This window comes from Cheilinus undulatus, linkage group 18 (genome assembly GCF_018320785.1).
Source record: "Cheilinus undulatus linkage group 18, ASM1832078v1, whole genome shotgun sequence".
Classification (NCBI taxonomy): domain Eukaryota; kingdom Metazoa; phylum Chordata; class Actinopteri; order Labriformes; family Labridae; genus Cheilinus; species Cheilinus undulatus.
The window spans coordinates 25156112-25297207 of record NC_054882.1 but is presented as its reverse complement, the minus strand read 5'-3'; the positions used below and the strand labels follow the sequence as shown (position 1 = coordinate 25297207).

Genomic DNA, 141096 nt, shown 5'->3' with positions numbered 1-141096 from the left:
TATAAGGTAAAATAAGTGACTGCATTGATATTTACCCCCTTTAAAGTGACTGATCTAATTCAACAGAGGTCCAGTCAGTTGGTGCTAGTAGTCTCACAGTTAGTTAAACGGAGATCACTTGAGTGTAGTTAATGTGTCTCAAGGGATTGTGGTATAAAGACACCAGGACAACTGTGTCTGGAAGGTCCAGTCACTGGTTAATCAGTATTCCTGGCCACCATTACACCATGATGACAAAAGAACACTCTAAGCAACTCTCAAAAAAGGTTATTGAAAAGTATAAGTTGGGGGATGGCTACAAAAAAATTCCAAGGCACTGAACATCGCCCTAAAGTTCTATCAGCAAGAAGTGGAAGGAATATGGCACACGTGTAAATCTGCCTAGATCAGGCCGCCCTCACAAACTGAGTGACTATGCAAGAAGGTGTCTAGTGAGAGAGGCCACCAAGACACCTATGACTACTCTGAAGGAGTTACAAGCTTCAGCAACTGAGATGGGAGAAACTCTGCCTACAATACTGTTGCCAGGGTTCTTCACCATTCAGAGCTTTATGGGGGAGTGGAAAAGAAAAAGCCACTGTTGAAGAAAACTCAGATTAAATCTCAACTAGAGTTCAAAAGGCATGTGGGAGACTCCATGGTCAAGTGGAAGAAAGTTTTTTGGTCTGACAGTGCTTTTTTTTTGCCATCAGACAGCATACCATCCCCACTATGAAGCACAGTGGTGACAGCATCATGCTGTAGGGATGTTTCTCAGCAGCCTGCCCTGGAAGGCTTATAAAAGTAGAGGGTAAAATGAATGCGGCAAAATATAGGACAATCCTGGAGGACGATCTAATTCAATCTGCAAGATAACTTCAGCTTGGAAAGATTTGTTTTCCACCATACAATGACCTGAATCATACAGCAAAAGCTACACAGAAAAGGCAACAAGGTGAATGTTCTGGAGGGGCAGGTCAAAGCCCAGACCTCAATCCAAAAGAGAATCTCTAGCTGGACTTGAAAAGGGTTGGTCCTGCCAGATTCCCATGCAATTAGACAAAGTTTGAGCAGTTTTGCAAAGAGAATGGAGTCAAATTGCAGTGCAAGCCTGATCAAGACCAATTTACACAGACTTAGTGCTGTGATGGCAGGCAAAGGTGCATCTACTAAATACTGACTTGAAGGGAGTGAATATTTATGCAATCACATTTTGCATTACGTAGTTTTGTTTGATTGACATTACCTTGTAGAAATCTGTTTTCACTTTACATTTAAAGGTCTTTTAAAATTTTGTCAAAAAAGCCAAATTAGATTGAGCATGATTGATTCATCCAAAGGGATGAGTACTTTTAATATGCACTGTATGCATACACTTGTTGTTTACTAGCCTAAATTCACAGTCATTTTTTTAGGTTTAAAGCTTTTTTGATAGAACATTCTAATATATGCAACGGTTCTGCATTGAATATTTTTAATAAATTTCTTGTTAACTTGAATTATCTTTTTAAAAAAAGGCTGAATATTTTAGGCACAGTGGGGGAATTTGCATGTGCATATTTTATGTTTGTGTATTTTAGTCCTTGGATAACCTGCAGGAGGAGCTGTGGCTCGCTGCAGCCTCTCTGAAGCAGAAGAGAAAGATCCCTCTTTTTCTCCTTCAGTGGCATGAATAATATCCCCCCTGTGCTGGAGAGAGAGGCAAACAGGGGAAGGGGAGAGAGAGAGAGAGAGAGAGATAGCAGCCAGTGTGACAGATAAGAGCATGGCACAACTTGCCTCCCTTGACTAGCAACGCAGGCCGGGGGAAGATAAAGATCACCCAGAGTGTCAGGCAAGGCTGCAGCCTGCACACACACAATCACACACATACGCAGACTCCTCAGCCTGCAGGCTGCAACAGAAGAAGTTCAGAGAGAAGACTGACCTCTGGGAGGTAAGTATGTTTGTGCATCTCTGTTTTAGATTTTTATATCGGAATCATCAGCTGTTTTGCTCACGATCGTCTTCTTTATTTTCCAGGTGGCAGAAGTTTCCTCTTTGGATTACCTTGTTTGGTATGGCTTTCCTCACACTGCGCCTTCTCATCCTGTAGAGGAGTTGTGTGTCTCCCCCTCTAGAAGAACTTGCCTGGTGTTTACAGCCTCAGGGAGGATGGAGGAGCTGTCAGGCAAAGACAAGGAGCTGATACGAGGCAGCTGGGAGAGCCTGGGCAAGAACAAAGTTCCTCATGGTGTCATCATGTTTTCCAGGTAACATTTTACACCATATCATTAAAAAAAGACAGTAAAAAAGAGTAAAAAGGAGGAAACATCTACTCACTGCAGATGTACTTCTATTCAAAGTAATGCTTGACTTAGGGTAGTGGTATCTTGCTGTTTTTGTGTTGTTACTTAACAGCTGTGTTGTTAGAATGTGTAACCAAGGTGTTGAGAGAGAATCAAGCTAGATCTGTAGCTGCACACTTTCAAAATGCAGGGACCGGAAGCTTGACTTGTTGCCTGGCGACAAGCTGCAATAATCCACAATTTACTCTGAGACAGCTGCTGCTAAACCTGAGACAAGCAGGAGAGATTTGTAGATGCATGATTTACTGATCGATCTTTATAGATGTGTAAAGACGTCTATAGAACAGTGTGGTGTTTGTGTGTGATAGACTGTTTGAGTTGGACCCTGCGCTCCTCACTCTATTCCACTACAACATGAACTGTGGCTCCACACAAGACTGTCTCTCCAGCCCTCAGTTCCTGGAACATGTCACCAAGGTGAGTTCTTTGTACGGCACTCACAAGTTTCCGGTGTGTGTTTGTGCACAGTTTTAAACTCTCTGTTCACATGTGATGGCAGGTGATGCTTGTGATTGATGCAGCAGTCAGCCACCTGGATGACCTTCACACCTTGGAGGACTTTCTGCTCAACCTTGGGAGGAAGCATCAAGCGGTGGGAGTCAACACCCAGTCGTTCGCTGTAGGAGGAATTTTAATGGAACAACTCTGAAAAAGCAATTACGTGAGTGAATGAGCTGTGACGAGTTTAGGCTAAGATATTCTCTTTTGTGCTTTCAGGTGGTGGGTGAATCCCTCCTCTACATGCTGCAGTGCAGTCTGGGTCAGGCCTACACGGCGCCGTTGCGTCAAGCCTGGCTCAACATGTACAGCATCGTGGTAGCAGCCATGAGCCGAGGCTGGGCCAAGAATGGCGAAGACAAGGCGGACTGAGGCGCACAGCAGGAGCTGCTGAGCAGTTGCTGTCAAATCACTCAACATGGTTGCCATGGAATAAGGTTGTGTAACAGTGTTGCAGTGTTGTGGCTTTGGCTGCTGTACATTTGCTCTGTGAGTTGGGTCACATAGCGTAGCAAATGTTCGGTGTGGTTACAATCGGATCGGCCAATCACAGATTTTATTGTCATTGCTGCAGATGTTTAGCTGCCAGCCAGTGCTGCTGTACAGCTGCGAGGGCAGGCAATGGGGGAAATGATAACTGTTACATCTCTATGTACATAAAGAGTTAGTTTATCTACTCAAATGGTAACAGTGACTGTAGTGGTCTTTGTGATGTATCTTAACAAGTTGATAAATAATATATGTAGACATCACACACTACTCAGACTGTTGTGTTACTGTGGCCAGCATAGGCAGCTCTCTTTCTAACTGGAACACAGTCAACATGTTTAAGGTTTTAGACAAAGCAATGTGACTTTACAGAAAAAAAAATCTATCTGACTTTAATCATTACTGTGTTTTCTATCAGTATTACACATCCTTTTTTATGTGTGAGACTTTTATCTTACATTTAACCTGTTGATTATTAAAAAAAATACTATATACTGACAAGAACTGTTATACTCTGATAGCTTTCTTCAGATATTAATGACTGTTAAGGCGTGCAAGTGCACCTTACTCATCATGGTGTGTGATACTCTCCTCAGTAGAGCTTTTCATAGGCTTCAGCTGACTGTTAAACTCTAAATGATAGACTGTTACGTGACCTAAGAGTTTGAAAGTAAAGGGCATCAGTGTAACGTGTGTTTTTTAGCGATCAGTCATTGTTATTGTAGTAGTAAATTAGTTGCTGATGCTTATTAACTGTGTAATTGTGGCTACACATAGAGGTGAACATAAGCAGAATAGTTTGTGTTTCTCTGACACAGTGGACAAAAAAGTGAACATTTGTTTAGGGTTATAAATCAAAGTTAACATATTAAAGCTCCTGTGAGGAACTTTTGGCTTATGTTGACTTTAGGGCCCTCCTTGGATGAAGCAACACCTCTTAATTCTTTGCTATATAGCAGTGATCATCAACTGGTGGCACCCAGAATTTTACTAGAGTCAGAAAATACGAGGAGAACAATATGCTGTGGTATTCAGGGTATCTGTTTTAATACTCGCAGCTGTTAAAACCCCCCCCCCAAAAAACTAAGATTGGAACGATTTTATCGGGAATGGCTAAACCCCCCCCCCAAAAAATAAACCACCTGTCAACCACTATCAGAAAATTCTATGCATAATTAGCATATACTAATCAACTTTTCTTGAAAGCTGCTGTTTTTTTTGCATCAACTTTTCTTATTGGGGTCTTTGAAAGTGCAATACCCTTGCATAAGAATTAATACCAAATACTTGTATCCTGCACAGATTTTCACCAATCAAAACACAACATGTTGGCAGCAAACCAAGTGATGGGCAGCACAGCAGCCCCAGAAATATGTGGCTAAAATATCTCAATCATCTCCTTGTGGTTGGCTGTAGTAGAGGTGATCTCAATGCTCAATTACATTTCCTAAATGTTTGTATTAGTTCCCCTGAAAATCTACAAATGTAGTTGATGGCCCCTGCTATATAGTACGGTGGCCTGGAAGTGCAATACACAATTACAAAGTCTGAAACACAGTGCTGAGTTTTTGTATTCATGCAAGTTTTTGCATTTGTGTTGTGAACTTTTGTTTTTGTGTTTTTGTCAAATTTCGTTGTGTTTTTTCTTTTAGCAAAGCATTTTGAATTTGCATTTGTGTGAGACCTCTCAGCCACTGTACTTTTGCAAAGCTTGAAACAAATTAGCATTAACTAAAAAATCATTACATTTCATAAAGCAAACTAACATTGACAAAATAGTTTTACAACTGGTGAAACAAATTTAGTACATTTTACAAAACAAGTTAACAAAATGTTTGAATCGAAATTACAAAGTCCGAAACACTTTAACAAAACTTGAAAAAAAGTCAAATACAAAATTACAAAGTCCAAAACACATTTACATAACTTTACAAAAAGTCTTATACAAAATGACAAGGTCTTAAACACTTTTACAAAACTTTACAGAAAGTCTGATAGAAAATGAAAAAGTCTGAAAAACATTTACAAAAAGTTTTAAGGACATTTAAAAAACATCTTACACAAAATTACAAAGTCTGACGTGCTTTTACAAAGCTTAAACAAATCTACAAACAAATTCTAATACAAAATAACTAAATCTGAAATACCAAAACATTTTTACATTTCATGAAACAATTTTTAAATTCAAAAACTGAATTTAGAATTTCAAATTTGCGTTTTACATGACAAGTTTAAGAACAACAGTATCGTAAGGAAAGGAAACTTACCAAATGTTGGATGCGACACATGTTTAAAGTTTTGTAAAAGTGTTTTGGACTTTGCTGATTTGTATCAGACTTTGTAAATTTGTTTCAAGTTTTGTAAAAGTGTTTCACACTTTTGTATTTTGTAAATAATTTTCTGTGCATTTGTTTTGCAAAATGCACATTTGTTTTGTCATTGTAAACTTGTTTTATGAAATGTAGAAATTGTTTGGTCAATGTAAATTTGTGAAAGTTTCTGACTGAAATTTTGTATTATACTCCTAGGACACTGTAATATAGTGTTATGTGACCAAAACATTTTGCTGGTTAAAACAAAAAAAGGCTCATCACATTTGACACAAACCCCTTTGGAGGTGCCCGTAGGCATCAAACGTTTAAATATACATATATTTATATATTCTTGTTTCTGATGACTCTGGTTATTACTGTGGGTCCTTGTTCTATTTCATTACCAACAAAAAATCCCCACAGGAGCTTTAACAGATTTTTTTTAAACAATGTATACTGAGAAATTGTGTGTATATTACTTATTTCTGTGAATCACCCTCAGCTGTTATTTACATTTATGGCCATAATGCCAAGTAACTTAGCAACAAGGCGCCAAGTATTAGATAATAACAGCATACAACTGTTGATCCAAGCTGCTGATATGTGGTTATTATCGCTTTAGTCTGAGTTTACATTGAAGAAGTTTATTTTTATATATTATATGAAATCTATGTGAAGTTAAGAGCATTGATTTTTTTAATGGTAGAGTATATCCTCCAGATGTTTACTCAGCTGCTTCTTATCAGGTTTTTTTGATCATGAAATATATATTTATTCTTCTCATTGTGCAATCATACAAAGTTTTATTGAGCTATTTTATCCCCTGGGGAGTGTGTGCAGCTTGCAGGTTTATTACTGACTGTGTAGGTGGTGTATTTATAGTGATTCACCCCCCTGCAGGTTGTTCATGTTTCTTTTTTGTTTGAACTGTGTATTTTTAGCAGACATGCCATGTTATCCTGTTAACATCCAGCTCTGTACATATTGGCTGTGTCACTGTCTACCTCATCATTATCAGCTGCTACTCAACAGCTAGTTATCCTTCAACCAAAAAACGCACAATATTATTATGAGTATTAAATGCAATGACGCACTCTTTGTGAGCTGGATTCCATCCTAAACGATGTTGTGTGCTTTCTTGAGACTGAATAAAGTTATCTGTGGATATTTTACTGCTAGACAAGGTCAGTGTGTTTTCCTCCTCCGGCTCTCATATTGTTTTTCACAGGCCGATGATGGTTACAACACAGTTGTCAGTGTTTGAAATCAATCACACCATGCTTGATTTCCTTCCCACTGACTGTCCATGCCCCAGTGTTACATAAGATCCAAGCAATGAATGTGGCTCATCGCTCTCGGCGACAAAGACGAGGGCGACTTTAGGCACATCAGCCCACTTACTCATGCAACTGCACAATGTCACATCGAGACTGTTTACAGAAAATCACAGAAGAATTTTCAGTGCTTCATATGTGATATGGACAGTTCCACAGAGATGCACGCATGATATCAGTTTGCGTGTGCTGTTGAAACCAGAGAAAGTAAAACAGAGAAGGGTCCATGAAATGTACAATCTGAATGCACAGGGTGAATTTCTGCTGAAGATACAATTTGTTTCTATCATTGTAAACGTCACAGCCATGAGCCGGCTGTCTGTTCAGCTGCTGAAGCTGTGGCTGACATGGCCTTAATCTGTCTCTCTGCACTTTGAATGTTATCACTCTCTCTGTTAACCTGGCACACCAGATGCATTTGTTTCACAAATCCATCTGGAAAACCACTCATACACAGCGTTTGGGAAAGGGTGGAGCCTTTGAAAAAAAAAAAAAAAGGAGTGTGATTGGATGAACATTCTGTCACATCTTTACGGGGCAATCAGAGCAGCAAAACACGTGATGTAGCCGCTATCGAGCTGCGCCTCTACTGAGGACTAAAATCCATAGGGTACCGCATAATGTGAATCATGGTGACTGTAGACATGTCAGTACAAGATTTTGTCATTTTTGAAAAGAAAAAAAACTCAGTGCTGTTCTTTGTTCTTCCTTTAACAAAGAAATTTCATCAAGTTCTGATAAAACTGGCGTTTTAGCTAACCTTGCAAAGCAGATGGATACGCCCGTTTCCTTGTTTTTCACTGGCGAATCCATCTTGCAAAGCTCCCATCTGAACCGTTTGGGCCCGGTTAGAAAGTGACAGGACCAATCAACGACGAGAGGCAGTACTTGCAGTACTTGCAGTACTCAGCAGAGTCGTGACGTAAACAAGCAGCAGCAAGAGCTGGTGCAGTTATGGAGGAAGAGTTTAGCGTGGATGCTGCTAAAGCACCAGTTTTATCAGAACTTGACCACATTTCCTTGTTAAAAGAAGAACAAAGAACAGGAGTGAGTTGTTTTCTTTTCAAAACTGACAAAAGTCGAGTACTTACATGTCTGTAGTCACCATGTTTCACGTATTCCTCAGTAGCTGTGCGTGCGCAGCTTGCTAGCGGCTACATCACATGCTTTGTTGCTCTGATTGGCCTGTAGAGATGTGACAGACAGAACGTTCACCCAATCATACTCCGAGGATTTTTCAAGGTCTCTGCCTTTTCTTAAACATTTCCTGTTGAAGCTTTCCCAGATGGATGTGTGAAACACATCCATCTGGCATGTCAGGTTACGTTTCAGCAGCATCAACGCTAATGTCTTCCGCCATAATTGCACCGGTCTCTTCTGCTTGCATATGTCACAATTCCGCCACGCCAGAAAGTACTGCCCCTCGTCACTGATTGGTCTTGTCACTTTCTAACCGGGCCCAAGCGATTCAGACGGAAGCTTTGCGAGCTTTGCTTCATGTTTCATTTTAACCTCCACAGCAAAACTGATCCAGAGTTGTGGAGCACCATGGCTTCATGGAGACTGAGCTGAACTTCTCAGTTCAAGATCACAGCAATGTTTGGCACACCATGGACTGAAATACGAGGTATGGCTGTTAAATAATGAGACTGTGCTAATGAGGATAAAACCACATGATTCACTGTCACATCGAGATGATGAAAGGATTAGGTATTCATGCACAACTTCTGCAAGTGATGTTTTTAGTAGCTTAAAATCTGAGCAACACATTAGGTTGACATTTTTGATGAAATTGAACAAAACAGCCGATTCTTTTAGAGGCGTATGGGGAACACGGTGTGTCAGCTTCATGCGTGTTTGAATGGCACAAAAGTTTTATTGAAGACAGAGAGGATATCCAAGATGAACGTTCTGGGCAGCCATACACATCAAAAACTTCTGTAAACATTCAACAAATTGAGCAAATCCTTCTAATGGATCAACGACTCAGTAAAAGGATGGTTGCCGAAATGGTCTCCATTGATAAAGAGACAGTTCGGCAAATTTTGTATGAAAATTTGAACATGACAAAAGTGTGTGCCAAAGTTGTCCCGAAACCTCTGATTCCTGATCAAAAGGAAAAACGCACACAAACTTTTGGAGACATTTTGGAACGCATTGAAGGGAACCCAAATTTCTTAGAAGTGATTATATGTGAGAAAACTTGGAATTAATCCTTGTGCATAGGAAAATACCATCATTACCAAGGATGAAGAAAACACGACAAAGCACATCCAAATTCAAGGCTATGTTTGTTTTCTTTGACATTAAGGGTATTATTTTGAAATAGTGGGCTTCAGAAGGGTAAACTTGTGAATCAACAATTTTACAAACAGGTTCAGGAAAAACTAAAAAAAAATCTGAAGAAAGTGACCACAATTGTGGAAAAATTGTTTCATTCTTCATCAAGACAGCGTGCCAGCTCACACTGTGCTCTTAGTAAAGCAGTTTCTGGACCAAAAACAAATCAGTGCTTGATCACCCTTCCTATTCACCTTATCTCAGAATGTGTGACTCTTTCCTTCTTGCTAATGCCGGCGTACACGATGCGATTTCAAGCCGACTCTGTGACAATCATGGCAGAATGTCAGCTCAAACTGTGTGACTGAATCACTTACGACACACAACCATCGCACATGATTCATGTGCTAACACTATATGGTTTGATGGTTGTGCATGGCCTGAGTGCTCCCACTTTGCAAGTAAAGTCAGGACAGATTGACAAAAATCAGCCGAGTTTTCTTTGAAAAAGTCTCACACATTGAGGTTGAAATCATATCTAGTTATATTCTTTCTCTCCTGCTATCTCTCTCTCTCTCTTTATCCCATACACACTCACATCGTCACCATCCGTGTCAGCTGGTAGGAATATTTCCTGCTCGTTATTTCCTTAATTGTAGTGGGGGTTGGGAGATGGGGCATTATAAAGTCATTCCTGTTATAATGTGAAAGATGATTTAAGAGTCTGGCAGTATAAAAAGGAAAAAAATAGCCCAAAGTTGAGGATTCTGCCAGTGATTCTGCTCTCACTGTGAGAGTGTGTGGAGTCATGCAACCATAATATCAACCATCCAACCAGCTGGAAGCGGCCGGCCGGGTGTGGTTGTGGTTGACCTTCGAATCCCCCTGTACACAGCACGACAAACAACGCACAATCCGATTGAAAGTGAGTCGTGCAACTCAAAATTCGCACAGTGTATGCCTGGCTGAAGATCAAATCTGTGCAAAAGCAACACATTTTGAGTCTGTGTGAAAAGAATGACAGAGGGTCTGAGACTACCTACTGCAATGCTTTGATCAGTGAGACCTGAATGCAGTGTTATGTTGATGCAGAAGGGGAGTACACTAATGGAGAAAGACACTGAAAAATGTTCATGTTCATTAAAATTATATTAAAGCATTATTCTCATTTTGTAGTAGCCATACCTCGTACACAGGTGTTTGTTGTCCATGTGGGAAATGGTTAGTTTAAAGTTTGTCATCTGGAGAGGAGTCCATGGGAAAGACCACACACTATTTCTAGAAAGTCTGAGATGTGTATTAGTATGGTGGGATATTGAAGGTTGTTATGGCAACTGTTAGTGATAGGCCTGAGCCTGATGTGTTTGTGTTTTTGATGGGGGAGAAAAATAAAGGTATTGCTTTATAATTCTCTCATTATTAATCATACTGTGGAAAGGACTGTGTGTGCAGGATAAACAGGTTTGCTCTGATGCGTCTCAGCTGGAGACAGTAACACAGCAGAGGCAACAAGCTCTCTATCAGCAACAGGTAACATGATAAGGTTATGTGCTGTTGACATATGTTTTCTAATAGTAAACATCAAACCCCTTAAAGAAGCAGTTGAGGGGAGACAAGATGTATTTTTTATTTTTATCCTTTGTTTTAGCAGGGAGAACCCACTGAGACCAAAGTCTTTTTTCCAAGGGTGCCCTGCATCCATCCATCCATCAAGCCATCCATCCATCTTCTTCCGCGTACCCAGGTCCAGGTCGCAGTGGTAGCAGTTTGACATCCTTCTCCTCAGCAACACTTTCCAACTCCTGCTGGGGCATCCCGAAGCCTTCCTGGACCAGACAGGATATCAATCCCTCTAGCATATTCTGGGTCTTCCCGATGTCTCCTCCCAGCCAGGCATGCGCAGAAGACCTCCAAAGGGAGGCGTCCAGAAGGCATCCTGATCAGATGCCTGAACCACCCCAACCGGCTCCTTTTTGATGGGAAGGAGCAGCAGCTCTACTCCTGGTTCCCTCCGGATGTCTGAACTTCTCACCCTATCGCTAAGGCTGAGCACAGCAACCCTACGGAGAAAACTGATTTCAGCTGCTTGTATCTGCAGTCTCATTCTTTTGGTGATTACCCAGAGTTCAAGACCATAGGCGAGTGTTGGGAGGAAGACTGACTGACCACCATCACATTTACCCTCACTCATAAAAACCTCAAGATACTCGAACTCCTTCACCTGAGGCAGAAACTCAAACCCCCATCATGAAACAGCAAATCAGCAGTTTGGATACCTCGCCGGAAGGTTGGAAACCGTGGGGGGCTTGAAGGCGAGTGTCTGGTGGTCCTTGGCCAGGTCCAACACAAAGAAGGATGTAGCCGCCCCCTGTAGACCCACCATCTGCTGGGATGGGCATGGTGGACAGGTGCAGTGTGCACTGGATGGCAGGAAAGGTACTATTTTTATTCACATTTTAAACAGCGCCACGACATTGGGGTTGCATAAAATAACTTTGCAGCATCTTGTTTTTTACTCATGCTAAATGCACAGAAGCATGGTTCTACATCACGCCTGTTTTCTTCCTTGTACACAATAATGTAAACTTGTTGGCCTCTGAACGCTGCCAAAAATGACATACAATCAGCACTATGCCTTAATCCTTTTTAGAGAAAACAAAAAACCCAAAGCTGCCACTGCTTCACTAACACACAAGTCCCTTATGCTGTTGTGTAACTTCAGAAAGTTGGCAGTATAATTGGCTAGTGTGTGTGAGGTTGAGCCAAAATATACTTCAGTGCCCAACTTCTTGTTAATGATAGGACATCTCAAACAGTACAACAGCGCGGCTGAAAGATGTGATTTACATGACACTGACTGAGACAACAATGGAGGTCTTTAGGTGGAGGAGTAAGATAGGCTATAACAGACACTGGCTAAATAAGAAACAATGATTGGTTGGGGTTCATTTTTTGATGAGTATGATCCTCATGACAGTAGTAAATTTATAGACTATACTGAGCCTAACACGTTGATAAAAGCTCCTCCATATTAGGGCCACTGAAGAGGATTAGGGCATTATATAGCTGTATATACATTATATAGCATGACATCAGCTTTTTACTTTCGTCAGCTATATTGATGAACCTTTTAAACTTTGGCTGTATTCCTTTTTGTTGGAAAACTGCTCAGATATTGTAAATCACTATTTCTATTTCTGTTTCTTGCTCCTGTGCTACATAATGCACCTTCAGCCAAAAGCATGACACAGGTTATACATGATCTTGAAGTAGCAACCATCTGCATCTGGTTCTACTTTCACCTTAATTGTGTATAAAATTGTAATTCATTTATTTACTGTCTATCATTTGATTGAATATCATTAAGAGTGAGAGTATAATTTTTCCCACAACTTTGTTTTACAATTTTATCATAATAGTAAAAAGTTCCACCACTTTATTGAGCTCATCTGCATGCATAAAATAACTCACATGGGAGTAAGAGCATATTTGCAGCCGGATGAAGAGTCATTTCCTCTTCTGAGAATCTCAGGAGAAAGGCGAGTGGCAGGCCGTGCACCCAGAGGAGTTCACCTTTCACTGAGGAGCATACTCACAGTTGCCAGGGGTGACAGATGAAATGTCAGGGACTTCTCTTTCTTTTTATATAACACTTAGCAACAAAGAAGAACTGTATATAAAAGGTAGGAATAACAGCATCCCCTTCAAAGGAGAAACATGACATCCATTTATTCAGTATGAGACATTTCCATTGGAGCTCCACTTTGCTGAAGCAGCATTTACCACTGGCACTGTGGTACTACAGCTTTACTATGTGGTTTAAATAAAAGCAGATGCTCATACTATTAATTGCCCCATCCAGCTTTACATGTGGTTTCAGTGACCAGTGAGGCCTGCTCAGTATTTTCACAGGCTTCACCCACGGCTGGCTCATCACCAGACACACTGCTTTAAACATTTAGCCCTCATGCACCTGCATTAACAACAAGTCAAGGCTCTGTTTAATGAGAATATACAGTCTGTGGTTATCTATAGTTAGATGGCCTGCTCATCGGTTTATCCTCTGCAATGTTATTGACATTTTTGCTTAAATGCTTCTTTTTCTTACTGAAAAAAGTTAAACATAATGAGAATGTTGTATATGTTCGGCTTTAGCTGCAGTTACAAAAATCAACAACTAGCAAGCTGCTTAGCCTAGCTTAGCATAGCACAAAGACTAGAAACAAGGAGAACCAGAAACAGAGAATTGTTAGCTGCAGGTAAGCGGGTGTATTTTGTCGCATTTCAGAAGAGCCAAGAACTTTTTCTTATTTCTGGACTTTTGGATTAACCTGACATGCAAGATAGACTGATTCATATAACCATTGTGTCTAAAATATTACACATTAATGACAGGCCAGGAGAAGTACAAAAGTATCTTCTCCCCCCCAAGATAAACTTTCAGTGTGGCTCGTGGATCTTGTTTTAAAAAAGACATCTGGCCCAGTTTTGATAAAACTACAGCTACACTATAGCTACACCTGAGCTAATCGCTTCATTGGTGGCAGCCATTGTATATTGGTTTCCAGTAACTACAAAACCTTTTTGTTTTTAAAGCCATCCAGAGGTGGATTTGCTGGTCTGTTTGGATCTTTGTCCTGCTGTATAACCCAAGTGTGCTTGAGCTTGAGGTCAAGAACTGATGGCGGGACATTCTCCTTCAGGAATTTCTAAAAGAGGGAGAGCAGAATTCATGGTTCCACTGATTAAGGGAAGTCGTCCAGCTCCTGAAGCGACAAAGCAGCCCCAAACCCTCGCACTTCTACCACCATGCTTGACTGTTGGTATAATGTTGATTTTTTGACATGTGTTTTAGTTTTACATCAGATGTAACAAAAGTTTCCCTTACTGTCTCGTCAGTCCACAGAATATTTTTCCAAAAGTCTTTGGGATCATCAAGATGTTTTTGGCAAAATTGAGAAGAGCCTTTGTGTTCTTTTTGGTCAGTGATGGTTTTGGCCTTGTAATTTTTGCCATTTTTGCCTGGTCTCTTTTGTATTATTGTATATTAAACACTGATCTTAGCTGAGCCAGCTGAGACCTGCAGGTCTTTAGATGTTGTTCTGGGTTCTTTTGTGACCTCCTGGATGAATTGTTGATGTGCTCTTGGAGTAATTTTAGGCCAGCCACTCCTGGGAAGGTTCACAACTGTCCCGTTTTCCACTTTTGTGGCCAATGGCTCTCACTGTTGTTCGCTGGAGTCCCAAAGCCTTGGCAATGGTTCAGTAATGCTTTCCAAATGGATAGATGTCAGTAACGTTGTTTCTCAGCTGTCCTTGAATTTCTTTAGATCAGTAGGTTCCAACCTTTAATCCTTAGGCCCCCTCCTCATATGTAAGAAAAGCTAAGTCCTCCAAGGACCCAGTTGGAGAAGAAAACATCAGCTGTTTCGGTTGACAAAACCCCAGCATAATAGGCCTACATTCACTTGTCCTGACAAAAAGATATATGTATAAAATATCCATTATTATGATGGTTTATTAGGGCTACTCTTGAAAAAATAATATTGCAGAGGATATGTTGTTTTTAAAGAAAATGTCAAGTTCAAAAAGTCATTAATTCACGGGAAAAAAAATAGACATTTCTTTCTTTAAAAGTTGTAAATGTAAGTGAACCCAAACTTAGTATTTTTGAGATTATAAAGTCAAGAATCTAATCACTTTTTTAAGTTTATTTCCTTGTCAATGTTTGGCCTTTTTTGTCCTTTGGAAATCTAGGACTTTTAAAACTTAAATTTTTCAATTTCTGTTGTCAAAAGAGAAAATACTGAGTTTGTTTTCTTGTAAATAAAAAACTTATGACCTCAAAAATTAGATTTTTTTTCTTCAAAAATTTTAGTTTTTTTGCTAAAGATTCAATTTTTAAAAAATCTTTTAGGTTGGCACTAATCCATTTGGTTTCTTATCATAAAAAATAAATATTATGTTCATTTAATTTTGTCAACTTCAGAGTAGATAAGGTCCCGCAACACTTTTAGCCTAGTTCACGTTACATCACGGTTCTATTTTGGTGATTTCCTGATTCCAAGTCTCACACTGTATGTCTTGTTACAGATCTTGCTTTTAAAATAACTGAAGTCAAACTCTACATAATATGTTACTATCTAATTTCCTTTTCTAGGTCATAAAGATTCATCATTATTAATTTCATTCTGTTTCATAACCAGCCAAGAACTCCTCCTGGGAACTTAATGTTACATTTCTATTCTTTATATCTTAAATCAGTGCTCAACAGGCTTTGCATGTTTTCTGAAGGCACTGGGTGCACATCCACTCTTGTAGTACTTCTTACCACATTAAGCCTGACTCACTGCCTCTGAAAAACCCTTCATCACAACCACAGCAGAGGAGCGCAATAAGGAGGTCAAGCCACAAGATGAGCGGATCGGGCTGAATTAGTTTTAATTTCAGATCACAGCACTTCACTTTTGACAGATGAAAACTTGTTAGCCTGACAGAGATAAATCTGAGACACGGTTCGTCCCCCAGACCTTGAAGATCAAACAACCTACATTACAGTAGGCTGGTCATATTTGACATCGAAAAAGCTACTCATGAAACACGTAGAAACAAAGAGAAAAAAAAAAATAGAGACACGTCTGCGAAGATAATGTGGAAGCAAAAAAAAACCTCAGAGGGATGACAGAATATGAACAGACATGACAGGATACAATAAAACTACGAGGCTTTAAATGGACAATCCATCTTGCAGGGCCATTAGAGGTAAGTACACCCTAATAATTTTTATTTTGTATTTTTCAAAGGAAAGCACGTTTAATGATCTGTAAAACAAGACTCTGCAAGAGAAACCACAGGACGTGTTGGCACTTCAGACAGAAACTTTGAGATGCTCTTTGATGTTTTTTTCCTGAATATATATATGACTTCTGAATTCTCTGATGTGACCACTTCATACTGACTCTGCTGCCAGTCTCCATGTCTTTCATGCAGCATGTGAAACTTGAATTAAATCCCTTGTAAAATGGAGCAAATATATTTAATTTTATACAATAATGTGCAATCAAAGTACAACTTGGAAAATAATAATGAAAACAACAATAAACCCTCTCCCACATATCAAAAAATGGAATCAAAATTCACATTTTAAAGTACATTTTCCATCCTAAGACCTTTTACTGTAGAGCTGTCACTCAAAATTAACACAGACAACCACAGACAGACTGCAAATGAACTTTTAAATACATATCATTTAGCAGCTACAGACAGCTCAACCATACAAACAACTTCAATGATCTGCATGAGAGAAGAAAACAGCAGCTAAGTACAGAGATTATGAAGTTCACAACAAGGCACAAATAAGGCCACAACACAAACATCCTACAGAAATGCTGCCATGAAAAGTTCAAACTTAACAGCTTTAATGATGACATTCCCTTGAATGAGTAAAGGTACACATGCTTGCCTTTTCTGGAGCTTTTAGCTTCATAAGCATCTTATTTGCCTGTCGTCGATCTTGAAGTTCTCAAATTTTCACTTGTAGGAATAATTATGCTTCCACAACAGTGATAGCTGAGACCAGAGGCATTATGCTTTAAGGTTTTCTGTTCATCTGGATCATATGTGGGACATGAGTTCACAATAACCCCAAAGCACACATGCTCAGACACTGAAGATTCTTCAAACTTCACTCAAAAGTCTATTCCGACTTTGTGCACATTTGCACCATGGGTGAAGTTATCCATCGAGTTTGAGCTGTGATTTTAGATGCTCCTAAAGGACACATTGACCGTGTTATTCATCAGTATGCATTGCCTGCTTTGTTCTTGTCAGAGGAGACACACCTTGCCACAGGTTTTTTAAGAGTTACTGCAGCTCTGTTGTATTGTTAAATATGTCATATTTTGCTGTGTATTTCTCTTTATTATAGAGGAGTGACGTTACCTGAACAACCTGGTTGGAGATCTATTCACTTGTTTTTCTTGCCACTAAGGAAAGATCAGATTTTACTGTTCAACTCCTCAGTAGCTTAAAGTAAACTTTACATTAAATACGTTTTATTTGTATTTGGGAATGTTTATAGACCAGTACTTTTACTTTTACCTTACTGAAATTTAAGCAGAGTAATTGTACTTTTACTTGAGTACAATAGTCACATACTTTTTCCACCTATGGCAGGGATCACCAACTGCATTTGCACAAGGGCCAGATTTTTTCTTGGGAGACATTGTGGGGGCCAGACTGTTAATTATGCATGTTGAGATTTTTTTATTTCTTTTGTAGTGCACCTTATTTTTAGGCACTAGCAGTAAATTCAGTCCCTTTTGCCTGTAATGCAGCCAGCCACAAGAGGGCAATTGAGATATTTTAGCCACATATTTCTAGGGATGTAATGCTGTGCATAACTGGGTTTTAGTGAAATATGTTTATCCTGATTGGTGAAAAACACATGCAGTAAACAGGTCTTTTGTTTCTGATATCCTGACTGGGAAATTGGTAGGTTGACACTGTAACTGGCAGTTCTCATCAAGAATGGACTGATGGGTGCATGTTCATCATGTATCTTATTTAGTAATAATGGCTGACAGGTGGATTTTTGTGAAACTTAACAAGCAAATCCAGAAAAAAATATTTGATCTCAGTTAATTTTGGGGTTCCTTTAGGGACTTTTGAAAATGAAAAGACACTGTAAATACCATAACACATTTTCCTGACATTTTATGAATTTAATAGTCTCCTGGGGGCCAGATGGGAAGCTGCCTCCAGTTGATGATCACTGACCTATGGACTTAAGGGTGAAGTATTTATATTTCAAAGGTCAAAGGCCAATGGCATCAGGCCTTATGTTCATCTCTTGCTTGTAAACGTGATACCAACGAACTCCAAAATGTGATCAAGTCATCTCTGAATGAAAGTCAGAGTGTTAACATGATCCCCGAATTGTGTTCACACTGGCTCAAAGATAGTCTACTGAGGTCAAAGTGCAAAGTATAACAATGCAAGCAAAATAAAACTAGGATGTTTAAAAAAAGCTATGTTAAAAAAAAAATCTTGCTTTGTTTAACAGCACTTTGGAGAAAAAAAACTTTTTTGGGAGGCTAATTGTACACATGAAATCCTTAATCCCAAAGAACAGCAGATGGTATTAACATCTACAGATCAATTAAAAAATCAAGGACTAAAAGACTATGTTGGTAGAAGGTTCCAGAAAAGGGTAGCATGAGGATGCTGTGTAAAGATGTTAATAGTAGGAGTGCTTTACTTTGTAGATTCAATATAAGAACAAACTACATATCAGCCACTGAATGGAAATCACTCCTCAGGCTTTTTTTTTTTTACCAGCAAGTTTTCATCTTTTTGAAGCTTCCCCTTCTCTTCAGTTTTCAGTCCATGCAGCATATTTCAGGCCATGCTGGATTGTCTCACAAAAGGGAGTGTTTGTTAAAGGCACAGCAAGAGACATGAGAGATGAACTACAATCAGTTTACATTCAGATTCATGGGAAAAGCTTTCATCATACAGAAATAAAAGTCAGACAAAATAGATATTTTTGGACTTAGAATAACATCATCCGAACACGGGAAACTAAACCTCAAAGATAAGAGTATGAATGCATCAATGTACACGAGCTAACATGCAGTGTTACAGAGGAATTCATTACAACTGAAATCTCGATACAGTATGGTGCCGACTGAGTTTTACTTTTTGTATTCAACTTTCTGACGCAACAAATATGAATTATAGCACAGAAATATTTCACCAACACCGATCAAATACAGAAAATAAATAAATGTAATCCATTATGGAAATAAATATTTAAAATGTGTTTCTGGTTTATGACAAAAATGTGTTTCATGATATTAGAAGTAACACGTACCTTACAAGTAAATACTTAAAATATTTTCAGGGTTACATGGGATATTTTTAAATTGACTTTTTACGGTTTAATGACCCACAGAATTTACAAGACTTTTTCTCTTTTAATACAGGTTTGTCAATGACTTTAGTGTTGTCGGACACAATTTCACAAGCCACTTCGCAGCTAGCCTCACTGCTAGCTCCTGTGTTAGCTCCACTGGTCTGTTGAACATGCTCATCTGAGGCAGCAGGAACTAGGATTTCCAGTGTGGCATGACATGTGACTGCCTCAGAAAGTATCTAGGCTGGTCACACACTACAAATCCCTGCTGAGATGAAGGTAGGCTGTAGTTTTCATTGTTTTGGTGAGCCATAAAAGTATGCATACTCTGTCTTGTGACGCGACCTCATCTGCTTGATCTCGTTGGTTGTTGTGGGTTTTCTGTTGAAGGCAGTGCAACCTACCATAAGAAATATCAAACACGTTTGATATTTACTCTATTTATGATGTTTATAAGGTTGGACAGGCTCCAACACAGTAGGGAGCTGTAAGATAATCGTACAGACATCACAAACTTGAAGAGTATTTCAACAAATAATCATTTGCAGTGAACCTTGACTCGGGAAATGCTCCCTGAGCATCAGAGGGGAAAATCTGACCTAAGGTTGACGCAAAATCATGTAGTGTGTGTCCAAAAGACAAGAAAACTCTTGAATATTAGGGTTTGGTCAGATAACGCAGCTATGTAGCTCGCATAGTTGCTTTGGGAGCTTAGGTTTAGCTACGTAGCTCTGTAAGCTACATGGCTCCTCTTTCTATAGTTAAGTTAGCTTTAGCAACATGAGCCTTAACAAAAGAAGCTAAAGTTTACTTAACTATATATAATATAGATATGTAGCTTTTGTAGCTGCTTTCTGAGATAAGTTTCAGCTGTTAGCTACAAAGTTCCATTATCTATGTAGTGTAAAGAAAAGGATCAGAGTTCTACTCCTGGATTAAATTGCGTATAGACCAGCTTTAGGAGTAGTTACACCAATGATGGCTAGCTTCAGTTGTGTAAGCTTTAGCTAAAGCTAAAATAGCAATGCTGGCTATGAAATTAATGCAACTACATAAGAAAATGTTGCTAGGTTAGCTTTAGTAACAAGAGCTTTAGCAAACGTAACTAAAGCTTATGTGGGGGCGTAGTGTAGCTACGAAGCTTGAATAGTTGCTTTGGGAGCTTAGGTTTAGCTAGGTTAGCTACGTAGCTCTGTTAGCTAAATAGCTTCACTTTGTATAGCTAAGTTAGCTTTAGCAACATGAGCTTTAACAAAAGTAACTAAAGCTAACTTTGCAACATATAAGGTAGATATGTAGCTGCTTTGTGAGTTAAGTTTCAGCTATGTTAGCTATAAAGTTCCGTTATCTATGTAGTGTAGGTAGCTAACAGAGCTACGTTAGCTAGGCTTGCTGTGTTAGAATGTTTTGATGGAGGACAAGTTTGTTCCCTGTAAACAGACTGTTCACTCAGCTCTGTTAAAGGTTTTGCAGGTCAGGTTTTTACTTTATCCTAACCATTACCCTAACCCAAAACAAAATCTGATTTCATCTTAAAAGTTTCAGCGTGTATATGGCGTCTGTGAGGTCAGCCATCAGAGATGTATGGTCTGCAGCCAGACTGTCCTGGTTAGCTTAGACTAACTCACCTTGCTTAGTGTAAAGACTGGGAGTGGGGGTACAGCCATTCTGGCTCTCTCTAAAACTTCCAAAAGTTCCAATAGGGCCACTCTAAAAGTGTTTTCAAGGGACTTAATTTTGTCTTGTTCAAAGCCACACATTACAACCTTTTTTGTGCTAAGCTAATGAAACAGATAGCTTTGGGCTATAGCTTCACACTGTGTTTACAGTAATGGTATATCAATTGTCTCATCAAACTGTCAGCGAGAAAATAAATGACCAAATGTTCAAATATTTGTTTAAAACAAATACAAATAGAGTTGGATCACATACACAATAAAAACTAGAAAAAAATATGGGACAGCTCTCCAAATCTGATCTTCAGTTGCCCTGCCCAAACTCAAAGCACAATATTGATAACACAAAAAAACAGTAGCAAAAATAGCAACTTCAGATTGATAGTAGTCACAATAAGCTGCAGGTTCAGTCACACTGCTTGTGCCTCCTTGTAGAGATCGTAGCACAGTACATCTCAGAGTTACATTCGGCCCTCCGTCTGTCTGCTCTCTCACTGCAGATGGCTTCACGACTAGCTGCCCTCACCCTCAGCCTCCCCAAGCTCTGCCACCGAGGAGCCAGATATCATCCCGTGCCCAGACCGCTGTGTCAGTCTGCCAGGGCGAGCCTGCTCACACTACCCACTCTAATGGGAACTTTCACCTCCACTCATGTCCAAGTGGCACCGCATGGACACAGAATCTCTGATGCCGTCCCAAAGGCAATTCTTCCCCAGACACTTTGATTAGTCTGAAGCTTTTTAACTTGCGAATGAAGCCTTAGAAGAAGAGGAAATCCCTGTCGTTGAGAGCTTGACAGTTAAAATAATCTGTACATTTAAGGTGGATGTGCTCTCTTTCAAGTTGAATTAAGTGTTTTGGCATCTCCTGGCTATACATTTCTAGTTTTGCTTGCCTGGATCCTGTTCCTGTATTCTGAAGCTTCTCCCCTTCTCCTTTCCAACAGGTCCACTCTAGTCCCAGAGTCCAGAGCAGCTTAGTTGGAGTCTGAGGTCAGTGGTGAAAATGCAGCAATGTGGCCTTTCAGGGATCCAGTGAAGGATAGGTGGAATAAGCTTTGGGGGATTTGGTATTACTGGTAGCCAACTGGGCTGTCCATGAGAGGGCTGGCGCAGTAGGGTTCTGGAGGGTCTTGCAGCTCAGTCTCATGAGTCTGGGTGGGGTCTTCCTCTGACTCCTCTTCCCCCACCGGGCCGTGGCTTGAACTCTGTGAACTGGCCATGGTGCCGTAGCTGTGGTGGGCCGGGGAGGGCATCGGGGTCAAAGCCAGCTCTGGCTCTAGGAGCACAGATGCCACAAAGAGCTAATGGGAGAGGAAAAACAAAGTTTATGGCAGTGTCACACAGTAAATCACACAATTTAATTAATGAGGCTTGTGGGGTTATGAGATAATCATATGGTTTCAAATCTAGGTTTCTTTCCCACCCAAAATAAGATATAAATATACAGAAATGAGTTTATGTATTGCCAATACGTTATTATATTGTGACATCATATCTTTGTATCAAATTCAAGTTTTAATGATTAATAGCCTTTTTATAAAATCAGTGAGATGATTAAAAATTCAGAGGGGAGTAGGGTTGGGCATTTACATTATCAGTGCTAAATCTGATACTTTAAAAATGGTGCCTAAATCAATGCTTAGGGGGAAAAAGACAGTGGTTGATGGCACTAAAAATGCAATACTATTATTGTAAAGACATTTGCAATTATTAAATCCACTTTAAACAATTTAAAATAATTAGTTAATAAAACCCTACCCAACTCTAATAAATTTAACTTTTTACTTATATCACCATCTCCTCCGCTCATTTTTGAAGACTTATTTTTTAAGTCTTTTAAACATGCTAGTCCCACCAGAACTTACAAATGTCACTCAACAATTTTAACTACTTATTTAAAATTACTTTGTACTATTTTATTTAAATATTTAAAATTTAAATCATGAAGTTAAATATTATAATAATACATGATGATTTGTCTGTGTACACACAAACCTTATTTCCCCCTATGCATCAGAACCTGGGCCCCCAACTAAAAAAATCTAGATTCACCCCTGCTCTGAAACTAATGAACACATATTATGAGTGTCAGGTTAACAATCAGCTGCAGGACAGAGAGGTCTGTTGACGGGGCAGAGAGGGCAACAGCAGAGAAGGGTAAATATACCTGGTGGTGGTGGTTAGCCCCAGCGGCAGCTAGCCACCACCAGGCCAAGCTCAGGTCAGCCGCAGCCACATTTTTTAGCAGTAAGGGACCAAAAAAGGTCAACCAGAAGAAGAAATGCTTTCATCTAGCATGATTCATGAACTGCCTGACCAACAGAAGTCTTTTTTTAAAGACTTGATTGTGCAACAAGAAAGAAATTGTAAGACCTTTGTTCAGTTATTTATGGAATCAACCAACCAGTGAATGGATAATATCATGAGAGATGTACAAGATATTAAAAACAGCTTAAAATATGTGAACATTAAATAAATAAATAAAATTAAATAAATAAAAATGACTCTGCAGCAAAGTGAAAACAAGATGCCCATGCTCTGTTAAAATAAAACACGTGCAGGACCACATGAATTCCGTTAAGACCAAGGTATTTTGTGCAGTTTATTTGGACTGGAGGAAGGTTGCACTGCAAAAACCTAAACAGTTATATAGTTATAGTTTTGGTAAATTTGTTTGATTCATTGAAAGAAAATGTTGCACATTACATTCGAGGCAGTGGTGGATGTTACTGTACTCCTGTCTGCATCGGTAAACGTTCCTTCTGCTGGCTGATCTGACATCTGAAACAAAGAAAATACACATATTTAAACGCTGTTTATGAGGTATAAATGCATCTGCAGCTGAACTCACTGAGGAACAGCACAGCTGACCTGGTAACTTGTTGATTTGTCAGGTTGCTTCCTAAGGCACAAGCGGAGGAGGGAGAAGGCAATAGAGGAGAGCAGGGACACAAAGGTGAAGAGGGTGATGGGATTCACCAGACCTGCAATATAAAATTTAGATTCCAATGTTAATGTAATGATGTAATCGAAGTCATACTACCTAAAAATGAAGAGGATAAAATGAGAAAACATTTGACACCACTATGGTGCAAGGGGCATGGCATTAAACTGGTTTATATTATATTTAAGAAAGGGAACAACATGTATATGTGAAGAATATAAAATCTCAGATTACAGAAATTAAATGTGGGATGCCACAAGGATCAACATTAGGGCCACTACTTTTCATCTCTATGTAAATAATTTTGTTAATTCATCTAACAACTTGCATGAAGTAACATTTGCCGATGATATAAATAAATTTTATCACACAGAAATGTGGATAATCTTCAAAATAATGTAAACAAAAAAATGATAAAGATAGACACCTTCCTTAAATATAAGCAAAATGATTTCTATTGTATCTATTCCAGTAGAAACCAAAGTAACACTGAACATGTTAATGTAGAGATAAATGGTAGAGCTATACGGAGGGTGACATTTATTTATTTAAGAAAGTTAAATGTGTTATATGAGCCATATCATGGTCTAACTTTAATGCGCCCAATGTCACAAATCAGTAAAAAAACAAACAAACAAAGAATTATCATGATTGATTGTTCCAGGATTTTTATTGATTTGTAACTTAACTAAACCCAGAGAAGTGACGTGGTACCTAATCTGAGCACTGAGAAGAAGAGCAGCCAGAACATGCAGAAGATTGGAGCCACGATGACCTGGCTGATAGCTGCTCTGTGTATCCTCTGGTTGAGTTTGGTGGGAACATATGCATAGTAGATGTTGTATCTGTCCACCACATGTTTCAGAATTACATAGAGCAGACCTAGAAGACAGAAAAACACATCCACAATGAGAATGCATGATTAAAATAGAAATCCTCTGAGAAACACAGGAACATAAGGACAGAGAACAGCAGGATATTATATATGAAAGGGCTCATTTGGACTGAAGATTTGACTGCACAAGTAAATAGGAGCTTGGTGAGCTCTGGGCAGAGACAGGAGCAGAGTGGGCGTCTGGCTCACAGCTCTCTGTGTCTGGGTGTCTGGGACTACAGCAGCAAATTCACACAGTCTGCATCGGACTGGCAGGCAGTAGAGGAGAGTGAGGTCAGAGTATGAGGAGAGACATGTACACATGGCTAAGAGGGGACACAGAGAGCAGAGAGGAGCTGGAAAGAAGGAGGGTCACTTTGCGTTGCTCACCAAAGGGAGTAATAATGGGACACGTGATGCTGTAGGTCATAGTGACTGCAAATATACACATGGTCCAGGCGTACTCCAGGCCAAACTGGAACTCATAGGCCTGACTCTGCCAAAGAAACCAAAACATTTAATACTTCATGATTTGAAATGAAAATAAATCAAATATAAAATTATTTGAGTGTCAGTTTACCCGTCTGACATGAATACGTTCAGCCTGAGACTTGGCGAAACACAGGCGGAGGGCGTACACTGTCAAGCCGGGGATACGAAGCAGCTCCATGGCTGTGCCGATCAGACTGGATGTGATGACATAGTTTACAAAGAATGCACCGTTGTCTGGGAGGAACACACATCTGTGACAAAATAATTACATGGAAAGAAATACATTTTAGTTACTTATATTTGATTTGAGAGTGATATATCAAGAAGTAAATAATAAAAAATATACATAAACAGATATCCTCAGTAAAAGGTTGTGAACTTAAGTAGGCTCGTCTATGCCTTGAAACTCCAGGGCTGAAAATGAGTCCCACTCTCCCTGATCACAGCTGTTTATGTTTGGTAAAATGGTCTGTTAGTGTACACAAGCATATGAATTTATAAGAATAATTTACAGTGCCTGTAATAAGCATTCACCCCCTTGGATGTTTTACCCTTTTATTAATTTTATAAATCAATCATTGTCAGTATGACTTGGATTTAATACACAATCAAAATATCTGTATCTTGTAAAAATGGCAATAGAAAGGTTTATGTTTTAGATCCTGTTGGGGAAAAAAGTTATGAAGATGATTTATTAGATGTGTTGGCATTTGGTAAGAAAAAGATCATCTATAACAAATAAGACATATTTAGACTGTAATGTTTTGGGAGTTATGATCTTTTTGGGGCCCTTTATTTGGCCAAACAGAGCTATCTTACTGAAATTTGACTTCTTTTTCATCCAGGAAGTTGACATCAAAGAGCCACGTGAAGAACAGGTCCAGACTGGAGAACAATAAAAAAGTAGTGAAAAAAACCCTCAAAAACTGCAGGACATAAAAATAAAAGAAGATGCAATGTGTGTTGTGTCATCCAAGTGTAGTGTACCTGGACAAACCAAGTGAGGGCAAGATGATGACCATGAAGACCAGCAGTAGAAAGCACTTGTGCATCGTAACTTGGTTCTCCCCAGACCTGAGAAACATGGTATCGTAAAAGCATTACATCACAGTGCTAAGTCTAATTAGCTTTAAATCATAAACACAGAGTTCCCTTAAACAGCTGATGCAGTCAAAGTCAAACTTTACATTTACAAGACAGTTTGGCTCATTAGCACAAACTATGCTTTGCACTCCAGTAAACCGTTGATTTGCATTTGCTCCTTCGCACATCACGCCTGCACACCACGTTTGTGGGGGTGGTTATGTAAAGAAACGGTGCTCATAGGTGCTGCATGAGGTTGTCTCCATATACACAGTTGTTCTGCTCCTCCTCCTCCTCCTCCTGCTACAGTCACCATGTGCCGCTCCTCTGCACGGTGGCTACTGTGCATATCATTATTATTCTCACATGGAGATCTCTATGACAACCTGCCCAGAATAACAGTGCAGGGAGAGTGACAGAGAGAAAGAGAAGTAAAAAAAAAAAAAAAAAAAAGTGCAACAGGGTGAAAGAGAGACACATAATTGGGATGAAAAAAACAGGGATGCTGAGAGTCGAGAGGAAGATGGGGGGCTTCATATGAAGGGTCAGACTAAAGAAGAAGCATTTCCCTTTCAGAGGGGAAGAGGAGAGAAAAGTGGCCTCTGACAGGTGAGTACCTGGTCCAGTGGGACTCGAAGAAGGCGGAATAGTAGACGATGAAGGGAAGGAGGACTGAAAATGCCCACAGCAGGAGGGTCGGGAAGAACTGGGTAATGACTGGGCTCTGGAGAGGAAAACAAGATGACTGATTATTTAATTAATTAATTAATCAAGGAAACTAAATAGAAACACCTCATTAGTTAAACATTAGTTAATACTTAAAAGCACAGCACATAAATTCTATAGGTAAAAGCAGATTAGAAGTAACCATCATGGTTTGTGCGGCAAGCTTCTTGCAAAGCATTCTTGCTCAGTATTAACCAGGAAAGCCTCTCTGAACACCTGTTCTCCCTCATAAGGTGCATTTTATCCATGAATGGAAAATAGTGGCTTACTGTGAAGTAAATACACCTCATGGGGCGCAGTTTTTATTGAACACAACTCATAAATTAACTGATTTGTAATTGTTGTAACTGATTATAAATGGTGAATCATCATAAGTGTGAAAAAAGAATCATTAAATATATAATGGACAAGCACATAAATCTACATTAACATGTTTCTAAAAGCCTAAGGAAAGTATAACTGCAGGAATAATGCTTTAAAGATGATAAATTAAGTGCTAACTAATGCTTAGCTAACATTTAACTAATGTTAAGTAGCACTTGTGGACTCAGAAGGAGGGCAGAGGGGGAAATCGCGTCTCCTGGTGCCCTAATGTTTAAAAAAATCAAAGCAAAGGTGCCCTCTAGGATGACCACCTGGTAAATAAAATAAGATGAAATGTCCAATAATGATCTGCCAGTGGAAATTATTCAGACCTCCTTTATTTTTTGCAGTTATATTTGCTTTGACAAAATGAAAACAGAATTTAAAAAAATTTAAAAAAATGAAATATCATACTGACATAAGCATCACCTGAAAACTAGCTCAGGTTGCTGTTATTTCTCTTGACTGTTGCTGAGATGTTTCTATACCTTGATTGGGATCCACCTGTGGTAAATTTGGTTTATTGGACATGATTTGGAAAGGCACACATCTCTCTACATAAGGCCTCACAGCTGAAAATGCATATCAGAGCAAAAACCAAGCCATAAGGTCAAAGGAACAGCCTCCCAAGCTCAGAGACAGGATTGTTGAGCACATTGGCCTCCATAAGTCGCAAATGGAAAACATTTGACACAACCAGGACTCTTGTAAAAGTTAGGTGTCCAACCAAACTGAGCAAGGCCTGAGTAGGAGAGATGACCCAGAATCCAATGGTCACTCTGACTGAGCTCCAGAGATCCTGTGTGGAAATGGGACATAGTCCCAGAAGGACAACCATCAATGCAGTCCTTCAAAGTTTTGGGCTTAATGAGTACTTAGCAGAGTAGCTGGATGGAAGCCTCTTTACTGTGCAAAACACATGGAAGTCTGCTTGGAGTTTGCATCTGGTCTGATGAAACCAAGATTGAACTGTTTGACCTCAATTCTAAATGTTATTTCTGAAAGAAACCATACACTGCTCATCACCTGCCCAATACCATCCCAACCGTGAAGCACAGTGGTGGCAGCATCATGCAGTGGAAGTGATTTTCAGCAGCAGGGACTGGGAGACTGGTCAGAGACTGCAGTGCTCAGGACTGGGCCAAAGGTTAGCCTTTCAACATGTCAAAGACCCGAAGTACACAGCCAGGACAACACAGGAGTGGCTTAGGGACAACTGTGTGAATGTCTTGAAGAGGCCCAGCCAGACCCTGACCTGAACCCTATCAAACATCTCTGAAAATCCTGTCAAATGATGGTCCCGTTCCAAACTGACTGAGCTTAAGAGGATTTGGAAAGAAGAATGGCAATAACCCTGCTATCCAGGTACGCAAAGCTTGTTGCGTTATATTTAAAAAGACTCAAGGCTGTAATTGCCAAAGGTGCTTCAATTAAGTACTGAATAAAAGATCTGGATACTTATGTCAATGTGATTTTTCAGTTTTTATTTTTGATAAACTTGCAATAATGTCTAAAATTCTGTTTTCACTTTATCATGATGGGGTACTGAGTGCAGATTAATGACAAAAAAATGAATTTAAATGATTTTAGCATCAGGTTGCAACATGAAAAAAAATGAAAAAATTAAGGGGGGGTCCGAATACTTCCTGAATGCAATGTATGTTTTTTTATCTATACTATTTTTCTTTATTAATTATGCAGGCGTATCAGTAATACAAAGTGAATGTATCTTAGGTTCTACATACGTTCGCAGGATCTTGATAATTATGGTCTTGTTTGCCTTTACAGGTATATAAAAGTATCAGTGGTCATTTCTCTCTCTCTCTCACAACAAGCGAACAAACTCAAACACTGACCCGCAGGCTCTCCACAGGCCTCGTGACGTTGAACTTATCCATGGTGTTGACAATGATGGCTGGAGTGGTGAGGAAGAAGAGTAGCAGGAAAAGGAGGATGTTGAGGAGGACGCACCGGAGCCACCAGCGAGAGCCACACACCGACAGGTTCTCCCTGCATGGTGACAAGAGAAAAAATATGTCTCAATTCACACACAGGACATTCAGCACTCTTCTCTAACCTTGTGACACCCCTCCTCTCTGCATATAGACACAAGCCTGAAATAGCTTGCTAAGCTGCCTCTTGAATGCGAGTTGTTTCCACTTTTATGGAGCAGAAAAACAGGTTGGAGACTGCGCACATCAAGGCTCCAGTTTTAATGGAGGAACATAAGGACTTGCTCAGGTTGTCTAACACACTACAGCCAATCAGACATGAAGCACTAACTGCAAGCATCTCTTGAGCTAATCAAACTTATATTTGCATCATTCATCTGTTATGTAATCTCACTCATAATCTCACTTTTGCTTTCCTTTATAAGAGATATGCATTAAGGCTAATTGAATCTGGGATGAAGAATGGGCTTTCAATGCTGTTCTTCATCAGATACACCTCATTTGTTGCTGCTTTGTTTATCTTAATAAGGGATGTGCATAAAACTGCATACTCAAAGTGACATCACATTGAATCTCTATATATTAGTATGTTCCTGCTTGTTGTTATCTTAGCCAATGAAGCCTGGACCATATATATGAATTCACGTGATACAAAAAGGATGGGCTTTATGGTGGAAAGACATACTAACCATTAACTTAGTATGCAGCATGTATCTATGTCTGAGAAGTATTATATAATATGCAGTTTTGAACACAAACACTATCTTCTCGCATCTATCATTATCTCCTGATTGAAGCCAGCAGAAATTAAGATCAGCGTAAGTTCATGCAGGAAATGGTAGTCCTGCTGATCCAAATTATTTCCTAACAGCTCCCATAGCCAATCACAGCTCTTCTCTCAACACAGAGGTGTATTTAAACATGACTAACTGCTTGCATTAATGCTGATGCAAAGATTAACATCCTCCGACCTAGCCTCCTCCTTTATAGAATAAAGCTTGTTGCACCCTCATATTAAGATTCAAGCTTTCATGTATCAATTGCTTTTGAGCTAATTTTACTGCATTCAGTACGCATTGTAATGAATGTATTTATCCATATCGGGGTTTGTAGCCATGCCCTCCCTGAAAAGCATGTTTTGAGCAGAGCCTTCTCCTCCAAGTTAAATTGTATATCCATTTTGCAATAAAATTGTAAAATGTACGGCGAGAGTGTTCCTGACTGAAACTAGGTTTCAGGCTTCTAAAGATACCAAGTATGTGGGGTGGATTACAGGTTAATGTGTCTAAATCATGCATAAAACATGCCATTTTTGGATATTGCAAAGATCATGTGTCTACGTGTGTTTGCATCAGCCATCTACATAGTCCAAACTTACAGGTTAATAAACTGCCTGTAATGTGTACAGGTGTGAAGTGTTAAATTTTTTATTCTGTTTTTGTCTCATTTAATGATTTTTTAAAATTATTTTTTTCAATGTTTTATAAGTTTATTTATTTTAATTTTTTAATCTGGATGATCTTTTAGTGTTTCTAAAATCACTAAATTATTTTTTTCCATCATTAGTCACACTTAGTTGGGGTACTTTTGGCAGCAGTTTCCACCTTGAGTCTATTTTATATGACGCGAAAGCTTGCACACTTGGATTGGGGGGGGGTTTCTGTTGCTCTTCTTTGCAAATCCTCTCAAGCTAAGTCAGGTCAGATGGGGGTAATTGGTGGACAACATTTCCAGGTCTCTCCAGAGATGTCTGATAGGTCTCAAGTCAGGCCACTCTAGGACATTCACAGAGTTGTTCCTAAGACACTCCTGTGTTGTCTTGGTTGTGTGCTTAGGGTCACTGTCATGTTGGAAGGCCAACCTTTGGCCCAGTCTGAGGTCCTGAGCTCTTCATACAAGATTTTCATATAAGACATCTATGTACTTTGCTCCATTCTGCTCTCCCTCAACCCTCAACAGTCTCCCAGTCCCTGCTGCTGAAAAACACCCCAACAGCATGATGCTGCCACCACCATGCTTCACTGTTGGAATGATATTAGGCAGGTGTTGAGCGGTGTATGGTTTCCTCCAGAAATAATGTTTAGAAGTGAGGCCAAACAGTTCAAGCTTGGTTTCATCAGACCAGATGCAAACTCCAAGCAGACTTCCATGTGTTTTGCACTGTAAAGAGGCCTCCATCTAGCCACTTTGCCATAAAGGTCAGATCAGTGGAGGGCTGCAGTGATGGCTCTCCTGCTGAAATTTGGTCCTATCTCCACACAGGATCTCTGGAGCTCAGTCAGAGTGACCATTGGATTCTTGGTCACCGCTTGGAAGACTCCTGGTTCTCATCTTCCATTTGAGAATTATGGAGGCCACTGAGATCATGAGAACCTTTAGTGCAACAGATTTTTTTATGTAGGCTTCCTCAGATCTGTCTCTGAGCTCTGCAGGCAGTTCCTTTGACCTCATGGCTTCAGCTGTGAGGCCTCAAAAGAGAGGTATGTGCCTTTCCAAATCATGCCCAATCAATTTCATTTACCACAGGTCTGGTTAAGGCGTAGAAACATCTCAGCAACGATTGAGCTAAAGTTCAAGTGTTTTTGTAAGGGGCTGAATACATATGTCAATATGATATTTAAGTTTTTTAAATCTTTCATAAATTCACAAATTTTCAAAAATTTCGGTTTTACGTTGTCATAATGGGTCGTAATCAAGAGTAGATTAATGAGAGAAAAGGTGAATTCAAACAATTGTAGCCACACGCTGCAACATAACAAAATCGGCATGTTGGAGGTCATATGTCAAAGGTCAAGGTCATTAGGCATCATATTTATCCCTTGCTTGGTAGCCCTTAGGGGTCCCTGATCACGCTGGTGTGATTTCATCATCCACTACTTTTGTCACATGACAACATGAAAACAAAGCCACATTTTACACTGAAATCACTTCATGTGGAAAGCATGATCTTTATCTTTCTTATGGTTTTTGTTCGATGTCAATCGGGCAAGTAAAACAGAAAATAGGATCATTTGAATTTGATATAGAAATTAATGTTACACATGGGGACAGTGGACCATGCTGTACAGGACTGGCACTGGTACTTTTTTTCATAATTTCAGTATATTGTAATTTCTTTCTAACAATGACAATATATTGTTCTAAAAAACAATTTTTAAAAATACTCTTTGTGGGGTGTTGTGTTTCTGGAGGCCCTATATCTAATACTGTAAATTAAAAATTTTTAAACTATTGTTTTTATTTTATAAAGTTGAGGTAGTGCCAAAAAAGAATATTCCAAACATAAGCATGATATACATTTTCTGAGTGGTTAAGTTTGTAAAAAGAAAATTAACAAAATGGCAAAATAGCCAGTGGACCTCTAGGGGTTTAAGCAATATCTCAAGGATGCTTTATGGGGTTTTCCTCATATGAATATCCACTCTGACCCAAGGATTATATGATTAGATTTTAGGATTATTTAGTGGTGGTTCATCACCTTATCCTAATGTGTGCTTTATGACTGTATTAACCTTTTATTATCCTGTAATGTATACCTTGCCTCGTTAACCGGTGTTTATCTGGTTCAAATGAGGCAAATATTCATTTATTTATTTACCTATTTTATTTATAAGCACTTTCTCTAATGTTTTAGTTGTATTATAATTGCTATTAAAAACAGATTCCTATTGGTTGACTGTGAGAGCATACAAACATGAGGAACCATAAGGCTGGATTAGGACTACAGTACTAACCAGATGATGTCACTGGGAGCAGGTGCGTAGCTGACCCCCCACTTGTGTGACTGCACCACTGTGGTGATGCTGGACTGCTGGGGTTTGCGGCGGCAGTTCACACAACTGTAATCTTTCACAATGCTGGAAAACAAAACAAGATGTAGAAAGCAACGGCAGAAATCTGCATCAGCACACAGTCATCCCTGCTTTCATGAGTGTTATAGCTGCGCCCTGCTGTGACACAGTTTGCTGAGAGGACACAAACATTGATGTCATGCTGCTGTTTACTCACACAGCGGTCATCCTCTCATCACGGAAAGTCACAAAGGCGATGCCCAGCCTCTTCATGGTGATGCGGTTCTTTTCAGCGTTGAACTCATCTGTTCGCTTCTCCTCTAGTTCGCTGTAATACTGTTCTGCATCCACCTGCAGGGAAAAGTTAGGGCACACATTACTCACTGCATCTTAATGCCCACAGACGTAAGGAGCAGGATGCTACTTTTGGACTGCAGTGCCATCCGGTGGTTATACACTCCCTGTGCAGATCTAAAGTACCTTTTCAAATCCACAGAAGTCACAGCAGAATATCTGGGCACATGGATGAGTCTTGATCATGATCTTTCCATCCTTTTGGGCTTTTGTGGCAAAATACAGCCTTCCTTTCATTGCTTTGCGCCTGCAAAACACAAGAGGCTCACACTGAAGTCACAAGCTGTGCTGCTCCAGTCTTAAGTTTGTCTTAAAACTGTTACCATACCTCTCTAAGTCCAGCCGCATCAACTTGTGGACATCAAAGCAGAAATGGATATCAGTGACAGTACAGCTGGGGTAGGCCTCACTAGTGAATGGAGCAGAAGGAGTGAATCATAGTGACTGTGATGGTAGCAAGTACATGTGTGCAAAAGGATGGACAAGGCTTCTTTTACACGAAGATAGGGTTTAACTGATGTTAAAATGAAACAAAGAAGAAGACATAAGTACTGGAAGTGTTTTGTGATGAGTCCTGGGTCAGATATCTCTCTTGGTATGGAGGTTATCATCAGTGTCCTCGCAACCTGCAACACATAACACCATCACTGTGAGGGGTTATTCTTTAAAAAAAATAAAATAAATAAAATAAAAATAAAATAAAATAAAATACCATCAAATCAAAGAAAGTCAGCTATGCTGGCTGCATGGCTCCATGGAGGTCTACCCAGCACTTTGGTCCTGACAAAAATGCCCCGACAATGACTTCATATTTAGCACATACGCTCATGGTCCCCAGAAGATGGCTCTTAATGAGATCCTCTGACTATTTCTTTATTTACATTTCCAGTCAAAGTGATATTACTAGTACATGCAATACTAATCACTATATGGACAAAAGTATTTGACCACACCTGTTAATTATTAAATTCAGGTGTTTCAATCAGACCCATTGCCACAGGTATATAAAATCAAGCATCTAGTCATGCATGGTTCAGGAAAATGTCTACCCTGCTGAATTTTCCACTTTCATTAGAAAGTGGAAGAGTTCAGAAACAACAGCAACTCAGCCACGAAGCAGAAGACCATGTAAAATTGTATAATAGGGGTGCTGCCTCACAGCTGAAGAGATCTGAATTTCCATTGGCATTAATGTGAGCACAAAAACGGTGGTGGGATCTTCATGGAATTGGTTTCTATGGGTGAGCAGCTGCATGAAACCCATACATCAGTGGTGTAAAGCAACCTGAGACAAACCAAGACATTTTGGACATTGCTTCCAACTTTGTGGCAACAGTTTGTAGAAGGCCCTTTTCTATTCCAACAATGATCTTAAACCTCATCGAGCACCTTTGGGAGGAACTGAAACCGACATTGCGAGCCAGGCCTTCTTGTGCAACATCAGTGCCTGACTTCTTGAATGCTGTACAGAATAAATGGGCACAAATTCCCACAGAAACACTTCAAAATCTTGTGGAAAGCCTTCCCAGAAGAGTAGAGGCTGCTAAAGCTGCAAAAGAGGGACAACTCCATATTAAAGGACATGTATTTGAATACAATGCCATTCCAATCCCTGTGGTGTTATATTCAGGCAGCTGAATACTTTTGTCCATATAGTGTATCTTTGTGTGTCCTTATATTAAAACATATTTTTTGATGTATAAAATTTTCTACATTTCTATAGCTCTTTATAAGCCTCTACACTGAGGATGATCACATTGGATCGCATTTCCATGTTGTCTGTCTGCCCCCAAGGACCCAAGAGACAAGAAAAAGTGACACACTGCCACCAAAAATCAACATAGATTTTAATTGTTTCACTAATAAAAACCCTAAAAAAGGCCCATGCATGCTTTTCTTATCAAAAGACCTTAATATAAACTACTTAATAACTGTGTTATCATGGACTTAGTCCATATGAACAAATCTAATTTTGGCAGCCTCAGAGCAGACAAAGCCTTATGCCCCCCCCAAGATCTTTGGCAACCCAAAACCCAGAACCTGAGTTAAAAAAAAGCTCTCCTTCTTAATTGTGATTCCAAGATTAAACAAAATAAGAAATTAATTTGTAGAAATGATCCCATTGTGACACTACCAGGTGGCTTTAAGTGATATATTAGTGCTTTCACTGGATATATTTCTAACACATTCATGTTCCCCAGAGGACGAGCTTGAATCACTTTGATCCATTGCATATCTCACTAATGCAACCAGAGGGATGAAATCTTGGTTGAGTTTATGATGAAACACTTGTAAAACTGGTGAAATCCCCTGCAGTCTTGGTCGCACTTTATGTTTAGCACTAATTAGCATGCTAAAATGCTAAATTATGGAACTGGTCTTGATAAACTGATATCATTGCAGCGGAAAAACGGTAGGGCCTTGATATTATCATGTGTTTGAGACAAACCTTCTCATCCTCTCTGTACTCCAGCCGTATGGAGTGATGGGCCATACAGAGCACTGTGATGATGAAGTAGACCAGAGCAAAGACACTGTGGAGCCACAGAAAGCTGTCCCTGTGAGACACATGTAAACGAATAAAGAAAGTCCTGTGTTTTTCTCACTGCTCTGCTCTGTGCTTTGTTACCATATTTGATGTCATTGATGAAGTGTTGGACTTACTTTGCGCTAACATTAGCCAGTGTTGTTCTTCCAAAGTTCTCAGGACTGTCTCCTGTAGAAATAATGAAAAATGACAGAAAGCGAGACATTTTAATTTTTAAATGACTGCAAGGAAACTCCTCCTCTTTTGTCTGGAGGGTGAAGCAATGCAACTATTCAGAGAGCGTTTAAATGAAATGTCTCTTCTCAATGACACAAAATTTAAACATCGCAGTCTTGCTGCTCTAATTAGGACACCCTTTGTTTGCCATTGCCATGGCAGCCTGTCAGAGGGTTTATTTAATGGCCGAGGTGACACAGTGGCCCATAAGATGACAGCCAGCAGTAATAAAAAGTTTCTGTGGAAAGCCCTGCTCCCATTATGGCTCCTGTTCTTCATGCAGTCATGGAACCACTTACTCAACACTTCCTACAAAATAAGCTCAGTGCTGCCAAAAGGAATTTCTGCTTGTATTTAGCAGCTAATTTTCTGCTTCATCCCACCCCTGACACCTACATGTGTATGTTGGGAGGAAATGAAGCACGTTCTATTTCCACAATTCTACTTGAAGAATTGCCACTGGCATGCTAGAAACTCCCATTAGATGAAGCGTGGCCTTTGTGTATGAAAATAGCTGTGGTTTTACTTCATTTTGTTGTTTTACATGTCTTTTTAAATTAGAATTATCTTTGATCTTCTTTCATGTCTGTAAGATACTTTGTTTTTTTTAAAACTCAGCTTTCCCGCAGACTGTTTAGAGCCAGACTTTCTGTGCATTCAGCCGACAAATCCTTTAGCTGTATGTTTGTCTCTGTGTGGCCTGGCTTCTCTCCCTGTGAGGTTCCCTAAATGTGTCTCTCCTGAAGTTAAGGATATCCCTCTGTTTTTTAAAACAGTCGGACCAGTTAGACCATCATGTAGAGGACTAAAATACCCAGGAGGTTCCCGGAGAAGTTGACCGGCAGGATGATGGCCAAAGACAGCAGGCAAACCACCATCATGAGCAGGATGATGTGGCGCTGGAAGGACAGGTATGTGACAGCATCGATGCCGCATTTGCTACGGATCTCTTCGTCCCTGTAGGAAAAGAAAAAAAAAAAAAATGAGATTGCTTGAATCATGGAGGGATTGTGCTGCTTTTAGATGGCTCTGGCTCTGAAAGAAAACATCTCCATTCAAATCGTCCAATGACACTTTTAAAAGTCCTTTTATTAAAATTATTAATCTAGCAACCAAGTAAATTAGCTAACAAAATACTTGTAGTTATTACACCTTGTATCAGCGCAAAAACATAATTAAAAAAAGACGGGGAAAAAAATCATGTGCATATTTTGTCAAGGAGTAAAAGAACTACAATCTAGTATGAGCAGCTCAATTCACTGCAAGTGATAGCTTTTCAGACTTTGAAAGCATACACAGACCTTTTTTCTTGTCTTGCAGTGTTTATACTTTACTGTAGTGTTTATATGGTATATATAGTGTTTAAAAGTATGCTGCCATGTACTGTTGTCATCAACAGCTAGAAGGCAGTGTTCTACAGGAGCATATACCATTGTTTCGCACTCATGTAGCTTGTGATAAGTCTACCGTGGTTGGTTATGACTTTATGGCTAATAGTAAAATATTTAGCTTGTAGCATTAGATCAGGTAGGCCACAGGGTCAAGCGCTGTCATATAATTGAGATCAGATGTATCTCATGCAAGCCCACATCAGCTGACGGCCAGCTGATTTCCATGCTATTGGCTAATCACACTTATGCCGCTTTATTTAAGCTGCATTAGCCTGCCTACTCTTTGCTTCTCTCTCTGCAAGTCACTTTTGCAACCCTCCTCCAGTCCAGCTCCTCCTTCACTCTGCTTCTGACTGAATCAGTGCCATTCTGTTGTCACTGATGTCTGCTCTGCTCTGATTTTTGTTCTTCTTTTCTCACTGATTCAGACCTCCCTTGTGGGCAGGGGGATCCCAGAACAGCCAGAGCGCCAAATATAAATAATGAAAATAAATGCGCAATAAAAGCTGCTTATAGAGAAAAAACTATCAGAACTACAAACTGCATAAAATGCCCAATTTAAAAATAATTTAAAATGACCCCTCTTACAGCAATGCATGGCTAGAATGATATTTAATTCCTAAAATACATATTATCTGTGGGGAGTTGGTGGTAACTGCACTGCAGTATTTATGACAAATGCCATGTGCAACATTTCAATGATCCTGACAACAACTGCACCAAATCTTAAAATTTAAATTGAAATGACAAGAATTATAACAAGGATTAAACCTTAAAGGGCCGTCTGAGACCTTTCCAACATTTCAACCTACACACACTTAAACATGTATGAGAAGATAAGTGGGATATTTATTAGTGATATTTTATTTTTATATTTTGTAAAGGAAAATGAAACTTACACTACATCTGACAGGTTGACTTCATATAAAACTGAAAAAGTGTCCTCTTACTGTCTGCTTTATCATCTGTATGTAAAGAAAACTGAGCTCTGTAAGAAGCAGAAGAAAACTGCATGAAGCATAACAACTTTTCTGTGTTTGCACTTGGAATATCATTAGCGCACTATGCTCAATGAATTGGACGATAAAACAGAGCAGAATTAACCCAAGAATCTTTAAATCTAATACGAAGGATCATAAGAAAAAAGATGCTGCAGGTTGAGCATGAGAAATTCTTAATCATGCTCTACTGTTCTCCAGGACATATGGGCCATGTTTACACCTCATCATGATTAAAAGTGTGGCACCCCCATGTTGGTGCCAGAAATCTTGATTACCAGGCAGGGAGTTCAGGAAACCCAATGTCATAAAATAGAACAAAAAAAGCAAGAAAAAAAGTAGGAAAGAGGTGCATGCTGGTCTCATGGCAGCCCACACATTGCGAACTTGCAGGGTGGGTTCACACTTTCCCAGGGATCCCTGGGTGAGCCAGTGGCATGAAAGCTAAAAACAGCAGCACCCAAACTCCACCATTATACTATGGAAACCATGGACACCGTGGAAATCGCTTTTTTTATGAGCCTAAATCTGTTGTGTGCAGTGAGACTTAAGCAAGTGCAAATATTCAAGGGGAAACCACGGCAGCAGCGGCCACATGAGCTCAGACTCGTTTGTTTTTCCTGCTAAATGACATATACGAGACTTTACATTCGACTGTGACTTCAGCTTTGAGGACAGAGCCAATTAAAATGGAAACTTAAATAAGCGAAGGGTAAAATAATAAGAAGGGCAGCAAGTTTATTTACTTACTTCATATGGTAGAGAGATGAGAGCCATGAGCAGAAGCCCTGCAAGGACAAGAGAGCCATAAAACATGAAATGGATGGCTTATTTCAGATAATTAATGACATCTGTATGCAAGTCTGTGCACAGCACATCTGGATATTTGCATGCTCCCTCTATTAGCATAGTAATAAGGTCTGCAGAGTGACACAGAGATGCAGATTTAATAGGTCTAGCCTGCAGCAGTAACCACTTTACTGCAGCCTCAGCTCTGTGTAGGCACAGTGCGATGACACCAGTCTGAGTCTTTGTCGTACGGGGCTGTAAACACGTAGGGCGTGTCCTCAGTCTGTCACACAGGTGTCACCCAGTCACAGACAGGCCAGCTGAGTCATGATCCAAACTTTCCTCTCACAAATGTTGACGTGATATCATCCTGGACAAGTGGACTTTATTGTAAAAGTGCAGCATGGTGCATTTTTAAAGATTAAGATACCACTGACAAGTTTGCTGTAACAACCTGGTATTACTGCAAATGTAAATAAATAAGAACATTGTAAGGAGGAATGGCTTACATCAGTATCACCAACATAGATACTACCAGTCACAGTCCCAAAATTCACACAGAGATGGGAAGATCTCAGATTAGTATCACTTAGACCAGTGTTTGCTAAACTTTTTTTTCCTGGCAACCTACTTTTTAGAGGGTACAAGCCAAAGTGACCCAACAACTTCCTTTTTTTCTGTACATTATTTCTTATCAAGTCTGTCTTCAGCACCGTCCTCAGCTGTTTGGTGAAGCTGATGGTCAGTTTTAGTTTGGATAACTTTAATCCTGGACTTAATCTGGTCATGACTGGGCACTTATTATTCAATGAGCCTGGACGGGGCCAATTCACCTCTTTACATAGGCCCTCTTCGCATGCTCTTTGGACCAAGCATCTAATATAGTAAGTGACTAATGGAGTGGATCACTTCATTCATGGTGCAGAGGTGTTCAACACAAAAAACAACAATAATTCCCCAAAAACATCAACAAAGAGAGTCCCAGCAGTGATCACTGTACAACACACAACATCTAAGCACATCTAAACACTTTGCCCAAGGGCATGATGGGAAAAGTCAACATTCAAGATTTGAAATGACAGTGGACAGAGCTTAGATCAATTGGTTCTTTACAGAGTTGAATTAACACTGAATGGATCAACAACTGAAGGGCATTTATCTCAGAATTGAGTTAAAATTACACTTTGGGTGTTAAAATCAGCTCTGAAATGTTTAACGCTGAAAATTCAACACTTCGGTTTTAACTGTGTACTGGAAACAACCCGGTGTTAACAAAGCAAAGTACAGTAAAAGAGGAAAAATGTTCTCCATATGCACAGAGGGAGAGGAAAAAGAGACCAAACTCCATTTGATCCTCAGTCCTAATGCTACTCTGTTTACCTGTGAAGCTGAATTAAACACAAGTAGAGCTAAAAGAGTTTTCAGAGTTGGGAAAAGCCTCCACATGCCGTTCATTGTGGAGGCGCCCTACTCATCAAGGCGCACTGTGCATGTCAGTGCTTGCTTGGCCTGAGCTGCTTTTAGCATAATTTGATTTGTATTAATGTGATGGTGATACTGTATACTGCAAGAACGTTTGAGAGGGATTAAAGATATCAAAAACTGATACAGTGTGTGGGATGCTGGTTCAGCTCAGCTAAAACAAGCACCTTGTGCACAGGCTACAGTTACAAATTCCACTTGTTATCCTGATGCAACTATTTCACAGTTAAAGGGGACATGTTTTACCCTTTTAAGACAAGTTTATATTGTTCTCAGAGGTCCCCATAGCATGCCTGTGAAGTTTATTACTGAAAAAACACTCCAGTATTGGATTTTGCATGTATAAAAACCCCTCTGTTTCAGCCCTTCTCAGAACAAGCCATTTCTGTGTCTGTGGCATTAAATGGTAATTAGCTGTTTGACTCCTCCCCTGACCAGATTCTTCTCAGGAAATGGATGCAGCACTCCTGATGTTACAGACACTTTTATCCAAAGTATAGGACTAGACTGGGACTCAGACCATCAATCTCCCAGCACCAGCAGGGTAACCCACTGAACTATCCAGCATCTCAGCTGGCAACTGAGAGGATCAGGAGAGGAGGGCGGAACTTTCCTCCAAGTCGGGGAGGGCCAACCAAACCTGGGGGCGGGTGTTTATGCCCCATGTTAGGTCTCTAGGTGTAAAATCTGAGAATGGCTTGTTTCAGCACATATTTTCTGAAAGGTGGAGAAAGAGAGGGGGAGAGGAAATTGATTTTTCTGGTACTTGAGAGGATTGTTGACAGGCCAGGGGCACATGTTTCTGTTAGAAAAGCCTGAAAAAGTGATTTTTGCATAATATGTCCCCTTTAAGAAAAGCAATGAACCCTTTGTTAAACCTTTGGGACACATAAAATGTGTTTTGTTGAGAGAGGATGTAAACACATCAGTTTTTATGAAGGATAAAATCCACAGGGTAGCTTTACATCGACCTGAAATGCTGTTAAGGGGCTCTGAAAATGTTAATGATCACAAATTAAAAAAAACAACTCACCATGTCCTTTGTGTCTGAGTCAGAGGGGCTGGACTCCGAGGGGGATTTCTCTTTCTCACTTGGTTCTCCATAAAACAGGGAGGTGAGGCTGATAAACAGAGAAATAACAAGGTATTGATTGGTGCCTGACACAACCTTATCAACACATCCTGCCTGAGTGCATTTATTTACAGGCTGTAAAAGAAAAAAACAAAGAAGCAAAATAATAAATGTGTTGCAGACAGCCTGACAGTACATGTCTGACACAAATCCCAGAGAGAAGACACAAAACAATACAGTACAGTCCAATCCAATAGAGCCGCACTGATGATTGAGTTTGGGGATATTTCTCTGTGGGCCGCTCCGCCAACAGTTCAACAGCACTTCAAATTAAGCAGCATAATTGAATTAGAACGAGAGAGGGCCGCTTGGCGAAACACACAGATGATGCTCGCCCTCGGGTGCTGTGAAGCTGCTGCCGGTCAGCCAGAACTAATCAAGCCTGCAAAACCCAAGAGAGGAGACACAGGTCAAGTAGAGAGAGGGAAAATGCTGCAGACTCAGGCTGACTGCTGGGTGCACCTTGACTGTAAGTCACCTTAAAGTAGGGCTGGCAAAAATCCTAATCATGATTATTCTGATTGTCACTGAGGACACAGTTACAAAACATGATCACTCATTTCATAAAGATTGATTTTTTTTGACTTCACAGCATCTGCATGGCATATATTCATCAAACTTAAACACTCTTTAACACTTTGAAAAACAAGCAATTAATGAGTATAAATGATCCAAAATATCAATTATATAAAATAATGACATACACTGCCTATAAAAAGTATTCATACCCATGGATTGTTTTTGTTTTGTGACAAAAAAAAAAAAACTCTTTTCAATGTCAAAGTGAAAAAAGACTTTTACATAGTAAAGTTAAATAAAAAAATATGTGTAAAGTAAAATAAATGACTATAAATATTCAACCCTTTTAAAGTGACTGACCTAATTTAACAGAGGGCCAGCCAATTGGTGCTAGTAGTCTCAGAATTACTGAGTGCAATGAGATGCGTCTCAGGTGATTGTAGTATAAAGACATCTGTGTCTGGAAGGTCCAGTCACTGCTTAAACAGTATTCCTGTGATGTTTTCGGCCACACGTGTTTTATATTGGTGATTTCCGGCTCCGTTTCCCTGGGTTTTGGTGGCTAACTTCACTCTGCTTCTCCTGAGGCTGATCCTTTCCCCCTGCCGCGCTGAGGCCATTTACCGACACCTGAGACCGCTCTCCAATCAAGGTCCCCTTGAAGAAGGCTGCAGTCTCGTGCCTCAGCGCCAGAGAGTTGAGAGAAAACCACTGTTGGAGAAACTAATTTCAGATCTCGACTAGAGTTCTCCAAAAGGCATGTGGGAGACTCCATTGCCAAGTGGAAGTGAAAGTTCTTTGGTCTGAAGAGTTAAAAATGATTTCTTTAGGCCATCAGACAAGATGCTATGTTTAGCAGACACCAAACTGCACATCACCACAAATACCCCATCCTCACTGTGAAGCACGGTGGTGGCAGCATCATGCTGTGGGGATGCTACTTGGCAGCAGTCCCTGGAAGACTTGCAAAGGTAGAGGGTAAAATGAACATGGCAAAATGAGGGAAAATCCTGGAGGACAATCTTACCGAGTTTTCAAGAGAATTCAACTTGGGAGATGATTTATTTTGCAGCAAGGACAATAACCCAGAGAATACAGCAAAAGCCACACAGAAATGGTTCAAAGACAACTTCAACTTCAACTTTATTTATTTGAATAGCACCTTTCATATATAAGAGCCTAAAGTGCTTTACAAGGAACAGAAAATAAGAATCAATAAAAAACAAAGAGAGCAAAAGATAGAAGGGAATAGAATAAGAAAAACTGATAAAATAGAGAAAAGGAAAATTAAAGAGTCATTAAAATACAAAACCATAGATTAAAAAATGATAACATTAAGGTAAAGATACAAAAGAACATAAAACAAAAAACACCACAATTTAAAAGCCAAAATAAAAAGATGTGTCTTGAGTTTTCTTTTAAAAACATCAGTGGAGCTTGATAGTCTAATGTCCAGGGGGATTAAATTCCAAAGTTTTGGGGCATAGAAACAGAAAGCTCTCTCTCCCCGGTGCTTGTGTGGGTCACACGAGGAACATTTAAAAGTGAAGCAGTCAAGGACCTAAGGGATCTATTAGGGACATAAAATGAGAGGTCTGTGATGTATGAAGGAGCAAGACCATGTAAAACTTTAAAAACAATTAAAAGATCTTTAAAATCACTTCTAAGGTGAATGTTCTGGTGTGGCCGAGTCAAAGCCCAGACCTCAGTTCAACAGAGAAGTTTTGGCTGGACATGTAAGGGCTGTGCTCATCCCTGTGCAGTCTGACAGAGCTTGAGCAGTTTTGCAAAGAAGAGAGTAAAACTGCAGTGTCCAGATGCATCTACTAAATTCTGACCTGGAAATGATAAATATTTATGCAGTCACTTATTTTACAATACACATTTTTATTCAAGTAATACCTTTGTAGAAATCTGTTTTCTCTTTGACATTAAAGAGGGTTTTTTTGTAAATATAAAGACTAATTATATTGATCATGATTGATCTATTAAATCAATAAAAGGGTGAAACACTTTTTAAGGTGTATAATATGAACAAAAAAATAATTTTGTGATTTTGGGAAGCCAAAAATTGTGATTCAAATTGAAAAATTAATTGCCAAACACTACCTTAAATGTATTTAAATAGATACAGGAGAGAATTACAAAATATTATATACTAATTTAAATAATACACCTCATTTCAATACACTTCATTAACTTTTCCCCCTTACAGATTTATTTATTAACTTCTTACAATTCTGCCCTTTCTTTAATGCTTTTAACAGGAAGTAAGATAAAAAGAATGAGTCATATTTGTGACCTTTATTAGAGATGCTGCTCTAGGAGGAACCACTAGACTCGCCTCAGACAGGATAAAGGAGTAATCTTTTCATGGGATTTGCTGACAATAACAAAAAAAAAAAAATCTCTAATGCCAAAAGACCTCTAGCTTTGACCTTTATTATTCCAGGGAAAATGTCAAAGATTTTTTCATGTCAGGCAGCTAAATGTGAGGATTTGTTGCTGTTCATGCTTTTTATGAGCTGCATATGAAACATGTAGTAGTAGGTTTAGCAAAATGAGCCATTTAATGTCAATGGTTTCAGAAATTGTGATTGAATTTCAATGTTTTTTTTCATCTTAAATGAAAAAAGACATCAGTTTAAAAATCTTTAATAAAACAATGTTAACGCTGCAGGTTTATTAAAAAAAGAAAAAAAGAAAAGAAAACTAGTCCACCTACCCTCTCTTAGGAAACATAAGGATGGGCAGTTTACAGCCTGGCGGGGGCATATATGGTCCTCTATGTCGGCTCTCAAGTCAATTTCAAATATAATGTAAGCATGAAGAAAGACGACATTTGCCATGAAAAGAAAAAATTTGATGTGCCTATAACAATTTGTTACAAATGATTTATGTGTAGGGTTTTGAAAGAAACTAGAGATGTAACGTGCAGCAATAGTATCTGTCAAACTCTTTAATACACATAATTTAATGCATTTACTAAAATGTTATGTAAGTGAAATATACTAAAATAAGTACATTTTGTACCCATTACACTGAAAAGTATTTTAAATTGCTGTGATATCTGTATTTGACTCACTTAATCAAGCATTATAATTTTCAGTGAACAATATAAATGCTGTTATAAGAAATTGCGCTCAAAGCTATATTTGTTTCTTTTGTTGAATCTAAAGTTATTAGAATGGTTAAATTGAGCATATCCTTCAATTTCACCACCACTCTACCCCTGTGGGGATTTCCAGGGCAGCTTAGGGCTGTGCCCAACAGAAGAGGCAAACTGTGAGCCTGTATCCTCAGGAAGACATTCTGGGGTGGACTGCTTTGCAGAATCCACTATGATTAGGACAAGACCACGCAGTAGTCTCAATAGGGGTGAAACCTCCAAAAATCTTTCCATATATACCCACATATATGTGTGTAAATACAAGCTTTTGTGTAACTGCTCATTTGAATGAGGCAACTGAATTGCTCTTATGCTCAGTTCAATCCAAGACCTCATGACCATTTGCATGCAGTTTTGTTTACGCAAGAAATCCATGTATGTATTCTTGATTTGCCAGAATTTTTAAGTATGACATAAGAGCTCACTTCATACACAACTGCCCCACAATGCTTTGCAGCTCTTCAGTCTGTTCAGTGGCAGGAACTGCCAAACAGCCTACAAGTGGCATAGAAATAAAAAAAGTAACATTTAAACACAGTGCATTCAAAAAGTATTAAGACCCCTTTCACTTTTGTCAATTTTGTTTATGTTGACAAAGTGAAAACATAATTTTAGATTTTTTTGGCAAATCTTTCAAATAAAAATCTGAAATAGGACATTCTGATGGCGATATTTTATTATTTATTTCATTTGATATTTTTTATTTTATCTTTATAAATTAGTTTATTTCCCTCTCTCATGTATTGTAATGCTTCCATTGTTATAAAATATTTCTTTTCAACACTTTAAAGTTCTTGTAATTGCTTTACCATGTATAAATGGTGCTTTTTAATTAGCCTTATCTCACCTTGCTTTTGTCTGGCTTGTGTTTTGATGTTTTAAAGAAGGCCATGGAGAAACTCTTAACGCCATTTGCTTCCTACATACTACCAGCAGAGGGAGCTGCAGCCTTCAGGATCAGGACTCAGGAGTGGTCAACTTAGATTTGTTTCTCCATCTTAAATGTGGACGTGGCTCAGGAACCACAAAGGGTATCAGACAGCAGTAGATGGATTCACCTGTCGTTCTCCATCAGCAGAGCCAGGCGGCCGTAGTCCCACGCAGCCTTCCTCAGACAGGAGAAGATGAGCAGCAGGAACTGAAACACAGGAGCAGAACACGAATAAAGAGATGCTGGGAATCTGATTCAAACCATGGAACAAAACCTTTCATACTTCTTTATTTGAAAGCTGAGACCTATTTCTTTATTCAGTAATAAAAAGCCTACGAATAAAAAGGTTCAGCAGCATTGACAAGCCATCTTCTCTCTTTAGAGTAATACGTGGTTGTCTTGGAAACTACCGGAGATGGGTCAGCATGCACATGAGAACACATGCTGAGCACTAATGAAGAATGAGTGTGGTCAAAGACAAGAAAAAACCTTAAAAGCCTCTATTCTGCTAGAAAAAGAGAACTAAAGGGGGAAAAGTGAGAATTCAGTGACTAATAAAAGCATAATGGTGGATTCCTGCTATTAAAAGGATATTTAAGAGGATAAATGGGTGACTCTAGATGAATGTTGACAAATGCAAATTTGGTAAAAGTGCTGATGAATGTTTGATTTAAATTGCGGCGTTAAATCATTAACTCATTTAGCAGAGACATTTGGATTTTAATAAGAAGAAAGCTCCTGTGAAAGTTGAATGATTCATGATTTAGTGATTTAGAGCCGTGCATACACAATCAGGACATCCTTGACTGAGAAGTAGATGATTAATGAGTGTGTGTTCACATTTATGCAGGGCACAAACTCCTTCCTTTAATAAGAATCCCTCCATTATCTTGCTGTTTTCCTTCCTGTTGTTTTATTTTATTCCATCCCGATGCGTAGGCGTATTCTCTGTAGGTCCCACAGATGATTTATTCTGCATGATGATGGCATTGATGCAGAGGCGTGCTCCCCGTCACCTGGGGGAGGTGGGGGAGGCAAGCTTTGACTCATGCCTGTCATTAAGTGACGGCGCCTCAACCCTTGGCGTTGTCTTGGCAACCGGGCCAATGATCAAATGGGCCAATTAAGGTGGGGAGATGTCAGATTGAGAATGATATGAGCGCAGAGATGGAGCTTGACAAGGTCTGACTGATGAGCCGAGGTCACTGACAAGTGAAAACTGAAGCCCATTATTAACTGGAGACGGAGGTGAAAACACAGAAGCACGTTTGTCAATGGTGATTACATACTGGAGCAAAGAGAATTTTCCTGCAGTTTAATATCAGACACATGCACAGAGGTAAGGATTAAAAAAAGGTCCATTATGTTTGTAGGGTCTGCCAATCCTGGGGTCCCTGCTTTCTACAGCTGAGAGGCAGAAGAGCCACAGATGCACTGTATTTTGACAGATTTACCCACAGTGGAGAAATATCATGGGTTTTAAATGTCCAGTGAAAACTAAATTACATTTTGGTGTAGTTTTAGTCACCTTGATGAAAACTACTCTTACTTTTGGTCAGTTTTAGTCATCAAAGATCTATTTTGATGGTCTGCAATACAGTGCATTCAGAAAAACCCCCTTCACTCTTTTCATTATGGTTATGTTGCATCCTGATGCTACAGTTGTTAATCTCTTTTGGGTTTTTTTGGCAAACCAGGATTCGTCCAGGAGCTAGTTGCCAATCCAAACCGAGCAGTCAGGGGAGAAGGGCCTTAATAAGAGAGGTGACCAAGAACCTGACGGTCTTGATGGGACAAAGTTCCAGCAGGACAACCATCACTGCAGGACTCCGCTGAGCTGGGCTTTATGGCTAAAAATTGGAGACAGAAGCCTCCCCTTAGTGCAAATCACATGAAAGCCTGCAAGGAGTTTGCAAAAAATGCTGCTGAAAATCCCCCCCACAGCATGATGCTGCCACCACAATGCTTCACTGTTTAAAAGGGAAAAGACAGGTGATAAGTGGTGCCTGGTTTCCTCCAGACATTACTTTTAGAACTGAGGCCAAACAGTTCAATCTTGGTTTCATCAGACCAGAGAATCCTGCTGCTCACAGTCTGAGAGTCCTTCAGGTGATTTTTTTTGGAAACTCCAAATGGGCTTTCATGTGTTGAGGACGCCTCTCCTACTAAGGCCCTTCTCTCCTGATGTCAGTTTGGCTGGTAGAAACAAGCAAAAAAGGGGGTTTAAGTTAAACCAGCCACACACTAGATGATTTTTAAATCTTAAATGATTTTAAAACCATGGGAGACCACAGGTATGGGGACAATTTGAAATGATTTTTCATCTTTAATCCTCTGAATGCACACACTAGATGACTGAGCCAGACTGTCAGATCACTGGAGACCACACACCTATCGACCTGTGATCACGTGACTTTAGAAAAAAAACAAACAAACAAACATGGATGTCAGTCAATACCCTCTTGCTGTCTCTCCACAACAGGTTGCCCTGGTATGTGTGAAGCAAAAATCGTAAAACATGGGAAAGACTCAGGATGAAATCCTGGCTGGAATTAAGTTAAAGTTGTGTTTATGGTTGTGAGCAGTGAAATGATTCAGCTAGAATGTTTGATATTTACAAGTCAGGATTTTGTAGGCTACAACCTGATTTGGTGCAGTAAAACAATCATGTTGACACCACACACACGAGGATTATTCAGGCAAACAGCGACAAGGCTCCTCTCGGGATACACCCCCACAATCGTCGGGGGAGGCAAATCTTGCCCCAAATCGGGCTTAAAATCCTTTAGTGTGTGGCTGGCCTTAGTGTCACAAAATTACTCTGTTAGGTAAGTCTACTTTTATTTACCAGCCCCAGTGGCTGGTAGGTTGAGCAAATTCACCAGACACGCCTCAAAAAACCCTGCCACACAGTCAAGGAGTGGTGTAGTGTAGTGTTGATTCAGGGATCTCTCCACAACATATGACTTAGCTTTCTGAGTTTTCATGTACATGAAAATGTTTTTGTGTGTACAATATATGTGAAGTAGGCCTAACTTTGAGTCAAGCTAGAAAATAGGCAAGAAGGTGGAACTGGGGGTGGGGGCAGGGGTCTCAAGCCTGCTGGAAAACCACTACCATGCACTCACCAGTCAGTCGGATCAGTCACATCCATTATTCATTATTAGTATACAACTCATAGCCTTCATGCAATACAAACAGATATGTTATTAAAGTATTCATTACCCGTATAATGTAGAGCGGACCAATAATGAAATTACTCAGGCCAAAACTGTTTATTGAACTAGATTGGGGGGTTATTTCTGCTCTAAAATGGCCATTTTAATGTGGGACCTTATGGGGTTTCCTGTGCTCTTGGTGCAAGGCTCAAGTGGCCACTTGAGGAACTGCAATGTTTTACACTCCTGATTTAGCTTTATTTTTTATGACTTGAAGATGCTGCTTGGTTGTAACCAACTAACATTGCATATGTCTGTAATGCTAATGTGCTAATCAGATTTGTGGTCAACCAAATTTTACAGTATGTTTGACCCATATATAAAGTGTTAAAAAATCTATGCTTTTTAAAACATAACTGTTAGAAAAGAGTGGTTTAAACAAGCTATCATCAGTATCTGAATCATGTAGATGATGACTACGGGAAGTGAGGACCAAATACAAAGTAACATACTGTGCATATATAGATTTTTTACAAGCTATTCTATTTTTCTCTTGATAGTCAAATGAATTAGTTATTGTCAAAGTTAAAAATGGAACCTTTTGTCTATCACCTCAGCAGACATCTACCCTGCAGCAGCAGTTTCAGGCATGAAAAACAACTACATAGAAAGAAAGGCTTTAAGGTCTGCATGAGAGAGAAAAAAATGTTTGTGGCCAGTTCATTCAAAACAGAAATATTTTTATGTATGTTTTTCCTGGCTGGCTTCCTCTCACCCTCCAACGGCATGCTCGTTAGGTTAATTGATGACTCTAAATTGCCTGTAGGTCGGAGAGTGAGTGTGGTTGGTTGTTTGTCTCAGCCCTGTGATGGACTGCACACCACCCCTTGCCCAATGACAGCTGGGATCGGCTACAGCCCCCTACAACTTAGAACAGGATAAGCAGTGTAGATAATGGATGGATGAATATTTCCAGTGGCCATGTGTTGACAGTTTTTAACAAATGTGTTTCTTTCTCCTGTCACTGCTGCTGCATTGTGTTATCATCAAGTTTGGACTGAAGTGTTTGAGACAGCGTGTCCATTAGAAGCTTTATTTTACTGTAGCATCCCTCTGACAGTGTTTCACCTCATGCTGCCAGCTTGTATCAGGGTCTTCATTACATCTCCACAGGCTGCTGGCAGCTCAGTGTATATTCAGAGGCAATGGTGTCAAGACCGACTGAGCTGCAGCTGTGCACAAATACAAGTGAATAAGAGGTCAAGAGATCAACAAGTTTTTTCTTATGTATAATTTTTACATCCTTTTTCTGTTAATAAGGTAATAAAGAGAGTTGTTGAGAGTTAACATTGTGAGACATCAGGGGTACTGGGACCTTGTGAAGACATTTTTCCTCTGGAATTTTATAAAAGAACACTTTTATTGGGGAAATAATCATTGAATGAACCCTTTGTGTATTTTAATAATATCAAAAGTCAACTGCAGTAGTTGTTTCAGAAAGTAAGGACTACTGGACAAATAAAAAAATAAAAGTAAATGACTTTCTGTTAATCATCTAAAGTGAGTTGTATTAGTTTGAATCTTACCATCCAAAGCACCACGTTGATGGCAAGGACAGTGGGCACCCCTCCGAACGGCAGCCCCTGGAGGACGCTGCTGCGGGAATGTGAGCGGTAACATCTCTCAGCCGTACTGTTTCCTTCTCTGAACGAGTCCAAAAAGCTCAGAACATCCAGCTCCACAGACCTCCCCTCCACAGGGGGCGCTAACGTCTCAAACAGCTCAGAGTGCGCCATCAGGACTGGACCAAACCTGGAGAAAATAAACAAGACTGTTAGCCAAAATAAGTCAACCATTGGACTAAAATCTGTTTACTATTAGCTTTGAGGCTCACATGCCGAGTACAGGTGTGGTGAATAAATATTATATTTATAATGATCTAACTGCTGTTGATTTGAATGTGATGCTACTGCTTTATTTACGCTTAACAGAAACTGCTGGCCTGATACAAGTGTACAATGTGTTTATTTGTTTTTAATGTTTCTTTTTAATCTACAAAGTTAAATAGCTTTACTGAGATTGAACCCAAAGTGTAGAGCCATGATATTTATCCCCACTCCCACCAGCACCACTGGTCTACGACTTTTATCACGAGTACCTGGATGCAGCTGAGGACCTTCACTTCACACCAGAAGTCAGAAAATCGCTGCCATATCTTGTCTTCTAATGGGTTAGGCACGGCAGGGGGTTGCGTATTTTCAGTGGAAAATTAGACCATTTCACAACTTCTGCCCAATGATACTTGTTAAGCCAAAACGGAATCTAAACCCTCCTATACTGCCTTAATTTGTCTGTTTCATTGGTTTTTTTTTGTTTCGATTGTTGTTTGTGTTTACTTTATCATCATCACTTGGCATCCAAACATGCTAAAATGATGTTTCAAAAACAGGTTAAAAGCACTTCTGGACACCGTTGCTGCGTGCTGCAATGTATATCTTCAGCTAAATTTAACTCGTCATTGACAGTCAGCTCAGGTAACTCATGCAAACAGTGAGTAAACCACAACGAATTTGCCATCATACGCCTTTCTCTTCTCCCGACTGGAAGTGTGGGAGCGGTCTAATGCCAAATGCGGAAGCAGTTCATGCATAGAGCCCATAGCGGTCACTTGAACTGAACGTCCTCTTCGTTGTTTTTTCCGTGTGTCGCCGCCATATTAATATAGGCAAGTCTGCCACAAAAGGAAATACAAGTAGATGAAAAATATGTGAGTTTTGGCTTAATAAGCACAGCAATAACACTACATTTATTTTGATGAATTGATTTATGATCCAGATTCACGAATCACTGAGCACAGACACAATATGCGAGGAGAGATTGGCTGACTGGCCAGACGCCGATGTTGCCGCCATGTTGCCAGAGGCAAGCCGCTACGTCATTCAATACAGTAGACAAGGATTGTGCATGTTTTTGGAATGAAAAGATGTACTTCATGATTTAAAATAAAACAATTTTATACATAATACAGTTTCATATATGTATAAATATTTTATATTTTGAATTATATATTTATATATACATATATATATTAATCGGATCAGTTAATTGATCAATCTGATTGATTAATTTATTTCAAAAATGTGCACAATCCTTGTCTACTGTATTGAATGACGTAGTGGACTTGCCTCTGGCAACATGGCAGCGACCTTGGCATCTGGCCAGCCAGCCAATCTCCCGTCACATATTATGGCTGCGCTCACTGATAATTGAATTTGGATCATACATGGATTCATTAAAATTAATGTTGCGTAATAACTGTGCTTGTTAGTCTGAAAGCTCACATACTTTTCGACTACTTGTATTTCCTCATGTAGTGGACTTTCCTCTATCAACATGGCGGCGACAGTTCAAGTGACTTCCGGTATTAGAAGACGAGATATGGCAGCGCTTGTCCGACTTCCGGTATGAAGTGGAGGTCCTCAGCTGCATCCAGGTCCCTCTCACTTTTATTAAAACGACAATTTGTTATGTCTCAGAGGCAAAAAAATCAGACTAATAGCATTACCATTCAGATCAAACCAGTGCAATATGTTTTTTGGTCCACCATTCTTCACTCCTCACCCATTTGCCTGAGATTAACAATGTTTGTGTATTTTAATGGTTGAGGTAAGAAAGGGTGCTTTGTTTGTAAGAGAACTCTAAATTGATTTCAATGGTTTACTCTTTTCAGCTGTGGCCCTTTCTTTCAGACAAGCTGCCACCCTCTCAGAGCGGTCATGCTAGCATTTGTAAAGATCAGTCTAATGAGCTACAGTCCATTAGTGGCCATTGATCTGTGGCCATTTCTTTATCTGACAAATGGAAGTGAGATGCCAAATACAAGGGACAAACTGATCGGATGAAAAATAAACAAAAAGCACTTTAAAAAGTCAGACAAAAAGATGCTAATCAGCCAATTTAACTCCAAAATACATTTGACAGAAAGCTTATGCTGTACTCTCACGTCTTTTCAAACAGCTTGTAGAGGATTGTAGAGGAAGCATGTACAGAATACAATCATTCACACTGCTATGACCACAGAACCATCTGTCCTCCAGCAGAACACTCTCCTCACTTTGGATCAATACAGTCCCGACTCGCAGCTGTTGGCTTGTGTACACTCCTCTCACTGAATAAACAGTCTGAGGGAAATGGAGCAAAAACAGAGTGCTGACAAAGCGTTGCATCAATACAGTGATTACACCTGAGCTAAAGACGCCAATCATCACATTTTGCAGCAGAAATGAGCTTCCACCACATACTCAGAGATGTTGTTTTTCTTACATAACAGCATGCCGTGTAGTAAACACACCATGAAGCCAAGAATGCATCATTCGCTAACTCACAAGAGCTGCAAGGTAACACGAGACCAAAACAAATGGGAGAAAGCAGAGGCAGCTAAAGGCCTTCAAACTGCCACGCATTATCACAATGTAACCTTGGTGTGATTTATCCCCGCACCAGTGATGTCACTTCCTGTGAGGCTTGATCGCAGTTTTTGTGAAGGATTAACGAAATAGCAGGCTATCTGGCGTAGGAGGCGAGCTGATCAATGGCCACGCTGCTGGACTGCTGTACATCACACTGTCAGAGCGGCCTGCAGAGGTACAAAAATACAAGCCAGTTATAATTCAGCAGCTCTTTCTGCACCACAACAGTCCTCTCCTTTACTTCGGTTAGCCTCCAATCAATATTCAGATCCTGTCAGATACAAAGCTTCTGATCCTCCCTGCAGTGACAACTGAGGACGGGGAGATTCCCCGAGGGTATAGATCACAAAGCAGATCTATAAAGTACACAGAGTCTGCCGAGTATTCTTATCAAAGAGGCCGAAGTATCATACATCCCACCCTCTCTATTTGCCGATTGTAAATTAAGCCACCAACAAGCAAAAAGGGATTATTTTACAGCTAAAAATGGAATATGGAAGAAGAGAGCCTACAGATCACAGAGAAAACAATAACATGAAGCATCTTCTCCCATTTAAAGCTTGATCCCAAACTCATTATGCCTGTTCAGTCTACTGCAGTGCATTTGAAGACAGTGCATTATTGATATTTTAGACGTATTCAATCAGAAGTTCTGGGAAATTTGTGTCATAATGTGAACCTTTTCAAGCAAACTGACAAACAGTTTAAGATAAAGGACATTTGTACTTGTGAGGACTATATAAAACTTTAATATTTTTTCTCTGTTCCCAGGAAACAAAAATACATCGATAAAAAAGATGGCGCACAGTGGTGCTGCAGCTTCTCTAGCACCCTGATCTGAACAGCTTATTTTGTTCAAGAGATGCAGAAAAACTGACCATGGTAGGAGAAGCTAACTGCTAGACCTCGCTCTAGTTACAAGAGAACTGATGAAAACTTAAAATCGCAGCAGTGATCACAAAATAAAGGAAAATAAACAACTGAGCACTAGTTCCATCAACATAAACAATGGTGCTGAGAGAAACAGCATAGCAGTGGGAAACAGGAAGTGATGTAACTAGCTCACTGTGCCAGGCCTCTGTGTTGATTGGCTGTTATTTATGTGGAGTGTAGCCAATCAGATAGTGTTGTGGATGGGACATGAGAATTTGGAGGATGAAAACAGAGCCAGAGATAAAGGCACAAATCACAACAGAGCCAAAGTAGCACACTTATTAACACACATATACAATGGCTATTAAAATATACCCTTTTTAATGCTTTTATAGATGAGTATAGTAGGGATTTGTGACAAAAAATAGATAAAAACTCTTTAATGTAAAAGTAAAGAAAGATTTCTCACAAACAAAAATGTGAGATGCAAAATCATTAATTGCATAAATATTTAGCCCCTACTCCATTCTTCTTTGCAAAACTGCTCAAGCTCTGTCAGGCTGGACGGGGATCAGGCACGAATAGCTGAGCCCAACTACAAATTCTCTATTGGATTTAGGTCTGGGCTTTGACTTAGCCACTCCAGAACATCCACCTTGTTTTGCTGGAAAATACATCTTCTCCAAAGCTGTCCTGTAATTTTGTTGGAAATCGACAAAGATTGTGCTCCAGGATTTTCCAATATTTTTCCTCATTCATTTTACCCTCTACCTTTACAAGCCTTGCAGGGCTGGATGCACCCCCACAGCATGATGCTGCCACCCCTGTGCTTCACAGTGGGATGGTGTGTTGGTGGTGATGTGCAGTGCCTCATTACACCTCATGGTGTAATGGTGGCCAGGAATACTGATTAACCAGTGACTGTACCTGCATATATATTATATGTAATGCATATTAGTGGAACCAACAACAATGGCAACACAACAATAGGCTGATACGTAGTCAATAAGTAGATTTTCATACACCAATGGGACAAATGTACGCCTATGAATCAGTTAAAACCATTTGCTACAGACACAAATATTCTGAAAGTTGATATATGGGCTCATAAATATAAATAAAACACAGCTCTGGATGCTGTTGGCAGCTCTTCTTCTAAATGTATTGTCATCCTGTTAAAAAGCCTAAAAATGGAAGCTGCAGTGAAAAGTAAACTATTTTTATCTACCTGAGATAAGCATATCAATAGCAAGCAAATCAAAGAGGAACTGTGCAAGCCGTGACTTAGCAACAGGAGCTAAATCAAACAGTCATGATGCCTGACGACAAAAGGAATCAAAGAAGCGGGCTGTAAACTGAAGGCACACTGTGCTCTAACAGAATTGGACATGCAGAAGCTTAAACAGACCTTTAACGGCTCATTGAGCTGCTCTCCTTCCTGCATCAGACCACTCATTCACTTTGAATGCTGTCGACTGGCCATGATAACAGCCCAACTCTTCGTCTCCACCTCCAGAAGAGAGCAGGATGCTGAGGGATACAGGCTGACTCTGGTGTGGTTTTCAGTTCACACAACATTTGGACAAAACGTCACACAGCATGACTCAGCAAGTTTATCCACAAGACTCCATGGATCTTCAGTCTCTTTTCCCATATAAAATACTCAACATTCTCACAGTCATCCCATAATATCCATTTCTTCTGCAGCTTATTGAACTCTGCTAATCTGACGGCTCTCTAATCCTGTCCCTCTGCTCATTTCTGTCCTCCTCCTTCTCCCTCTCCCCAAGTCAGGCTGCCAAGCCAACGCAGCAATTACAAACTGAAGTTTGGCTTGGAAAGTAGCGTTATGCCTCCAGACAGCAGCGTGAGTGAAATCTCTGCTCTATGCAGTTATTATGATCCCAGATGCTGAAGTAAGTACAGCAGCCACAAGCTTGTGATAACATACACCTGAGTTTGAGTCAGAGAAGCAGAGAAAAAAGCAAACAGAGGGAAAAGGCTAGCTAAGGCTGACTAATCCGTTCATTGCATCAGAAAAACAAGCTGAGGTATCTGTGTGTTTGTAGAGTTAGAGAGAGAGAGGATACCACCCTGAGGTGACAGAGACAAAACAATTAAGCATGGAGCCAGAAGATCAATAACTTGCAATAAACCCTGATTCAATCCTTTCGCCTGTTCTCATTCTCTCATAAAACTCTGATAAAATCAGCCTCAGCTACAGCCAAATACATGGTGTATAAGAGCACAAACACCCGTGGTGTTCGAGTTTACAATAAAAGGGGACAAAAATGAGATTTAAACTCCTGTGAGAAGTTTTCAGCTGGTTATGAAACAGGCTAAAATGAATACTGATGTCATTTATGAGCTACACAAGCAAATGTGAGCATCAGCATAAAGGCTGACAATTTCTAGAGATATACAGATGCATCAGTTTAACACTGGTATTAGCCAATATTGACCCTGTTGACAAACAACAGCCTTCTGCAAATCCTACGGTATGAAATGGTGTCAGTAGCAGCTATTTACTTGTTGTGCCCGGTCAATGTCATGCTTTCATGTCATCTAAGTGCTAAATCAAAGAAGAGACATTTTTACTGGACAGAGGTTGGATGAACTCTGATTTATTTTAATTGTATAACATGACAAAAAAATGAGACCAAAGTGGGACTTGCACCAAAAAATGTATTGAAAAAAATAAACACTGGTATCATCATTGGCTAAATTGTCATTTTAAACATCTGTATCAGCCCTTGTTTTAACAATTGGTGCATTTCGAACTACTTCTAAGTGATGTTAATGCTTCAGAGGGGTACGTGTCAGAGAAAATTATAAGCAACACATTTTGCAAAAATACAGTTTTTAATATTTTTCCCGTCAAACTAAGTATGTAGAATGACTCAATATATATGCAATTTTGCTTATGCAGGAAATCCCTAGATGTGTACCAATTATTAAGCATGAAATGGGAGTACACTGCCCACAATGCTTTGCAGCTCTCAGCAAAGCTCCCTGGTCCAAGACAGTCTGACTGCAGACCTTTCATCTCTGACAGTCAATTGCACAGATCGTTTATCTGAGATGCTGTACACCTTAGAACAGAATTACAATTAAATCGATTAAACCTCTGTTAAGGGTTAGGGTAAGGGCTAGGATACCAAAAGTTAAATGTTAAAAACCTAACCTGCAAAACCTGATTACAAATCTTTTAATGAACCCAAGTTCTGCTTACTGACATAAAACCATCATCCATGAAAACATTCTAATGCAGCAAGCATAGCTAGTAGCTCTGTTAGCTGCTTAAGCTACATATATAACAGAGCTTAGCAACATGGCTAACTTAGCTAAAGCTAAGCTAAAAAAGCAGCTATGTAAGCTACATATCTTAATTATCTACATAGCTAAGTTAGCTTTGGCTACCTTTGCTAAAGCTCACATTGCTAAAGCTCACATTGCTATGGATAGTATAGCTACATAGCTAATGTAACTATATAGCTAATGTAGTTAAAGCTAAGCTTTCAAAGAAGCTATGTAAACTACTGAGATGTTATCTACATAGCTATGTTAGCTTTAGCTATGTTAGCTAAAGCTTGCTAAAGCTAACTTACTGACATTGGCTTGTGTAGTAACATTAATTTTAGCTGTAGCTAAAGCTAACAAAGCTGGACCATATTTCTTTATTAAAACATGATGTTTTCACTCTTCTCCCAGTCTGCCCTGATGAATGCTATATATATATCCATTCAATGGATATTTAATAATATTCGATCTGGCGTGCCAGGTTACGCTCTCTCAGCTTTCACTGACAAAAGCCTAGTGCTGAAGTAGTCTGTCATGTTGCCACAGCCCACAATTAAGGGACAAGATTCATGACAAGGTAGATATTTAAGACATGTGGTAGACTTGTTTCAGCCCCTAGTCAGTCTGCTAGCATGACTAAAAACTTTGGGAAGAGAACACAACACATTGTGTGACAAAGTTTCATGTAAAGAGTTAAACCTTGCATATTTGGATTTACTTTTTACTAACACCGTTTTATTTATTTTTATCTACATCTAGCATGCTCCAAAGGAGAAAGCTTGTAATTCCCGGCTGCACCAAAGCCTAATCAACAACATAAACTATTTGTCAGACAATGACAGAAGAGCTTTTCCTCCCATCGTCAAATGTGCAGCTGGATGAAGGCTCATCCCCTGACCGTGGGAATGACAGAGAGAGAGAGAGAAAGATGCGTCTGTTGTGCCAGACAAATGAACCATAAATAACGTGTGAACTTGTGCTGACATGCAGACCTCTGCACCTTATCAACTGACAGAGACTGTGAGATGAAAAACTACCCCTAAGGACGACGTGCAATCACCATAAATAAAAGAAGAACTGCTTCCGTGTTGTTGTTTCTCTTCCTTTATTGTTTACAGTTTTGTTAAACATGGTTTTACCTGGCTAGTGTTCTGTTTGTGCCGGAAAAGAAAATGATACCTGCATGGATGAGAGAGGTTTGGCATTTCCTCTGATTTAGACTTCATCCAAAAGTCATAAAGCTGCTACATGAGGGATACTAGCTTTACTCTGCAATGTTCATGTGTGATTATGGAAATCCTGCTGTTTAAAAGTACCATTAAAACATCCTTCTCTAATGAGCTATTAACAAGCCTTATAAGATGACAATAGTATGAAATAACACACCGTGGGAGCAGGAACTCTTACTTGCAGTGTGCAGAGAAGCACTACAAGATTTTTCAACTGAGAAAAAAAAAAAAAAAAAAAAAGAATTAAGGCTGCAAACAGCACTGAAGCACATGTGGGGGTTTGGTGCATATAGGGGCCATGGCAACACTGCAAAAGGGGACGGTGCACTGATGTCTGTCAGTCACAAAAAAGTTCAGAAAAGAAAAGTTATTGGTGCAGTGGTTGGTTGTTTGGTTGATTTTGACAAGATTTTGATGAGTGGATTGTAAAATATAGTGACTGTGTTGGGAGTTGGGGATGAAGGCCCTCTGACCTGCTTTCTTGTGTCCCTTATGACTAAGGTGTGGCTGTCTATTCTGCCTGACAGAGATCATCTGGGCCCAATGCTCTCTATCAGCACGAAAGCTGCCAGCCTTCCATTTCAGTAAGGGTTTCCCCATGTGCCTTGTGTAGTTCTCACTGTTACTTTTCAAAACCTTTGGAGATTCTGTTTTACAGGCATTGTAATTATACTGTCAATGTATTTTTTTGACCTTTTTAACTATTCCATTCTTTTAATTTACCTCTCCTTTACTCCTCTGTAGAGTGAATATTTCAGAAGATCTTGGTTCTGAAATTTAAGAGGAATGAAAACAACGATATTCCTGAAATCATCTTTATAGGCAGCAAAGTCAGCCTTCTGGACTGTTTGGTGATTTCTTGATCACTCTTCTGTTGTTCATCTATGCATATAGAATTTGGGGCTGTCTAGTGCTTTCTATAGCGAGCAGGTTTTCCAGACATTACTTTGCTGCAACTTGCTATGTGTCCTTTGATTCCCACCCTGCTTTAATCCAACTTCTCTACTGCCATTTCTTTAACTGAAACTGAACGTGGATCTGGCCAGTATATTGGCCTTCAAATTGCAGGCTGAGCTACCTGTGTTAGTTGGATATATTCAAAAAAGAATGAAAGAATAAACTGACCTACAGAAACAGTTTTTTTTTTTCAGATTATTTCTTAAAGAAAAATGCTACTGTAAGGATTGAATGCTTAGACAACTACGATCTTGTTACTGTGCTGACAAGCACTGGCTGATTATATTTGTTGATGTTGAAAATTGGTCAGTTGTTTGAAGCATTTAGGTTTTGATGAGTTCTTCTGAAATGAAGGTATGATGTTAATTATTTCAAAAGGGTTTATTGTGTTGTATTATTTTTGGTAATAAAGTCCTGCAATCCTATTTGTGTGTGCCCCTTATGACTAAGGTGTAGCTGTCTATTCTGTATCTGGGCCTGATGCTCTCAGTCTGAAAGCTGCCAGCCTTGCGTTTTCTGAGAGGTTTCCTCCATGTGCCTTTGGTTGTTTTTCTTACTGTTGCTTGTCAAAACCTTTTGAGGTTTTGTTTTAGAGACACCATTTCTGCACTGTTTGGGATCTTGCAGCCATTTTTTAAAAACTTTTTTCCCTTAACTCCTTTGCAGAGTAGATACTTCAGAATGTCCTGGTTCTGGAAATCAAGAGAAAAGACAACAATGGACTGTTATTGATTTCTTGTTCACTCTCTTATTGTATACCATAAAGATCAGTGTAAAGAAGGCCTGTGTGCATATTATACAGTCATAAACGAAAGTATTGGCATCCCTGGAATTTTTCCAGAAAACACACCATTGTCCAGCCCATTTTTTGAGTTTTGTGTAAAATGATGTCAATTTTGACTTTTTTTCTTCAGATTTTTTGTGTTGTTCCAATTCACATAAAGGCAATAAACACATGTATACCAAAAACATTTGTAATTGCAACAATTTCTGGAAAAATTCCAGGGGTGCGAATACTTTCGTCCATGACTGTGGACTGTGGACATGACTGTGGCCACTTTGTGGCCACTGATAATGTATAGAGATCACTGTCTATGTCTACAGGTGGTCACAGAGGGTTGTGTGGTGTTTTTTACTGCTAAGGAATGAAGTTTGTTGACACTCTAGGTTGCAAGTTTGTGTTTGTTTTTCACAGCTATGGACTTTGATTTACATCGTATCACTTTTGAATTAATTAATTGCTATTCGTTCTGCCTTATGATCAATGCTTTTTTTAAGATTATGCTTTATTACATTTGACAGCACTGCTGATCATTAAATGATGCTGATTGGAAACAGAAAAGGTTCTTTAGCACAAAGCTCTACACTGAACTCAGGAGGCATAAGAGTATTTTCCTCTGTAACTTCAAAGATTGAGTCATTCAGTTTTTCACTAAAGCCTCATCATTTCCCTCTAGGCCATGGAAAAGCTATCCAATAATCTACATCAGACCAGAGGATGAAAAATGGTTCAATAATGTCTCATCAAAGCAGAACTCCAACGTGAACACAGCCGGAGTTTATGAAACTTTTTTTTTTAAATCCCATAAGGACATCTTCAACTTGTCAATACTCTGATTCAGTTTAAGAGCCTGACAAGATGAGTCCAGGCAGCCAGACATCTCAGCTGTGTGTGATTGTTGGTGTGTCTGTGTGTTTGATATCACTTTCTACAATCCAGAATGATAGCATGACTCTCAAAAAGCTGCATAGTTGCACACAAACCTGTGAGGGGAAACTGCTAATAATCTAATGGTGTATGGCAGAAATGATCTCCGCTTGTGGAAAACAACAGTTATTGATCATGGAGAACATACCGCTGACAGCAAACAGCCAGTAAAATCTTTTGCCCTTTATCATCCTCCGAGTTAACCCACTTTTAAAATTGACATGACAACCATATTTTAAGGAGGACTTTCGACCTAGTAAGTAGGTGAAATATTTAAGTTGAAACTATATCAGCTGGTACAGCACCTTTGTCATAAAAATAAGTTACATTCAAACTGGGCTATGTTTGAGCTGGTGCAAACCACAGCTACCCTCCATATGAGTAAATTATACACATGCCGAATGAGAAAGTGCTGCTTGTTTTTTCACCCATGATGGTGATATGCACATGTTTATAGTCACATCGCAGGACATGCAATGTTAGCTGTAAATGCTGTGACAGCAGTTTTACAATATACAGTACATCCCCAGGGTGCAGATAACAAAAAAGACAGCATATAGCAGTAACATGGAAAACAGTACTTAATGCCAGCATGCTAAAAGCAAAGATATTTGATTGTTTCAAGTTTCTTTAAACCGCAGAAAGTCAGGAGTTAGACATGAGTCACACAAGCTGTAAGAAGGTAAAATACTGCAGCAACACCAGTCTTCATTGACACACGACATTAGCAGTTAGCAACATTAGCTAGTGTGACTTGTGTCATCCCAACCAGCACTGAATTACTCTGTTAACTCAAAGTTTCCCTCAATTTCTGAAGAGGAGATCATGATAAGCACTTTTATTCTTTATTTGTGAAGACATGAAACAATCAGCAGCACTGATAACATGTTCAGACAGCTGAGTCAGGCAGTGTTAGTAATGCTGTTTAAATAATAAAGTGACACCAGAATATCATATGAAAACAAGGCAAAACAACAGCAAGAGAGACAACAAAGATGGCTGTATTAAGTATAGAGTGAAATATTACTGCATTTTTACTTATTATTAGCTTATTGATTATAACAAAACTACATTAATTTACTTGGATCTCTGGGGTTGTTTACAGTGTACAAAATCTTTAAAATAAACCTTTTCCATTATCCTTTTCAATAAAGAACAGCTGCTGTAGGGAATTCAGTGTAGGATATGTTTATTACATCATGTTTATTACCCTAAATCAACGTGTATTGTGATATGTATTAATAATAATAATAATAATAATAATAATAAGTTTATTTATATAGCACCTTTCAAGAACATCAAAGTCACAAAGTGCTTTACAAAGAGATAAAAGAAACACAGGCAATGATGCAAAGGTACAATAAAAGAATACACAGTACAACACAACAAATTAGGTAAAGGCCAGACCAAACAAGTAGGTCTTAAGTTGCTTTTTAAATGAGTCAACAGTGTCTACTGATCTTAAACCCAATGGAAGTGAGCTCCAAAGAGTTGGAGCAATGACCTCAAAAGCACAGTCTCCTTAAGATTTCAGTCTGGAGTGTGGCACAACCAGCAGACTCTAATTAGAGGACCGAAGAGTCCTGCTGGGATTGTACGGTTTTAAGAGTTCAGTAATGTAGGCTGGTGCCTGACCATGAAGGGCTTTAAAAGAAAACATAAGGATCTTAAAATGTATTCTAAAATGTAGGAAGCCAGTGGAGAGAAAATAGAATTGGTGTGATGCAGCAGTATTATATCGCGGCCTATGTCTTTCGAATAACCAGTTGCTCTGTCCACCTGTTCTCTCTCCTCTTTTCCTCATACTCTCCGTGTGTGAGTGATATCTGAATCCAGAAAAATAAAAATAGGTGATTTAAAGCTGCAGTAAGCGATTTATCTTTTGTGTCGTATGCCCACAAGAACAACACAACCCATCAAGGTCTTGTTATTAAAGCCATCTAACAAAATAACACTCCTGCAACGCCTCCTCGTGCTTCACTCTCACTTGAGGAAAACCAGCATCACGGCTCAGGACAGAGGGAGTGTTCCTATTGATAAGAACACTTAAATTGCACTGCATTTGTTTAGTTAAATGTCCTTTCTAAAATGAAAAAAAAGAGAGATGTAAATTGCAGAAAGAAAAAACTATCTCGTAGCCAGTTTTTCCCTAATATCATTTAGCCCTGTTTTGAACACACTATTCTGCTATGTTTATTTACCTATATTGGGATAACAATAAAATTGTAATAAATTGTTCAGCCTAAACGCCTTATAGCTGGTGGGTTGTGAGACCTGACTCAGTCATCCAAACATTTAACATGACTGGACTGAAGTTGTTTTTTTGTGGAGCTTTATGCTATAGAGTAACCGTCACACTGAACCAAAGCTGAACCAAATCTCAAAGACAGCACAGCACCATTTGTTTCCTGTGACATCACACTGAATAGAATAGAGAAAAACAGGCCCAGCTTGTGTAGAAGTGGTTCTCATTCTTTTTCAGTATAATCCATCTTGTCTGTTGAATTGATGGTATATTTAATCAGGGAAGCCATGTGTGAGTGCATCTTATTTTCACTCTACGGTAGCTGTAGACCTCTGCTGTGATACGCTTGCTATTAGGGAGGTGTTTGGGGGTGTGGAGGGATAACCCTCCTTAGACTGAGCCTGAAAAGCGAAAATGGGGGGAGGGTTTAACACAATCTGCTCACCACCTGCTCTGTGAAGAAGGGAGTGTGCTTTCCTCCTTTTGCACCTAGCTCTCTCTATCCCACAGCACAAACACAGCTCAGTGAGGTAAATCTCACACCGAATGCTGCCTCCTCTTGAAGTCTGAACAAGCCTTAGCATAACATAGCTATGACTGGACACACAGGCTGCGCTCAGCAATCCAAACACCTGCTTCCTGTCTGCCCGCACATGCTCAGTACGGCCCCAGGGGAGCTCTGTGTGTCTGCCTCGTTGCTGCCTCTGTGGACGAGGTCCTTTCCTCATTAGACTCCATCTAGACTCAGTGATGGCGTCAGTGTAACATGTGCAGCATGACCGGCCTAATCTTAATTTTCTCTGCATATCTCTGAGCTTCGGGAAGATTCCACCCACCACCTCTTACACTGCAAAAACCTGCTGGAGTGATCTTTATAATGGTCCTGTGAGAAAACCTGAGACTCAGGCAAAATTACATCCACCCCCGAATCTATAAAAAGTGCACTGCCAAACAAGAAAGATTCCTTTAGAGACATATCCAGTGTCTGCATACAACTTTACAGAATTTAATATACTATCAGTCAGAAACATAAAAAAAGACATTGTATCTTATACACGGGAAAAAGTTCCTAATCTGTCTTTCAGAACTGATCCTTTAAATCAGGAGTGTCAAACTCAATCACAGCAGGGCCGCATTCTGGATTCAGGACTAACCTGAGGGCCTAACAGCATCACCTTTTTTACCATAAACTGCCAACCTTGTTTCACCAGTAATAAAATGTATTTTTTTAAAAACTTGAGAAAAGTAAATTTATTAGTTCAAAAAGGTCAAACATGAAATTAAAATGATAAAAATAATGTTTTTTTAATGGCAAATATATTAGAAAGAAGTCAAAATCATGAGTTTAAAAGGTCAAAATATGAAATAAAATTTGTAATCATGAAATTGAAAGTCAAAATATGATTCAAAAATTTAAATTGTGAGTCTAAACGGTCGAACAATGGGATTATGAAGTCAAAGTTTGGAGTTGAAAATATTAAGTAAAATACAAAATAATTGGTTAAAAAGGTCAAAATATCACTTAAAAATTAGAATTATGGCTTTTAAAGCTCAAAATATTATGAGAAGTCAAAATTATGAGTTGAAATGCTCAAGGTATGAAATTAAAAGTCAAAATCCCTAGTCTGAGTTCTAATTGTGAGATGCTTAATTGAAAATGTGAAATTAAAACATAAAATGAATTTCTTTTCCCACATTCCTGACTTCTTATCTAAATATTTTTACTCCTTACTTTTTCAGATTTTGTGACTTAACAAGGATATCTTAAATCATCAAGGATAAGTTGACATTTTTAAATCTGCAGAGCTCATACTGATGGGACAGTTATAACAGAAATATGAGATCATATTGTTGAATTTGACCTTAAAGTGGGCCTTAAGTTTGACAGCTGTGCTCTAAATCTTGGCTGTCCACAGTTTACAGTCACTGAAGCACTGACACCAAATATAAATAGGTAATACAAGTAGTAACTGGCTGTACAGTGCTGTCATTTCATACTCTAACATTTGAGAATAATTAAGGAAAACTGAATTTTTAATACAAGGGCTAATAATTTCTATTATAATAATTAGCCTATTGGATTGTATCCCTTATAAATTTGGGACTGTGTTTTTCCCCTGATGAAACCAGCCCGATTAGATTGATTATCCTCAGATATCTTTGTATCCTATCAGCAGAATAACAGATGGATTGACTGTTTCGGCTCTAACAGGGAGTATGTTTCACTAAATGGAGATAAAATGCAAAACCACCAGCGCAGACTCAAACAAATGACTAAGCCTCTGGTTTATCAGACAAGACTATTAGCCCACTGTGCATATAAAGCAGGGGATATAAAATGTGTGAAATGTGAGGAAATAAAGTCTGACAGCTGTATGTGGCTGTGAATATCTAATACTGCTTCCTTGTTGTCTAGTAAACTTAAAGCTGCTTTCGCTTCGTTCTGTTTACATCAGTGACAATGCTGCCTGTGTGTGCATCACTGTGATGGACCCCTGAGGGAGAGCCGGAAAGTTCACAGCAGGAATTTCAAACAGCATGGACCCTCCTCTCCTCCGGAGACATAAAAAGAACAAAGCCCAGCCAACGGTACATAACTGCTATGGTTAGGAGGCCGCCGGAATACAAGTGGAGGTTTCACAGGTAACAATGATATTGTCAGCGTCTGTTTTGGGTCTGATATTCTGGGCTTTCACTGAAGTGTTTTTCTGACATTTTTATTTTGCAGCTTTTGACATGACGTGTATCTGGGGAAATGAGTCACTGAAATACAACTCACATATGATGCAATCTTGGATGTATTTCACACACAGGCACACACCTGAAACACAATTCAGTGCCAGCACTTCCTTCATGTCTATAGAGGGAGAGGGAGAAGGTACAAGGAAGATTTCTGTTTGGTGATGGCGGTCTCATAAAGCGTGGGCTGTTCCTCTCAGATTGGCAGTGTGAGCACGAGTGTCACGTCAACTCTCATTCATTACTGTACAAAAAGCAAGAGAAAATACTGTTAGCCTATATTCTATCTGCAGGTTTGGCTGATATGACAATAAATACCTTTACCCAAGACATCAACATTTCCCTTTTATAGGTTGTCAATTTAAAAAGAAACCTTTGATTTATGAATGAATATCTGCAACAAATGCATCACATAAGTCTGAATTTATCACAATGTACACTATATGGACAAAAGTATTCAGCCACCTGACTGTGGCACCAACAGGGACTGTAATGATGTTTTCAAATAAATGTACTTTCATATGGAGTTGACCCCCCTTTTGCAGCTACAACAGCCTCTGCTCTTCTTGGAAGTCTTTGCACAAGATTTTGGAGCATTTCCATGGAAATTTACACCCATTCATTCTGTAGAGCATTTATATATTTTGAAGTACCAGCTCTGTGCGGGCCAGTCAAGTCCTTCCACACTGGACTCGCCAAACCATGTCTTTACATGTAGTTCTTGCTTTGTGCTGAAATAGAAAAGGGCCTTCCCCAAACTGCTGCCACAAAGTTGGAAGCACAGCATTGTCCAAAATGTTTTGGTATGCTGAAGCACTAAGATTGCCCTTCACTTGAGATAAGGGGCCTAGCCCAAATCCTGAAAAACAGCCACATACCATTATACCTCCTCCACCAAACTTCAAGGTTGGCTTAATGCAGTTAGACAGATAATGTTCTCCTGGCATCTGCCAAACCTAGACTTGCCCATCTGACTGCCAAACAGAGAAGCGTGATTGGTTACTCCACAGAACATGTTTCCGCTGCTCCACAGTCCAGTGTCAGTGTGCTTTACACTATTTCACCTGAGGCTGTGCATTAGACTTGGTGATGTTATGCTTGCATGCAGCTGCTCAAGCATGGAAACCCACTCCATAAACCTCCCATGTACTTACATTAATGCCAGTTAAAGTTCAGAATCTTTAGCTATGGAATGAGGAAAGAGCCGGCTACTTCTACGCACCATGCGCCTTAGCAGTCATTGACCTCGCTCTGTGATTTCACGTAGTCTTCTACTTTGTGGCTGAGTTGCTGTTATTCCTGAACACTTCCACTTTCTAATATCACTTACAGTTGATTGTGGAATATCCAGCAGGGATGAAATTTCATGAATCGAACAATAGCAAAAGTGGCGTCCATCATAGTACCAGGCTTGAAGTCACTGAGCCTTCTAAAACATCCCATTTTGTATCATAACTGTTTGCAGATAGAGACTGAATGGCTAGGTGCTTGATTCTATACATCTGTGACAATGGATCTGATTTAAACACCTGAATTCAATGATGAACAAGTGTGGCCAAATACTTTTGTCTATATAGTGTATATCTTTACCTCAAGTATGTTCAGTGGTTATCCTTATATGGTAATCTGAGCGGATTATGTGATTTCCACTGATTTGCACCATTCATTTAAACATCAAAGAGTCTCTGAGCAAACCCTTGACTGTTAACTGTTTGATGATTCAGGAGCTGTCCACCTGCCTGTGGTGCTGAAACAAACACAGCACATAAAGAGAAGCCACGGACAGAGGCTTAATGCTTCCATGTCACTCTCTATAGTCCTGGTGTTGAGCAGCTGGTCGATGCTGTGTGAGAACATGATATCCATTGCACTACAGCAAGCTGGGTTTTTCAATCTCTGCATGGAGTCTCCTGAAATATTTATGTCAGTGTGATTCTCAGAGATGACCTGCCTTCATACGCTCGATTTTTCTTTGGAGTGCACTCTCATTTTAGCAGCGTCAAACTTGATTTTAATGCGATAGTCTTAAGAAAATCTTTGGATTGTCAACCCATTAAAAGATATAAAACATAACTGTACAAATACCTTTTAACAGGCATTGAAATCTGAAAAAAATCTACAGTAAATGTACGATATAGAGAGTAAAAGGCAATCAAACCTCATGAGACAGTTTCTCTTCAAACATCAGGTGCTTGTTGTATAATAGAATGGTTTTCTATTGGTGGATCAGGACCCAAAAGTGGGTGCGGAGCACAATGTTTACCTAAAATAATGTGGTTAAAAGTCTCCCAGAGCTTCCAAAAAATGTGCTTTTTACACAAAAGTGCTGTATCTTTGTTCAGTTGCATGCTTTGAGGTAAAACTACTTTTTCAGGAAACAAATTTGTGTGTTGTCTCTGAAACTTGGGTCTTGATTTCTCATTCATGAGGTGGTGGTGGGTTTTGGAGATTCAGACCAGTTGACAATCACTGGTATTTGACTTGGTTGTCAAAAAATGTCCATCCATGATAATTTCTGATACCACATGTTTTCAAACATTATATTCAGCTATTTTAATAATAAAGGACCAAAGCATTGTAACAACTATATCTATTTCAAAGGAAAAGAATAGCCACCAGAAATAGCAAGAAATGGCATTTGTACTATTTGAGTCTGTAGTAAGCTTGAATGATTATGGCTGACATGGCAATCAGGGTTATTTTGATTAATATTGAAATCATTATTATGAAATGATTAATCATTGATTTTATATTTGGATTCATGTATTAGTTTCATAGGATTTAAATATTTTTGGTATTGCCTCGAGGGAAAGCTACAACCATGTAGCAAAATCTGATGGTCGTTTTGTTTGTTATAGGTCTGCTTATGCAAAACATGAGTGGCTTCTTGTCACTACGGCCATCTGTAACCTTTTTTTTGTTGTTAACCTTTATCTTGTCTTTCTCAGCTATTTCACTCTCAAAACTAGCTGCCTCCCTTTGCTCCTCACTTAAATTAAGGTGAGAGCTGTTTTGATTGGAAGGGCAGAGCATAACCTGACATGCCAAATAGACTGTTTCATATCTCCATTGCATGGATACATTTCACAGTCATCTGAGAAACTTCCCATACAAAGCATTTTGGAAGCTTGGGACTTTCCAAAAAATTCTGGGAAGGTTATTGGACGAATGTTCTGTCTGCCAAATTCATGAGGGGCCAATCAGAGTGACAAGACAATATGAAGTAGTACACGTGCTCCTCCAGTACTAACCTGAGCTCTACAGGTTAGTGATGCTGTAGCTTATGAAAGGCAGAGCTTGTTGGTGCATAAAATTCATGCTGCAACCTATTGAAGATGTGCAAAAACGTCTTCTCTGCCAAGGGAAGTTTTCTGTGTGGCTTTTTGCTCTTGCTTTAATAAAGAAATATGTTTGAGGTCTAACTAAACTGCAGCTTTTTCAACAGCTACATCTAAGCTAATAGCTACAGCGGTAGCAGCAATTGTATCCACATCCATACAGCTTATAGTACAACTTAACTCAACCTGTACTGATCGAAAACTCATGTTGAAGCAGGTCTAGAGTTTTTTTTTCCTCCATGAAAAGCTTCCAGTGCTGTTCTTTCCTCTTTATTTCATACAGAAATGGGGTTTAGTTCTGATAAAACCACCCCTGTACTATAGTTACATCTGAGCTAATGACTACACTGATGGCAGCCATTGCTATTGGCTTTAAGTACAAATAAACTCTAACAATCTTACTGCCTCATTCACCTCAAATATCGCTGATTGGTCTGAACTGTTTTCAGGGGCCTTGCACAAACACTGTTGACTGATAGAACCAGTGCAACGTCACTTCCTGCTCTCCAGAGTGACCGCGCCCTGCTTGGTTGAAAACAAGCTCTGTGTTTTAATGGCAGTAGATTCAGATACAGCACTAGCAAAGTGAAACGCCAATGTGTCGTATTCTGAACATTAAATAATTAATAAGACACAATTTACCACAACATTTGGACTGTGATTGTGTTTTTACTGACTTAAGCTAGCGATCGCTCGGTGATAACAGGAGCTGTTGTCTGCTTGCCTATAAACATATTTTACCACACATTCACCAGCGTTTTGATGTTTTAAATTGTATGAAAATTAACTCAAGCTTAAAATACACATACACAAAGCCATATGATGGGGTCATTTTGATGGAACATTTTCACCCAGAAAAAGGCGGGACCGGCATCATTTGGGCAAAGTACCTTGATAAGTTGAAGCTATCAATACTGGGTGCTTAGGTTCTCTTTTGTAGCCATGGCATTAAAATACAGGCACATATTACATTTATAACTGTACAATTCTAGTTCCAACACTTCCATAATTATGATGACAAAAGTGTTGTTTTTAAATCAGAGAGGAGCTCTTTCATGTTCCCAGGTTCCCCTTTTAATCACATATCTATTTATCAAGTGATACAACTTTAAATAACATCAAAGAATTAAAGATTAAAGCATTTAATGTTTAAGTTGTGTTTCTTTGAACTAACACTTTGAAGCTCACTTAGCTGCAGGTGGAAATGTTACTGGAAAAAGTTCTAAGCTTCAACAGTTCAGAATTGAATATGGAAGCATGCAGTGCTGAAAATCCAAATGAAAAGTCTAATTTAAAAATTCAAAGGCAACAACAGAAAAGCTCTTTCATTTTCAATATATATATGTGCATTTCTTGACTCATAAATAAACTCAAATTTAGGTTTTCAATTTTCATTTTAATTTTCATCTTCAAGCATGCAATTTTCCTAACATAATTCAACTGAAAAAGAAGAGGACATTTTCTTTTTAATTTTCAGAAAAGGATCTAGCTCTCATAACTCAAATAGTAAATCCATTATTAGAAATGCCTCTACATTTTCACAATGTGTGTGCATTTTTTGACTCAAAAATGGCAAGAATTTTCAGTTATCCCATTTGTCAATTAATTTTCAGATTCAATTTGTAAAATGTTTGACATTATTAAAATTAAATGGAAAAAGACATTAGATATTTGAATTTTATGAAAATGCTCTGTTATTTAGCTCTCATTATTGAAATGAAAAGTCTAAGTTGGAAATTAAAAGGCAAAAGCAGAAACTTTTTCATTTTCAAAAGGTGTGTGCATTTTTTGGTTCATAAGTAAAATGTTCAAATATTCAATTTGCATTTTAATTTTCATCTTCACTTTGCTCAATGTTCGACTATATTTAAAAGAAAAAGAAAAAGACATTTACTTTTCAATTTTCTAAGAATGCGCTGCATAATTGCACTCATTATTCAAATGGTATTGGCTGTTTAACAAAATAAAAGTCAATACCAGAAATGCTTTTTCATTTTCAAAACGTGTAGGCATTTTGTGACTCATAAATAAAATGATAATGCAATTTCGTCCCGTGTATTTACATTTCACTTGTCATTTTGCACATTCCTTATCATCGTCCAAAGGATTTCACTTTCCCCACTGGCATTGCTCTGAAGTAAGTCCATAAGTCCGAACAACTTGAAAAAGAAAAAGAAAAGTGCCCATACATAATTGTTATTTACCCTGCTTTAACAACGTTTCTGGACCTAAGCTTACATATAAGGGCTCTGTGTCCTAGATAAAACCTATTTATAAGTCACTACTTGCTACTCTATTATGACAATGAGACCACACAAAATTTTCACTCATATCCAAAGACTGTGCTTGGCTGACCCACTGAAAAGTCAAAATGTCTTAATTAATATTACATTTTAAAGGCTACTCTCCTGTATCAGGCGCGTGCAAATGACAGGACCTGTGAGCTAGACAACTCTGCCTCAGTTAAAAAGTTTAAAATAGCATAATTGACTCTAAAGAAATGATTCTAACATAACAGGTTGAAATGTATGAATATGTTGTCCTTTTCCTCACTGCTGAAGAGGTACACATAATTAAAAGCTACTGAATATGCAGCAGAATTAGCATACTCAACAGGTCAGCACTAACTCATTAGACCAATAACAGCCTGTGTCTGAATTCATCACTCCAAACAACGGCAGGAAGAACAAGCAGGTTCACCGCATGACCGGGAGCCTTAAAATACCCTACTTATTAGTATTTTACCAGTGGGAGCTCTTAACTGGGAGCAAGGGTGCTCATTACCACCCAGCTGTCTCGGAGATGAACAATGGATGTTGTAGTGAAGCAGGGATGTCTCCTCTGTTTTGGGTGTAATAGTGACACGCTGCCAGAAGCCTCCACATGCTAACCAACAAAAACAACACTTCTCCACATCGCATGGGGCTTTTACACATAAGCATTAAATTCCAAATAAAAATTTGCTCTGAATGTGATTAGAAAAGGCGTTTCTCCATCCTATCAGACGGTTTTGGCGACTCCTCGTCCCCCCACTTACTGCAGCACTCACAACAGTCTGCACACCCACCTTCCTCCGGCTCAGGAACTTGAAGGGAAAGACTGCGCCATAAATAGCACAATAAAGCTCTCCAGCCCGATTTTACATCAGCGAAAGGCTGTTTTAAAATTCACATAGCTCACCTTAGGGCGCTTCCTGCTCGCTGGTGTCTGCTGATGATGAGGATGCAGCTGGGTTTTTTTCCTCAACACCAAGAAACAAGAGAAACTCCCACCTACTCAGGGGCCGTCTGACAATTCAACACCTGAAGGCGGTTTAGGGAGCGTCAAGTAATATTTCCATTCTTTTCAGGCCAGAGAAAAATCCTGATAAAGTTATTGTAAATATTTTCATACCAGTCAGATAATGAAATAAAGTTTAGATTTAACCTGTACGCTGCTGAAAAAAAATGCTCAATGTAACCAGGGTCAACATGGAGCTGCAATCATAGCAATGAACAAAATATTTCAAAGCATATATTTGATATAAAAATACCCAAATCAGAATCAGAACCAACTTTAATTGCCAAGTTCATTTTCACATACAAGGAAGATGAATTGGTGTTTGGTACGAAACATAACATGGAAGAAAAATTGAAATAATTACAAGATAATATGAATATTTAATGTCTAGAAAGTTAATTAGATTGTTATAGAAAAATAAAGTAGCAAAATAAAATAGAAAATACAGTATAAACATCATATAAGTGTGTACAAAGGTGCAAAAAAGGGGTAAAATGTACAGATGAGCAGGTTTACTGGGGATTAGGTTATAATGCAATTTTCCAAAGAAATATAAAACCCAGTGTGCAGCTGTAAACAGAAGAGATAAGTCCGGTGTGCACTAATGTAAGTCTGCATTATTTTTGTCTGCTGGTTCAGGGGTTCTGTGAGAGTCTCTGGGGGGAGGGCCAGAGTACTGCTCATGAGGCTGACAACAGATGGGAAGAGACTGTTCTTGTGGTGGGAGGTTTTGGTCCTAGTGGACCTCAGCATTCTACCAGAGGGCCTCAAAAAGTCTGTGTCCAGGGTGGGAGGGGTCGGCTGCCCATCAGTACTTGCTCAACAGCTTTGAAAAGAGCATCATAACTTAAACTTTCCCACATCTTAACATTTTAATATGCCTCTGGGCCAGGTGTAACTCATAGAAATATAAAATATATGCTCTCTTTTGGTGAAATATGTATTTCTCTGCCAAAAAATCACATGCATGCCATTTTACCACACAGGAATGCATCAGTTCATTCTTTCAATATGCCTATACGGATCTGCTTTACTATAACTTACTTGATATGAAGACCTTACAGATCTATTTAAGGAGCTTGAGCTCTACTGTTTGGACAAGGGGTTCTACCCAGGGACTTTCTTGGTACAAAAAAATATCCCTTTTAAGCCTTTTTATTTACTTTTGCCCCTTATTTAAATAAAAAAACCCACATGTTAACCATTGAAAGTAATTTCTGGCATATATATATTATATTTGCGGCACATTAAAAAAACTTTATCTTGACCCCAAAGTGCCTATGAATTTAAGGAGTACAACATGATACAGAGCAAACTAGAACACAATTTGACAGAGATAAAATAACAGAGCTTGCACTGCCCCCTACTGGATAACTGCTTGTTTTGCAATATGTGAGCTTCAAAGGAGCAGACACAACAAAAACAAAATACTCCCCCACCCCACCCCCTTTTGTCTTTATCAAGTAAAATCATGCCTATTTTGTTTTGACAATTTAGTCTATCTTTTTCAAACCAATTTATTTTTAAATTCAGCTGCAGTTCAGATATTATAGGCTATTTATTGCTCTCAAGTGTATATATTTGACAGCTAATATTAATTAACAAATCAAGATTATAAATAAAAATCATATGACTTTATAACTTATTCGTATTTTATTTATGTATTTATTTATTTAAATCTATCTAACTAGGAAGAACCTCACTGGGATTGAGAATCTCATTTACAAGACTATGCTGTCCAAGAAAAGCAGCAGCCCATCTGTTACAGACATGAATCATAAAAATACTATAAACACAGATCAACTAACTCCTGATTTACCAAGGAAGTCATTGGTTAAAACATCTACAACCTTATGCATCTTCCCCTAACATCTTTGATTTACTTTTAAAACAATTTAGAGAGATCAGCTCCACTAGACATAAATTATCCTGCTAAAGATTCCAGGCTGCAGGAGCAACGCACCTGAAACTCCTTTTACCAATTTCAAGGATGGACTCTGGGTGCAGAGAGCAAAAATAAGTCTTGTGACTGAGTCACAGAGTAATGGCTGTGGCTTCCAGCACTTTTCAAGTGCATAAAATCACTCAAGTATGATGGAAGCAGGCTTAATATTGCCTTATAAATAAGGGTATGTCAATGATGTTGTCTACAAGCAGCCTATGAAGGCCAACTAGCAGTAAATAAGCAGTGGAGCAATAAATAACAGTGTCATCTGCATAAAATGATGGTTTGCATTTGGTATATTCTTACTGATGCCGTTGATATAAAGTTTAGATAACAGTGGTCCCAATACTAAGCCCTGAGGCACTCCATGTTTAACTTCAAGACATTATAGACAAGATGATATAAAACGTAAAACAGCCCAGTTATAATAAAACATGGGGATTAAGGTCCCCCATAACAAGGCTATTTAAACACTCATGCATGTAAAATAATAATCCCCTATCATCAACATGAGTACTAGCAGCACACAAACAGATATCAGTCAAGACGCATAGTAATTTTCTGATCATTTCAGTGATCCTGGCCAGTAAAATTTTAACTAATGAAACATTTAATCAAATGACTCAGAAAAATCAAACTAAAGTGAAATGGAGATGTAAAAATGTGCAAATTTGTAAGAGATAAAGGTATGGTGCTAATATCACATGTGGCTTCTTTTTGCATGATGCCGCTTTAACTTAAATTAGTGGATGTCATGACAAACTGTGTTGACAGACAGTAATTTCTGGAAGTGTTCCTGAACCCATGCACTAATTTCCAGTACAGAATCATGCCTGTTTCCAACGCAGGGTCCAAAGACCCCAAGCATCCTGAATTGACCTTCAGCCATGTCCCTTGCACACAGACATGTCTTCAGATTCTCTGAATCTTTTGATGATATTATGTACTGTAGATGAGTGGGCATTCAAAGTCTTCACACTTTTACGTTGAGGAACATTTTTCCGAAATTGTTCCACATTTTTTTTAGATGCAGTCTGTCCATCTTTACTTTTGAAAGGCTCTGCTTCTCTAAAATGCTCCTTTTATACCCAGTCATTTCACTGACTGCTAGTTAATCCAATTAGTTGCATGAATACCACTTAGTTTTCTAGTCCTTTGTTGTCCCATTCCTGCTTTTTTTGAGCTGTATTGATGCTGTCAAATTCAAAATGAGCTTGTATTTTTCAGAATGTAATTTTGCAAAATGTCTCAGTTTCAACATCAGATATGTTGTTTATATTACATTGTGAATAAGATTGGTTTATGAGATTTGTCAGTCATTGCATCATCTGTTTTTATTTACATCTTACACAGTGCCCCAACTTTTTTGGAGTTGGGATTTTATTACATGGAATTACACTGAATATTTGAAGAGAAACTGTTGCCTGCAGAATTATTAATATAATAATGATAACTTTATTTATAGAGCACTTTTAAAAACAAGGGTATAAAAAGTGCTTTGACATGGTTAGTAACAACAACAAAGCAACTAACAAAGACAGAGACAACAGAACAATGACAACCAGAAACATCAACAGAACCCAACAGTTCAAGAACAGAAAACATGGACACAATAACAAAGAACCTAGATGTCACAGACACCAAGTAAACCCTGATATCATATCATAATTAGTGTGCAGGCGATGTAACCATACAAACTAAAACATCAATGATCAGTAGAGCACAGGCATCATAGGTACCATTAAAACAATAAAAACATAGGAACGAAGAACGAGAGAAATGTAAACATTAAAAGGAAGGTAAAAGAAATCAGACGTGATAAGAGAAGCAGAACAAGAGCCAGTAAAAAAGGTAAATTTACAATGAAAGGGGAAAAATCTAAGATAAAGCTCTATACAAATGAGGCATTAAAACTGATAAATTTAAGAGGAAAAGCAGAAAGAAAGCAAACAATAAAATGGACAGAAACATTGAAAGGGTGAAGTAAAAAAAGAAATGAAATAAAAGAAGAGTAAAAATAGGAATAAATCTGTTAAAAAATTAGAACCAAATTAAACCATTAGAACCAATTAAGAAGATGACATCACATAAAAGCAAGTCTGTAAAAATGTGTTTTAAGAAGTGATTTAAAAGAACTGACTGATTCTGCACACCTCATCACCTCAGGTAGGTTGTTCCAAAGTTGAGGAGCCCTGATGGAAAATGCTTGATCACCTTTAGTTTTAAGTCTCGACTTTGGAATGACCAGGAGGTTCCCACCTGAGGATCTAAGGCTGTGGGCTTGGGCTGTGGGTTGTTAAAACCAGTTAGAAGCCCAACTGCTGCATTTTGTACCAGTTGAAGGCGAGAGAGGGATTTTTGGCTGGTGTCTGACAGGAGAGAGTTGCAATAGTCCAGATGGGAAAATGAGTGCGTGGAGTACCTTTTACATATCTGACTGGTGGAGAGTTGGCTTTATTTTGGCAATTGTGCGTAAATTTAAAAAAAAAGCATGACTGTATAACTTTATTGATGTGTGTTGCAAAGGTTAGGTTGGAATCAAATTCTACTAAGTTTCAGCATGTTGATTTAATATTTGATGACAATGGGCCAAGGCTGTTTGTGATTGTAATGGAGGAGTTTTGAATATTGAAAAGAATGATTTCGGATTTGGAATTATGTAGGAAGTTTTGTGCCATCCAGCAGTTAATATCACCTAAACAGTCTATGATAGCCACTAGGCTTTTAGGGTCCTCAGGTCTCAGGGGCAGGTATATCTGTATGTTGTTTGCATAGCAGTAACAGGAGGCCTGATGATTCTTAATGATTTGGTCAAGGGGAAGCATATAATTAGAAAAAAAAAAAGGACCTAAAACAGAACCTTGTGGAACACCACAGGTGACAGTAGATCAGTAAAAATACTGTAGTAAAAAGTATCAAAAGCTGCACTAAGATCTAAAAGAATTAAAATGGCTCCCTCCCCTCTATCTGCTGCTAAAAATAAATCATTGGTCATTGGGTCTGAAGTGTGATAACTTACAATTGAGACAAAAGTTAAAACGGCACGTTTGGAGCTAGGACTTGGTACACATTCAGAGTCTAGCGACTAGAGACAGAAGTGCACTTTACACAGTGGAAAAATAGTTTAAACTGGCTCGATCGTCTGTGAAAAAACAAAATTATATATATAAATTTATTTTATTCTATTTTTTTTATTTTATTTGTTAATTTTTACTGCTGCTGCAATAGAAGTTAATGTGTTGATAGGTAATCTAAAATATCGACTGCGTAAATGAAAAAAGGAAATACAACAGACGCATCCAGGCCAGCAGGTGGCGGTAGAGGTGGCAGCAAAGACCCCCAACAACGAGCAGAGCCGAGGATGAGGCTGTGAAACACCTTGTGAGGGTTTGAATGAACGAGCTGAGCTCCAAGCTGAACCTCCGTGGTGCTGAAGAGATCCTCTGACCTCTCACATCTGCAGGTAAGACAAAACCAATGCTTTGCAACATTTTTTACATTGAAATTTCGTCGTCATGGAAATGAGTGACGCCACCGTATGAGAGATGACGGAGAAGCAGCTGCGATAGTCCTTGATTGAGCTGCTTTCTGTCATGTAGGGCAGTCATTGTCCTGCACGAGCGTCACTGGGGTTACACGCAGAGAGCTCTTTATATGAAGCCAGACGAACCAGCTTGATTGTGTGTGAGCTTCTACCTTCCCTCCTTCATGCTGAAGTCTCTCTATCTCCATCTGCTCGTGCTGTAGGTTAGGAGATCACAGAAGAGGCTGAGATATTCTCGGTATTCTCTATGGCCCCTCAAAGTCCCCAGATCATACTTGTCAGAGAAATGAGATTTCTTAGCCACAGACTTTATTTAATGAGAGCACACTATCTTTGTGAGCTGTCACTCCTAACAGAGGATATTCTTCTTTCACCTTGATGCTCTGTGCAAAAAGACCCAGTTCACATCGTCTCATTCTTTTTTTCTCCCTATATTCATGTTTGATTTAAAAAGTTGAGAAAGCCATCAAAACAAGCAAAAGAAACACAGTAAATGTTTTGGTAAAATGTGTTAAAATATTTACTATGTTTATAGTTCTTTCTTTTGATTTATTCATAGGATGACAGGGGTGTGCAAAAACATTTTTAAGGTTGAGGGCTCAGGTAAAAAAAAAAAAAAAAAAAAAAAGGAACCCTGACTCCACCATAAATATCAGTAACTTTCATTATGGTATGAAATACATTAAATATCTGTTTTTACACCTGATTTCATTAAGAAGTTAACCCTATTAGACCGTCTTTTTGACAAGAAGAGACATGTTATTCAAAGTTAAATTACTTTTGATACATAAGTCATAGCCACTCGCTTGTTTTTTTCTCTTAAGCCCTCCATTGTGCCATTCAAATGATGTGCTTTCATAGATCTTGCAGAATGTTTTCTAGTGACCCTGGAACTTCGTTGACTTTCAGGCGTCTTTAAAAATTAAACCCACACCATTAACCCTGATATTAAGCACATTTTTACCTATATTATAATCCATTTTTCAATCATTCCTTTAGCTGGCGACTAATTCTATCCACCATACTGTCTGTCTGTATCCCAGTCTGCATTTAAAAAAGCCCAGGTTGTTAGGGAAAAAGCGTGTTTAGAACTTGACTTGCACCAAGTCAATGGTTAATGTTTGATCAGCTTTTTAGGAAAAAAAAGTCCAGGTGAGATAGAATTGTTTAAATAAATAGCTAAGGGCTCAGAGGGTTAAAAATATGACCCTGCCTTTCAACACCATCAACCACACCATTCTTCTCTCCTCACTCCCTGGCACTGCACTCTCCTTGATCAAATCTGGTCTCACGGACAGACAACAGGTCATTCATATCAATAACTGCTCTCTGACGCAAGGCGTCCCCCAAGGTTCAATGCCCTCAAACATCCTCTGTCACCATGGTCTCTATTTTCCCTGTTATGCAGATGACATTCATCTCTACATTTCCACAACCTCCTTCACTTTTATCAAGCCACTCCTCCCAATGGCTCAGTTTTGTCAGGCGACCAGCTCCTAGAAGAGTCCTAGTTGTACCAAATTTATTCCATAGGAGAATTATGGAGACCTCTGTGCTTTTTAAGAAACCCTCAAGTTTTCACTTTGTCATGGAAAAAATGATTGTAGCATCAGGGTGCAACATTACAAAACTGAAAATAGTCAGAGGGTCTGACTACTTTTTGAAGGCTATGTATATTGAAATGTATCTAAAACAGGATAAAATAAAATTCTTTTCAATTAAATAAAACTAAGTAATAACTAAGGAGAAATACTTTTTCTAAGTGTTAATTTTCAGTGGATAATTATTTTGTTCCTCCTGAATAAACATTAACTCGCTATTCTGTTTGTCTTGACTCTGACAGACATGTTCACCCGGATGTTAAAGCTGAGACTTCTGAATGCTGTTGCCCCGGCTTACTTCTTCATGGCTACAGCAGTCACCTTCATTTTACACTTTGGCTTTTTTATCCCAACCATCTTCCCAAACCGGGACACATCTCTGAAGAGCTCCACCACTCTTCACACGGTTGTTTTCCTTTTCTTGATGTTCAATGCTTTGGGAAACTACATGATGACTATTAAATATCCTGCGGAAAGCGCAAACGAGTCCGTGGTACCGGTGTGTTCGCCGCACTGCTCGGACAAAGTGGATGCCCACTACCTCCTGAACGGTCGACACTTCTGCAAACTGTGCAAGAAAGTTATTCTGAAGAGAGACCATCATTGCTTTTTCACCGGGAACTGCATCGGAAACAAAAACATGCGCTACTTCATTATGTTCTGCATCTACACATCATGTACGTGCTTATACTCGCTGGTTCTCGGTGTGGCCTTCCTCACAGTAGAGTATGAAATCTCCTTCGAGAACCCACTCACCTTCCTCACTCTCCTTCCCCTCTCCACTGGGTACTTCTTTATGGGTGAGTTGCGTGATGATTCAAGTGAAACTCATTATTTAAATGGAAATTCCTGTATTTTCAACCCTTCAAACCATTTTAAATGGCGGAGGGTTTCAGCCAGCACCCAAAATGCAGCAGTAATGACGGAGTAATCCTTCAGGACAAATATAGACTAGTCCTAGGTTTAGTCCTTTAAAATTACCTAGTAATTTTATATTAATAAGTGTTAATTTCTCAAGAAGGTGGTAATTACCTCGTAGTTAGGTGGCATTTTACAGGTACTAATTCAGAAATATGGTAGTATTAAGAAAGTATTTACCAAGTAATAATGTATTAATCATCAAGCAATTCTTTGTAACACTGTGGCAATTCTCTGGTAATTAGATAGTGTTTTACCCAAACCCCCTATTCCCAACCCTCACCCTAAAAACTTCTTTACTTAATATAATAGGCCAAAATAAATAAACTACCTGGGAACCTAGCAGTGGCTCTACGCTTCTGTCTGCAATGGCACAATGTTTAAAACTACCAAAATATTCAGCCATGACTTTTGTAATGAAATTTCTCTGAGTTACATTCTCTGCTATCACAGACTCTCACTCACATTTTTCCCTCTTTTGCTGTTGACAAGTCTCTTCATGGCAAAACAGCAGAGTAAAAGTGTTTGTATGTACACCTCATCTACACACCAGGACAATAGAAAATTAAAAAAGGACTGACTGAAAAATCCAGAATGTAGTTTGCACAAGATGCTATAATATATATATATATATATATATATATATATATATATATATATATATATATATATATATATATATTCAGTGCTTAACAAATTTATTAGGCCACCATCCAAAGAAAGGTTTATGCCACAGCTGCCCTAAATTAACAGCATTGGTAATTACCAAAATCATTTTTTATGTTTCTGCAATGGTTAATACACCTATATGTAGAAGCTCTTTAACCCAAATGATATTTTTAATGCTAAAATAGGATTATTAATGTTATCCATGAATTTTCAAATTTACTGATTTACAAAAAAAACTGAAAAAACAGTAAAGCACATTATTATTTCTGATTAATATGTCAAATTATAGTTATTTACTTGCATTCCTGAACAGAAAAAATGGTTTTAGTGGTTGAATGTTATGCTTGATTAATTTCTGACTTCTCAGAGAAGACCAGTGAGCCGGCTCAAATTTGGGTGTAAAAAGGTGAATTCAGTTTGAAATTCCTCATTCCTGTTCAAAATGGTAAAACATCAAGAGCTCACTGAAAATGAAAGAGTCCACATTAAAGCACTTCATGATGCTTGATGGTCTCTGAGACAAATATGACAGGTGGTCTAATAAATTTGTTATGCACTGTATATGGATTTAAAAAATATTGTCCACATTACATTATACAGCTTCTAATGTATTGTTTGTTAGTTCTGACACCAGGTAGTGCTGCTTTTATTTCTGTAAACAAACATTTTGAAAAGAATTTATTGATGTGCCTATAAAAAGTATTCAACCCCACAGGCATCTTACACTTTCATTGATTTTATAAATCAGTTGCGGTCAATATAATTTGGCTTTTTTGACAAAAAAAAAATAATGTCAAAGCAAAAACAGATTACTACAACGTAATGCTAATTAAAGAAAAAGATGCAATGTAAAATAAGTGACTGCATAAGTATTTTCCCACTTTAAAGTGACTGACCTAAACTATATTGCCAAAAGTATTTGCTCACCTGCCTTGACTCACATATGAACTTAAGTGACATCCCATTCTTAATCCTTAGGGTATAATATGACGTCGGTCCACCCTTTTCAGCTATGACAGCTTCAACTCTTCTGGGAAGGCTTTCCACAAGGTTTAGGAGTGTGTTTATGGGAATTTTTGACCATTCTTCCAGAAGCGCATTTATGAGGTCACACACTGATGTTGGATGAGAAGGCCTGGCTCTTAGTCTCCGCTCTAATTCCTCCCAAAGGTGTTCTATCAGGTTGAGGTCAGGACTCTGTGCAGGCCAGTCAAGTTCATCCACACCAAACTCTCTCATCCATGTCTTTATGGACCTTGCTTTGTGCACTGGTGCACAGTCATGTTGGAACAGGGAGGGGCCATCCCCAAACTGTTCCCACAAAGTTGAGACCATGGAATTGGCCAAAATCTCTTGGTATGCTGAAGCATTCAGAGTTCCTTTCACTGGAACTAAGGGGCCAAGCCCAACTCTTGAAAAACAAGCCCACACCATAATCCCCCCTCCACCAAACTTTACACTTGGCACAGTGCAGTCAGACAAGTACTGTTCTCCTGGCAACCGCCAAACCCAGACTCGTCCATCAGATTGCCAGATGGAGAAGCGCGATTCATCACTCCACAGAACGCGTCTCCACTGCTTTAGAGTCCAGTGGCAGTGTGCTTTACACCACTGAATTTGATGCTTTGCATTGCACTTGGTGATGTATAGCTTGGATGCAGCTGCTCGGCCATGGAAACCCATTCCATGAAGCTCTCTACTCACTGTTCTTGAGCTAATCTGAAGGCCACATGAAGTTTGGAGGTCTGTAGTGATTGACTCTACAGAAAGTTGGCGACCTCTGCGCACTATGCGCCTCAGCATGTGCTGACCCCGCTCCGTCATTTTACATGGCCCACCACTCCGTAGCTGAGTTGCTGTCATTCCCAATCGCTTCCACTTTGTTATAATACCACTGACAGTTTTCTGTGGAATATTTAGGAGCGAGGAAATTTCACAACTGGACTTGTTGCACAGGTGGCATCCTATCACAGCACCACGCTAGTATTCACTGAGCTCCTGAGAGTGACCCATTCTTTCACAAATGTTTGTAAAAACAGTCTGCATGCCTAAGTGCTTGATTTTATACACCTGTGGCCATGGAAGTGATTGGAACACCTGATTTCAATTATTTGGATGGGTGAGTGAATACTTTTGGCAATATAGTGTAATTCAATAGAGGTCCAGCCAATTTGTTGCTAGAAGTCGCACAATTAATGAAACAGGGATCCCCTAAGTGCTGTGAATGTGTCTTAAGTGACTGTAGTATGAAGACACCTGTGTCTGGAAGGTCCAGTCAATGATTAATCAGTATTCCTGGCTACCATTACACCATGAAGACAAAAGAACACTCCAAGCAACTCAGAGAAAAGGTTATTGAAAAGTATGTCTGGGGATGGATACAAAAAAATCCAAGGCACTGAAAATACCCCAGCGTTCAGTTAATTCAATCATCAAGGAGTGGAAGGAATATGGCACATGTGTAAATCTGCCTGGATGAGGCTCTCATCACAAACTGAGTGACCGTGCAATAAGGAGACTAATGAGAGAGGCCACCAACACACCTATGACTACTATGAAAGAGTTAAAAGCTTCAGCAGCTAAGACAGGAGAGACTCTGCAAACAACAAATTTTTCCCCGGTTTCTTCACCAGTCAAAGCTTTATGGGAGAGTGGGAAAGAGAAAGCCGTTGAAGAAAACTACTGTCATATCTAGACTAGAGTTCACCAAAAGACGTGGGAGACTCCATGGTCAAGTGCAAGAAAGTTCTTTGGTGTGATGTTACCAAAATGGTGCTTTTAGGCCATCAGACAAGATGCTATGTCTACTTTGGTGGACACCAAAAGCTTGGTGATGGCAGCATCATGCTGCGGGGATGATTCTCAAGCCATGGAAGGCTTGGAAATGTAGAGGGTAAAATGAATGAGGCAGAATATAGGAAAATCCTGGAGGACAAGCTTATTCAGTCTGCAAGGGAACTACAGCTTGGGAGATGATTTTTTTCCAGCAAGACAATGACCGAAACAATTAGTGAAAGCGACACAGAAACAGTTTAAAGATAACGAGGTAAATGTTCTAGAGTGGCCCAGTCAAAGCCCAGACCTCAATCTAATAGATAATTTGTGGCTGAATTTGAAAAGGGATGTTCACACCTGATCACTGTGCAGCCTGACTGAGCTTTGGCAGTTTAGCAAAGAAGAATGGAGTAAAATTACAGTGTCCAGACGTGCGAGCCTGGTTGAGACCTATCCACACAGACTCTGTGCTGTGATTGCATCTACTAATTACTGACTTGAAGGGGGTGAATATTTATGCACCTTTTTTACATTACATATTTTTTTAAATTAAGATTACTTTGTTGAGATGTTTTAATTTTTGATATTAAAGAGTTTTCTTTATTTTTTTGTCAATAAAGCCAAATTATATTGACCATAAGTGATTTATAAAAATCAATAAAAGGGTAAAACATCCAAAGGGGTGAATACTTTTTGTAGACACTGTAGAGAAAACATTTTTCCCTCACTGTTTCCCCCATAGGAACAATCTCAGGTCTGCAGCTGTTCCTGATACTCATGCTCTACGTGTGGCTCGGCATAGGTCTGGTCTGCGCAGGATTCTGCTGCCAGCAGGTGCTGCTGGTTGCCCGAGGCCAGACCTGGTGCCAGATGCAACGGGGTCAGCTTGTGGAGAACCGACACCCATGGAGAAGCAACCTTCGGGATGTTTTCGGTACCCGCTGGCTCCTCGGCCTCGTCCTGCCTCTGCAAACAGTGGAAATGTGCTCTGAAGACACAGATGCACAAAAACAAGACTGAACAATAATGCGTCTTATTAGAAGCATACAAATACTCCCTTGAGATCAGGGGTGATAGATTTAAAATATAAAATGGATGCTTTATGAACTTTAAAGTAGACCATGAAAGTTAGCTGTTAGCACACATTCCTTTAAGGACAGGAGCCATATATTAGTGTGAAACTATTACATAAGTGCGTAGTCTAAGTGTATCCTTAAAGTAGCTCTGACAAGGCAATATTAGGACAAGTAAGATGGTCATGTAGGACATCCAGCAATTTTTTCATACACTTCTTGCTTGTATCAAAGTATGACTGCCTTTTTTGCATAGGTGCATGCATTTGCAGCTTTGCACTTTTATATTGCATCATGCAGTGCTTGAGATTACCACACAAGTATGTTTTTGTGCTGCACTTTTCTTGTTGGAAGCTTTAGTGTGACATTCAGGAAACTTCTGGTAGTTTCTGCAACAATAATTCACTTCTCTGTTAAGGGCTAGCAGACAAGGAAACTACAGGATCTAAAGCATAAACTGCCAGGCTTGAAAATAATAATCCTGCTACAAGTTGAGCCTGATGTTTTCTACTTAGATGAATGTGACTCAGACAGTGTGACGCAGGTAATGTGCTGCTTTATATGAGTGGGATGGGGATGTGGTTGTGATTACCATTCTATTATCCAGGGTATTATTCACAGTGTGCCATAACTCATGTCTTACATGCTTACTGAATACCCCAAAGATGAGGTATCTGCTACATTGCTACAGAAAGGGCGTCTTTATAATAACTGTAAGGACTTTCACTGTAATGCCACTGAAATACTAAACATTATGTGAAAAGTGTTTAGAATTTCAATATACCAGAGCTATTTTGTCTATTTCTGTAATGCCAATAAAAGCATTTTAACCCCAGCCTGAAGTCAGTCTTTGTTTAAAGAAATCAAACTCAAATGAAAAAAAGACAGAAAGGAAATGATGTTTTAAGTTCATTATTATTCAAAGAGACAGTTGCTAAAGAAACAATACAAAGCACATTTCAGTTCCACGACAGGGAAAAAAAGCACTGAGAAGTTATCTTAAGGTTTTATAACCCTCTTTTTGCCCTTTTTGACCAATCTAATCTCATTCTTAGTTTTACAGTTTCACCCAATTTAGAAATTGTTGCTAAAGTTGTGTATTGTTACAAGAATAAATAACACAACAGGGAAAAATAGACTTAATATCAAATCTGACCCATGAATGGCTTAAGCAGCAGCTCCTAGCCTGGACGTGATCAGCATTGATTCAGACAAAAATATTAATTCTTTGGATGAAAGTTTAGGACATTCAACTTCCCTCCACATGAAGCTCACAATCTAAGCTGCTTGATATTGATATGAAGTACAAATATAGACATGTTCAAAAAGGCACAGGCATTCAGATAAGCATTTGTATTCACATTTTCAGAACAGACTGCTCATTTGAAGTCGTAACAATTGTCTAAATTATTATCAGTAATATAACTTAAGTGAAATATTCTTTAAAGTGAAGCTAAAAGAAACGCATTTCAAAGTGTAAAAGTTTTAAATAATTCCACATTATACTACGCAAGAATCAACATGGCAACGACAAAGAAACTGCAAAGAAAAAAACAGTAATATTCATGAAATAGATGGCTACAACAATTCACTTGCTACAGTTTAAGCTTTCACAAACTACTACGTAGTTTTTAACACCAACTTTTAACAAAAGGAGCTTCTGTGCAGACATTTTATGTGGTGCTCGATCTGTTTTCATCAGTCAGATGGCTTTAGTCTGGACAAGAAACATGAAAACAAAAATAATTAGACTTAGGCTCAGTCCCATTTCTAAGTTCTACTCCTGCCCCTTGTTTTCGAGTGCCATCTTTAAAACAATTACAAGGGTTATTGGGAAAAGCATTTACGTAAACAGACTTGAAGGCAATACCAGACATTTCTTCTCCAAGCTAATTTGTTAAAGTGCAGTTAAAATGTAAAACGCCAAAAAGAATTGAGACATTATTAACTTCTGATATAAGTAGAGCTTGGCATTGTTTTGTTTTTTTTACCTGAATTGATACATTTCAATTAGGACTTTAAAAGATAAATATTTTTATGATGATTAATCTCAGAATTTCTGTGGTTAATTGAAATTAATTGCACCCTTTTCATCACATTTTAAAATACCACTATTTAGCATTATAAACCGTTTTTGTGCCACTCTGGAATTTTCTTGAGCTAAAGGTAACTGACTTCCTGTTTGGAAACAAACTTGCCTTCATAGGCAGATTATGAAACAAACTTTACCACAAAAAAAGGAATTTGTTATGTATTTAAATTGATATAAGAAGACAGTAAAAAGGTAAATATTTGAAAACACAAGGTGCAGATGCTTTCTGACTTGTCCACTGAGCTGCCTGTGAGTTTTTTAAAGTAAAATGAGACATTAAGGAGCGGTGGACTAATTTTACATCACTCTGGCTGCAGGGAGACACTGATATGGCTTAACCAAAGTATGTTAAAGGAAAAAATAAACATGCAATTAATTGTGACTTAAAAAAACAAGCACTTATTGTGGACCTTGACTATTACTTGACAGCCCTAATTTAAATCATAGAAATATAATAAAATATGATGATTCAATGTTTGTGCAACTTCATGTCCCCCCTGCATGAGCACAGGGCCTAGGTCCCCCAATAAAAAGGTCTAGATTCACCCATGCTGTTGAACTAAAGTGCATAATACATGTTATGTGACTTTGGCCAGCTGCAGGAAAGAAAGGTCTGCTGATGGGACAGAGAGGGCAACAAGAGAATTAAAGGGACTAAACCTTTCCCCACATAAAAATCAGGAAACATTATTTTCCTCTCCTACATGCTGACAAATCAGTGGAACAACCATGAAAAAAACAGGAGGTAGTACTAGAGATTCCTACCCCTTTTGATTGTTCATAAATGATCCTGTCTGTTGAGACGAACTCACTGATAGACCGTGCTGCTTTCTCACTCATTCAAAGCCATCAAAGATTTTCCCTCCCTCTCTCTGCTATAAATATACACCAATAATAATCCATCCACATAATCAAAAAGTGGATTTTCTGAAACAGAACCACACAATATTGTGGAAAATTGATATGACTGTTTTTGCACTAGATGAGTAGCATGCTGTAGTCCACTCACATGGACCAATTTAAGTACTAAAAACAGTGAGTCAAATAACGTGCAGCATTAAGAGACAAATCATGAGTCATAAAGGAAAGGAGAACATGAGCAGAGACATTACTCCCAATAGCAAAACAAAACAAGTAAACATAAACTTTGTTATTTCCTTAAGGCATTTGGTGCCTTTCATTAGTACAGGTAGGGGGCTGTGTTGGGTTGATGGGGTACCAAAATGAAGCACTGAAATTAGCTGTGATTTGCTTTTGATTCGGGCCTGTCAGGATGGGATGTTTTGGCACAGGATTTCGGTACTCATACCTAGATTTAAGACAGATTTGACAATTTTGCAGATGAATCGCAAGGTTCAAGGAGATTTACCATAACTCTGGGTTTGGAGTGTGCCTCCAAATCTTAGTTTAAAGGGCCATGTAACCCTAGCACTTCAGCCTACCTACCCCTCCATTCCAACAAAAACTGGGACACCCTACCCCTAGACTTAAATGTGCAACACATATGGATAGGCTTAAGTGGTAGGAGCAGGGGTATATTGGGATTGAGCCTTAGTTTCAGAAAGAATATATATATTTAATTTTGCTGTCCCTCCAAAATGCCACTACTAACCAGTTCTTTGAGAAAACAAGCTGTTAGTTTAACTCTTAACTTAAATAAGACATTAGCCCATGCAGTTTTACTTACCAAGAGTTTAAAACAAAGTAAACAATAAAAAAATGAACATGATAGCACCCAGTCAATGAATAATGCTTAGTAGGAAAGTGAAAAAAAAAATCAGGGCACATGAATCCACTTGGGATTTGAGTTTAAAAAGTAACATTATCCTTTTGTATACAGCAATCACATTCGAGGCCTTTATGTGTCCTCATGTTTGCTGTAAGGCATGCGTTTTATGCTATCAGGAATTCAGTATATATAAGCTATAGCCCTACTGCAAGTGATACTTGCCATTTTGAAGCAAAAGAGGCCAGAAAAGTAATTATAGGCAAGGGTTCGAAGTGTCAACATACTTTTAAACCTCCACTTGATGTGCTTCAGTTTAAGTCATGAATTTTTTACCTTAAATTTCTTGATTTCTCCTGACTACAGTGTGAAAGTGTATAGTTAAATTTGACCAGTTGCTTTTGTTATAATGCTAAGTATTTTACCAAAAATTCAAGCAGAGAATGATTTTCTTTTAAATATTTGAGCGATACGTTTTCAACCTCATAAATCATCTGGTGACCCTTTGATTGAGAGCTCCTGGACGTGTCTGTCATTTATGCCGAGACTCCCTGACCTTTAGCTGCCCATTGCTCCTTGTCTGTGTGCTGCAGAGAGAGCTGCAGTTTAGTCCAGAGCTGTGGGTCTCCGCTGCTCAGAGCCTCTAACAGCAGAGCCGTCTGCTCCCGAAGCTGCTGCAGCTGGCTTTGGGTGCGCTTATTATCCTTGATCAGCTGCTTTGTGCGCATGGTGATCCCCAGCAAGCCAGAATTGTTGAGGATGTTGTAGGTATTGCTGAATCGTTTCAGTTTGTTACTGTCCACAGAGAAGGCATCCTGGTCTTTGTCGTCATGCAGCCCGATGGGGTCCATCTCAGTCCTGAAATCATCTGTGAAGGGCAGCAGAGGGCTGGTCCCTGCCAGTGCTGAGAGGGCTGTGTCAGTGAGCTGCTCATGTCTCTCTGCTGCTTGTGATTGGTTGTCTGCAGCTTGGAAGCTTGAGTTGGGCTTGACTGTACTCTGCAGGGCTGGCTGATTGCTGGGAGAGCTGTAGAGCCTGTGACTGTGGTGATGCCTCCTCTGTCTGGGCTCATATGCTGATGTTGAACTCACCCTCACCCTGGAGGACCCCGCCCTCTTGGTTGGAGTGTCTGCAGGTTGCGGGGCAATTCTGGGATATGACTTGAGGATGGGCATGTAGCTTTTAGATTGTTTAATATTTTCAGGACCAATCTTTGGAGAGCTGCTGCTGCTGCTGCCATTTGGTACCATGGGCTGCAGAAGAACAACCTGGGACTGAGGCATCACTTCCATGGGTGACGGAAAACCCCACTGTTTTTCTGTGGGAGCCACTGTGGACGGCTGAAGGGACAAAATAATAAACATTTAATCCTATACTATAACATTACATTGTTAATACAGCCCTTATATATAAGATGTAGAAAGAAACTCAACAAACATGCATCACGGGAAGAAAAAAAAAAAAAAAACCACAGAAATACATCAGCATTCCCTGCACACAGATGATAGTCAGGCAGCCAAGATATAATTAAAGCCCTCCAGGTGCAATTGCAACCCTTTTATATAATATACAGTATATAATCAGTAGCTGGGAGAGAACAAGAGAGAGAGGGAGGGAAGTGCACTGGTATGTGCTGTAAATGTAGATGCTGTCTTTTGATTCCTACAGCTGCTTGCTGTCAAGGTGTCCTGCACTCTTGGTCTACGATCACTAGGAAGATCATTGCAATATGCATCATCATCAACACTGACCTTCCACGCATGTGGATCCCCTGAAGTTGTAATGAAAATATGAAGTGAAACATTTGAAAACCTGGGCAATGCTATTTGTGAGTCTATGACCTACTAATAATGAATACCGTCAAAATGGCCTGAAATACACAAAAACAAAAGCAAAGATATGCATGAAGCGTTCCCCACAAAAAAAAACAAACAAAAAACTGTATTTGATAAGTAGGGATGGCATGGGGTGTCATCCAATACTGCCTTATTTCTTAGTCAACCTGGGTGATATGGCCTGAAACTTAAATCACTGTATTTTTCTTGCCCTTTACAGTTACAGTATTATATTGTGCTATTACAAAATTAAAAGAGAAAATGCATTTAAACGCATATTACTGCTGTTGGGCCAAAACCTTGTATCTCTAAAATTTCCACTTTTCATGGACTAAAAAAAAAAAAAAAAAATACCGGTATTTTTTCAGTTAAAGACCCTGTTAAGTGAAATTCAAAATTTGTGTCTTAACCTCTACATATGTTGGAATATGGTTGCTGTAAACATGTGAAAACACTGAGATCAACATGTGACTGAATTTTGGATCTAGACCGTTTAAAAGTTTTTCACCTCTTTCCTGGCTAGGTTTAATTAGGGCAGGGCAAATATGTGGGCCGGTGATGTCACTGACCCACAATGGGGAAAACCCCTGCCCCCCTAACACTACAACGATATACACTGCCTGGCCAAAAAAAAAGTCACCACCAAAAAAAGGTCACACACTCTAATATTTCCTTGGACTGCCTTTAGCTTTGATTACAGCACGCATTCGCTGTGGTATTGTTTCGACAAGCTTCTGCAATGTCACCAGATTTATTTCCATCCAGTGTTGCATTAATTTTTCACCAAGATCTTGTATTGATGATGAGAGAGTCTGACCACAGCACAAAGTCTTCTCCAGCACATCCCAAAGATTCTCAATGTGGTTAAGGTCTGGACTCTGGTGGCCAATCCATGTGTGAAAATGATGTCTCATGCTCCCTGAACTACTCTTTCACAATTTGAGTCCGATGAATCCTGGCATTGTCATCTTGGAATATGCCCGTGCCATGAGGGAAGAAAAAATCCATCGATGGAATAACCTGGTCATTCAGTATATTCAGGTAGTCAGCTGACCTCATTCTTTGGGCACATAATGTTGCTGAACCTAGACCTGACCAACTGCAGCAACCCCAGATCATAGCACTGCCCCCACAGGCTTGTACAGTAGGCACTAGGCATGATGGGTGCATCACTTCATCTGCCTCTCTTCTTACCCTGATGCGCCCATCACTCTGAAACAGGGTAAATCTGGACTCATCAGACCACATCACCTTCTTCCATTCCTCCAGAGTCCAATCTTTATGCTCCCTAGCAAACTGAAGCCTTTTTTGCATGCCAAAGATTTGACCCTTCTCAAACAGACTAACATCTTTTCCACGACCACAGGATATGTCTTTCAACATGGTTGTTTAAGAAAAGAGAAGTTACTCATTGCATCAGCTGGTGTTAAATAACTTATTGCCAGCTGAAAGATAATCGCCCATGCAGTAATTATCCAATAGGAGGCTCATACCTATTTACTTAGTTCAATCCAGGTGGCAAATTTTTTTTTGGCCAGGCAGTGTAAAATCACAGAGCAGTTAATCTCAGTACAGTTTTTTGTTAGCTGATGTCACTGCCTTCATTGAAAGTTACCAGTTTTTGTTCATCGTGAGGTAATTTTGACTTATCTTTCAGCCACAGTGGCCTATGGATAACTTAAAGCATAACAGAAGTTTGCGCAAGAAAACAGACTTTGTCTCTGCTCTGGCACAGCGCCAGGCAGCTCACTCTGACCATAAGGTCAACATAAGATCAGGGGCCGGTTTTTAGTAAACTTTCCTCTGTTCAGGTTGTAACAGTTTTTAACATATGGCAGGGTTGTATTTCTCATGAGGGGTCATGGCTTCAGCTCATTCAACAGACACACCCACACCATTCTGGCCCAGATCTTACCATCTCATTTTTCATGATTTTTCATATTTATACCCAGTTTAAAGAATGGGTATAAATATTTCAATATGTCAATTAAAAAAACCTAGTAATTCAAAAATGTATTTATTTATTAATATTTTTAATCATTGAAGAACCTTAGAAAGGAGGTCGCTGTATTATTAATAATTTAAATGTAATTTATTCAGCCTATTTATTTCAATACAATTGAATTTAAAATATATATACATATCACCACTGTGCTAAGCTAACAGTGTAATTGCATTTAAAATAAATCTATTCCGAAGGTATTGATAGTTACCCCCCACCATTAATTATTAGGCTTATTTTTGTGTGTCTGCTCTTTTGACAATACTCCTCAGAAGTACTTTATATAAAGATACTTAAAATACATCCCTTGCCTTTCGAACTGTTTCGCTTGAAAATCCACAATCATTGCAGAAGAACTGCATGTGTGTATTCTTATTGTTGATGAGAAAGCATATTGCAACCATCACCCTTGAGTGCTGGAGATTAGGAGATCTGCAGCAAGCGGCTGGAGAAAAATGGTAAAACAGCAGCATTAGATGATTTATTTCAACATAAGGCATCATTCCTCAAACATTTTCCTCAAAAAATGTGGATGGCAGGTGGTTATCTATGGAATTTGTAAAAAAAAAAAAAACACAGAAAAAAAACATAAGAAAAATGGCTGACAGCCACTTGGGTGGCTCTAAGTATACCTGGGTGGCCTGCCAGAGTATTATCTACGTGTGGGAAATGCTGATAAATATGTGTCTTTATAGATTTAGGAAAGGGAATTTGAGTAAGATGCAGCAGACTGAAGTAGAGATGCACCAATTATTTAAAAAAAACGGGCCAATACCAATGTTGAAAATGACAAATCAGATGATCACTGACACTGGTGTTTTTAGATAACTACTTTTGGTTTAAGACTCCTACTAAGCCAAAAAAAGTGTGATTTAATTCAGTAGTTAAATTATCTGCGTGTTTAAAATGTAATTGATTTGACAGATATCAGGAAAACCTTTTCAAATGTAGATTACAAAATCTTTAAATTCTTCTGATAAAAGAACTAAATAATACATCATCATCACAAAAGTTGTGTGTGCTACATTGTTCTGTGCTGCAGCTGTTGGGTTGAGGTTTTGCTCTGACTCACTCTCACTGGTTTCATAATCTACTGGAAAAATGGCCAAAATGTCAGACTTAATTGCTTGTCAACTGGAAAGGTGAAACATAAAAGTTAAGATGAGGAAGCAGAGAAGCTCAACGGTAATGAGGCAATTAGATACCTCTAAAAGTAATAATAGAACAGATCTCGGCAGAGACAAACAGAAAGGGCTGTACTTTACCTGCTTTAAGACAAAGTTATTCATGATGATCATTGGAGATAGTCCAGTGTATGAGCCTCCCATCACAGCCACCTGAGACCCAGGTGGCTCCTGGCTGACTATCGACCCATTCCTGCCTGCATCCTCAGAATCAGTCAGATCGACTGCGCTGAGGTACCCTGAGCTGGCATCTGAGGGTGGGAGGACAAACATATGGATCTCATCATGCTTGAAAGCAACATGTTAACCTTTCTCTTGTGTCTGAGGGAGAACCCTAGCACTATGGAAACAGTGGTAGACACAGATAAGCCTCTCCAGAAGGCATTGAATATGATCCCATCAGCCTGATAAGGAGGGCTAAATCAATCCAGGTAAGAGCTTATAGTGTAAATAAAGGTCAGTTTAAAAAAAAAAAAGACCCAATGGAAGAAAAGTTACACAAAAATATGACCCAGATCTCTAAATTTGATATGGATTGACCTTGTTTAAAGCTCATTCTAGTTTTTCTAACCACTGAAATTACTAGTTTATTTAAGAAAAATACAATACTGACATTGCCAAAACAATACTTAAAATTGTGTAAATATAAAGCAAAATGAATCAATCAAACCTGATAGTCCTGAATCTCGCTCCAGGTCAGGCTTGGACGTTCTGAGGTGTGCTGTCCTGTTGAATGGTGTTGTCCTGTGTTGGTTGGGCCTGCTGAAACCATTCATGCCTGTCTGCTCTGGAAACATTAAGATTTTGGAATTTAAACATGGAGTAGGCTCTTGCAGAGTTCTAGTTTCCTTTCTGTCTAGCTTGAGACTTTTTTGCAGGGAATTATTCATCTCTGTTTTGGAGAACACTACCCTAATTTAATTAATATTTATTCAATATTTTCCATTTCCTGCTCTGGTGTAATCGGCTGGTATGGTCCTGCCATGTACTCACTTCAGCTCTGAGTCAATCCCTTTCAGGCATGGCCTCTCTCAATCCAATCTTCCTGCAGCTGTCATATTTTAAAATCTATTCTCTTTCCTCCACAGTCATTCTGTTGTTTCAATGCAACCTGCTGCAACCCTCCTCCACCCAAGCCATCTCCAAGTCATCTCATCAGTGTCCAGGTCAGGCTCCTTGGAAATCTGCTCCTTAGAAGTCTCTTAAGCTGGGCATACACTGTGCGATTTCAAGCCAACCATACGACAGTTGTGGCAGAATGTCATCTCATACTGTGCGACTGAATCGCTTACAACGCATGACCATCACGCTCGTGTTGTGTGCTCACACTGTACGATCCGATGTCCATGCACAACCTGAGTGCTCACACTGTGTGAGTGAAGTCGAGACAGACAGTGGAAGAAACCCATGGAACTTCCTTTTACAAAAGTCTCACACACTGAGAGTGAAGTGTTTCCAGTCATATTCTCTCTCTCTCCCACCTACAGCTCTCCTGCTAACTCTCTCTCTCCTGCTAACTCTCGATATCTCACACACACACACAAACAATGTTACCATCAGTGTCTGCTGCAGGTCCGCAGGTAGAAATATTTCCTGCTAGTTTATTTCCTTTATCAAAGCAGGGGTGCATCAGAAAGTCATTCTAGCTGTTGTCATGGTAATTTACGACGTTGTCTGACAGTTTACAAAGGAAAACAATCCCCCAAAGTTGTTTATTCTGCTTGTGTTTCTGCTCTCACTGTGAAGTGTCTGTAGTCGTATGACCAAAATATCAAACATGTCAGAAATCCTTCCAACCAGTCGGGAGCAGGTCATCAGGTCGTAGTTGGGCCTTGGTCGGCCGTTGTCAGCCCGACTTCAGAGTGAGTTGTGCGACTCAAAATTTGTGGCTGAATCGCAGGAAAATCGCACAGTGTACACCTGGATTTGCTCATCTTTGCCTACTCCTTCCATCACCACCACCAGTGTCTAGACTCCATAGGGGGGTATCCTTGGCCACACTACCACTTTAACTTCATAAAGACATCATGATGGAGTCTATTCACCAGAGGCATTTCAAAATTTCAAACGTTTCCAAACTTGTAAAATAAATCATTGTAACACTCATATTAAGTCTCTCCTGACTGATGTGTTTTTAATGAAAATTGGTCCAGCATGGATTAGAAACAAAGGGGCTGAGACATATCCTTCAAAATAAAAGCACATCATAGTTTTTTTTTGCCTCATATTTTTCCAGGCACACTTTCAGCCCACTGAAAATGGCTTTGTGACCCAATTTTGGGTCCTGACCCACCAGTTGAAAACCAGTGCTCTAGATGAATTTACTGTTGTACAGGCTCAGAAACCAGGCATGAACATTAGATTCATGAGAATAGCCATCTAGATCCAAATATGATGATCTTCACATGAAACTACAGCTCTAAAATGTCCCATAACCACCTTAAAACAAACATCCTTTGACTCAAATAAACTGAAACCGATTTAAAAATGTCTTTGTCGAGTCAGATACAGATAACAAGGCACATGATTAAAAAAACTGAGCCTGGCGTCTAATGGGCCTGTCTCCCCATCAGAGCCAGGATAATTACAGCTACCAAGAAAGATGATTAGTTGAACCTATTTAACAACACCGAAAACATAGAGTATCATAAAAAGGAGCCTGAACCTTTAATGATTTATTATCAGCGCTGTTAGCCGTACCCATATCCGTTTCTATTGCTGTGACGGAGCTGTTATTTCCAAAAGCAACTTTGTCACTTCCTTTTCATGACGGATAATTATCTGTTAAAGCAGGCGTGGACAGGGCAACTACGCTGGAGCAAGTAACATCATACTGGCAATAATTATGTAAAAGGTAAGCTTGGTTGTTGTGTCTATCAACCAAAGCTTGTTTTAGTGTTTACTGCGTCGTTAGCTCAGTTGGCTAATTGACGCTAACTGTTACGTTAGCCACCCTAGCTCACGCTTGACAGCCAGCCTAGCTAATGACGACAAAACACTGCTATTTATAAGCTACCTGGCTAATAGTATAGTTTTCCCAAACCTTTCAAAAACGACGGTCGCTTGGAAACAATCATCCGTTTATGGTGACATCCGAGGTGAGGTATACTTTCCCCCTGACACTTCAGTCTGGCTCCCGTCCCTGGATGTAGACAAGCCTTCCGCTTCTTCTTCTTTTTCTTTTAACGGCGGAAGTAAACCACTTCAGCGTATAACCGCCACCCTTTGGTCTGGAATGATTACTGCATAGGCTTACAGAATAACACATGCAGCTGCATATGCATTAGAGCACTAGTTCCCAACCTTTTCCAACTCAGGGCCCACTTTTAAGTCTCAAAAATTTTCACAGCCCACCTCAGAGCACTTTTTTTTAAATTGAACATAAAGGACTGAACTGAACACAGGAGAAACATGTTGGAAGCTTGCAATACCTTCGTGGCCCACAGGTTGGGAATCACTGCATTAGAGGGAAAAAAAACACCATTATCATATTCTTTCCAACAATCCTGTATTTCTTAAAAACTCGAATACAAATCTCATGATCTTATCTTCTCTTGGTTTATTTAACATTTCACGAATACTATTTTTTTTACTTCAATATTCTTCAATCGCTCGCTTTCTCTAATATAGACTTACTTTCTGCATTCCATAAATATATGTTTTCTTCCTCTCCACAAATATCACATCTACCATTCTCATGTTTTCCCATTAGAAATGTTTTATTCAAACCTGTAAGTCCTAATCTCAGTCTTGTAACTATTGTCTCCTACCTCCTATTTATTCCCACATGTATAAATCTGCCTAGATCAGGCCATCCTCACAAACTGAGTGACCATGCAAGAAGTAGACTAGTGAGAGAGGCCACCAAGACACCCATGACTACTCTGAAGGGGATACAAGCCTCAGCAGCTGAGATTGGAGGGATTTCATACAACAACTGTTACCAGTGCCCTTCACCAGTCAAACCTTAATGGGAGGGTGGCAAAGAGAAGACCACCATTGACGAAAACTCAGATTACATCTCGACTATAGTGCCAAAAGGCACGTAGGAGACGCCATGTTGAAGTGGGAGAATGTTCTTCGGTCTGATGAGGCCAAAATGGTGCTTTTTGGCCATGCTTAGCATAGACACCAAACACTCCACATCACCACAAACGCACCATCCTCACTGTGAAGCACAGTGGTGGCAGCATCATGCTGTGGGGATGCTTCTCAGAAGCTGGCCCTGAAGAGCTTGTAAAGGTAGAGGGTAAAATGAATGCGGCAAAATATAGGAAAATCCTGGAGGATAGTGTTATTCAGTCTGCAAGAGAACTATGACTTGGGAGATTTATTTTCCAGCAAGAAAATGACCCGAAACATACAGCAAAATCTACACAGAAATGGTTTAAAGACAACAAGATGAAAGTTCTGGAGTGGCTGATTGAAAACCCAGGTGATCCAAATAGACTTTATGAGTGCTGTGACTATGACTATGCAATCATTTATTTACTATACATATTTTTATTTAATTTACATTACTTCATAGAAATCTGTTTTCACTTTGACATGAAAGATAGGTTTAAAAAAAAAAAATGTCAAAAAGCCAAATGATATTGACCATGATTGATTTATAAAATCAACAAAAGTATATGCTTGTATATTGTTTAAAGAAATCACACAAGTCATGCATTCAGCAATAAGAATTTAATTACAAAATAAATATTTAAATGAAATAAAAAATACAAACAAAATGGAAAGTTATCTTTTACACTTTCATTGATTTTCTTTGTGTAGTACACTGAAAAAAAGACAAACAAAAAAGCACTTTACATAACTACTTCAATTGAACCTCCCTTACTTTCCAAAAACAAAGGCACCTGTGTTGTGTTCATGTGGGATATTATGTCACTGAGGTCAAAATGAGCACAGAAAACCTACTGTTTTTATATGTGTGAGATCTTAACAACCATGTTAGAACAAAAAAGTAATTGCTATTGATACTCTTTAATCTGGGATCAATTCCAAATGAGCACTGCTTAATTGTATTAATTATAACTGTACTGATCTTTAAATCAGGCTAACACTTCCTGGTGTGCTTTAACATAAGTGGATTTGTCTGTGTAATTGAAAAGCTCAAGGTTTCTCAGAGTTAAAGTCACTCACTGGTTATATCTACAGTTTCAATCCAGAATGGATTCAGCAATGAAACGACTGTTATAATATAAAGTAGGTATGAATGACAGTGTATCAAACCCTCCACAACAACAAAAAAACTGGAACAGATCCTAGAGAATAATAATTTTTTTTTAAACAGTTTTAAAATCATAGCCTTTAAAATGTCTTTGGTCATGCCTTGAGTTGAAAAATGTCTGATAAATATTGTTTTATTTAGGTTTGAACTGCCGTCAAACTCATGTCTGGTCACCTTAGCTGTGCAAAGAGAACTGATTTCCCATAAGGCTGATCATGTGACTGAAAACTCCTATCATATTCATATGGTTAAAGTAAAAACAAAACCATTTATGTAGAGTGGTTTTAAACACTATTTCTATAAACACTAGAGGGAGACATTTCATTCTTTCATGTCTAAAACAGCAGTTACAAATGCTGCCAAGGCTGCTCTGATATTTGAACAATGCTGGTTCCTTAATTTTTGTCTCTGTATTAATAAATATTGGCTCTAAACATGTGGAATCACTTTTAAATACCAAAGAAATGAGCAAATTAAAATAAACAACACAGTAATAGATAAAAGAAGTCACTGGTCTGTTTGGTTCTACATTGCACTGGCTCCCAGGCGTGTCCATTGCGTCACGTGTGTAACAGCAGTATTTCCACAAATCAAACACACTTCCTGTTGAAGCTCTGCCTCGTCAAAAGGTGAGCTTGTCACCAACACAACCCAGCAGTTTGAGCCTCTGTTTGCAGGCACAGTGTTAGTGGATGAGCGGAGGAGACTCTAGGTGCTGACACTGGGTTGGAAATAAAAGATGAGCCCCGCTGCGACAGGAGGTTTGGGTTGCCACTACAGTTACCTGCGAGGGATCTGGCATCTAAACAGAAGGCACACATAAAGATGATGCTTTGTTAATTTAAAGTTATGGTGCATTACTTATGATGTGAATTCCTTTCTCAAAGACTTTGCAGGCACCTGTCACAATCTTTTGTTTTTTGTCTGTCTTTTCTCTTCCTTCCTCTTCCTCTTTGCCTTTTTCTGCAAGAGGAAAAAATATCAACAATTAGCTTCCATTCTCTGAGACAGGTATTCATATACAGTGATGTGAGTACGTTTTAGGCATGCTGGGTGCCACGAGTTAATCACAGGGCCCGATGTGCCCATGGGGGGCAGAATCAAGCTCAATACATGTCAACACTGCCAAGGTCAAGCTCGACGGTATCTCTTTTTTCCAGGCTTTCCCTGTAATATGCCTGGAGACTGCCAGTAGTTTTAGGGCCCAAAGGACATCCACAGCATGACCAGGGGCTCTTGGCAACCCTACGTTCCGCCCAGATGGTACCATAGGCCCGTGGTTCTCAACTGGTGGGTCAGGACCCAAAAGTGGATACATCCACGCATTTTATTTTACTCCATTTTGTAGTGAAAATGGGTACATTTAAATGTTTTTCTCAATAGTTGAACACATTTGTCTCCTTTTCTTGCAATAACAAAGCTGATTTTTTCTATGATAATGAGGAAATTTCTCAAGATCTCTGAAAATTGGCAAAAAAAGTTTAATTGTGAAGAAATGGGGTGTAAAACATCTGATTTTCTTCTGTCTTTTTTTCATTTGTATGTTTTATTCTGTATAAGATCCAAACTGCAACACTATTCAGTCAATTTAAGTGCTTTTTTTTCTTTGTTTTACATTTTTTTCTTAATTTTGGGTCATTGAGGAAACTGGTGGGTCCTGAGGCGAGATCACTTGAGAACCACTGCCCACACCATGCTTACTCACCACATCCACCCCTTGCTCCTCTCTAAGTGTGGACTTGGTTATTTTTTCAGCAGATTATTTTTCCCCTGGGCAACATGCAAGGACATCCAGAGCTTGACCACGGTTCACGGTTCTGTCAATCCACCCTCTCGCCCAATGGGGCCCTCAAGCATCTAATTTGCCTCATCTACGTCTTACTTCAGCCTTAATTTTTGTTCCAAACATGCCTAAAAGTTCTGCACAGCACTGTAACATATCTGTAACATAACAAAACATATATTATTATTATCAATACATTAGATACATTCTTCTTACCTTTCAACCTTCACAATGGGTTTCTTGACTCTGAAGAAAAAAAAATATATAAATGCATTAGAAAGAACATCCAGGTGCAATATACTGAGCAGTCATTAGCCAACCCTGTCTCCAAGAAATGTTAATGCACTTCTGCTTGTTATAATAAAAAAAATTAAATGATGCTGCGTGATTTTGACTTGCTATTTTTCCTTCGAAGGAAGTGATATATATTATTAGGCATAGATAAATCCCATAGAGGAGGGCAGAGATGGATGCCAAACATGCAGACTGTATGTGTCATGAAAAGTAACATCTTTTCAGTTATTGACTTTTTCATGAGTTGACAACAAAACTGTCCTAAACTGATGTTTGGGGCCTCATTAACCCATTAAAGCCTGAAAACACAAATTATAGCCAGAAAATTCTAATTTTTTGGAACTGAAATTATTATTTCACTTTCTACTGAAATCCAAAAAATCAAAATTTTTATAAAATTTAACATAAGTATTTTTTTTTATCTCATTTGATACATTAGGTGTTTTTTGGTAACTGATAATCCACTTGAGGGCATTTTTATCATTTATCAGATTGTATTCAGAATTTTTTTTTATTAATTTATTGATCATATTGATTAGATAGAGGTATCATAAAAGTACATATCAAATAGCATACAACAGGCTCTAAGGGGTTAAAATGTATAATATATAGTATTTTCACACAGAAATGTCTACATTAATTAAACATGAGTATACTCCTATGCTTCTCGTGTGTATTTCAGTTGAGTTCTTATATTACCTCAAATATTTTGAACTGTTTTCAAAGCCAGAGAATTATTTATTTATTTTTTTAGTTGTAACATGCCATGTCTTGTCACGGCAGGTGCCACAATAGACAAGACATGACAATTACTGCTTTGGAAACTTTGAATGTTAAGTTAAAGACAGCTTACACAAGGAAATGAAGTGAAACCACCCTTTGCCTCTGGTGATGAAATTTACATTTTGTTCATTGAATCTGGCAGGTTTAATGCACCCTTAAAAGATAAAATAGAAAGGATGCATTCATTTTCAAGAAAAACTTAAAGTTTTTGTGATTACAAAGTTTTAAATTCTAAAGAAGCGAACTGAGAATGTTTTAGTTATTCATTTAAACATTGAGGGGGTTTTGCTGCAGACCCTCTAGCAGAGGGAGATGCACCTCTTTAAGGACAAAAGTGATATAACTTGCTGTAAAATGTTTAAGAAGTTTTTTTTAATCAACATTATAGACTTTCATAGATAAAACATAAAAATGGTCAGAGGTCTAATCCTGGATTAAATTCTGTATGGACCTGTTTAACAAATAGTTAAGTTTACTTTAGTGAAAGCTAATGTAGCTATGTAACTTAGTTACGTAGCTCAGTTAGCTTTGTTAGTTTTAGCTATGTAAGCTACATAGCTATTATAAAGTAAAAAAAATTGGGTTAACGAGATTTACAAAACTGTAGAAGGTGTACAGTCTTCAATCCCATTACCTACGTAGCTTACCTAGCAAATGTAGCTTCGTTAGCTTTAGCCTTAGTTATGTTAGCTGGGTTAGAGGGTTTTCATGGAGGACAAGGCTTTTTCCTGTAAGAAGAATGTTTACTCTGCTTTATTAAACATTTTGTAAACAGGTCTTGCAGGTCAGGATTTCCATGTTTAAATTTTGGCATCGTTAACCCTTACCTTAACCATAATTCTTCAAATTCTTACCAAAAATTAAAACTTAAGGAACTCGAAAATTTAGTTTTTTTTCTAGTAAATTTACAACTATATATTTTTTTTCTTAAATATATTTTTTACTTGACAATGAAGAGCCCTTATACACAGTCATAGGAACGTTAAGTAATAGTCTAATTGATTGTTGAGACATTTTTTTGCAGCCCTTTTGATAAGTGACCTGAAAATCAAAAAAGGACTCAAACATACCAGATTAGTTTGCTGTCTGACTCAGGATGCCATGGTAATAAAAATATTGGCAATCTGTATTGAAGAGACAGGGTTGGTATTTGAGTACTTTTATGCTATAAATTATTTTTCGTTTTCTTACCTACATTCACATGTCTGATGCTCCACAAATGTCATCTCTACATATTCCTGGCCCGGCTCCGATGGCCTGATTTTCAACAGCTGAGTGGTAAAACAAAATTAAATTGAAGCTTCTATGGTGCATGAAGAAATAGATCAGACAGATTTCGCATAGCTATGCACCTTTTTCTTTTTTTTACCTGCATGGTGACATTTGTGGTGTGAGTGGGATGGCACTCCAGGTTTTCATCCCCACAGCAGCCGGCACACCTCACCAGCGGCACACAGGAGGGGCTGTAGATGTGCTCCACTTCTGACGGGTACTCCTGCACCACCTCCACCAGCTTCTCTATGGTCCTGCAGAAGCTGCGGCCCCACACCTCTTGGAACATCAATACTGTGGCTGAGAATAGGACAACATATCTATTTTTGTGTATATTTCAAGTGTACTTTCACAAAGCCTGTACTGAAAGCTGGTAGCAATGGCTGCTGCAGGTGTAGCAGTAAACTCAGATGTAGCAACTGTACAGTGGCAGTTTTATCAGAACTGGACCACATTCACCATCCATCTACAGTAACAGTTAGCAGCCACAGCCATGGTTCACTCAGGAGCTTTGCATGCCCACTATGTTATATGTTTCAGAAAGAAGACAGAAGGAATGATTCAATTACCCTCCAAGATTTTTTTTCAAAGGTTCTGCCTTTTCAAAACACTTTCAGTGGGTAGTTGCCCAGATGGATGCAATGGATATGTGGAATAGTCTATCTGGTGTGCCAGGTTATATTTAGAAGGCTTCAGACCGGTCATCTTTGACGGCCTTTCTCACAGACCATTCATCTGAGACGCCATATATCTTAGAATGGAGATACATGTTAAAACAAAAAAATAAAATCAGATTAAACTTGAGGGTTAGGGTAAGGGCTACGATAACAGTCAGGACACCAAAAGGTAAAAGTTAAAAATCTGACCTGCAAAGCTTGATTACTAAGCTGAGTAAACAGTCTGCTTACAGGAGAATATTCTACTACAGTAAGTGAAGTGAAGCTTACATAGGTATGTAGCATAAGCTATGTAGATAAAAGAGCTACGCAGATAATATAGCTAAAGCTAAGCTGCTATGTGAGCTATGTATCTACATTATCTACGTAGCGAAGTTAGCTTAAGCTCACGTTGCTGAAGCTCTCATTGTTGAAGCTAACTTAGCTTTTGATAACAAAGAAACGTTTCTAATGTAGCTAACATAGCTAGAGCTAATCTCAAAATGTAGCTATCTATATAGATATATTATCTATGAAGCTAAATTAGCTTTAACCATGTTTGCCAAAGCTCATGTTGCTAAAGCTAACTTGGCTACATTGGCACATGTGGTAACATTAATAATGTAGCTAATGTAGCTATGTTTGCTTTAGCTAAAGCTAATGGAGCTAAAGCAAGCCACCGTTCATGTAGCTATTTCTAAAACTGGTCTAAATGTAGTTTTATCCTGGATAAGACCTCTGAATGTTTACTCTATTTAATGATAAAATTTTGCTTAGTAATGTTTACGATGTTTTTTGTAAATGTGATGGCCAGACTTTGTTTATGAATTAAAAAAAATCTGAAACATGTTGTAAAATGACAGGGTTTCCTTTCTGAGATATACAGTCTCTCAGATGAATGGTCTCTGAGATTGGCCATCAGAGGTGCAGCCAGATCCCACTCTCAGAAGGGGAAAAAGACAAACATATTTGCACTTTTTAAGTCAAACTGCATTGCAAATAATGCCAAATACAGAGAGAATCAGCCATTTCTTTAATAACCCAACAAAAACAACTTTAAACAACGCTCACAGAAACATAAAACCAGTTGCGATATGCCACTGTGTATCCTGTTTTCATTTGGAAGTAAAAATTGTTTGTATAATGTACAGTACGCTTTCCTGTGGGAGTATATGTGTAAAAGTGTCCCAGTTGCACAGTCTGTGGGGGAGGAACAGGGACGACTCTGGCAGAACAAACAGAGGACGAAGAGAAAACAAACATTGGAAACATGGCCATGAACAGAGCTCTGCCAGAGCTGAAGCTGGGCTGCCCCGCGGGCACCTCTGGGACTGCGGTGACCCCCAAGGTCACTGAATGGAGCCTGACAGCACAACAGCTGTTTATGAAAGCAGACGGGCCGGGAGGAGACGACTGAGGAAGCAGCTACGACGGAGGAGGAGGAGGCCGTGAACTGTAATGTTGTACAGCACACAGGGCCAGTTCACTGACCAGTTCCAGCTCCTTCAGATGGCTTCTCTGGCCTTCTTTTCTTAATAAAAGTCCCAGCTTTACGCTTTAGTCATTTCTCTTCTAGCAGTGTTAATACTACAGTTTAGGGCTGTGTAAGAGCATCATGAAAGGTAGGTGAGTAATCGCTAAAAGTCAGGTCATGTCTGGTTGACAAAGTAACAGAAATTTCACTTCTTGCCTGATGCAGAATTTTGTTTCTCAACAGTACGTGACAAATGCGCTATGAATGACTATGATTCAAAGGTATTCAAAGGGCTTAGATGAATCAGTCTGGTTTACTTAAGACTAACTTTAGCCACAATACACACACACACACACGAACTATGAACACAATTTGGGTGGTAGGATTGCCATTTCCACTCCTCTTATGTTTGGAATAAGTAAGAGAAGCTAGATCAGAGACTTTTTTCGTCTTTTACAATGGTTTTGAATACCACCATCATGATGTTATCTACTCTCCTCGTGACTTTGCGTGAGTTCATGGGTAATCAGGCAGTGAATAAGAGTAAATCATAGCTACAGCCAGAACACTTTGTGTGATGCTTGCAGCCCTGTGCTCTTAAATGAAGGAGACAACAAAAAGGAAATGACTGTGAACTTTTCCCAGTGTATCAAGAAGAGAATGATATGGACTAGCAATTCCTGAAATGGAACTTGAGTTACTTATGTGTTAAAGTGTAGAAAATAAGCCTAGTTAGCCTCTTGGTCAGCGTCAGGATACATGTTGCTGACTTTAGGTCAGGGTGTCAAAGTAGACAGAAAATGCCAGAAAATTCAGCTATGTGGGTCTTATTGAAGTGGGACATCGTGGAGGCATCACTGATTCTGTCCCACTAAAAGAGAGTTTGTTTGCCAACATTTGATGTTCTATCCATGGGTGTTAAGGCCATTTTTCAGGCCATTTTTTTTGGTTTTCTTTTTTCTAGGATATTTTGACTGTGTTAATTCTAGCAACATAAATTTTGGAGGGTAGGTTTTTATAAAATTGAAATTTGAAATTTTAATACCAAAACCTGTGTATGCATGCTTTCATCCTGGAGTCATGCTTCAAATGTCATGCTTTTTTTTCCTGGTTTCCTACAGGGGCACTATTGTAACAATTTATTAAAATAAAAAAAAAAAAACACATTAAAATAAAAGTTGTTGATCATCTGAAACATATTCAGAGCTGTGATAATCTCCTTTAAAAAATCCCATTTGCATGTAGTATAAGAAAAAAAAACTTTTTTTGCATAAAAATGAGGAAAATCAATATTTGGTATTTATGTTATGTCTGATCTTGATTTTAAAAATTAATCCAAAACTTTTTATTGTAAAGAATTTTTATTGCTATTAATGTCTGGCATCCATTTCTGGCCCCCAACACCCTGAGTGTCACAATTTATCAAAATATTAAAATAAAAAAAAGATAATAGATAAAAATCAGACTTGTTGCTCATTACTGAGACATTCAAGGCTGTGATAATCCCCTTCAAGGAAATCCAATTAGCACATACATAGTTTATAAAAATATCCAATGTTTTTTGTTTGTTTAAATGATAAATATTAGGAGGTGTTGCACTTAAACTGTCATGTAAAGGGTTTATTTCCCCCAAAATAATTATATTTATGGTGAGGTCAGGTTTTGATTAAAAAAATGTATATTTCTTCAGGTAGTGAAATAATAATCTGTAAGTTTTGAGAGAACCTGTAGTAATAACCACAACATGAATGCAGAAAGCTCCGTCTGTATCTGTTTGCGTTTCAAACACAGAGCATAAGTGAGTTTTTACTGCCAATGCCAGTATTCTAAAAAGTGGATATTCTTACCTTCTGTTGTGCTGTTTATGCTTGACAAGGGTAGACCCTGTAAAACAGAACAGAAAGTAGCTTAGAAGAGGTCATTTAAAGTCAATATCTCTTAATCTCTTTATTAGATGTCAATAAACAGATGAAGAAAAACAATAATTTAAGTCAAGAGAAAGGACTGGATCATGCATTCACACACTCATCCCATAATATTATACCCAAAGAGGCTTCATCAGGAAAAAGAAACCTACATAAGTCAGTAATTTGTTCCCTAGTGGTGAAAACTGGAAGTACAGTTATTAAAAGCAGGCCCTTACACCTTCTTTTTCCATCCTGCAGTGGGAAATCTCTCACAGGCAGCAGATTCACTCTCTCATATATATCACGTTCCTCTGTGTCCAACTGTTTAGGTTCAAAACCTGTTTCCTGTGGTGTAAGATTCATCTCTGTATTTATTTTCCCGTTCATGCCCCCCACCCCCTTCACCTCTCTGTCTTGATTTTTTCCCAGCATCCCATGATAAACAGAGGGCATTTCTCATTGGCCTAGAAAAACAAAAAAAAACCTCCAGCTGACTTTTTCCTTTGGAGAGGAAATGGAAGTTTGATGAAACGTCAGGGAAAGTAAAAGCTGTGTTGGCAAATTTAACCTGCTTTGGCAAATCAATATTCAAGGTTAAACGAGCGATTACAACATGAGCTATAGAACTCCTCATTACACCTCCACCACTTTCAAAGTGGGAGCTGGCAGGCATTTGTTTTTCAGGGCGGATACAGATACCGATTATTACTAGTTTGTTAGACAGTTAACCAATATTTGGAACTGATATTTATTATGATGAACAAAATTTACGCAACATGGCAAAAGTAAAATGACATGATGAAAAAAAGGGAGGAAAATAACCAACTGAGCCGTAGCTCTGTCAGCATGAGAAACAGCAACACAGCAGAAGCAGGAAACAGGAAGTGCTGCCTTTGATCACTGTGTCAATGGCACCCAGGCTTTAAGATGCAGTGTGTAAAATATTAATAACGTCAAACGGGTTATAGACTGTGATGCTCATTTCTGATAGTGACAATAGTAACTGGAATTTTTTTAAAAAAATCTGTAATTTGGTCTCTTCTGTGGTATTGCACAAACAAGAAAATGGCAAAAATCCAAGATGGCGGACTCCATGAAGGGGACCCTCTATACAAATAAAAGGCTTGTCCAAAGTTGATAAAAATATTTGTGTACTTATTTATTAAACACAAATTAAGATAGGCATATTTATTCATATTACGGTTCATTTTTTCCAACTTTATTATGTTAAATGCTACATAGCTAAATATTACGCACTGCACCTTTAAATGTTTATTGGCTAGTACTCATGTGACATCTAGCCAATCAGATTGGGTTGTATGAAGCACTCATTCCCAAATTCTGGGTCAGGAATCATGATTGGGTCACGGGATATTTTTTTCTTGGGTCACCAAATAAGTTGTCAGAATTTCTTCCCCACAGTATTGGATGACATTTAGGCCTGCAGTACACATTTAAGCCACACGGGGAGCTCCACTCTATAATAATCAACCTCTCCACCATAAAAAAACACAAAACAAGGCTCTACCAGCCACTGGATGGCAAAAAAAGCAACAGTCACAGTTACTGAGGCTTGGCTAATAATAAAGAGATGCACTGTTCCAGACCAGACCGCCACTGAAGGCCCAAGGGGTTGAGTATGCAAAGAAAGCCTAGTATGTGACTGAGGAGAAGTAGTTTCTTCCAACCTTGTAAAACAGAAAGTGCCAGGTCAGGACTACATTGAGTCTGCAATTAGAGTTAGCCAAGCAAGCACCGACCATCAGATCAAGCGACCAGCCGAGGACGGCACAGAAGAAAAAGCATCAACTTCCTTGAACGGTTCTGGTAAGGATATCCCCTTTCAGCTCAGAGCTGCCATTCTTCACAATGTGATTAAAGAGGAATGTCCTGCTGCTATGATGATCCATCCACTGTTGCACAAACATGTCAGAGTTTTCTGTAAAAGTGTCACTTAGATAAGAGCTTTCAGGACAGATCTGTCTTCCCTGTAACACAATCTACTCAACAACAGATTATATGAAGAGCTTCCAGTCAAGGCTCATCCCTGTGTCAGGGGATCCACTTGGGCATCTCCTTTAAACTAAAGTCATGGAGCCAACGTGTACAGCTGTTCCTCTGACAGTGGAGTTATTCTATAGAGGGGTCTTTATCAGACGAGTGAAACAGAAGAGTTGCTTGTTAAAAAGCCACTTCATTTCTGCACCATCGATTCTTTATTCCCCTTCTCTCTAAGCGATGCCAGGCAGAAAAAAATAAATCCTTTCCCAGTGTTAATTGCCCTATGATCTGCCCTCCCTCCTCTTTGTCTATGAGGCCACTCCACATCACAAGGGCTTCTTGGCTCAGGTTAGAACTGTGGCGAGGTGGGGGGGCGGGGGCTCTGTGACCTCAGCTGTGGGTTAAGCTTTGACATGGCACCGCTGCCACCTCCTGCGGTTGAGAATGGAGGAGCGAGCTGCCCACGAGGAGCTGCCGGATTACAAAAAAGCCAGCATGAAGATCCTCACGTAGCCATTCCTTCTCCTTTCTCATGCTTTTACACTCTCTGGGAGTGATTTATGGATGCTGGAAGGTATTTCTGCTCTGTTGGGAAGGAGGAACCTCTTAACATCAGTACATGTACATAGAGTTATCTCATAAATCCAAGAAGCAGGACTGATTTCTAAGTACTCCTTTTTGGGTTTATTTCACTGTTTCTCCTTTTTTCAGGGAGTATTTGACTCCTCAGTGCCGTGTGTCATTTTCATTTACTGTTTTTATTATGTGGGTGTAAAGACCTTTGAGACACGCTGTGATTAAGTGCTATACAAAGAAACTTGACTTGACTTGACCTGACATAAATTCCTTCTTTCTTTGCTAGTAATGGGCATACTGGGAGGATCCTGCATTGTGTCCAACATCTGGGAACTGGAAAAAACACAAAGACCCCCGTCAAATAGTTAAGAAGTTCCAATCTTGTGTTAACTACAAGGAAGAACAGAGTGAATTTGTAGCAGGGAAGGGAACAGATCTTAGATTCTTAATTTCCTGCACAACCTGACATTAAATATTCTGCTGCATGTGGTAGAGTTAGTATCAAAGGCTTGGTCGGGAAACACACAAAAACAGCCCTAAAATGGAGATAAAATATCACCAGATGTGCGAGTGTTAAAGGGTAAATAAGACACATATGTAACTGATGCATTCTGTTTGATGTAAATCGTATAACTACTTAAAATGCAGATGACAAACTTGAAAAAGATGAATGAGCACTCACACAACGCTTAATGATCCACGTCAAAGTCGTGCAAAATCCCTGGCCCGCAGCCAAGGTTTAAATGAAATAATCTGTGTGCTGTCTGTATTTTTATTTATTCTGAACTGTCATTTAATGAAAAACGTCATGGCATTAATCATCACTCTTAGCAACAACATACTAAAAGAATCAATGGTTTTAAACTTATGATATACAGACACAAAACAAACATCCTGGGTTCAATCATATCTGCCGTTATTCCCCTTTTTCCAGGGTTTCTCCCATAGCTTTAGGCCAAGTCCCATCCACCTCCTGTTTTGTTATTTTTCCCATAAACTCCTGTGATTTTTGCAGCCCTAGTATCTGTCGCGCTTCTTGGGCTTGGGGACATAAGGGGCTGAGCCCAGACCCCTGTAGAGGGGTCCAGGGGGTCAATAGTAGCGTTGCATTCACACATCCAATAGACTGTTTGCAATCATGTGATCCTGAATGCCCGTTGGGGGGTCAGGAAGTTGGGAACAGCTGTTAGAAAAGAATGGAAATGGAAGAAAATTAGCAATTTAAAGCTCTGAATGGATTTTTACGCTGCAAAAAAATTCTACACACATCTGATCTGACTGATCCCTACACTTTACAAAACAGGGATTTTACCACAGTTTAACAGATCTACCTGACGTGACGTGATCAATATCACCTCATAGCATCTAGCGTCATCTAGTCAGATGAAGGGAGTCTTGAGGAGTCTTGTACTGAGCTAAGAGGCTAGCTGAGCCCCTTAACATAAAAGAACACGTACACACTATCAACTCAGTACACCTTGTAAGATGATTGTGTTCTGTTCTGAAAAATGGCTCTGTAATGTTAGCTACTGTAGCTAGTTCCCGTCTCAGCCCTTGTTTCCTTTCCTTTATCTCTTGTCCTTCATCTCCATCTGGATTTATAAAGACAAACTAAATGAAGAGCAGTTTGGAAGCCAAACAACCAGCTCTACTGAGCTGAGCCAAATGATCTCGATCTCTTAAAAGAGACGGATTTCCCGTCACAATGAGTGAAGCTGGAGGTTGGTGAGACCGACATCAGCTGAGGAAACATGGGTAAGATCAGGGTTTAGTGCGCTAAACCATAACAAAACTGTATGGAATCAAACTAGAGCAACTTAAGGAAATGGAACATACATGAGAGTTGTGACAACACTCATCCAGGCTTTAGACTAGGGTGAGGCAATTAGGCTAATCACAAATTAGATTAAATCACAATATGGACTGCTGCAATTTTCAAATCGCAGAAGTTGAAATATTTCTTTAACTTGAAATGTGTCAAAATACAAGTTTAATGAATCAATTTTTTGCAGCGGCAGATATTTTATGCACATTATGCAAACATTCAAGTGTCAATTTTTTTATTATGGTTTACAAAAGCCCTCCTTTTTGTGTTTTATGTTTGTTTTTCTTAATCAAAATGAGTAACATAAAAATGATAATGCTCTTAAACAAAGCAAATGACATCACATTTGCAATACGTGCAAAAATAGTTAGCTCATTCTATCTAAAACTGATGAAACCTAGCGCTACTCCACTAAAGTCATACCCCAGCTGCAGTCAACTGGTAGCAAGCCTCATCTCCCCCACCCCAGCCGCCTCCTTTGTAGTTTAAAGCTAGTTGCACCCCCCGTATTCAGATTCATGCTACTGTGGATCAATTGCGTCGGTAATAATTTAATTGTTTTCATGGTCTTATTTATGAAACTATTTATTGCTCGAAAAATACATAAGATTAACCCAAGAATAATCACAGTTTTTCTGTTTTTGCCTGAAGATGTAATTACTTGTAGCTTAAGAATAAATAATGTTTTTATTTTTGCATTTTGAATGCTTCTTCTTGCCCCCAAAGGGGAGTTGCTGCGTGATATCATCTGTAAAGAACCTATTGAAAGGCTGCATACAGACAGCCAATAGGAGTGCTACTTTCACACATACAATAAAAAAAACCTGCATACATAAAGTGAATAGGAACTCTGCATTCAGACAGCCAGCAGGATGGCCGAACTCACACATTCAAATTCACTACTGGCATGCAGCCAATAGAAATACTGCATATAGGAGGGCTTCTTTGACACAGCCAATAGGACAGCTGCATTAACACAGCCAATGCAGTTATCCTTTCATACTGGCAATAGGAGAGCTGCTTTCGTACAACCAGTAGAGAGGCTTAATTTATTTAGCTCATAGGAGGAAAATTTTCATATTGCCAAAACAAGCGCTATAGACCTTTATCACATGATTAAAAAGAAGTAATTCAACACACAGCTTCAATATTTTACCTAGAATTAATGTTTCTCTTCCAGACATGCTTATAAACTAACTTTTTTTTCTTTGGCTTCTTCTAAAGACTGTCTCAGGAGGAGAACTGGGGAGAACTGACCTCTGAGGAGTCATTCTGGCAAGTAAGGGAGCTTTCACATTAGGCCCAGTTGTTTCACACTAGCAACATCGAACCATGCCCGGGTGCACTTGCGTATTTACTCGGTCTGAAACAGCAGGTGGCGGTATGCACGTAACTGGTTTACAACCCCGAAAAGGAGGAGAAAGAAGAAGAAGCTACCATGGCAACCACTGGGGTCATGACCTGAGCAAAGATTATTTTTGTTTTGACCCGGCAAAAAGTCCATACTGCAGCCATGGATGATTAAAATCACTTTTAAGATGCCAGCAACTTTGATCTTTGTATCTGCACATCTACTACAGTTCAGAGGATAAAACTGGCTTGCGCTGCGCAGATACAGCGGTTTTTGAGGTGACAGGAGACTTTTATTGCCTTTGCACCTCCTCTCACTGACTCCAACTTGTGTTCATCTGTAAGGTGAGTCACAACAGACCGTTTATAGACTGGATTCTGATGATTTCCGGCCTTTATTGAGGGAAAATGTGAAAAAACTGCTGCACTGTGGAAAGAAGTTCAGTTTTTACGATGATGTCATAAAGCTGATACGGCGCTCTGTCCTGTATCTGGGCGCGGTGCCTGAACCGTCCCAGAGTCCACTTGAGACCACCTCCCCAAATGGGCCCGGGCCCAGTGCCTGGGTGTGGTTCGTTTGCATTCACACTACCCAAACGAACCGGACTTTGGGCTCAGGTGCACTCGGATCCGGGACCAGGTGGGTGAAAGCCACCTAAGTGTATAATAAGCATTTTTGTTGAATTGTTGTTATTTGCATTAAAAATTTCAGATACTCAATCAGACTAATTTGGAATATACAGCATTTTTAAGGTGCATTTTTCAGTTTTCCATAAAAAAGACTTAATGGCAAAACTATTCATTCATACAGCAATTTCAAAATGTAAAATCATTGTAAATGATAAATAAGGCACACAAGAAAGCATCAAAGTAGAGCTTGTTTCATTAAATTTTCAGGGGTCTAGGCTGAGTCCCTAACGTCCCTAAGCTCAAGACACATCTCTGCTGTGTAGTGAAATCTCAGTGTTGGCAGGTATGGGCTCAAGTCTAATCTTTCTTCATTACCAAAGGGCCAATTCACTGGACCTACGGAGCCGTCATTGCTGTAGGCAGGTCTGATTGTGACTTCAGGCACTTTTACTTGAATAAATGCCTTTAAGATGATCATTTTACACTGCCATATCTTCTCAGTGCTAACCTTGTACTAGAAAACTCCTGTAGTCAAGCTTTTCTCATAGTATAATCAGTATAGTGGATGTATTTTCAAGGTCATGTCCTCCCAGCCCACTTGGACCAGTTGTTTTCAGCTCCTGACATCTGGTTCTCACAGACTTTTAGCTCAGCAGCGCAGCCAGTATGTGCGAGAGAGGCTGGATGAAAACATACACAGCAGTTACAGAAGTATAGGACCACTGTATTTCAGGGGTCACTGCTTATAAAACTTGTGTATCTTAAATCTCGGGTGAAAGTTTGTCTGCCGCTTGCTGAGAGCGCTCTCAGTCCTCTGGGTCACATCAGAGGACCTGTTGTGTCTCTGGGCTCCTGCTATCAGGCCGCAGAGGCACCGGGCCTCATTACTCTTCACTCCCACACAGCCCAACTGCGTCATCTTTAACCTCTTTGCTTCTGTCAGAGGAAGGGCAGCATGCGTAGGGAGCAAAAACAAAACTTGATGGGGACCCAGCATAATAGTCATAAAGGATTTTAAACTCTGGGGGTCATGCTGAGGAGGAGGGGACATGTGCAATTCAACAGCAGGTACTGTGGCGAGGGGCCAAAAAGATCTGGACAAGAGCCAGGACACACCACTGGGTTTCATAAAGGAACTTTGACTTACAAATGAAGTTGAGAATAAAACAGAAATGCAGAGAGGTTTCTTTGCCAGATCAGCTAAAACAGACAGAAAACCCCCTCCTTAGTAACTGAACATTAAAACACAGAAACCCTGAGTGGACATGCATCCATAGATTTTACTTTTACGCTTTTTCTTTGGATGAAATGTAACTTCTGGTTCTCCTCTCATGACCTTGACGTCTTTCTTTTATTATTTTAGAACAAAAACAATGTTTTTTCCCACTAAATTAATTTAATTCCTCAAGACCTTGTGAAATAGTGAAATTTAAACATTGTCATAGTGAAACATGTAATGTTCCTAAATGATGCAATGCTAGATGTCTTTCTGGTTGCTCTTCTTCTTTTGTTGCAAAACCATGACACCTACAAAGTTTCTGTGAGCTTTTTCCCCACAAAATCTGAATTTAAAAGCTTTCTTGGATATGTAATTTTGAACTGTAATGTAATTACAGAAGTAAGAAATGTTCATAATAACAATTATTCAATGTATTTTGAATACAGCACACTTTATTACAATGGCTGGCTTTACCATTAGGCAAGGGTGCAGAGCCAAAAAAATATTCACCTCCTTGGATGTTTTAACCTTTCATTGATTTTATAATCCATCATGTACAATATAATTGTTTAACCCCTTTAATATCAAAGTGAAACAGATTTCTATGAAGTAATGTCAATTAAAAAAAAATATGTACAGTAAAATAAGTGATTGCACAAATATTCACCCAAGTGACCGACCTTATTGCACTAGGCCCAGCCAAATGGTGCTGGTAGCTGTCTTGTAGCCAGTGAAATGGGGATCACCTGAGTGCAGTGAATGTGTCTCAAGTGATTGTAGAATAAAGACACCTGTGTCTGGACGGTCCAGTCCCTGGCTTATCAGTATTCCTGGCTACCATTACACCCTGGAGACAAAAACAACACTCCAAGCAACTTACAGAAAAGGTTATTGAAAATTTTAAGTCAGTGAATACAAAAAAATTCCAAGGCACCGAACAGCCCCCAGGTTCAGTTAAATTCATCACCGAGGAATGGATAACACATTTTGGCCATCAGACAAGACGACACCAAACACTGCACATCATCACAAACACACCATCCCCACTGTGAAGCACAGTGGTGGCAGCATCATGCTGTGGGGATGCTTCTCAGGAGCCAGCCCTGTAGCAAAACATAGGAAGATCCTGGTAGACAACCTTATTCAGTCTGCAGGAGACCTAAAACTTGGGTAAAGATTTTTTTTTTTGATCTATTCAAATCTCAATCCGATAGAGGACTTGAAAAGGACTATTCACATCTGATCCCCATGCAACCTGACAGAGCTTGAGCAGTTTTGCAAAGAAGAATGGAGTAAAATTGCAGTGTCCAGATGTGCAAACCTGATTGAGACCTATCCACACAGACTCAGAGCTGTGATTGCAACCAAAGGTGCATCTAAAAAAAACTCAGACTTGAAAGGGGTGAATATTTATGCAGTCACGTATTCTGCATGACATAGTTTTATTTAATTGACATTACTTTACATATTTATTTTCTCCACCTGCTAGAACTGCTTTAATCACAGTGGAGAATAACCTAATATTGTACTTTGCTTTGGGCATCCAAAGCGACTCCCCACTATGCTAAAGATAGTTGATTGAAACATGTTAACCATAAATAAATTATAAGTACTTTCTTCTTCTGATTTGATTTCCTCTTTACTTTTTAGATATCACACTTTCTGTGGATTATTAGCCTGTTAGATCACACTCCTGTAGTCAAAAATACCAAAAAGCATTCATTATTCTATGAAATACTTAAGGAAATGAGTTTATATTAACAGCATTAGTCCAGTTGTTCCACAGCAGCTGGCAAACTTCATCTAACATGCAATTTCACAGGAACTGAAACACATTTTTGTGAAGTTTGCAACCTTATTAGTGGATAATGGAAAATCAAACTATGTGATTACCAGCTGGCACAGAAACATTACAGTGAGACTACGTAAACTGATCCTACTACAGCTGCAGTTTGAATTTTTTGACAAACCGAAAAAGATTGCTTACTGCTTTCTTTGAAGATGAGGAAAAACAGAAATATTAGGACATGAAGTAAAGAGTAAGGAAGTAAGAAACACAAATATCAAACATGGTGGATATTTGTGGTTCTAGGTCACGGAGCTCACACATGGTGGGGAGAAGTACAGTTATTGTTTTGACATGAACACTTATTATTTGACAAAATATTTACAGTGCCATGAAAAAGTATATGCCCCCTTCCTGATTTCTTATTGTTTTGCAATTTTGTCAAACTTACAAACTGTTTCAGATCACTAAACAAATTTTACTAATACAAAAAGATAGCCCTAGTAGATACAAAATGCCGCTTTTAAAGAATGATTCTATTTATTAAGGGAAAAAACCCACCAAACCTCCCTGGCACTATGACAAAAAGTATGTCTTACAAAGTGAAGTAGCTAAAAGATCTCAAAAAGCTATTTCTAAGGCTTTGGAATTCAGTCAACCACAGTGAGAGCCATTACCCACAACTGGAGAAAACTTGGAACAGAAAACCTTCCCAGGATTGGTCATCCTACCAAAGGGCATCAACGACTCATCCAGGAGGTCACAAAAGCATATAGAATAACATCTACAGACCTGCAGGCCTAGCTTGACTCAGTTAAGGTTGGTGTCAATGTCCATCACCGGCTGCACTTTTGTTATTCAACAGAATAATACCTGAAACGCACCAGTAAGTTCACCTCTGAATGGATTTTAAAAAAAAGCAAAATAAAGGTTTGGACTAGCCCAGTCCAAGTTCAGACTTAAATCCACTTGAGATGCTGTGTGATGACCTTAAACAGGCCTTTCATGCTCAAAAGCCCTCCAATGTGGCTGAATTAAACAATCCTGCAAAGAAGTGTGGGTCAAAATTCTTCCCCAGCGATGTGAAAGACTCATTGCCAGTAATTGCAAATACTTTCTTGCACTTGTTGCCGGAAACTGTGTCACAACTTGTTATTAGGTTCAGGGGGACTCACTTTTTCAAATAGGGCCAGGTAGGGTTGGATGGCTTTTTTCCCCTTGGTAAATGAAATCAACATTTAAAAACGCCATTTTTATTTACTCTCTGTCTAATATTAAAATTTGTTTAGTGATCCCCTATCATCATGGGGGCAAATAAGATATATTTGATTTTTGTGTATCAGACTAATTTTTATGCATGTTTTTTGTGATGTAAGTTTCCAGGTGATCCTTCGATAAAAAATAAAAGATACAATAAAAGATCTACAATAAAAGATCTTCTAGAGAGAAGAAGGTGGTAGCTTCAATTTGAACCTAGTTTCAACTAGCTAGTTAAATCCCTGCAGTAGCTAGCATAATACCACTGTGAAAAGGTCAGTTGGGGCTGGTTGTCACACATGAGCACCTTTGAGATGAACTGGAACGGAGATTGTGAGCCAGGCCTTTTTGGTCCAACATCAATGCCTGACCTCATAAATGCTCTACAGAGTGAATGGACACAGATTCCCACAGAAACACCAGAAAACTGTGGAAAGATCCAAGAAAAGTGGGGGCTGTTGTATCTGCAAAAAGGAGGGGTAACTCCATATCAAAGTACAAGTATTTGAATACAATGTCATTACAGTCCCTGTAGGTATAACGGTCAGGCGTCCAAATACTTTTGTCCATGTAGTTTTGAAAATAAAGAAGTTATTTGCACCAGCTTTAATCTTAATGTTCTTTACTCTTGAAAACAACAGTCCCTTAGTTTGGGTATCCTGTAATTATTTACATAGCTCTCCAGTCTGCTTTCAAACTTTATTTGTCCATGAAAAAGCTGCAGGCTTGCTGTTTGGTTATCACTGTCAGCTAAAGCTGCTCATGAACATAGTTTGGTGATCAGTTTGATGCATAGAGGGGAAAAGAAGCAAAACAAATGTTTAAAAAGCAGCACTGACAAAGATCCCAGTCATAATCCAGACCAAACACATGCATCCTAACTCAGTGAAATATATAGGTCAGAGGGGGCCATGCAGTGGTTTTGGTGTGTCTGAAGCTTAACTGCGAACACGGGACCACACAGGACAGAGAGCACTAAAGCAGAACAAGTGAATACAAACACAGAGACAGCTAGACGAGTGAGAAAACAGAGCTACCTCCCTGCCTCGCTGATCCTCCTCATCCATCCTTTATCAAGAGCCAGATTCCACATCACCAACACCATGACAGCGACATTAATTCTCAGGCCTGTCCCGGAGGACTGCAGGTCACTGTATCTGTGCTCCACCACTACAAAAGAAAGCACGGCTCTGTTTTGTATACACGCGGTGGGTGGACCTACAACGACAGCGGTGCTATTACAGCTCTGACAGTACCCAGCTGGGTCTCTGGGGGTGGTCAGGTCAGGCCTTGTGATCATAGAGCGCTGCCAAAACACCAACAGACTTCCACAGAGCGTGTGGTAAATGTGCCACAACAATCTGTCGAGTAATCTGGGTGAATGGAGCCTTTGAAATCCAGAGTTGCTCCACAGATTAGAGGACTGACACACTTTTGGTTTATGTGTCACACAAGCTCCAAACCACAAAGCAGCACAATAAACACACGAGTAACTGTATGATGGTGAAATACTTTAACAATAGACTCAAACTATGACAAAGAATAACAAAGGAATAAAACATGTTGACAAATATGCTCAAAAAGTTTCCTGCTAAGAGTTGGGCAAAAAGTTTGATACCACTACAGCATTAGCTATAGCTCTTCCTGTTAGCTAGAGAGAACCAGCTAGCCTGTCTCAATATGAAAGAAGAATCAATAGTGTTGTTGTTTCATTCTGAACAACACATTATGGCTGTAAGCCCCAGTAAGAAAACAGGCTGTGGATACTATGATAACTGCCAACTACCAAAAATTTTTGTTTTCCAGTCTGTTTATGTGCTGCTTGCTAGTGTTAGCCTAGTCTTTAGCCCTGATGTTTCAACAAGTTAGATTTATGTGCTGCCATTGTACTGAATCACTGTTTTCCAAAGCGTCTAAATGCGCAAACACTTAGAAAGTTATCCTTCCGTCATATTAAGTCCACATGACTTGATTTCTAAGGGAGATAGGAGTAAATGTAGGACGATTCGCCAATGCTGAGTGTAACGCCTAGCTAACTAGCGAGCACCTACCACTGATGTGACTCTTATACAAAGAAAAAACGTCAAGTTGTATCACATGGGATTAAAGACGCTGAGCCAGACAAGCTGGATGAGAAGCAGAAGAGATGGCTGACTGATGCATGGACTGATTAATATTGCATTTTAACCAGTCCAGGGCTCTACGGACTGATGCTCTGGGTTAACCGATCCAGATCAGTTTATCTTTACACAACCAGTTCAAACAACATGTTGAGGTACAAGAGACACAACAACAGACAATGATCTAGATCAGTGGTACTCAACTGGAGGTCTGGGGCCCACATCTGGCCCCCCACAGCTTCCCATCTAGCCCCAAGAGGGTTATTAAATTCAGAAAATTTGAGAGGGCAAAAATACGGCATGCTATCGCTTTTTTTTTCTTGAAGTCTAAAGAAAACCTTCAACCTAGCAGCTTATCAGACAATAAGCACACTACTATTTCTGTCAATTGGCATGACAAAGACTTATTATTATCTTGATTGAAGTTGCAGTTTTTTTGCAATAATTTTTCATATAAGGCTCTGAGAGTGCAATTTTCCTCCTCTGAGAATCTTCCCAGATATGTTTCCTGCATGTGTTTTTGGCCAATCACAACACAGCATGTTAGCATCAAACTCAATGACAGACATCAAGAGGGCTTCAGAAATATGCAGCTAAAATATCTCAACCGCCCCCTTGTGGCTGGTTGCAGTAAAGGTAATAGGGACTGATCTCATTGTTAAAGGCTTGAAGTTCAATTAATGTTGAAAGGAAATATTATTTTTACAAGAATAATTCAATAAGATAAAATATGGATTTTATTTAGTGTATTTCAATGACCACAGCCCACAGGGTCAGTCAAGAAAAAGCTGGCCCTTGTGAAAAGAGGGTTGCCATAGCTCACACATAGGGACTAAAAAGAGAGGAAAGTTTCTGCTGTGAATAATGCCAATAACCACTGGGTGCATGTCCACTCAAGCTTGTGCTGTTACAGCTTTCATACCAGTGTTCATATATTTATCCAATAAAGACAGCTATATTTCACATATCTGGGAAACCTGCCTGTTACAGCTGTGGTCATAACGTGTTTTGTTTAGAAAGGGCTGGAATTTAAAAAAAAGGTGACTGGACAAATGCTCTGTCACATTCATCATGGGCCGATCAGTAGGGATGCACAGTACCAGTAGTAACCTGAGCTTGACAGGCGCTGCCGTAGTTTATGAACAGTGAAGCTTGCTGGTGGATTAAACTCATGCCGGTTGGGGGAAGTGCAAAAACATCTTTTCTGTCAAGGAAAGCTTTCAGTGTGGCTGTTTGGTCTTGTTACAATAAAGAAATGTGGTCTAGTTCTTATAAAACTGTCACTACACTATAGCTACGTCCGAGCTAACAGCTACATCGGCCACAGCCATTGCTATTTGCTTCTGTCCATAGCTACTTCCTAGTTCCCCTTAAATGCTGCTGATATATCAGGTCTGTTTTCAGGCCTGGCACAATCTCCCAGACTGGAGCTTTGCGAGATAGATTTTCCAGATGACAGACATGGAATCTGGCCAATCTATCTGCTCTGCAAGGTTACTCCAATGGTGCCTGTCGGACTAATTCTTAATCAAAGCTAGGGCCTATTATGAATAAAATTGCTTATCTTTTACTAAGAACGCTCTGCTCTGAAACAACAAAACAAAACCTTTGGGATTTATTGAACTAACTTTATATGGTCTAGTGACCGGGGAGAGGAACAAGTCTGTATAAATGTTGGTTTAGATAAACACCATTTCCTCAGTGCAAGTCCATTAATACATGCACAAATGTCCCCCTGAAGACACACAGACAGCCACTGAAGGCTATAACCCATCCACTCTGTCCACAACACACATACACACCACACAGGTCTTGAGATAAGACTGACCGGTGGTAATTGTGGTCTCTATTACAGTAAACGCTGTTCTCCCTGTGTAAACCACAGTAAATTACATCCAGATGGGAGATTAAAGCTTGCTGAGTAGACGGCTGCCCCGAGCACCACCGCTCCTCCTCCTCGTCCACCAGAGGAAGGAGAAATCCATATTTCCTGATTGCGATTGCGACCTTCCCTTGGGTCAGTACATTACAACTGGAGAGAAATACCACAACAACGCAAAAAAAAGGGCCTTATAAGTCAGCAGGTCACTATAGCTGTACGGCCTTAGCATGAAATCTGAAGACATACAGAGAAACTGTTAAATCAAATAGTGGAAAAGCAACACTTGATCTTTCCTGTTAATCTCTATTCTAAGAAGCATGAAACTCGATTTTTAGTCATTGAAATGTGACCTGTTGGCTATTTAAACAAGAATTTAGGAAAACACATGCTTAACACAAACACAGACACGTGTGCAATACAGATTGTCACACTCAAGAACTGTTTTTCTGTTTTTTCTGACAAAGGAAACACCTGTGAAACGTCACATCCTCCACACCACACAGACAGCGCAGAAGTTGAACTCTGAGACGTGAGGACTTTTACCATAAAAACTAACAGACTCCAAGAAATTCATAATCTCATACCAGAGAGGCTTTTAATCCTCATCCTTCACTGAACACTTGTGGAGCTGGATTCTGGGATGTGCAGCAGAACATGTTCACAGGGCTCAGGTGTCTCTTCCTGGAATAAATTCAGGGGTGTTGATGCAAGATTTCACCTGCATTTTTTTTTTATACACACTCAATTACTATGGGCAGGAGGCAACAAGTAGCATGCATTTTGGCAAAGCTTGCATACACTCCTACATTATCCATGGTCAATGTGTGTCTTAAAGGCAAACGGAGCACTGAACAGGCCTGTAGAGCATCGAGGAATGTGAGAAAATATCAGTTACGTCATATTCTCCATTAGACAGTGTTAGTGACGGGGTGAACAAGAGTTTACTATTGTCCAGAGGGGAAGCCCAGGTGCTTCCAGCTCATACCATGAGCCATGTGCATGAGACAAGGACAGTGGTTAGGGATTGAACTATAACCAAAGAAAAAGCCCATGTTTCAGCAATGTATTGAAAAATTATAAAAGAGCTTTTAAGCTGACTGATGCCTGCTGATTGCTGCTATTAGCCTACTCATCTAATAGAGCTCAGCGAAAGCTCAAGCCAGAAGACAATTTTTACTTAATTATTAGTCACCACTTCTTCATATCCCTCTTTTTCATTCTTTTTCCAACTCTGGTGATTGGCTGATTATGGATGACCTCATTTGATCAATCACCATGCAGCTGTCATATTTAGTGTAGATGCTGAGCATCCACACTATTGATAGTCTCTTTGGCCATTTGCTTATTTTTCTTCTTCTGCACCAGCTATCTCCTCCTTCATACTTTGTGGTATCGACACTGTTTAAACTTTAAAAAAATTCAGTTTCTTTGTCATTCGACTGCTATGACTTTTCTCATTTCTAACTTTTATCATTTTTAAAATATAGCTATTTTCAGCTATTTTTATGTTTTTTCAGCCATTTAATGCAATTTTTCAGCTACTTTTAGGCCAAAATCAGCCATTTTTATACCATTTTAAGGCTACTTTCAGCTATTTTTAGGCTATTTTCAACTTTTTAGGCTACTTTAAGCTATTTTTATCCTTTTTTTGAGCAGTCGAATGCCATTTTCAACTACTTTAATGCCATTTTATACTATTTTTATGCTATTTTCAGCTATTTTTGTGCTTTTGGCTATTTTCAGCAGTTTTCCCACGTATTCCCAGGATTTGAGGATTTCATCTGATTCAGCCATAAATTTTGAGTTTTATAACTCACTTGAAAATCGTGCCCATGTTTTGTCGGATCAGGCATTATCTGTAGTGCTGTTTACAGGGGTCACGTGGCCGACCTGAGTGGATGGATTTCTGACCTGTTGGATATTTTGGCCATACAACTCCAGACTCTCCAACGGTAAGAGTAGAACTATGAGCAGAATCCTCAATGTGGGTATTTTTTCCTTTGTAAAATGTCAGACGGCGACTTTGTAATGCCCCCTCCCCTGCTATGGTAAAGGAAATAATCGAGCAGGGAATATCCATACCCACGGACCTCCAGCTGCACCGATGGCAATGCCGTTTGTTTGTAAGGGGCAGAGAGAGAGACAGAGAAGGAGAGAAAGAGGATATAACTATATATGACTCCAACCTCTGTGTGTGAGACTTTTTCAAAGTGAACTCCACAGATCCAGGTCGGGCATGCCATCGCACCGTATAGCGTGAGCACACAAATCATGAGAGAGAGGGTGCCGTTCTAATAAACCGAAGTTGGTGCATTCTACTGAAAGGTGTCCTAAACAACAAAATATTTGGAAATGTGGGGTGTAAATCACCTGTTTCATCTCGATACGGAAAAATGCCAGTATTTTGGACAATGATACGATACAAAATCTGCCACAATACAATTTTGATTTGATTCGTTATAGGAGCTTTCGACAGCAAACATATCAAACATTTTTATCACTTTTCATGTTCTCTGATCACTCTAAAGCAATATGCTCTTTTTTGCAACCTTTCATAATCATGATCAAGTCTTTTGGCCTCTTTTTTCCTATTTTGGAATTTTTTTGAACACATTTACACATGTGGACTTAAATAGTTATTTCTGCACTATTTTAGCTCTTCATACTTTACACAGGGCCTGTTAATGTGGCATATACTTTATACGGTTTTTAGCTGTTGTTGTGAGCAACCTCATCACAAGATTAATAAAAAGAGATGTTTTTTTATCTGTAAACAATCTCATGAAGTTCTTGTAAATGTATAAAAAATTCAGACGTAGTCATCAAAATTAGGCCAGGGGCTCGCCCATCTGTAGTCTCTGTCCAACATATGTCAGACCAACCGAGAGAGGAGTGGATATCCTCTGCATCTTGACTGCTAACTGCTAGCGACTGCTGAAACTGTCAGCAGGTGAATGGGAGGGTTTTCATAATAAAAGCACAGCTTAAAGGTGACAGTGAGGATCATTGTTTCAACTTTATATCCATTTGATAGTTAATCAACCAATTGATGTATTGATATGGATCAATACAACCCTTGAACCCACTCCAGTACACCACCATCGACCACAACGAGTTCAATAATTAAAGAGAGCATATCAAACCCTTTTTCTGCCTTTAATACTGTCTCTTGTGCTCAAAATATATAGTTGGTTCTGTGCTATTGTCAACATGTATTATGAATCAAGCACCAGAGGAGGTTATGAACCAGCTCTTGACGGCTTTTCTCAGAATGGGTCAGTGTTGCTGTGTTTCCCTTTAGAAGTAATTGAGCACCTTCTCGTCATGCCACTCCCTTCTGTTCGATGTGCCAACACAACTGCGTGCTTTCATGGCTGTGGTCGGAGAGCTACGGGTGAAGAAACCAGGTGAGGAACAGGTGTTATTGCAATGACTCATTGTGATGTCACTATGGGAACAGGTTTTGAACAGACTGTTAGATTTCATGTTTCCATTCATAGGCAGACCACTAACAGTTAGCATGGATTATTCACTTTTTGCAGTTCTTTGGATGCTCACGATAGAATGTGCAAAAAGTACTAAAAAGTGTTTTTTTTCTTGATATGTCTCCTTTAAAACCAGGTAGTATTATCACCTAAATTACTTCTTAGAAAAATGAAAATATCAAAGCCTTTTAAAAGTTAAATTTATGTTACAGCTGTTGGGTTTGATTACCACAGTACACTTGTAAACTAATCTTATAAACTAAGTGAATGTAACAGTAGAAGAAGAAGACAACCAGAGGTGGAAAAAGGATAAAACTATTGTACTCAAGTAAAAGTACAGTTACTTTGGTTAAATTTGACTAAAGTTAAATGTACTGGTACAGTGCAGAGTAGCTACAAAGGAGTTGTACTGTAAGATATGATTTGTCATTACTGGCAAGAACCACAAGTGAATAGATCTCCAACCAGGTTGTTCAAGTAAAGTCACACATCTAATAAAGTATAATATACAGCAAAACTGAAAGAGAAAATGGATATTAAACTCATATATAGTGGGCACAGGTGGCTTAGTGGTTTGATTGTGCTCTATGTACACGGGTGGCCCTGGTTCAAATCCAGCCTATGGCTCTCTCTGTGCATGTCAATCACCACTCTCATCCCCGATTCCAGCTCTATCCACTATCTTCAAATAAGGCAAAATGCCAAAAATAAATCATTTAAAAACCCTTAAAAGTGTCCGTATTGGTCCACACTACTTATCATTAAACTACACTTTTGAAAATATTAAATATTTTTCAGTACATCACTAACTCTGCAGTCACTCTTAACTTTGGCTTTGTTCTTGTTTTCTAGCAAAAGCAAAGCAGAGAACCTCATAGCAAAGCAATGCATGCTGATGAATAATACTAAAGAACACCTAAAGTCATTGGCAGGAACTCTAACTCAGAGGATAACTTCACACATGCTGTAAACGCGTGTCACATCAATAACAACGATCCATGACACACATGAGCAAAATAAGCCCAACAGGGATCTCTGTAAAGTCAATATCCATACACAATTATACACTCTGCCCAAGGGCATGATGGGAAACGTTGCCCACAAATCCCTCAGATTTGAAATTGCAGTGGGCCAAGCTTAGATCAATTGAGTCTTGATAGAGCTGAACTATCACTGGTGGATCAACACTGTCAAACTACTCCAACACTGAAGACCATTTCCCTCAGAATCGAGCTCAAATACACCATGGTAGTTAAATCAACTCTGAAATGTTTAACCCTGAGATATTAACACTCCAGTTTTTTGCTGCGCACAACAGCTGTGTTGGGATTTGATGTGGAATCAGTTAGGGACGCACAAGATTTGTTTTAGCCAATACCGATATGATACCGATATTTAAATATGCTTTTTGGACAAGAAATTTCAGTCCTTTTGGACACATTTTAAGGTTGAGAATGACCAAGGAAACAAACTTTAGTCCTTAAAAACACTTAGAAGTTTAAAGAATGAGGGTCTGTTGGTTCAGCCTAAAACTCCACTGATGTATTTGTATATACAGACAAAATTTATAGTCAGTATATGCTGAAATACACAGGAAAAATAGCGGCAGAAATTTTGATATCTGCTGATGCTGATACCAGACTGATAATATCGTGCATCCCTAGAATCATTCTCTATGTGCTACTGTGTAGTCAACAGAAGTGAAAACTACACTAGTACTGTACTCAAGTTAAAGTACACTTACTCTAGTAAGTACTGATTTCAAAAGTACTCAATTACAGTAATCTCAGTAAATGTAATTAGTTACTTCCCACGCCTGAAGACAATATGCATGGCCAGCATCAAAGAACTTTGTTGTAAATCCCTTCTATTAAATCAGAATTATTTAACAGACTAAGCTCACCACACCCTCTCTTGGCCTCTCCACATCTTATTGATCTCAGGAATTACACCGCTGCGGCAGTGTTGCATATCATCATTAGTAATTAACACCACATGGGTAAGGAATTGCAAATACAGACATGCATAAATTGCCAACCACATGGCTGCTGTCTGATTTTTCCACCCTGGTATGCCAGTCTGGCAGTTTTTAGAAGGAGCTGGCAGCCCACACCAACCAGAAGAGTCTTCATCTGTCAACATAACTTGAAAAAGCTGTTAAAGCACAAGTACTACTTGACAGAGTGATTGATAGTTACATTTTCATTTAAGACTTTGGCTTCTACATAAAGCAGCATAGAAATCTGAAAAGGACTTAGGCTGATGAATGAAACTGTGCGTGTGTTTTTGGTGCAGCAGGTCATTTAACCTGCTGCACATTGAGGGTCCTGGGTTTTGTCACTCGTATTTTGACTGAGCAAACCGTGAGCTGATTATCAGGATTAGCAGAGATTTGGTGATCCCATGCCTCTCCCACTCGCCCTCAACTTTCGAACAGCTGCAAAGTCTCCAGAAAGAGAATCTGGATAGACTTGGAGCTTTTGTTCCCCCACCTCCACAGCCCAAGATAGAGATTAAAACTTCTATATGTGGACTGGAAAGGGGAAACTTCAGCAGCTACAGTGTATGAAGTGTGACAGTTGCAGTGAATGGCCTGGTTTTGCATTAAACATGAGAGCCATCAGAGATTGCTGCCAGCTTTTCAGCCACCTCAGGAGGAAATCAGAAACTGAATGGGCGCAAGAGAATGAGCGCTACTTGGCACATGTCCGGCTGTCCTCTAACAACACGTCCTCTAACAAGTGTGGCACAGGTCTCTGAATGAGTTCTCAGCTTTGTACTTTTTTGGCACTTTTTCATTATAGGACTACAAGTCAGTGCCGGCCAACAGAGAACAGAACGGCTTTGTGTTTATCCAATGCCAGCCTGACAGTGATATGACCGGCCTGAAATGCAATTCATTCGATTTTTTTGGACAAGCGCAGGCTCATCTTTTCATCTTCTCTTGATTATTCACATTGCATTACCACTTTAAGAGACACAAAACAAAATCATGTGCAGACTGAAAGAAAGAAGAAACTCTGCTGCCAGATTTTCTTGATGCACTGCCAACACTTTGTGTTCAGACTTTGCAGTTTGAAAGCTGCTCATTTTTGTGACTCTAACCAGTCAGATTTTCACTCTTGAAGCACCAACATGTGGAATCATATGTTGAGTTTATTGGATGGAAACTTACACAGCAAACAATGCAAGGAATATAGATATCATCATTCAAGAGAGGGAATAATCCCTGTCAGTGAAACTGGCTTGTAAAGTATAATGCGTCTGTAATTACAAGCTTAGCATGCCTTGCCAAATATAACAGTGAGTCACTTTGCATCAAGTATTCCAGGCGGAGGGATGCAGTTTGTCACGTTTCGTCTTATGAATGAACGCAGCAGCATGGAGCTCATTCAAAAGCTTATATAAGTTTCAAAGAGTATTAGCACCTCATTAGCATAACAGCTATAAGACACAGGGCTAATAGTGGACACAAAAATGGACATTCTGACAACACGGCACTATTTTACGAGGGAAAATTCAATAGTAGACCTAAATAATCGAGCCTGACAGCCACAACTCGTCATTTCCTGAGCGTGCAGTCAAATCAAACGTCAGAAAACCCCTCTTCTCTTCGCTCAGAGTATAAAATTTTACTTTTTATAACTTCCTACCTGTGCAGGTGAGAGCAGCAAGTAAAGCGCCATCGCAGCCTGGAGGACAAAACCGACTTTCATTTCGTGATGTCTGCGAGCGGAAGCTGGTGCTGACTGCTCCTGGTCCCGATGCACACAATAAAACAATCCAACCAAAGTCCCCGAACTATTCAGACAAGAGAAAGAAGATGCTGACCGGGAGTTTCCGAGTCATCCGCTCCCGGCTGGGAGTGCGTGCAGTCACGTAGCTCCTCTGCGCGCGCGTGTAACCTGATGAAGAGGAGTGAGCAACTAATGAATAAGGCCCCACAGGCGAACCAGATGAAGCTTGGGTAATTAAATGTGCAGTCCAAATATAACTTGATTTAAAGCTAAGAATTAAAAAGTGACTTCAAGAAGAAAGCTCGCTTTGTTTGTCCAGAATGAAACAATTAATGGCACTTCTGATAGTTAAGCACTGCAAAAAGTCAATAAAAAGCTTGTTTCTAATCCAGATCCGTTCCAATACTCTCATCCTGCTTCTCCGAGCTCCGATCTGCACACAAACACACTTGCCTCTAATTGCCCCACACTACCTTTTCACAAGCTGACCATTTAAATCTCCTCCCCCCTTGTTCTGTGTCCTCCTCTCTCCTCTGCTTCATCCGCCTGCACACATCTCCGGCTTCTCTTTCTTCTTTCTTTATGGCCACTTTAAGTTGCAACATACAGCAGTGATTTATGAGATGCTTTCAGTGGTTATCACAGAGATAGTGACACTGCTGCTGATGCTGTATTTCTGATTTGTAGACTATACAGCCAGCACAGGTGATTTACGCTGCACTGAGAAACTCCCTCTGAGTACTTTGTGTGAGGGCTATTCCGGCAAGGTAAACATTTAGAGAGCCCTCTTTTTGGTGACATGCATGGTAAACTCATTGCCTGGCTCTGGAACGCACAGAGATTTTCCTCTGAAGCTTTAGTCAAGTTTGGAGAGACAGAAAAGGGAGATTCCATGACTGTTGACACATAGAGATAATCTTCAGTGTTTGGAGAAAGCCTGGATTCCTCGTGGGCTTCCACACATTCCACCAACACGGCTGAATAGCTCCTCTCGCCTCCTTCTATTGTACAGACAACACTCAGGAGTGTGCACTTTCTAAACATGTCAGACACTTATGGCAGAGTGAGACATCCCCCCATCACCATCAGCCTGGATAGAGCATCAGAAAGTGCAAACAATCAGGGATTTTGAGAGACATTTCCTCTAATTATGCTGGGCAGCATCACAGTAGTCTTTGCCTAAATTGTATCTCTGCGCTGTGATGGATGCTCTTGGAAATTCAGGGAGAGACGACAGAATGAAAGCAAAGCAAACTGTGTGTTCTTCGAGGAACAGGACTATGCAATTACTTCTGTTTTAGCCCTGTCTCTACAGCTGTGCTATCATTGTCTGGGTGGTGAAAGTTTTATTGTACAGCACCATCAATCTTCGGCTTCTGACTGTCTTGTTATCCATCGTGTTGCTGCAGTTCTACAACTCTGAGGAGCAAAGATTGTTCAGAGTGTGTTTTCAGACTTTAGATGTCATGTAAACCTCGAGTAAATGAAGCTTAATTTATAGTGAGGTAGTGCAATAAGTCATTCATCTTTGATTTCACATGTATAGAGGTGAATATCTGTCTGACAAGTGCAAAACATAGGTGCATTTCCACAAAGCACTGGTGTGTGGTTTGATTCGGTACAGTGAGGTGCAGTTTCCTGCAGTAAACACTGATTTGTCTTGAATTTTGAATTGTTCAGTCTTGCTGCTTCCAGCTCTTGTCAGAGATTAGATCATTTGGCTTAGCTCAGTCGTAGGAGCCAGCTCCTAGACAGCTCTTTATTTGGGCTTTTTGATGTCTGGGAAACAACCATGGGTGGAAAGTAACTAATTACATTTACTCAAATTACTGTAACTGAGTTGTGTTTTTGGGTGCTTGTACTTTTTTGAGTGCATTTTGCTTTCACTTCTACTTAAGGATGTTTTAACCACAGTAACTGTACTTTTACTTAAGTACAATACTATATTCTACTTTTTCCACCTCTGTTGATTACATAGTAGCACACAGTGAAAGAATGATTCCACATCACATCCCCAAACAGCAAAAACTGGGGTGTTAATATCTCAGTTAAACATTTCAGGCTTGAATTTAATTACATTCTTAGTGAAACGGTCTTCAGTGTTGGAGTTATTTGACAGTTTTGATCCCCCAGGGTTAGTCCAACACTGGAATTTCAAATATATGGGAATGTGTGGGCAGAGTTCCCCATCATACCCTTTGGCAGGGTGTTAAGTTGTGTTTGGATGTTGCCTGTTGTACAGTGATCGCTTCTTGGGTTCTTTTGGTCATGTTTCCCATAGATTTCCTTTTTATGTGAGACACATTTGCACCATGAGTGAAGTTATCCACAGAGTTATCAATCAATCATTGTTTGTGTAGCGCCAATTCATAATTGAAGTTATCTCAAGACACTTTACAAGGAGGGCAGGTCTAGACCGTCCTCTCTGATATGGTCTATTATAATAAGTTAGAGATCCCGCCTGCAGCTTAATGTGCTCCTAAAGGCCTCATAGCATGTATTCCTCATCAGTATGCATTGCCATGCTTGCTCTGCTTTGTTCCTGTCAGGAGATCCACCCTACCTTGTATTTAGAAACTGCAGCTCTTTTATATTGTAAAATATTTAACACTTTCAAAAGTGTAGTTTGATAATATGGTGTGTAGACCTATATAGACACCTTTTAAGCATTCAATTTAACTCTGTATGAGTTTAATCAACTCTGTTAATTTTTCTATGTATTTAACTTTATTAATGAGATATGACTTTACCTGAACAACCTGGTTGGAGATCTATTCTTTTATCTGTCTAGGGTTTTATTTTCTTCCATCCATCCATTTTCTAAACCACTTTTCCTGATGGGGATCTCACTTAGTTACCTTTAAACATTTTTATTCTTATTTTAGCTACTTTTATTCTTTTTATTTCTATTTTAATTTATCGTTATTTCATTTTACGCTATTTTATTTCTAATCTTTTACATAATCTCCAGTGTTTTCTCGTTATCAATCTCAAGATAGTGTTTTCTTGTTGCGTAAGATCTTATTCTTACAGTCTTTCATTTATGACTTTTTGCCAGTGTTGTGTATCAATTATGAGTTTTGGTGGAGTAAGGTCATAATACCTTTTATTAATTTGTTTGTTTGTAGAGCAGTTGGTGCTACATTGCTTTGTATGGAAAGCACTATATAAATAATGTTTGATTGACTGACATCAGATGCTGAAACGGAGACATTTTAACATTCTATGATATTATTAGCACATTTTAATTTGATAGCAACAAGACCTCCCAAAAAAACGTTTGGACGGGACAATAAAAGCTGGAAAAGTAAATGGTACTAATGAAAAACTAATTAAGACAACTGGCAAAAGTCAGTCCCATGACTGGGTATTAAAGAAGCATTTCAGAGAGGCAGAGTCTCTCAGAAATAAAGATGGGCAGAGGTTCCTCAATCTGTGAAACACTGCATTAAAACATTCGTGGAACAATTTCAGAAAAAAGACAACTGAAATGAGCTGCAAGTGTAAAATATGCTGCAGAATAACAACTGTTTTAATGGCATTGTAGTCAGGACCACTTTGTCAAAAACCACATGAATTGTGACTATAAATATTCATTTATTAGCAGTTATTAATTTGCACTTATTCCTGTTATTTATCCTTGACAGTGTGGCTGTTCTGGGATCCCCTGCCCTTCCATGAGCCTATTTGTAAAGCATTATCTTCTGATAAGGACAGCCTGAGACAGGGAGAGAAGCAGCAAAAACCCCAGAGCTGGCATCAGTGACAACAGAATGACATTAAGTCAGAAGCACAGTAAAGGAGGAGCTGGGGTGGAGGAGGGTTGTATGGCGTAGCCAGGCAAGAGCAGTTTAAATAAGGCAGCATGAGAGCGATTAGCCAATAACGTACTTTGAGCAAATTAGCTGGCTGTCAGCGGCTTGCATGGGATCAACTGATCTCAATTAAGGCAGCGTTTGACTCTGTGGCCTGCCTGAGCTAATGCTTGATATCTGCTGCAAATGCATTAAAAAAATTATTGCAAGATAAAACCACTCAAACCCAGAAGTTAATGGATTTGTTTTGAAATTACATGATATGCTGCCCTTGTGGCCCACTGTAGAAAAAAGACTCAGAGAACAGAGCCAGATTCTTACAACATCTCCCCATCTGCTCAGTGATCTATATGTGTTTACTGACTGATAAGGTCTAATAAGATCACACACAGTGTTTACACAATAAATACACTCTGACAGAACCAGCAGACATGGCTTGAGTGATAGTGGTGTATCGGGGGGGGGGGGGGGGGGCTCTGTTTGGCAGTTTTTGAAGAACTTGAGGCCCCTCAGTGGGCTTGTTAAGACCCTAAAATTGGAGTCTTTATACAAAAGGGACAGCTTATTATCATTGTAAAGCTTTATTCAAATAACTTAATGAGTCAAGAAGAATAAGATTACACTAAGGGTTCTGTTTCCTGTCAACTTTTGACCAGCAACCATGAAAAAAAAAACAATATTTAAAAGACTTAAAGCTTCAGTGGATCTGCAAATTAGATATAAAGATCCAAATGTCACTAAAACTCTTTTTTAATTGGGCGTTTTGATAAAGCTCCAATATGAAGGAAAGGTCAGTCAGTCAAATAAATGATCCCTTTATAGTCCACACTGTCTCATGATGTTGTGAAGACCAAACTGTTTCTCTCAGGAAACAGAGTGTAAAAGTACACACATTTCCCCTTTTTGCTGTTGACCTCTCATTTTCCCAGATTGCAGAGGAAAAGGTAAACAGATGAACAACATTAATGATGTCCATTCATCATTGTTGAGGCAGCTTTGGTTTCCTCCAAGAGGGGCCTTTAAGGGGAAGGTGCAGAGCCGGAGAGCCCCTCACTGTGAGGGATCTAATTAAGGATAGTTAGAGCTCTACGGGGAGGCCAAAGTGTCTATGGATGTGAGAAGTTTATTTATCATCTTTGAGCTATATGTGATTTAAACACTGAAAAATGTAGTCTGCCTAAAAACTTTTAAACCCCTGATGTCAAAAAAGGAGTTTAGATGACATCCTGAACAGAGGGGAGGTGATGTAATATGATTTAAGTCATGATGGACCACCTGGGCTGCCGACCCAAACAGGATAGGACAATATTTAACACGCAGACCCGTACTTCCTGCCATTAATTAGACAGGACAAGCCATGAATCTCTTCCTCCTTCACAGACTGTATTGTGAAGGAAACTATACCTGAATAAGTGGTAAATAGGAAGTGTTTCAGCCATGAGTAACAAGCTGCTTACTGTTGCCTAAGATGATTAGCGTTATATCACAACAAGTTCTTTCATTTAAAACATGTCGAATCCTGTTTACACTTCCACACCACATTGACACCAGCTATTTCTGTCGCAGACATTTTTTTTTTGTTCCAACGTTGTCAGGTGTCATCCTGTTTTCATGCCCAGTCTGCTCATGTGTGCACATTGTTTCGTTCTGTAGGAAGCGAGTTAGCATGTTAACAGACAATTACGAGCTATTTTAATCTGAAAATATCATGAATCAGTCACCGCAGAAATATCCAGAGACTCTTTAGCTTCATGCAGCTGTGTCTGGGACATTACAATGTCTGTCGGCTGTGGTAGCAGCCAGCTAAATAAGGATTGCATTCTTATGTCACATGATGGCTAAGTTTATTCTGTTTATTTTGAAAAGCAGTTTTAGCAAACAATATGTTATTCAGTGCTGGACAAGGGTGGTTAGGCTTCTGTTCTCTGGTACACTGGACGGTTTTGGACATGCACTTGTAAAAAGTGGCTGAAGCAAGAAGTCAAAGCTAAGAGGTGCAAAGTGTAACCTAACCAAGAAAGATGGAAAGGTCAAAAAACAACAATGTTAACATCAGTTCCAGTAAATCTCTGACACTGATGGATTTCACACAACCAGAGGCGCAAAGTTTTACAAAAGGCAGGACACTCTCAATTTAACAATTGTAATTATTCATAATATACTATAAGGAAAACAATATACCTTTCATCACAATTTATTATAGCCTACCATTTATATTTTTAAACCCAAATGCAGTTGCTGTACTACATTCACTCAGATAAACACAATATGTACGCCAATTTAAACAGATTTTGAATGCCTTTGACATCATGCTTACGGTGATTTAAGTTTTTTTTTACAAGCATATCTACCATTTGACCACATTGTCTCAGTGTTTACAATTTCTCGATACACTATGTGGACAAAAGTATTTCACCACTTTCGTATCCCGGTACACAAAGCAATGATTAAAAAGACATGAGTATACTTCACATACATCTGGGAACCCTCCCATACAAAGTGTTTGGAAAGGGGGGGACTTACAAAAAAATTCTTGGGAGGTCATTGAAGGAACTTTCTAGCTGTCACAATCATGACGAGCCAATCAGAGCAATAAGACGGTGAGGTAGTGGACATACATATTTAGTTCCAGTGCTAACCTGAGCTACACAGGTTAGCACTGCTGTAGTGTCTGAACAGTGGAGCTTGTCAGTGGATAAAATTCATGCTAAAGCTGGTTGGGAGACGTACAAAAACATTTTCCATGCCAAGAGAAGCTTTCAGTGTGGCTCTTTTCTCTTGTTTTAATGAAGAAATGTGGTCAAGGTCTGAGATACTGCTAAGCCAATTGCTACCATGGCAGCAAATTCATTTCAAACCGGTCAGCAGAAGAATGGAAACATCTTTTCCATCATGATAATCTTTCAGTGCTGTTCTTTGCTCTTTATTTGATAAAGAATTGTTGTCCAGTTCTGACAAAAACTTCTACTATACTATAGCTACATCCAGGCTAAACGCTACGCTGGAAGCAGCCATTGCTAACAGCTCACAGTACAACTAAACCCTGCCTGTAGCTACTGCCTTGTTCTCCTCAAATGAAGCTGACTGGTCAGAACCGTAAGGCACAAATGTTGTAAATAATGGCCTTTTAAGATGGATTTGCCTGATGACAGGCATGTAGAGTAGCAAATCCATCTTTTTGATGTTTGTACTCTGGTATAGCTTGGGTTTTTTTGGACATACACTCTTGAAGAGTGATTGTCCAGTGAAGCTAGAGCTAAGAAGTGGCTAGCATGATTTAGCCAAGCCTAAAGACAACAAAGATGGAGACATGTTTGAGTACACACTCTCACATAGTAACTGTGAAGCATGAAGCTAGAGGAAGGCAATGGTTAGTATAGCTTACAGTAAAGTCTAAACACATTTAGCTGTATTTCAAAAACTGAGGCAGAAGTTTGTCTTGTTATGGCTAGTTTTGTGCTAAAGCTAGTTCTGCTGAAAAGCACTGCTAAATGACCGTTTATGAAGAAATTGCCAGTGCATTGAACCTCAGCATCATTGTCAACCAGGAATTGTGTGATTTACATTTCAGTTTGAGTGGATTAAGATTCATTAGTGAGCTTTAGAGGTGTTGGTATGCTGATTTTCCCCTGCCTTCAGTCTTTAAGCTAAGTTAAGCTAATCACCTGCTGACTCAAGCCCCTTACTTAGCGTAGGGATGTTGGTCATGTCAATTCTGTAATGTAACACTCAGGAGAAAAAGAGAAAAAGGCGAAATTAACACCATGCGGTGCTTTAAATGCTGCCATTTTAAGCTAACAATAACATACAGGCTAGCTTATTTTGGCTAATATCTCCATACAGACAGATAGAATCTCTGGATAATGGCCAGACAGCGGTTTTCAATTGGTGTGTTCAGACCCAAAAGTGGGTCACAGAGTAATTTTGGTTGTTTCCTGAGATTCCTATTAAATACACTAATCAAAATTTATGTTATCATGGGAAACAGAGAAAACTAAAATGTATGCATGTGTCCTCTAAGGGATGAGCTTTTCAGTGTGATTATTTTGTCATGTCTCTTTATTCTATATGTACTGCTCCATGTAAAGTCCAAACTTAGTTCAATTTTCAATTCAACTTTATTTGTACAGCACATTTCATATAAATGTAGACTCAATGTACTTTACACAAGATAATAACAAACAGTCATAAAAACGTAAGCAATTTACCTCTAAATTTAGGTACATTAAGGAGGCCCATGCCTGAAGATCTTAGTGATCTGACTGGATGATAGCCTGTGAGCAGGTCAGAAAGGTACTGAAGTGCCATACAATTCAAAGATTTGTAAACAAGAAGTAGTACTTTATAGTCAATCCTGTATTGGACTGGAAGCCAATGAAGATTTTTCAGAATTGGTGTGATGTGTTCCATTTTTTTTGTTCTTGTTAACACTCGAGCTGCACTACTTTGGATGAGTTGGAGTCCAGTATAGAGCACGTTACAGTAATCTAGTCTGTTGGATATGAATGCATGAACCAGTTTTTCAGAGTCAGATTGAGATATGAATGACCTGAGTTTCGAAATGTTTTTTAGGTGGTAAAAGGCTGTTTTGGTAATGGTGGTTATATGATCTTGGAAGTTTAGATTTTTGTCAGTGATAACACTGAGATATCTGACGTGCTCCCTGGGCTTAAACAGAAGTGAAGATGAAATGGATAAGAATTCTTGTCTCTGTTTTCATGGACCTACAATCAGGATCTCTGTTTTGTCTTTGTTGAGTTGGAGTAAGTTCTGTAACATCCAGTGGTTTATTTCATCGATGCAACTGACCAGATTATTCATGGGAGTAAGATTATCAGGGGACATTGAGACATATAGTTGAGTATCATCAGCATATGAATGGAGACAAGACAAGACAAGAGACATTGTGATTTTGGATTATGGAACCAAGGGGGAGCATGTAAAGACTGAATAAAAGTGGGCCTAGGATGAAACCCCATGGCTCCCCACAATCCAGACTGAAATTTGCTGATGAGAAATTGCCAAGTGATACTGAAAACGTTCTGTCCTGTAGATATGATTTGAACCACTGAATGACTGATCCTGAGAGGCCTATGTAGTTTTCCCGTCTGTGTAGTAGGATGTTATGGTCCACTGTGTCAAATGCAGAGCTTAAATCTAATAATACCAGGCTGGAGAGTTTGTTTGGGTCATTGTTAAGTTTTAGGTCATTGATAACCTTCACCAGTGCTGTTTCTGTGCTGTGATTGACTCTGAATTCTGATTGGTGGGCATCATACAGATTGTTATGGGTTAGGTAATTGTGTAATTGATTGTAGACGACTTTTTCTATGATTTTACTGACGAAGGGAAGGTTGGAGTTGGGCCTGTAGTTGCTGGTAAATGAAGGATCAAGCTTGTTATTTTTGAGTAATAGAGTTATAATTCACCTGACACGCCAGATGGATTTGTTTCATACATCCATCTGGAAAACCTTCAAAACTAAGCATTTGGTAAAGGGCAGAGGATTTGACCAAAAAAAAAAAAAAAAATCTTTGAGTGTTATTGGATGAACTTTCTGTCTGTCACATCTTTACGGGCCAATCAGAGCAACAAAACATGTGACGTAGCCACGACCGAGTGCAGCTACCAAGGAATAGCGTGAACCGTGGCGACTATAGACGTGTCAGTACACAACTTTTGTCGTTTTTGTAAAGAAAACAACTCACTGCTGTTCTTTGTTCTTCTTATAACGAAGAAATGTCATCAAGTTCTGATAAAACTGGCGCTTTAGCAGCATCCACGCTAATCTCTAATGCAAATTATTAACTGTGGAGAGTAGGCACCGTGCATTATTTTTGTTTTCATTTATAATTTTTGAGATGTGCTGCTGTCTCGACAGTTTAATTTCTTTACTATAGGCTGCAAGTACATGTTTATAAATTTCACAATTTACCTGAAGTTTGTTTTGTCGCCATTTACATTCAGCCACTCTACAAGATCTTTTTAACATCCTCACACTTTTCCCATTTCTCCAAGGAGCCTTTGGTTTCCTCTTTAGTACCTTTTTCTTAATCGGAGCAATATCGTCGATGATGTGACCCACAATATAGTTAAAATTGTCCATCATGTCATTGCATGATGACATAATGGGCAGATTATGGCACATATATTCTTGAATGCATATATTTGCTGTTTTTTCACAAATGAAGTATTGTTAAGTAATTTGAGTGGTTAAAAGCGGAAATTTAGGTCCTGATTTCCCATTAAGGAGGTGTTGGTGGGTGCTGAGTCGAGACCAGTTGAGAACCACCTTTGTAAGGGACCTGAGGCCCAGCGGCAGCAGCTCTCTGTGAGGAAACACACTGTTTGTCTTAGATAAAATTTCATCACCTTGACAAGCCTGCGGTTGGTAATATAGAGGAGGAATAACAGCACTGAGAGTGAGTTATCACAGCTTGTGTCATTGCTGGTTGTAAAAGCTGTTAGCTTTATAAATGAAGAGCGAGCTTGTGCGGGAGTGGTCGCACAGTTAGAGAGCAGGTTATAACTCAGGCCTGTGGTGATACACAAACTCCATTAAGAGGTCCAACATGTGGAGCGCATTCACAAGTTCACGGGTTGACGCTGTTGGTGGTGGCTTAGCCTAAGCCATTAAACAGATAAATGAGATGTTTTTAACATCATTCTCATGTTCAAACATATTCTTGAAATTATAGCAACAACATGATGTCGAATGTTAATATAACTTACATTTTTGCAAGCCCAGCAGGTGTACTGCAGCAA

General features: G+C 39.2%; 5 protein-coding genes across 7 annotated transcripts; 2 read left to right on the top strand and 3 right to left on the bottom strand.

The window, feature by feature from the left end:
- Window positions 1-1496: 1496 nt before the first annotated feature.
- On the top strand, window positions 1497-6769 carry ngb (neuroglobin). 2 transcript variants are annotated; one of them, XM_041812602.1, is made up of 5 exons: window positions 1497-1915; window positions 2002-2231; window positions 2636-2744; window positions 2827-2946; window positions 3045-6769. In XM_041812602.1, exons 2-5 carry the CDS (start codon window positions 2134-2136, stop codon window positions 3195-3197), a joined length of 480 nt encoding a protein of 159 aa, XP_041668536.1. In that variant the 5' UTR covers window positions 1497-1915; window positions 2002-2133; the 3' UTR covers window positions 3198-6769. The 2 variants fall into 2 exon arrangements, with proteins under 2 accessions (XP_041668536.1, XP_041668537.1); XM_041812603.1 differs by lacking the exon at window positions 1497-1915 and having other exon boundaries at window positions 1963-2231.
- Window positions 6770-21483: 14714 nt separating this feature from the next.
- Window positions 21484-67353, bottom strand: tmem63c (transmembrane protein 63C). Its single transcript, XM_041813144.1, has 23 exons — window positions 67306-67353; window positions 51332-51557; window positions 46715-46794; window positions 41870-41957; window positions 39316-39353; window positions 36991-37133; window positions 36077-36128; window positions 35862-35970; window positions 33965-34038; window positions 33741-33821; window positions 33539-33659; window positions 33276-33409; window positions 33002-33124; window positions 29172-29325; window positions 26844-26950; window positions 26131-26217; window positions 25963-26028; window positions 25232-25394; window positions 25042-25147; window positions 24492-24659; window positions 23705-23817; window positions 23540-23614; window positions 21484-22134 (listed from the first exon to the last, which is right to left on the bottom strand). Coding segments are annotated over exons 1-23 (2541 nt in total). The 5' UTR covers window positions 67308-67353; the 3' UTR covers window positions 21484-21903.
- Window positions 67354-79194: 11841 nt separating this feature from the next.
- zdhhc22 (zinc finger DHHC-type palmitoyltransferase 22) lies at window positions 79195-87232 on the top strand. The gene is made up of 3 exons (XM_041813246.1): window positions 79195-79290; window positions 81215-81772; window positions 86077-87232. Exons 2-3 carry the CDS (start codon window positions 81217-81219, stop codon window positions 86352-86354), a joined length of 834 nt encoding a protein of 277 aa, XP_041669180.1. The 5' UTR covers window positions 79195-79290; window positions 81215-81216; the 3' UTR covers window positions 86355-87232.
- Window positions 87233-87303: 71 nt separating this feature from the next.
- On the bottom strand, window positions 87304-98404 carry cipca (CLOCK-interacting pacemaker a). Its single transcript, XM_041812709.1, has 4 exons — window positions 98290-98404; window positions 95917-96033; window positions 95328-95497; window positions 87304-91565 (listed from the first exon to the last, which is right to left on the bottom strand). Exons 1-4 carry the CDS (start codon window positions 98321-98323, stop codon window positions 90762-90764), a joined length of 1125 nt encoding a protein of 374 aa, XP_041668643.1. The 5' UTR covers window positions 98324-98404; the 3' UTR covers window positions 87304-90761.
- A 1510-nt stretch (window positions 98405-99914) lies between these two features.
- pgfb (placental growth factor b) lies at window positions 99915-130959 on the bottom strand. 2 transcript variants are annotated; one of them, XM_041813429.1, is made up of 7 exons: window positions 120330-120450; window positions 108589-108625; window positions 104709-104911; window positions 104531-104610; window positions 102479-102508; window positions 101380-101442; window positions 99915-101281 (listed from the first exon to the last, which is right to left on the bottom strand). In XM_041813429.1, the coding sequence occupies exons 1-7, from the start codon at window positions 120357-120359 to the stop codon at window positions 101260-101262; spliced, it is 465 nt and encodes a 154-aa protein (XP_041669363.1). In that variant the 5' UTR covers window positions 120360-120450; the 3' UTR covers window positions 99915-101259. The 2 variants fall into 2 exon arrangements, with proteins under 2 accessions (XP_041669363.1, XP_041669362.1); XM_041813428.1 differs by lacking the exon at window positions 120330-120450 and adding an exon at window positions 130433-130959 and having other exon boundaries at window positions 99916-101281.
- Window positions 130960-141096: the final 10137 nt, after the last annotated feature.

What these genes read in the sequence shown, in the direction of transcription:
- ngb (XM_041812602.1), top strand. Translation starts at nt 2,134, where the DNA reads ATGGAGGAGCTGTCAGGCAAAGACAAGGAGCTGATACGAGGCAGCTGG. An exon ending in GGTGTCATCATGTTTTCCAG is followed by an intron (nt 2,232 to 2,635) that starts GTAACATTTTAC and finishes TGTGTGTGATAG; the next exon opens with ACTGTTTGAGTTGGACCCTG. An exon ending in TCCTGGAACATGTCACCAAG is followed by an intron (nt 2,745 to 2,826) that starts GTGAGTTCTTTG and finishes ATGTGATGGCAG; the next exon opens with GTGATGCTTGTGATTGATGC.
- pgfb (XM_041813428.1), bottom strand. Translation starts at nt 130,495, where the DNA reads ATGAAAGTCGGTTTTGTCCTCCAGGCTGCGATGGCGCTTTACTTGCTG. An exon ending in CATCAGACATGTGAATGTAG is followed by an intron (nt 102,509 to 104,530) that starts GTAAGAAAACGA and finishes TTTTTTCTTCAG; the next exon opens with AGTCAAGAAACCCATTGTGA. An exon ending in AAAACAAAAGATTGTGACAG is followed by an intron (nt 101,282 to 101,379) that starts GTGCCTGCAAAG and finishes CCTTCTGTTTAG; the next exon opens with ATGCCAGATCCCTCGCAGGT.
- zdhhc22 (XM_041813246.1), top strand. Translation starts at nt 81,217, where the DNA reads ATGTTCACCCGGATGTTAAAGCTGAGACTTCTGAATGCTGTTGCCCCG. An exon ending in CACTGGGTACTTCTTTATGG is followed by an intron (nt 81,773 to 86,076) that starts GTGAGTTGCGTG and finishes TTTCCCCCATAG; the next exon opens with GAACAATCTCAGGTCTGCAG.
- tmem63c (XM_041813144.1), bottom strand. An exon ending in AACGTATTCATGTCAGACGG is followed by an intron (nt 25,148 to 25,231) that starts GTAAACTGACAC and finishes TTTCTTTGGCAG; the next exon opens with AGTCAGGCCTATGAGTTCCA. An exon ending in CTTCTCAGTGCTCAGATTAG is followed by an intron (nt 23,818 to 24,491) that starts GTACCACGTCAC and finishes TTTATATTGCAG; the next exon opens with GTCTGGTGAATCCCATCACC.
- cipca (XM_041812709.1), bottom strand. Translation starts at nt 98,323, where the DNA reads ATGATTGTTTCCAAGCGACCGTCGTTTTTGAAAG. An exon ending in GCGAGATTCAGGACTATCAG is followed by an intron (nt 95,498 to 95,916) that starts GTTTGATTGATT and finishes TCCCACCCTCAG; the next exon opens with ATGCCAGCTCAGGGTACCTC. An exon ending in ATAACTTTGTCTTAAAGCAG is followed by an intron (nt 91,566 to 95,327) that starts GTAAAGTACAGC and finishes TTGTCCCTTCAG; the next exon opens with CCGTCCACAGTGGCTCCCAC.